Consider the following 144,179-nt stretch of genomic DNA (forward strand, 5'->3'; position numbering starts at 1 on the left):
AAAACCCATTTTAATCCAAACTCATAACTATGAATCCGTCGAACGGCGATTCGGTAGCACCGATCTCTGTGGACACGATAAATTCCCGGATAAATATTTCCAAAACTTTTGTTGCTTGCCGCTTTACCGCTTCAACAAAATGGCGCCGTTGCCGGGGATTGGTGTTTCTAATGAATTCGCATTGCGATTGTTTCTTTGTTTTTGAGTTTTGTAAATATCGTATATTTGTGATTTTTCTTATACTTGTATACTTTTGTATAGTGGATTGTATAGATACATGTTCTAATTTTGTTTGGTGGACTTATTAAACAAGTTGAACTCGGATAGTTCTTTAATTTCAAATCTTCACTTTTCAACTTGTTTAGTTAATTTCACCAAACTTTCGTGAAATTTGTGTTTTTACTTATTGTTACGTGTTGGTAAATACGTGTTGTTTACGTATTGTTGTATATTCTCTTGTTTCGTAATGTTTGTTAGTGTATGCAGGTCACTTTCTTTTGGTTGCGTTTGAGGCGAAAGCATTGGCGTACCGCGGGGAAGTTACTTACCATTTGCAAAACAATAAAGGCGTCGAGCTAACGACGTTAAACGAGTGCTTGTTGGGAGGCACCCCAATGGTTTTGTTTTTCTGTTTTTCTGTAAATGAGTAGTGTATGTGATAAGTGGAGGTCGCATTGGAAATTCTGGTCTTTTTAGACTGGTTCTGTTTTTCTGATGTGGCGCGCGCCGCGCGCATTATGGGCGCGTCGCGCGGCCTGGGAGCTAAAGAGCTTGGCTTGGCAGAACATAGGGCGCGTCGCGCGGTCTTATGGGCGCGTCGCGCGCCTTGTTGCTTTTGTCCAGTGAACTCTTTTTAATGGTTCACTCGACTCGCTTTTTTCCCGCTTACACCAGGACTGTATAGTATTGTATTTTATAGCTATAATTTTAATTCTTTTGTTGTTGTTTAGACTCAAATTTTGGCCCGATTGCTTGGAGTCTCATTTGGTAATTCTCCAATTGTGATAGATTCAACATGCCGGTTGTGCGGTAATGATTGTTCAAATTTGTACGTAGCAAGGTACTCGTTTATCGCTTTCTATAGCATAGCATGTTTAGGAGACTTTTCATTTGTACAATTTTCATATTACTCATTCTTTTTGCATAACTTGCTCATGACTTGAATCACAATTAGTTTTCCTTTTTTACCATAAATGTGAGGTGACTTTCCATTGTGTATATATGCGAGAGACCGACAATTCTTGTTTTAACTGGATATTATTATGTTTAATCTTTCATTTGTATTGTTTTTGTGAATGCACGAAAGTGATCAAGGCACTTGTTTGATTTTGAGCACAACTACCATAGCCAAATGTCAATTTACCTTGTGAGTGTGTGACCATTCGTAACCCCTTTGAGCCTTTTTATCATTGTCCATTTTGTTTTTGAACTTGAGACCTAGTTCACATTTTTGATGGATTTTGATTATCGTTTTTCTTGAACCCTTAACTATGATGTTTAGTTGTAATTTTACCTTGCCTTAGAAAGTAGGGAGTATTCACTTTATGTTGTGGTTGAATTCAAGTTGGGGAGAGGATGTTTATCTACTTATGTTGTGATTGTTATGCGGTTGTGGATAGAAAAGATAAAGAAAAAAATGTGAAAAAGAAAGAAAAGAAAAAGAAAGAAAAAAGAGAAAAAGTTTGAAAAAGAAAATAACAAAAAGAGTATGAATAAGAGTATGCTAATAAGTATTGTGTTTGGTATGAAACATGTGATGAAGAAGAAGTTTGATTGAAATTTCATTGTTTGAAACCTTGTGGATTGATCACTCCCTTAGGTTTAGGCAAGTTTTTTGTTTTGATTAGCTTTAGGACTTATCACTTGTTTGTTAACCGAGCCACATTACAACCTTGAAAGCCCTTGTGATTCGTGCCGTTGCATTTTTGATACTATTTTTGGATGAATGCATAATTTTGTCATTTGTTTGCAAGTTTGTCGGGTGTGTGTCAAAGTCCTCACCTTTCGGTGTTTTTCATCTACCGATGAATTTTTGCTAGGCGTGATTCATGATTGAGCTTGTTTTGTTTTAGAATGTTTTGTATGATTTTTGTACTTAGGATTCGTTTCGTTTTCATGTTGTCGTTGTAGGATTGTGGTAAGTGTTTACTTTGTTCGTACGTTTTTGTTTGAACCGTACAATTGTTTCGTTTTTATAAATCTTGTTGATTCTTGATTCTTTGGATTTTTACTTTTGATTCTTTGAGTGTTTGGCCTTGTTTGAGGACAAACAAATTCAAGTTGGGGAGAGTTGTTAAGTGCCAAAATGTAGTTATTTTGTGATTGTAAATAGTGGCACTTATCGGTACTTTTTGTTAATAACGTTTGAATAATACCCCGTTTTGTGCATAAATACGTATACTTTGTGAATAGATATATTTTCATACACTTTTATACTTTTTGATAGTTTTCTACTCTTTTTGTAGGTATTCTTGCGTATTTGGAGCATGAGCAATAAAGTGTCGAAGACACGGCTTCAAACGCGCGATTTTGAGCGGCGGAATCAATTCATTCGGCAAATAAAGCTCAAAATCAAAGAATAATAAATCACCAATTTGGTTGATATGTTGTCATTGTTAGATAGGAAATTGAATAAGCTTTCCAACGCTTCGAACCGGGCGCAAATCGGAGTTACGGTTCTCAAGTTACGCCATTTTTACTAAAAGCTGATTTTTCAACTTAGCGAGTTGGGCGCGATGCGCGCTGTACCAGATCCAAAATTGTATAAATAGGCGAAAAACAGATTTTTTAGGTTATGTTTTGGGTATTTTTGAACCCCAACTCATCCTAGGTCATTTTTGGGTAGATTTAGCTTGGAAACACCATTGGAGCTTGCAATCGGATGATCCGGAGTCGAAGCTTCTTTGCTCGTGATTGACACCGCGAAAGATTTGGTTTTCTTCTTCTTCTCTTCTCTTTGTATTTCTCTTTTGGTGAGTTTGTATGTAAATACTCTAAACTCATGGATGTTTGTTACTCTTTGTACTAGTTGTATAATATATTTGCTTTACAAATCTTAATGGGTGTTTTCTTGATCTTTTTGCTTGAATGCTATGGATTTGTGTTGTTGTAGAAATAGACATCACAAATCTTGATTAGGGGGATATCTGTTAGCTTTTGATTCTAGACATAGGATTGGGGTTAACATCCACATAATATCCGAGTTTAATGCTTTTGTGTTGTTCGATCGGTGGAGACATCGTCGAAAGAGCAATATAGTTGAAATCTGTCGGTGTTGCAGAAATGGACATTGATGTGAGGGATATGTGGTGATTCTGATGAGTATTGTAGATTGAGTACGGCGGAGTGATAAATCTAAGTTTGTGAGGAGTAGTTTAGATTCAAGCCAGATAAGCTATTCTCTATCAAGAATGAACTTAGTTTATGTTCAAATGTTATATTTTCCTTGTTTATAAAACCCATTTTAATCCAAACTCATAACTAAGAATCCGTCGAACGGCGATTCGGTAGCACCGATCTCTGTGGACACGATAAATTCCCGGATAAATATTTCCAAAACTTTTGTTGCTTGCCGCTTTACCGCTTCAACAGTAGGTTGAAATGCAACGTAGATGCGGGCTTTAATGTTAATCGGGGTACCACTAATAGGGGATAGTGTATAAGAGACCACATGGGACATTTTGTTTATGCTGGAGCGGCTTGGGATTTTGTTTCATTCCCAATTCTAGAAACGGAAGCGTTGGCTCTTAAAGAAGCTATCTAGATTGCTATTGATCTTCATTTAGAGAATGTTACCTTTGAGAGTGATTCTCAGAATACGGTTCAAGCTATTCGCATGGATTTTGTTGGTTCCTCCGATTTTAGTTCTATTATCTCTTCTATTCGTAATTTATTGTTTAATTGTCCTAACTTTGAGGTAAAGTTTGTAAAGCGCCAAGCGAACTAGGTTGCTCACGCCACAACGAAGGCGGTCGATTCTTGAACTAGGCGTAGTTTTTTTCATTTGGCACCTCCTTGTAATGAACCTTTGCTTATTAATGATATGAGTTGATTTTCCTTTCGTAAAAAAAAAACTACAAGCTAACACAATGTTCTCAAAATGAAACATCAAGATTTTATGGATTTTATTGTTATAGATTAATTTATGGACTTGATGTTTCATACAAATAAATGATTTTTGTCAAATAAAATATTGTATATTTAACAATAAATGTTGGATTATTTTACTAATCCAATAAATGTGACTCATTTAATTAAAAATTTGGCTTTAAATAAAAGGCACCTTAATGTGATGATTATTTAGGTTGATAGATAATTAAGTCAATGAAGTTTTTATTTTGAAATCTAAAATAAAATTTAAATATCTCTTCTCTCTCTTCATACCTATTGGGACATGACTCTTGGGAATGAGTTGTGATTGTTGGAATAAAATGCCTATAAAAACGCACCTCTTGGCAAGCAACACTAATAACTTTTTCCATTTCCTTCTCATTTCTCACAAATACACAAAGATCTCTTCATCATCAAAGATACACACGAGGAAGAAGGAAGAAATAAGAGAACAATTTGAATCAAGAATTGAAAATCGGATAGGAATCAACGTCATGGATCCAGGTACGCTTTTATTGTTTTTCATAGAAATTAAAGCGCCGTGAAAATCATGATATTAAGATAGTATAAATTTTTTCCTACATTTGGTAGTAGAGCATTGGTTATCGATATTATGATTTTTCAATAATAATTAATTTATATGAATTAGAGATAAACTAAATCGAATTATGAGACTGGAAAATAGTCTATAATTACTACTTCTACTATGGAGAAAAATTTGTGGCGTGTTTTAAGGTCACTATTCAATCATTGTGGTTGCAGAATTCTACTTTAGGGCTTGGTATTGTCGATAGTATACTTAGGCCACTAAGGATTTATTGTGATAATTTTGCAGATGTCTTCTTCCCTAAGAATAATGAGTATTAAAATGGTAATAAACACATGAAATTGAAGTACTTATTACTGAATGAAGAAGTGCATAAACAAAAGTGTCATTTGAACATATTGGTAAAGATTTTAATGATAGCAGATCCGTTAATTAAAGGTTTACCGCCCAAGGCATTTGTTGGCCATGTTGAAAGAATGAGCATTATGAAAAAGTCCTTGTTAACATTATGGTGTGAATTGGGAATTGGGAATCGTATGGCAATTGGGAATTCAATTTAGTTTATGTTTCTGCTTAGTTTTGTTATCCATATTATATTGTATACATTATTGTTAATATGTGATGACAAAAGAGCTTTTATTAAAAGGACATGAAAGACACATTAATGTATCCCTTAAATTTATTTGAATTGGATTGATTTATGATACATGGAAGGAATCAAGTTGATGAATAACTTGTGACCTCCGTGATCCAGTCATTTTAGTTCATTAAAGATAATGACTTGGTGATTTCAATGAATGATACACAATTATGGTATAAGATTGAAACATCAAGATGCCACATGAGTCAAGTGGAATACTGTTAGATTATTTTATTAATCCAATAAGTATGACTCATGTAATTAAAAGTTTGGCTTTAAATAAAATGGACCTTAATGTGATGAATATTTAATTTGATGGATAATTAAGTCAATGGGGTTTTTATTTTGAAATTCAAAATAAAATTTAAATCCCTCTTCTCTCTCTTCATGACTATAGGGACATGACTCTTGAGAATGAGTTGTGTTTGTTGGAATAAAATGCCTATAAAAATGCACCTTTACGCAAGCAAAACCAACAACTTTTTTCATTTCCTTCTCATTTTTTACAAATACATAAAGGTATCTTCATCATCAAAGATACACATTAGGAAGAAGGAAGAGAGAAGAGAATAATTCGAATCAAGAATCGAAAACTGGATAGAAATAAGCGTCATGAATTCGGATACGTTTTTATTGTTTTTCATAGAAATTAAAGCGCCGTGAAAATCTTGATATCAAGATCCAAAATATGAAAAATTTCCCTACAATAAAAACATTAGAATGTTCATAAAAATATGTCTAGTAGTATCATAATCTTGTTGCAATCTTCTACTCTGTGCAATCTTCTTTAACTGCTTTACTTTTAAATGATTATGCAGTAAAAGATGCAATAGTATTAAAAAAATACACCTAAATATTTTTATTTATTAGTGTAATGTGTTGGTTGGCATGCTTTAGTAAAATGCAATTCTCTCTACATTAATATTGTTGTAAATTATAAAATAATAATTACCATAGTATGTTCCAATGTGACAAAAATGGGAATAGATTTTTGGTTGTTGCATAAAATTTATTTTTTGAATTCAAATTTACAACACTTCATGAAGGGGTGTCTTGTGTAATTATAGATGTACCATTGCAATATATGGTGAAAAGATGTTGTTTCATCAAGAGTTGCAAACTTATGAAAGAACACATGCATGGCCTATAAATACACATTTATGAATCCAAAATGGAACACAAAAATGATAAATCCTCTTCCGGAAACTCTTCCTTGCATTGGAGTTCTTCACCGGTCTCGTGCAGACTCGAGTAAGGCTGGCATTATCCTTGGTATTCTTGCTTTCCAAACTCTGAGACAATTAAGAGAGTGCTTGAAATACTTTTAAGGAAAGTGACTTCATTCACGATTCAGCCTGGATCATTTTGATCTTTCTGATATTTCTAACAATCTTAAAAGTATTTATTCTTCAATGGCTTCCGACGTTGCAGTTTCAAGCATCAAAGTTATGAACCAGGATCTTGTCAAATTGGATCGTTTTGATGGAACTAACTACACCAGATGGCAAGACAAGTTGACATTCCTACTGACTGCCTTGAAGGTTCATTGTGTCTTGGATCCCGACTTAACACCAATTCCTGAACCAACCGAAAATGATTTTGAAGAAGTCATGAAGGAGCGCATGAAACGTAAGGAGGATGAACTGCTATGTCGTGGACATATTTTGAACATGCTATCTGATCGTCTCTATGACCTCTATACGAATAATCCGTCGGCAACAGAAATCTGGAAATCACTCAAATTCAAGTTTGAGGCTTAATAGGAAGGTACGAAGAAGTTCTTAATTTCTAAATATTTTGATTTTAAATTCATAGAATCTAAGCCCATTCTTCCCCAAGTGCATGAATTGCAAGTCCTTGTGAATAAAATAAAAAGCAGTAAAAATAGACATCCCTGAGACCTTTCAAGTTGGTGCAATCATTGCAAAATTACCACCTTCTTGGAAAGGCTACAGAAAGAAATTGTTGCACAGTTCTGAGGACCTCTCTTTGGAGAAAATCCAAAAACATCTTCGAATCGAGGAGGAATCGAAGGAAAGGGAGAAATCAAAATTTGCAGGTCTTTCCAAAGAAAATGCTGTGACCACCAAAGGAAAGAAGAAACATGATGACATGAAGAGTCGTCTTGGACCAAAGAAGAAACATAACAAGTTCAAGAATTTTGGCGGTCCTAAAGGTCCAAAAAATGGATGTTATGTGTGCGGTAAACCTGGACACTATGCTCGAGATTGCAGGCACAAGTCAAAAAGTGAGATCAATGCAGTTCGAGCCAATGATGACATAATTGCTACGGTAAGCAAAATTATGGCAATCAAAGGGAAAGTTCAAGGTTGATGGTATGATACATGTGCTACAGTACATGTCTCCTATGACAAGGCTGCATTCAAAACCTATTCTGAGGCAAATGATGGACAAGAAGTACAAATGGAAAATGAAGTCCGCTCTAAGGTTGCTGGAACCGGATCGGTCGAACTCAACTTCAATTCCGGAAAGAAATTTACTCTTGTCAATGTGCTTCATGTACCATACATGAATAGGAATCTTGTTAGTGGGGATTTATTGGGAAAAATCGAGCATTAAATCTGTTTATGAATTAGGCAAACTTATTTTGACCCGTAACGAAGTGTTTGTTGGAAAAGGATATTCCGCTGAGGGAATGATCACATTATGTACTACCGACAATATTATTAATGAAATTTCTAATTTTTCTTACATGCTTGAATTTGTTTCTTTATGGCACAATAGATTAGCACATTCTGGTATTAGTTCTATGAGAAGGCTGATTAAATCTGGATTGATTTCATGCGATATAAATGATTTCAAAAAATATGAATTATGTGTCAAATAAAAAATGATTAAGAAACCTTTCAAAAGTGTTGAAAGAAATACAAATCTACTTGATCTTGTACATTCAGATTTGTGTGAATTTAATGGCATGTTAACACGCGGAGGAAATAGATACTTTATTACATTCATCGAAGATTCCTCTAGATACACTCACGTATATCTATTAAAGCATAAAGATGATGCTTTTGATGCCTTTAAGATTTATACGGTAGAAGTGGAAAATCAATTAAGTAGAAGTATAAAAGTTCTTAGGAGTGATAGGGGCGGTGAATACTTTTCTACTGAATTTGATGTGTTTTATGAAGAACATGGCATAGTACATAAATGTTCGGCACCTTGCACACCGCAACAAAATGGTATGGTCGAAAGAAAGAATCGAACATATCAAGAGATGATGAATGCCATGTTGATGCATTCCGAACTACCTTTCAATTTATGGGGTGAGGCCCTACTATCCGCTTGCCACATAATCAACAGAATTCCTTTAAAGAAAATTGATATTTCTCCATATGAAGCGTGGAAAGGCAGAGTGCCAAATATCAGTTACTTTAAAGTGTAGGGGTGCGTGGCTTACTACAAAAACATGGATTCTAAAAGAACCAAGTTGGTTCCTCGAGGGATAAGATGTGCCTTTGTTGGATATGCATAAAATAGTAAGGCATATACACTGTTAAATTTAGAGTCTAATGTAATTGTAGAATCTCGAGATGTGGAATTTTTTGAAAATCTTATCACAAAGGATAAAGAATCAGAGTCGGCCGCGAATAAAGAATCTTGTGAAGAAGAATCTTCTCGGATTGTAGAAATACAACCTGAAGGCATTCCTCGAATCATTGAATCACAACCCGAGCCTAAGATAAGCAAGAGATTTCGGAAAACAAGGAATCTAGGACCAGATGAATCGATCCTCAATTTATCTCCTTTCATCTGGCTGAAGGAAATTGTAAGAATTTCGTTCAAAGTATTTCGGTTATTCTCCAAGTAGGGGATGATCCTAAAACATACAAGGAAGAAATAACTTCAAGGGACTCTTCCTTTTGGAAGGACGCTATCCAAGATGAAATGGATTCAATCTTGTCAAGCCACACTTGGGAACTTGTTGACTTACTAAATGGATCAAGGCCCATTAGATGCAAGTGGGTGTTTAAAAGAAAATACCATAGTGATGGTACTTTAAACACTTATAAGGCCAGACTAGTGGCAAAAGGATTTAGACAAAAGGAAGGCATGGATTACTTTGACACCTATGCACAGATAGCATAGACAACCACAATTAGATTGTTGTTTTCCTTAGCCTCTTTGAATGACCTTATAGTTCATCAAATGGATGTCAAAACAGCCTTCCTAAATGGAGATCTCAATGAGGAAATATACATGGAACAACCAGAAGACTATGTGCTTTTTGGAAACGAACAAAAGGTGTGTAAGCTTATCAAATCCTTATATGGCTTAAAACAAGCACCAAAATAATGGCATCAAAAGTTTGATTCTGTGATACTCTCTAATGGATTTATTCTTAATTCTTGTGACAAGTGTTTATACACAAAGGTGTGCAAAAACATTGTAATACTCCTTTGTCTCTATGTCGATGACATGTTAATAACTAGTAATGATCTGAATGGAATTTTAGAAACAAAGAGGTTTCTAACTTCCACTTTCAAGATGAAAGATCTTGGACTTGTTGACACAATTCTAGGGATCAACGTTAAGATAAATAGTGGGGGTTATGAACTTAGTCAAACACATTATATTGAGAAAATGCTTGATAAGTTCAAACACCTACAATTAAGGAAGTAACCACTCCTTTTGATCATGTCGTCAAACTTCAAAAGAACAATGGAAGAGCAATGGCTCAACATGAAGTTTGGAAAATGTAGGAAGAAGATGAAGTTTGGAGTGTGTGGCGAGGGCCACAGAATAAGGGGCGAGCGCCCCTATGATGAGGAATTTTGGGATGGGGGCCATGATCCCTGGGGTGGGGGTCATACTTCCTAGATGGGCGCCCCATGCATGTGTAGTGAGGGCCACACTTTGTATTCTCAGTATTTGTTAATTCTTAGTAATTTTAATTAGGTACCTGAAAATGATTCTGAATATAACCTCCATTAATTTCATTCCAATTCATTTAGTAACTCTAGTGTACTGGTAATTGGTAATTGATGTATATTAACAGGTCTAAATATACGAACTGCAAAAGTAGTAATATCAGTGTAGGTGTTAATTATCAGAACAGAAGAAAAAAATAGCAGAAACATATTTTTGATGACAGTTGTGTTTTGGTAGCAGAAAATAAATAGTAACAGGGAACAAGTAATTAGGAGCAGTGTGAATCAGTAGAAATATGAGTAGATAAAAATAGTATTGAATCCTAAATTAGTAGCTTTAACTGAAAGAATTGTTTAACCGAAAATAGTTGAAACTTTGCGGAAAATGATTCATATATGCTTGTAGTTATTTTGGTTGGTTTGCTATGTTGGAATTGTGTTGAATATGTCGGATTGCTGGTGAAGTTGAATTGTGTTAAATTATCCCGGTTTATGGACATATTAAGTTGCAGGTCATGTGACCAATGTTGTTAAGTTGTTTGGCAATTGATGCATTTTTGTTGTTGTTATTGTATGACATTCACATCAAGTTTCATACATCGCATTATCAAGTTGGAGCTGATGCTCGATAAGTTGGCCTGGATTGACAAATTAAGTTGAAGGCTTATGCCTTGTTGATTGTACAACAAATATTAATTGGAAAATTTTAAGTTGGAAGTTCTGCTTCGATGGTACCACATGCATGTGCATCGTTTGAGTCGCGCTGTTGAGTTGCATATTAAAATTGTTGTGTTGTTAAAATTGTGTTGATTGGAGTTAGTTGATATTTGTTGTGCGATGGCGATGTTTATATAATCTGAACTAATATACTGTTTATCATACACTTGCTTATATAGTTCAATATCTCACCCCTTCTGTTTGAATGTTACCCCTATGTTGGTAACATGCAGATAATCAAGAAGGATAGCGGTTACTTTCGTTAGTGAGTCGTTGTTGTCGCTCTGATACGTAGCACTCGAGGGGACAAACACTTGTTTTCCTTATTGTTAAATTTGTTACCGTTAATGAATTTCTAAGTTGTTTTCCTTTAAGATTTGTTGTTTCTTTGAAGTGGTTTTTATGTTGAAATAAGATGCTATGTTATTCGAAGTTTAAAGTTGTGATTCCGTTGTGTGGTTAATAAAAGTTGATTTAGTTTGAAGAGACTAAACATGTTGAATACGAGTTTAATTATTTAAAAGTGTTACGTATCCGTATTAAAGGCGTGTATGTCGTTGTGATTAAGTCGTAAATGTGATATCCCATGTATTGGTTGGAATTGTTATACTATGATTTTTATTACAATTACCGAGTAGAAATGGGATGTTACATGATCCACGTCCTTTAAGGATGGAAGATTATTAATCCTAAGGAAACCCTAGGTTGAAATGTAACACCCCGAATTTAATTAAATTGGTTAATTAAATTATTGAAGGATTTAAATATTTGATTTAGTCGAATTTGGATTATCGGTGTTATTTAAGGGCGTATTTGGAATTATATAAATTGAAGTCGGATAGTCGGAAAATAATATTAAGAATAATATTATTTATAAGTCGGAATTATTATATTGAAGGAATTATTATTATAAGTGATATAATTAATTATTTGAGTTATATCTCTTATTGGGCCTAAATTGATTTTGGAGTATATCAAATAAAGAGAAAGTTTAAACTCTAAGCCCAATTAGTTTTATATTAGGGTTTTAGAGATGTAGAAAGAGGAGAGTTGTCATTTTGGAGAAAACAAGAATAGAAGAGAAAGAGGCAAGTTTTGGAGAAGAGGAACAAAGCTTGAAGATTTCCATCTATGGTGCCCAATCGAAAGTGTGAATGGGAGACCCATTAAGTTGCTTCAATTGATAAGGTAAGGGTGGGGTTCTCTTCCTATAATAGGGCTTATGAAACTTTGTATGTGGGGATTGGGTGTGTAGATTTATTGCATTTGTTTGTGATAATTATTGCTGGAAATTAGGGATTTAAATTTTGTGGTTATGTGTTAAATTGTTCGGAAAACTTGAAATTCTGCATCTCTGCCGCTATTGTTTGTCACTGGTGGTGTTAATAATTGCATGGGCTAGAACTGTCAAGTCTTTCTTGATGCATATGAGAGAAATCAAAGAGGAATAACATAGGGACTGGTTTGGGTTGGTAATTGAAAAGAAAGATCATTATATACAAGGTTTAGGTTGTGACTGGCGAAGGGTCCGTTGACGGACGGTAAGAAAACCGGCACCCATTGTATTTCATGAATTCTTGTTCTCTTTGTTTCATCGTGCTTTCATTGTGCTGCTAGTGTGCTATGTCATGTTATCTTTTTTTCTATTCCCTTAATGAATTTTTTTTATGGTACTGGCACATGAATTTTCTAGTAGCAGTGACAATATATATTAGCCATAGCAACATATATAGAATTAGTATTAAATTATATGTTTCAAATAGCAGTACATATGAATTAATACAATAGCAGTTATAATAAAATGAAAATAGTCCCGTTTGATCAAAATAGTCGAATTAAGCGATATAATTAGTTGTCCGAAATTTGATGAAAATTCGCGTGGTAGCTAAGTTTAATTAGTAGATTAACGTAGTGGTGTTATTTTGTTGAAATTGTGATATTTTATTAATCGACCGAAATTGTATTTGATTTAAATATTCTTTATAAATAAATTATAATAATTTAATAGAATTGTCAATAGAGTTGTCAATAGAGTTGTTAGAGTTGACAATAAGTTGTCAGAGTTGTTTTGGATTATTAAGAGTCATACTTTTATTTGTTTAGCGTAATTTTGACATGTTTAGAGATGTTAGTGTATGATGTCGGTGTTTGTTTTTTTGTTGAAACTTTAACAATTCATATCTTTTGAACTGTAACTCCGTTTGAGTCTCCGTTCGAGGCGTTAGAAAGCTAGCGCGATATTCTTTTTAATAAAAATGGTCTTGAGCAATAGAATGCTAGAAAATTGGAAATGGAGTAGAAATAGAAGTGAATTAAATTAATATAGTTTGATATTAATTGGTTAAAATAATAGTTAAATTAATTGCAATGAGTTTAATTGATTGGAATATACTTGAAGTTGGATCAATTATTCGGTTTGTCGGTAAATTACGGTATTTTGAGGATTCGTCCATAATTGTGTTTTGGCTTGAATATGTATGTTGAGAAATATATATTATTATGTCAAAGATGTTGTTTTGATATTGATTCTCTGTGGGTAGTTGGATAGCATTAATTTTAATGATTAATTGCTTGATTTTAAATGTGTATGTTCATATATAATTGGCAAAATGAGAATTAACATGAGATAGTATGGTTACTAGTGTTAATTGGATTTTGTGAATCGTAATTGATTAATTGGCCTTTTATATGTGAATGATATGTATGTGTTGTGAATGCTGTGTACAATTGGTGGATAATTCATCGAGTTGAACTATTGTGATATGCTAAATATTAAGATGGTAGAGATGATCTTAATTGCATATGTTTGTCAACATTGTACATGCATTCATGTCATGGTGTGCCTTGAAACAAAGGTGGTTTGCTTTGAAACAAAAGCGGGGCTTGGATTCTAGAGTGAATTCGGAAAGCGGTAAACTATATGTTTATATTTGGTGGCTTTGATCTTGTCCGGATCTGAAGCGTGGCTAGATTCTTTATGAATCGGAAGCGGTGGAACTTTGGGTCCACATTGGGTACCACATGCATAGAGTCACATATCTTGCATTGAGTCACATTGAGGTTAAGTGATGTTTGAATATATGCATTTATGTGATTGTCATGTGTACATGAGATGTGATAATTGAAATTGGTGATGTTTTGATATATAATTGGTTAAACGTGTGAATATGTGATAATGATGGATTGCGTATATATTTGGGATAATAGTATTGAATCTTTTGAGTATTATACTATTGAATTTTGTGCTTACTTGAATATGTGAAATTTATTAAATGATACTATTTACATGATTATGACTTGTTGTGTGATGAAAAGTATGTGAGATTAATGAACTGTAGAAGTATGATGTGTATAGTAGCTATTGATACTTGTGATGTGATGATTTTATATGTCTGAATCCTAGCATGCAATTTATCATATGCCCACTTATATGATTTGATATCTCACCCTTTTCTCTTGTTTCGCTGTTGCCTTTATATTGGTAACGTGCAGGTATTCAAGTATGAAGAATTAGTTGCCGTTACTCGAGTCGGTTGTCGCTCTGATACGTAGCACTCTGGGGGGAACGATTTATGTCATTCACGATGTTGTTGTTTAATTGTGTTATCTTGGTTGAACAAAATGATAAGTTAACTGAAGATATTTTATTGAATACTTGTTTAAGTGATTCTGCTGTGTTTTAATAAAATAAGTTATTTTGTTTCAAAGGTGCTATGTATCCGCCGTATGCGACGAGTTGATTGGTTTTCTTTTAATTATGTGACGCCTCATTTGTTTATTGAGAAATTTTGAAAACTCTGATTTTTTTTATATATAATTTCCGGGTAGAAATGGGGTGTTACATGAAATGCCTCTATAAATTCTTCTCCCCTGACGGGAGAAAGACATATCCTTACTCCTTAAGCATAATGCTTATACATAGAGCCTCTCACCTCACGTGATGTGGCCTTCTCATACTACTATCAACACTGTAAACAACACCAAGTACTGCCTCGCGTCACCACGAGCAAGTCCTAACCACTATCATTTACTAAGATCTTTGGTATCTCGTACTCACATAAGGATACCACACACACCTGTACTTTTTGACAAGTACAAAATGCAACAATTGTTACTGGCTGATATTGATTCTTGCACAACCATTACAAAGAAAATATAATTGTCTCGAACCTAAAACAATCTTTATATATTCTAACAAATCTTGTTCAAATTCAAATTAACAACCACTCAGATTAAGTCGAATAATCTCATTGTGAACCAAATCATCAATTGATTACTTTAATTCATATTAAAGCAACCGTAAATTGAAATTATTAACCAATAATCAAAATCAAATTTCCATGACAAGAGGTTGTGAAGAAAAGAAGAAAAATCATAAAATAAAACTAACACTTAAAAATGAACCTCAATATTCAACTGATCAATATGTAATCAACACATCGATCTAGCACTTTTAGTCTTCCATAATATAGAGAAAATAGGTAAAAACTAAGGTCATTTAGGATGCATACCAACTCCTTAATTATAATTATAAGCTATTACAAAATTAGGGGTTGAGATGCATGGAACACTACAAATAACTCGATCATACCCACTGTCAGATACTCTGCTTCAGAGATTGGCATTTTTGGCCATAAATATGTTTGAATTGAGATTTGGGTCTAACATGAAAGTTGTATTTCTACTTCTTAGATTTTCAATAGATGGTTACACGTTCCAACCAGATAAAGGCAGACTAAGATATGACCAGTAGAGTGAAACAGGGTTAGTATGGAGTTAAATTTAAAAAAATCTAGTAAATTAACTAAAGTCTATACAAGATCTAAAATTTGTAAACAAGCTATGAGGTAAGTATTATGCATGAGAGGTGCTCAAAATGTATAAAAACACACTGATTGAATTCTCCCATATTTAAACTTTTACACTTCGAGTAAAACTCAGTTTTAACAAAATAAATTAAAAACAAAGCCTGATGCAATTGCATAAAATTTTAAGAATGCAAAGTTGCAAACAATTACACTTCCTATGTTTATAAGAGCATGGCATTCAATGTAGTGACCCCTAGCTTCAATTTCGCATATCATTGGAAATGGATTAAGATTGAGAAAGTAATGCATCCATTTCTCCCAGATTCATCTTTTTTTTGGGAAGAGGGTTTCTTTTTCCCAATATAGCTGCTCTCTTGGAAATTGGGCCCACCCTATATATCCATTAAAGTTTAGCCCAAAGAGTAAGACATGTACATTTGTGTGTATTAGGATAATGAGGAGTGCTAACAACACTCTCTCAAACACGTACTTTCTTATTTGTTTAAATATGTGTGAGTCTGTCACCTTGAAAATGAATCCCATATAAAGTGGTAGGACCCACACATGTTTAAAACAATAAGAAAGTTAGCGTTTTAGAGTGTTGAAAATAGTCTTCTTAGCATTTCTCTTAGGATAATACAATTCTGCACATGGTGTGACAACTTGCTTGTCGTTTTTAGTGCAACTTTTATCTTATTCATATTTGATAGCTTAACAAAAAAAACCATTGCTCTAAAATTCTTTTAGTCTCAAGTTGTTACTCCAACTAGTAACAAACCCGTGCGTTCGCACGGATTCTGGTACGGGATGCACATTTGTTTCAGATGTATATTTGTTTAATAGAAAAATGGTACCCGTGAAAAAATAATAATTGAATATATAGAAAAATGTCTGGTACCCGTGAAAAAATAATGATTGAATGTATAAAAAAATGACTGGTACCCATGAAAAAATAATAATTAAATGTTTAGAAAAATGTCTGGTACCCGTGAAAAAATAATAATTGAATGTGTAGAAAAATGTCTAGTATCCGTGAAAAATAATAATTGAAAGTACAGAAAAATAACTGGTACCCGTGAATAAATAATACTACCTCCGTTTCTTTATATAAGAGAAATTTCACTTTTTAGATTCTTGGGATAATCAATGTATCTGGTGTGTATATTGACTATATACATTAATTATTCAATGAATCTAAAAAGTGAATTGTCTCTTATATAGAGGAACGAAGGTAGTAATTGAATGTATAGAAAAAATGTCTGGTAACCCATAAAAACATTTACATCACTAAGATTTTTTAATACAAAATACAATTTTGTTAAAAAATATGTGAATAATAGAAGCTAAAAAATGTAATATTATATTAATTAAAAAATTATTTAAGAAATTGGGTTAAAAGTAATTTAAGTCAGATTTAATATTATTATCAACTTTAAAATAGTACAATATATATTTATTATATTATATCAAATTTTATTTTTATTAAATAGTATTGATGTTAGATATGTAAAAAAATATAGTGCAGAAAAGTTTTGTCTTTTTAAGAAATTTTTTGTAAAAAATTTGGTGGAAATTATAATTTATGAAGCATGTGAAGAAAATAGGAATAGACAATGGAAAAATAGAAAGAAAAAAAATAGCTGCATGGAAAAACTATCCACGTGACTGATTTTAGAAGCAAATGGACAATTTGGTAATTAAAAGACCATATGATTTTCTTATATCGTAGATATCACAACACTCTTCAATTTTTTCTAACAATTAAGTAAGTTGAGATAACATAAACGAAATCTACAAAACATAGTATATCTAATATGCTAGACTAAATTACTTAATAATCTACCTTAATCTAATTAAAATACAACTAATCATCCAATTTACAAATCATAGATTGAGTTATTCAAAATTTAAATAACTCAAATAAATGAAATAAGCAACTTACAACTTTAGAAATGCCTTACTCTATCAAAATCAAACTAATACCTTGCCCTTTACAATAACACTTACAAAGCAAACAAGAGAAATTGAAGCACTAATATTTTAAGGAATTAGAGAATAGATATGAATAATGTAGGTACATCTACAACAATGTTTTTTTTTTAATGTTTTGATGATTTTATGTTTTTATAAAATCTATTTAAATACATTACCACTCCTCAAAACGACGCCGTTTCCAATATATTTCTACTTAATTATCTATTTAACCATCATTATTACACACACTTCAATTTCCCCAAATTAAATCTCAAAATCGCATCGTGTTCAAAAGCACAATCATTCTCCAAAATTCATCTTCTCCCATTCTCTTCTACCTTTCGAATTGTCTCTTTCAATCCAAGGGTTTAACCAAACCCTAACCCTAACCCTAAAATCCCCAATTTTTCTCTCTCGATCTTACTCTCACTTTCTCAATCTCAGTAATTTCAAACCGATTCTATATCACTGCATGCTCTTAGATCTAATCATTGTCTCCCAATCACTGGTAAGTTTTCAATTTCCAATTTTTAGCATTTTTTTCTCTTCAAGTTTTTCGTTTTATTTTCTGTTCGAATTTGGATGAACTAGGTTTTTTTTTGTGGTTTATGATTCTTGCATTGAGCTCGTGTTATGTGTATTCTAAAGTTCGATTTTTTTTCCCTCAGAAGTGATCTTGGTGAAGTTTATTAATTAGGGTGATTTTGGGGATGATGAATGATAGGGATTTGGGAAATTTTGATTGGGTTTTAAAGTGATATGAAGTGCTGAATATGAGCAATGGCAGTGGGAAGACTGGAAAACAGCTTGAACAGCAGCCTAACACCACGACGAGGAGGAGGAAAGTCGGTGGCAGTGATGAATTTGCGCAATCTATTGCGAAGATTGCAGTAGCGCAAGTATGCGAGAGTAAGGGTTTTCAGGGGTTTCAGCAGTCTGCGCTTGAGACGTTATCGGATGTTACTGCTCGGTATATTATGAATATTGGGAAGTCTGCGGGTTGTTATGCGAATCTTGCTGGTAGGAATGAATGTAATATTTTTGATGTTATTCAAGGGTTGGAAGATGTGGGGTTAATGCAGGGTTTTACAGGGGCTTCGGATATTGATCATTGTCTTGAAGATTCGGGTGTTGTTAGGGAGATTGTTCAGTTTGTTAATGAGGTTGAACCGGTTATGTTTGCACACCCGATTCCTCCGTTTCCGTTTGTGAAAGAGCGGGTGTTGCCTCTGAGTTTTTTGCAAAAAGGGGAAGAGCCTCCTGATGAGCATATTCCGGCATGGCTGCCTGCATTTCCTGATCCGGAAACTTATTCGCAGTCAACTATGGTGAATGGAAGAGGGACAGAACCAGGTGTTTCTAAATTTGAGCAGGAAAGAGAGAATGGAAAGGCGGATCGGCCGCTGTTGAATTCGCAGCAGAAGATGGTCTCGAATATGTTTGAAAACAGCACCATGATTGACCCTGCAATTGCTAAAGCAAAGACAGTAGCAGCAGAAAGTAACCCTTTCCTTGCCGCGCCGTTGAAAATTGAGGATAAAGAAGTTGCTTCTGTTGCCCCTCCGGCTAAATTCTTTAATAATATTGTAGCTTCTGATGTTCCTATTGTAGAAAATTTTATTGAAAAAGAACCCATTTCGGTATTGGAGACATTTGCTCCAGCAATTGAAGCGATAAACAGCACATGCGATGATTCCAAGGAAGATCAACCTAAATTTCCTGTGAAAGAGAAGCCTACTGTACGTTTTAAGGTTGGGACTAGAAATAAATTATTTGGAAGGTCAATTGGTTTGATTCCACAAAAAGAGGAGCATAAAAGGACTTTGCCCTGGTTTGCAATGGAAGACGAGAAGGATGATAGGAAAAGAAGGGCCGAGAAAATTTTAAGGGAATCTTTGGAAAACCCAGATCAGCTTGTTCAGTTGTAAAATAGATTGCTTTATTAGAATCTGTATACTAATGAGAATATCGGGATATTGAAATCTGGCTAACTGTCTGGTTACGTGCATTATAGGATGGATGTTACTATTTAGCTCAGACATTTTTCTAGTTTAACAATTTTTCAGGTATGTGCATGTCAATTGTTTGGTAGAACATTTATGATTCTTTTAATTGAGATTTGTTGGCACTCTGTACGAACTTTCCAAATTTAGAATATGAAATATCTTTATTTAGTTATAGCAAAGGGGTGAGTATGATGATATGCTTTGCCGTTAAAATTGCATGCTGCGTCTAAGGATTGCTCGATCTTGTGTGTTATGGCTCATAACTGTAGTGAATACTAGACTGCCACTAGGGTCAGGTTCCATTGGGAACGGTGTGATATTGCCATTTTGACCATAGAAGTGTGAGATTGGATGATCCTCGACGAGCTGGGCTGAACCGCTGAAGCAGGTTTCCGGGTTTGATCCATTGAATACTTTTTCTTTTCCTAGATTGGTTTATTTGCTTTGTCACCACTACCTGCCTGCACTGCTGCAACACCAGACTCTTCACTGCTGCTTCAGCTTATGCTTATATGATTTTAATTGTTATAAATATTGATTGATATTATAGTATCCATAGGCCATTTCAAACATCCATTTGCTGTTTGCAGTTTTCCAGTAGTACTGATAAATCATTTGCATTCATCAAGTTTCAGGAGAAATTCTCATGCTTTAAGGAAGTTGTTGTATAAAAGTGTATCCTCTTTAAATTACTAGTTGACATGAAATGTATACAGAGCACCAATCCTCTGACTCCAGCGTGTATCGGGAAATTAAGTAAGCTTAATGACACATTCTAAATTGGAGCTATTTGTTGTTTATGATTTGTGTATCGGGAAAAATTGAGATTCATGGCTAAGACGTGTGTCAAGCTACCGCTCCAGTTGGTAGCTTCCCCCGAATACATGAGATTGGCCATTTCAACTCAGTTCCAAATATAATTGAAGTGTGTTAGTAAACTCGACGAATTTTGTGATATTTTGTTACACTGATCCTTCTCTGTCTCTCCCATTATCATATTTTGATAAAATACGCCGACATGTCCAATTTCGAGTTATTTTTGTTACACTAACTCTCCTCTATTTCTCCCGGTATCATATGTTGATATTGTTACACTAACCCTCCTCTGTAACTCCTATTATCATATTTTGATCTACATCAACTATTTGTCTATGATCTGTTTTTTTTTTTGTTGATAATCTATCTGTCTAGGATCATGTTTGTTTGCTACATCAATGTAACGGTTGAATAATAATAAATTAACACTAACTCAGTTTGAGTGAGATTACAAAAGATGTGTATCTTAAAGAGATAGTCATGAAGGAGAGACCAAAACACCAAAACCACTGTGCATTTCAAATTACTTTTGTTGAATATAGTATGAGGAAAATTTATCATACATTCTTACACTTATACATTTATCCCTACACTTCTTTTTTATTATCAATGTTTAAAAATTTTCTTTTAATTTTATCCTTATCAACATAAACAAAACACTTCTTTTTTACTATCAATATTTAAAAAATTTCTTTTAATTTTATCCTTATCAACATAAACAAATTAAAAATGGAAATAAAATTAATATATGATGTTTTCATTTTAAATAAAAATAATAGTATTTATAAATAAATACTCCTTCGGTCCTATTTTCACTTTTTAAATACATTGAATAATTAATGCATCTAGATAGTATATAGATCAGATAATCAATAAATCTAATAAGTATATATTTTTCTTATAAATAGAAAAGGAGGGAGTAATATTATATAGATCAGATAGTCAATAAATCTAATAAGTATATATTTTTCTTATAAATAGAAAAAGAGGGAGTAATATTTTGTTTTTTTATATGTAAATTAAAATAAATATCATATAAAGAATACAATAAAATATATTATTAATTTTTTTTTTTTTTTAAATAATTATAATAATGGTTTGTAAGATAACATAATGCAATTTGGTTTGACTTAATAGTTATGTTTGAAGATGATTCAAACACAATCGAATCAAAATGCAATTTTTTACAATTTTAGATTTGATTCAATTCGATTAACGATTTTCTATCGAATCGTCTTTTTGGAACATCCCTAGTCAAAAGTACCATACCTTTTTCTCTATCTCTCACTTTAAATACTTTCATTCATTTTTTTTCTATTTTCTATTTTTCTTTGTTTCATCAAAAATAATTAAAGGCACAAAGATATGGAAGTCGAAAGTCATTGAATCTCATTTCTTTTTAGTGACATGTATCCCATTTTTATAAGTGAACAGTTTGTTTTTAATTAATTGATTAATATTCATTATTAATTAAAAAATTATTTTATATTATTATAGTAATCTATTCAGGTTCTAATAATTTTTAATTTTTAAGCCAACCTTCCAATTTGCAACTTGAATGAAAATAAACTCTTTTAAATGAAACACATGCTGAGTAATACATATATACTCTTTGATGCCCCCACTAAGTTTGAATGATTCTTTATATTACGTAATACATATATACATATGCTGAGTAAATGTACATTAAGTTTTGTTCACTTTTCATAAAGATATTAAGCAGTAAAATAGGCCTTCTGCATTGCATCTCTCAAAGTCTCATTTTACTGTACGCTTTGATTTATATAACAGTATTTTAATATTTAAAAAGAATATAATATGATTGTTTTACTGTAATTTTATTTTATCATATAATATGTGAAATATTAAGGTATGTGTTTCTATTTATTTTTTTAAATTTAAAAATTTTAGTGCCACTCTATCATATATTTAGAGATTTAAATGATTAGTTAGTTTTTTTATTTGTATATTTAGCGGAACGCCCCCACTACTCAAATCTTCTGGGTCCGTCCCTGAACCTAATAATATCAATCTAACAATATCGGTTTCTGGTTGAGATAGGGTTACAAAATTGACTAAATTTTACCATTATACAAATTGAAAATGTGCTATACTCATGTAACATGAAGTAGTTATTACAATATTCTATTTAACCATGTGAAAATCAATACTGATATACATTTATCTGTATTTCTCCATGTATTTTAGAACATAAACTATAAAAAATACATGAAGAAAAACAAAGATGAAACTGTCAATTAAGCAGATTATCACCTAACAAATCAAAATAAATTTAACAGATTATCATCTCTCACAAACTTCAGTTATCAAATCTCTAAAAATCGACCGTTCGATATCCAGCACGATATTCGGTTTCTCGCTGCCACGGTTAGTCCAAACTGTATTCCGATCCTTCAAATCTCTGCACAATAGACTTATCGAATTCTCATCCTCGTGAAAAATGTCGATATTCTTGTTTTTCGGTTGTAGCTCATCTATTTCTATACATAGCTCTTCGAAAAGCTTCTTCCCTTTTACCTTTCTCTCTGCTAAAATGTCGTTGACCACATCGAATATGAGTTTTCTTCGCAGTTTCTCAGGACTATTAGCAATGAAAATGTTCTTCGCACCGTCTTCAATATTGAATCGCGTCGTATTTGATGTATTTGTCTTCATTTGTTCAAGTGCTAAGAATAATTTCGGGTTAATCAAGGTGCCTTGTGAATGAAGTAACTCGTTAGAGTTTCGATGATTGACTAGACCGGAAGCTATTAGTATTTCTGATATATACTTATGATCAGGATTCTCGATGTTGTTGAAATTCACGAGTTTTTCATCGTTCCAATCAATTTCTCGCAGAATTTGATCCACGGAGTTCTTCTCACTATCAAGACCAATGCTTAAAGCTTCATCTATAGCAGAAGATTTAAAGAAAATCAGTATAATATTACTCGAAATCTTTTCGATGATGATTATCGTAAAGCCATAAGATGTACATTGGCTTCATTGGTTCATTTGATTAACGAATTCCGATTATGGTTATCAAATCAATTTCATACAGTGAATCATATAGAAAGACGAGACTCGTGTATGAGTCGAGATTTTGTATACGAGGCGAGACTTAGGATGAGATTCATGTACGAAATTTGATATAAGTTGCTTACCTAATTTTTTTGAAATATTCGATATCTTTTTCACCGGAGACGGTGGATCTTCCTGATAGAATGCAGCATCAAGAACAGATACAGGACTCGGCTGTTCAGGAGTGACAATTTTATCGGCCTTAGAGTGTTCATTCCTCGAGTATTCAAATTCATCCTGACCAACCAAAAAAATAAGGTTTAACGAATTGGTTTTGATCGAAAAATCTAACTAACTATGCACTAAAGAAATACTTACATTTTGGTTGATATTCGCTGATTGATCGATCCGAACAATTTCTAGAGTGTCCAAGCTTCTGTTGCTGTCAAAATCGGAAGAAATGACATTAACATGATGCTTAAATTTTCTCAAAGAACTTGTGTCGCTAAAATGTTCATCTCTATCCTGCAAAACGGAGAAATCGTGTCTATGTGGTGAACACGAAGAACTCGGCAGGTCCACAAGTTGCCTATTATGTTGTCTTCTGTTAATCGTGGAATCGGATGATGGACTAGCCGGTGGAGAACGCGTCTCGAATCCAAACTTCTTCTGCAGTCTTGGACTCCCGGTTACCGTTATGTTACCGAAGCTGATGGTGTTTCTTCCATTTCTGTCTTGAGAAGTCTTTGATGGTTTTTCTGTTGAGACAATACCTTTAGCTTTTTGTTTATCAACCAATCTTTGATGAATTGAAAATTCTGTTGAAGGAGTATTATTGGCTTTTCTAGTCACTTTTGTTGGTTTCATGATGACAATTGGCGATTTCCTATCACGGGTTGAATTCGATGATGACTCAACCGTGACGAATTCCGAGTCCTTTTGTTGTATTCTCGGGCTTTTTGCTTTAGAACTTTCGTCGAGACTAGTGTTATTGTTCTTAGTGTCAGATGATGAATCTGAAAATCTCTGCATTGCTTCAAGAATCTGTTTAAGGGCTCGTAGATCCTTTCCCGACTTTTTGAACTCGAGTTCTGCTAGCCTTTTTTCGATTTGTCCGTATACAGAAAGCGAAGACTTTGATGCTTTTGTATCAGAACTTTGGTTGGCATCAGGTTGCCTTGGCGAAGTTGTCGATTCTAGCGCGAATCGCGAATGTTGTTTCACATTTTTGATTGAAACATCATCCCTTCTATTTCTCGGGGAGGGCGAACTTTGGTGTTTCTTGTATTCATCATTTGTGCTGGCTCTTGCGGTAAGATCTATTTGATCGGTTGAGCAGATAGACGTCCGACAAGTTTGCGTCGAGTCCGGGAGAGCTTCTAGTCCCATCAACTTAGCAACAACACTTGATGATCTTCTTGGTGTTTCTAATTCTTGCAACTGGCTCGTTGAGTTTCTCTCGTACACGTTGCGAGCCTTGTTTCCTTCGTTGATCCGTCTAACGGAACCTTGCTTGCTGTCCAAGGAAAACCTAGGAACTTCCTTATGCACTGTGGCGGATTTCACCGCATCATAAGAGAGTCGCGGCGAGTCCCAGTGTGGTTTTCTCGACCTCGAAAGATTATGTAACGGTTCTTTCGAAACCTTAACTCCTCCATCGGAAGATTTCATCGATAGCATAGGCCTCGGAGAGTCTATGTGTTGATTCTTCAATGCATAAGCTTCAACCTTTTTCTCTTCCTTGATTAATGTTTTCACATATAAACTTTTAGCTTCTCTATGCATTGAATCTTTGACAACATCATAGAAATCAAGTGATTGATGCCTTGAATGTGATTTTTTCGGAATTTGGTTTTGTTTGTTTGATGATGATTCAATCTTGATTATTTTATTGAAATCAATAGAAGACATGCTAGATGAACGTGACGATGAAGACACGGATGTTATCGATGATTCCGTAGAGAAGTGTGGCTTCTCTTTTGCAATTTTTTGATTCTTTGCATCTGAGAAGGAAGAAAATGTTGAATTAGACCTATCTGACAAATATCGATATTATTAGACTGAATACTACGTCATGGAACAAAACCACAAAAAATCAAAGATTTGAATACTTGAATACCTGAAGTAGATGAATTCGGAATGTAACTGCTTGTGCGATGGCCGGTAATGAAACGGTGGCGATCAAAGAGCTGGAAAAATCCAGTGATGCATCCAATCTGCTTCTGCAAATCATTCTTTTCATCTTTCATAGATTTCGAACCGTTTACAGACATGTTTATTTGATTTTTTCCCTTCAACTATGAAGTTTCCACAAAGCTTCTTCTTTTTCTTTTGTTATGCAACAACCATGCCCCTATTCATTGCAAAAGAAAAAAAATCTTAAGTTCAAAATCATAAGTTTACATCTATGAAGTGACACAGACGTAAACACCGGCTAGATAGATACTAACACATGTTAAACATCTGACACACATTTTTTCATAGGTGTCTGATACTGATACATGCTAGACATCTGACACACATTTTCTTAGAGGTGCCTGTGCTACATATGTTTACATTACGGGCGCAATGTAAAACTTTCGGAAATAAATCGAGTAGAATTTGCAATGTACTATAATATAAAGATTGCAGAAACAGAAGAAAAGGAAAAAAATTGAAGTGAAAACAAAGCAATTATAGACATTAGTATTTACCTTAATTTGTTGACTAAGAATTCAGAAAATGAAGAGAGATTCATTTGAGAGAACCAAGAAGAGATGTTTTTGGTTTCTCTGTCTGAGTTTGGACAGAGAGCAGAGGAATAATGCTTTTATTTTTAGTGTTTTTGTTTCTCAAGAATATGCAGAGGCCAGAAGACAGAGAGTGTTTTGTTTTGTGTTTAGGAATGAATTGTGGAGTACTATTAATTTATGAATGTTGAAAAATAGGTTGCTTAGAATTGTGACTTTCTTTTTTGTATTACACTAAGTATGAGAGAGATAAAGATGCTTGGAATTTGAGATTTGAATTTGTGACAATAAGCAATTTAATAGTTGAAATTTCATCCTTTAAAAATAATAAGTGAGATATCGCAGATTCAATAAAACTGATTTAAAGAGACTAGACAACTCGGATTTTAGTTTCGTATTTTATTTTTGTAAAAATGAAATATATGTTGAAATCTATTTAATAGTCATTGACTTACTAATTACATTGATGGTTGACTATGATAAATTTAATTTCAAGAAGATGAGATTGGTGAGGTGATAAAGCCATTGTCCCTTTTTGGATATGAAATATTGAATCAAGATCTAACAATTTACATTACAACTTTGTGTTTTAGTCTTGTTTTGGAAAATCAAAGTAATTTGCATAATTGTCTAAATTTGTGCTTTTCACTTAATTACAAGAAATTTAGATTTGAATTTTTATTGTTACAATTATTCATTTATTTTAATTGTCTTGATTGAGATTAGATAACTCTTAAAGCGAACATATCACATTAATCTATACTCTAAAAATCTAATGTCTCAATTCTTACACGCAACTGTATTTTTTCAATTAGTACGCTAAAAGCATTATGTAAAAACAAACGACTTATATTAAACTCAATAATTAAAATTAACTGATCTCTATTCAACGAATCATACTAATTTTTAACACACTATCTCACATTTATATATAATTGAAAATTTCAAGGGCGAAAGGCGAACTGAGTGGCCGATAAAAATGATCTAATTGTTGATAGTCTAATAAATCTTGAGTAGACATTGTTTATAAACATATGTTCGGATCAAAACTCGTCTAATTTATATATAATTGAAAACCTCAAGGGCAAACTGAACTGCCGATAAAAATGACCTAATCGCTGGTAGCCTAACAAATCTCGAGTAACATAATTTATAAACACGTGTTCAGATCAAATCTCATCTAATCTATATATAAATGAAAATCCCAAAGGCAAACTGAGTGGCCGATAAAAATGACATAATTGTCGATGGTCTAACAAATCTTCACTAGACAACACTTATAAACACGTGTTCACATCAAATTTCGTCTGATATAAAACTCTTAACACGATAGCGGGGACGACGACAGGTAAAGAAAAGGCTAAAAGAAGCCAAATCCAAAATAAAGAAACAAGAGAAGGAAAGAGGAAAGTAAAAGGGAAGAAGCTATGCATGTGTGGGACAGATATGTTACTATAAGGTCATTTCCTTCCTACTACTTCCATGTGAACAAAACAACGTGGGGTGGGTCTGTTGCTTCGAACTCTCTCTCACCTTTACCATGTGGAATTTGTCAGAGATGAAAAAAGAAAAGGAATTTAAACAGGAGAAGAAATGGATCTGTATACCCATTATACAATGGAATAACAAAAAGTGGATAGAGATCTTCAGTTTAAAGCTGCAAAGATCAAAACCACTTGTTCAATTATTTTCTTAGATATTTCATTTTTGACTAAAGGGTCCTTTCATGGGTTCTTAGCTTTTGATCTCTCATATGGGTGCCGACCATAGATCTAAATTATGATATGGAATCAAAATTGCAATTGCAAGAGCAATATATGTTTCTGTACTATCAAGATTTTAAGTGTAATTGAAATTTGGATTAAATCTGTTTTGATTTTTACCTGTCACCCCTCAAATTTTATTCGGAACTCTCTATTTTTCATTATTTTAAAAATGTTGATGAATAAATTTGGGATAGTTAAGAACGAATATTTTTGTAATTTTAGGAAATTTTTGGTAACATATCGAAATCCGATAATTTAATTATAAGTTTTTTGTATAATTTTTTGAATTTTTTTATTTTATCGGAAATTTTAAAATATACTAAAATTTCTTATGATTCACTGGAAATTTTAAATTTCCAATAGTGTAAAAATTTTTTTTTACATTTTCGAAAATGTACTGCTAGATTTTTTGAAAATTTCGATAATTCTTTTTGGAAAAATCCGATATTTTCTTGAATTTTTTGATAAATGCAATTTTTTGTAGGGGTATAAAAATAATAGCACCATCATTGGAGGTTCTAGATATAAGTGTGGGATGACATGTTAATTTTTCGTTTCGAGGTGGTTATAAGCCCAATGACGTGTTGGTTCAGTTACCTATCCAAACATGTATCCATGTCCAAGGCGCATCCACAGATGGATCGAGAGACCGATGGATTTACAACTATTGGATTCATGTTTGACTCACTCCAAAGGTGGTTGCCCACCGTTAAATATGAACTAACGAACCCTGAGTTTCACATCATGAAATGTGATGTGGTTTAATCGTCTTCCATATATAATGTATCTACAATTGTTCTACAGATATATTTTGAAAGATAACCTACTTCCATACTTGAATTTATTGTCTGATTTAGATGTTAGAATTGTTAACATTACAAGTACCCACTGCATTAGAAAGCATTCTCCACCACAAGAGTTAGCTTCAAGATCTCATACCAATTATTTCTGACTTGAACAGAAGAAAAACCTATGATGAGATATCAGAAGTATTATAGAAGACAGTTCATCGGATCTTAAAATTAAATATTTTCTTAATAAATTCTTATCTAATTTAATATATTTACCGCACTTTTAAAAAGAACATAAACATTGTAAATTTAGTGAAACAACGCATCTTCTCCAATTTAAATATGAACTCTCATATTATAATATTTAGATTAGGTCTAATTCTACAATACAAAATTGAATTTTATTGTAACAATGTAATATACTTATAAATACATTTTTATTGTATATTTTATTTAATGTGAGACTCTAAGCAAAAATCATAGAGGTGATTACAAAATGAAGCTTATGATATTATACAACAACGTAGTTCATTTTGCCAACAAAAGAGGCTTATATTGTTTTGATGGTGAAGTATTTATTACATGAATGATACATTTTACCTAAATATTTCTTTTGTGGAATTGCAATTGCAGAACATAGTAACATAAATACACTGAAACAAAAAAAGAACAGCATAAATACATCTATTGAATTCTCTGTAAGGGTCAAAATTTAAACCTTGTGAAAAAGGGAATTGAATAGTACTATAGGATATGGAATATTAATAGCTCTTTTGTATGTTACCAACCTAGAAAGTTGTAGGACTTGTTCACTTCACTATACCAAATCAATATTGTTGGTTATGTGCTTTTTGGTTGATACATTTCACCAGAAAGTGTGGACCTAAATCCAGATATTCCAAATTGTTTTATATATATATATATATATATATATATATATATATATATATATATATATATATATATATATATATATATATATATATATATATATATATATATATATATATATATATATATATAAAAGAAGAGATCAAATTATATTTAGAAAATTACATTCACTTAATAATATTATATCAGATGAATATTTTTTTAAAATGAATCGTTATATTAAAAAAATATTATTATATAAATCATACTTATAAATATGGATATTAATCCATTTCATATGTCATCAAAATATACAAAAATTAAGTTGTTTGATAACAGAAAAAATATTTATAAACTAATCTTAAATTTTATAAATATAATCAATCTATATGGTAATGTAATATTAAAAAATACTATTAATATATTTTCAATTTAACCGTTAATTTTAAAAAATATTTATTTGATATGATATTAACTTATCCAAAGTAATTAATATTAATTTGAGTTTATTTTACAATGAATTTCATTCACATATATACTCATTACATTTCACAAGAATTGTTGCTTTTTTTTTATAACTTCACATCTTATAAGAAAATGTGATTAATTAATGAAAATGAAATTTTACCAAATATGCATAACTTGTTGGTACATTTCAAATGTCATAATTGAAAAATGAAAAATAATAAATTGATAGTGATGATCATAATATAAAGTAGAAGATACAACTGAAAAAAATAATAATAATAAAGTTTCTTTTATGAATGTGATGACTATTATGACAGAGAGAATATTTTCTTTGATAATAAAAGAATATGTTGGTAGTACATCAAATCTAACTTAACAACGGTTGTGTGTAAGTATAAGTGATGTTTATTACTTTTTCTACAAATTTAAAAATTTGGTTAAGGGTGGATTTATTTCAAGGATTAAGATTATAATCTTGAAAAAAATATTTCCGGGAATATTATTACTGGGAATTTTATTAATTTCCATCCATGTGTTTGGTGAGTAATCTAATTTTCTAGGAATATTTATAAAATATATGTAATTTATATTTTAAAATAAAAAATAAATGAATTAAAATAGTTGAAAGTGGAAAGTTATAGGTAGTTAATTATTATTCCCATAGGAATATAAGATTCCGACCTTATAACATGGGAATAGAAAGAGACAAAACTATGTGTAAAATAAGTTCCTAGGAATAAAATATTCCTAGGTATAATTTTTTAAAACTTGAAACAAATATTGGAATCATAAATATTCCAATCTATATTCCTGTGAATAAATTTGTTATCCCTCAAACAAACACCCCCTAAGTATTTAAATTAATGAGTTAAAGAAGAATAAATGAAAAATAAAGTATAGCTAACAATAATTCACTAGGTTTATTAGACCCAAAAGTAGTGAGCTTAATTTCCCCATTTATGTGAACTATTTCGTCCGGTTTAAAATATCTCACACTCTTTAAGAATTGAAGTTAAAATAATTTATGTACAACACATATTTCAATTAAACGAGATGTCTTTAATACAGGGAAAAATAGCGAGGATTCTTATACTCTAAGCGAACAATAGCTCATGGTCACAATGACATATACTTAAAATTGATTGAAATTTTAATATTTTAGCACGTCCGAATTCAAAGTTTGCATTGTACCCTTATGCCCAGACTAAAATCGAGTTAGTTAAAAGGAGTTATAGTTAATTAGTGGCAATAATATGGGGGCTATGATGGGCCACGGCTCACCCCAAATAATTCTTTTTAATACTCTTAAAAAGATATGTCGTCATAAGAATTTTATACTATTAAATAAATTGTTTGCAGACATATCCCCTCTTAAATATTATCGTTTATTTTAGTGGTCCACCCACATTTGTTTTCCTGGTTCTGCCATTGTAGCTAATGATATTTGACTTGGTTTATTAGATCCAAAAGTCAAGAGTTCAATTTACGTTATCGATGCGAAGTATTTCGAGCTAGCCAAAATAGTTTCATACTGCTTGAGAATCAAGATTAATGCTAGTTTATATACCACATTCCTACACCTCAATCAAACAAACGTCTTTTCTAAAAGAAAAAATTGTTTGAATTCTCACATTGAAAGCAGACAATACTTTATAGCCACACTGATATAGATGTAAAGTTGATCAGAATTTCGACCTAATGTGAGAACTCAAAATTTGTGTAGCGTGGCCCTTAACCACAACTAGGGGAAATCGAGTTAATTACTTGAAACAGGTACTTGGAAGAGAGTTCTAAACTCTTTTAAGTTCCATAAATTTTTCCTTTTTCTTACCAAACGAGTATAGATTCTGTTAGGTAAAAGTGTACCATTCATTCATTAGCATTCACATTTGCCTTGTAAAGGCTATATACAGAGTACAACTTAATGGGCCTACAAAACAGCCACAACCCAATAAGCCCAAAACCAACAGATTAATACCCAACAAACCCTCCCTTAGGTTGATCTCTATACAACACTAGATCAACATACAAAAAGAAAAACAAAACTATAAAACAGAAACAACAAAACAGAAACAACAGAAGGCCCCAGACTCCATTACTTTACTTGGGGCACCATGGATCACACATTCCAAGTCCCTCCCTTAATTTGTAAAATGTTTCAACCTTAAGAGCCTTAGTCATGATGTCAGCCAAGTGGTCTTGTGATTTGAAGAATCTTAGCTCAATAACTCATTCCTTGCTGAGATCTTTCAAAAAATGGTACCTGACATCAACATGTTTACATCTCCCATGCATAACAGGATTTTTTGACAGTTTAATTGATGAGCTATTGTCACAGTTTATTACAGTGCAACCTCTTTGGTTTAGATGCAGGTGATTCAACACAGCTCTCATCCAAATGCACTGGTAAGCACTAGAAACAGCTGACACAAACTCAACCTCAGTCAATTCTTCATCATTTCCTGTGTAGAATAGATCATCTACATACAAACTCACAATGAGAATCTTGCCCTTACTTCCATATTTGACAAACAGAGTTGGTTCATGGGAGCACTTGGAGAATTTTTCTGCATAAAAGTAAGATTCAATCTTACTGTACCAGGCTCTAGGTGCCTGCTTGAAACCATATAATGCCTTCTTTAGTTTATAGACTTGATCACTTCCACCCTTGTGATATCCCTAAGGTTTTTCCACATACACATCCTCATTTAGTTCTCCATGTAAAAAGGCACTCTTTATATCTAGCTGAAATACACACCATTGTTTGTGAGCAGCCAAAGCAAGAATAGTTCTTATAGTGTCCCACCTTGCAACTAGAGCAAAGACTTCACTATAATCAATTCCATACCTTTGTGAGTATCCCTTTGCCACCAGTCTGGCTTTATGCTTCTCTAACTCTCCCTTTTCATTGTATTTAGTCTTGAAGATCCACTTGACACCTATTGTTTTTTCCCCTTGTGGAAGGGATGTTAGCTGCCAAGTATCATTATCCTCTATAGACTGCATTTCACTATCCATAGCCTTCTTCCAGGTGACTGACTTGCTAGCTTCTTCATAGGAGCTAGGATCTTCATTGGAGCTGAACATAGCAATAGCTAAATTCTGAAGATTGTCAGTCTGATTCTCTACATTCTCCAAATCAGTCACATAATCTCTAAGATAGCTGTGTGGATTTCTTTTTCTCACAAGAGGACCATCTAAGTCATCATTTGAATTGTCATGTTCTGCTCTAGAGTCTTCATCTGGCTCTTCACTATCATCATTGTTTCCATTATTTCCTTCATCTCCATTATCTCCATCATTCCCATTTTGGTCATCATGTAGGTCAATTTCATTGGTGTCTTCAATATCACTTACATGATCAACTTGTTTGGATGTACCTGTCTTGTTCCAGTTCCACCCCTTTGATTCTTCAAAAGCAACATCTCTACTGACTATAATCTTTCTCTCTATGGGATTATACAATTTATATGCCTTTGACTCTGCACTAATGCCAAGTAGAACACACTTGATGCTTTTGCCATCCAATTTTCTTCTGTGAGCATCTGGATTATGAACATGAGCTAGACAACCAAATTTTTTGAAGTAATGTACAGAAGGCTTTACTCCACTCCAAGCTTCTTCTGGAGTCACATCCTTGACAGCATGTGTAGGACATCTGCTCATTACATGTGTAGCTCAATTTACAGCTTCAGGCCAGAATTTCTTAGGTACTCCTCTAGATGATATCATACTTCTAACCATATTCAGTAGTTTTCTATTTTTCCTCTCAGACACTCCATTTTGTTGAGGGGTATATGCTGCAGTTAGTTGCCTTTTAACACCATGATTGCTACAATACTCTTTGAACTCAGATGATGTAAATTCACCTCCCCTATCATTCCTAAGGCATTGAATTAGACAGCCAGATTCAGTTTCAACTAAGGACTTAAATTTCTTAAAAATATCAAAGGCTCCTGATTTCTCTTGTAAGAGATAAATCCATGTTTTTCTAGTGTAATCATCAGTGAAGGTAATGAAGTACCTGTTAACAGCATTTGATTTTGGTGTTATAGGTCCACAGATGTCAGAATGAACCAGTTCAAGCTTCTTTGTAGCTTTCCAGCTGGTTTGCTTTGGTATGTTGTCTCTGTGTTGTTTTCCAACCAAGTAATCATTGCATTTGTCTTCAAGATCTTGCAGTTCTGGCAGTCCCTTAACCATTTGCTTCTTGTAAAGAGTCTTCAGACCCTTAATGCTGAGAGGAGCATATCTGTTATGCCACATACTTGCTTCTTCTGTGGTGGCTTTGAAGCACTTAGGCGAGATCACGGATGCTTTAACAATATACATGCGATTGTTTATCATTTTAGTTGTTAGGATCAATCCCTTTTCTTCATGGAATAATTGACATGTATCTTCCTTGAATATAATTGCAATATTTTTCTATTGCAACTGTCCCACCCTCAACAAATTATTCCCTAATCCTGGAATGTAGTACACATTTGTGATTACATGTATCCTTCCTTTAACACACAACTTTACATTCCCTTTTCCTATCACTGCCATTTTTGAATCATTTCCAAGTCTCACGGACTCTCTAAACTTGTCATCAAAATCAAAGAACCATTTTTTGGTTCCCACCATGTGATTGCTGCAACCACTATCAATATACCATGTTTCCTCCTTGATCTTTTCATTTTCCTCAGAATATACCATCAAGAGTATCTCTTCTTTATACTCAACATAATTTACATTATCCTCCCACTCAGGACATTAATTGCGATAATGTCATAGCTTATGGCACTTATAGCACTCCACCATTTCCCTATGTGATCTTCCTCTACCACGACCTCTCGAGGTGTTTCTTCCTCTACCTCTGCCAACATTGCTCATCTTCAGTGCCTGTTCTTCACTGTGATCTCGTGGACCTTGCATTCGTTGTTCATGAACCAGAAGGCTGCTCTGAAGCTCATCGATTGATAGAGTTGTTACATCATTGGATTCCTCTATGGAGCACACCACGTAGTTGAACTTTGCCGACATGGATCTTAAAATTTTTTCAACCACCACAATCTACTCCATTCGTTCTCCCTGTGCAGTCATTCGATTTGCAATGGCTAGGGTTCTTGCAAAGTAATCGTTGACAGATTCACCTTCCCCCATTGCAAGAACCTCAAATTCGTGCCGTAAAGATTGCAAATTCGCGCGTTTCACCTTCGATGAACCTTGATATTTTCTACGCATCGCCTCCCAAATGTCCTTCGCTGTGTCTCGAACCAAGATTGTCTCAAGAATCGTTCGATCTATGGAATGGAAGAGATAATTCTTGGCCTTCAAGTCGCGCAACTTGCTCTCATCCTCCGCCTTTCGTTGCTCCGGCGTTGCATCAGCCGGGGTGGTGATTACGCTTGATTCAATGAGACTCCAATACTCCTTAGAACGCAATAGATTCTCCATGAGCATGGACCAATGTTCATAGTAGCCGTCGAATTTAGGGATTGAAGGGTGGGAGAAATGTGAGGTTTCCGCCATGGCTACGACGTAGATGGCATTGAAGGGGAAAGAACGGTGAGAAGAAAAACAATGATGAACGTAACAGAAAAACGGTAGGCCGTTAGGATAAGGGCTCTAGATACCACTTGTTAGGTAAAAGTGTACCATTCATTCATTAGCATTCACACTTGCCTTGTAAAGGCTATATACAGAGTACAACTTAGTGGGCCTACAAAACTGCCACAGCCCAATAAGCCCAAAACCAACAGATTCGAAGTTTTCTTTCTCATGTTGCTGATTCAAAATTTGAATTCAATTATCAAAATTAACTAGCAATACTTAAGTATAAATCTAAAAGAATCTTGGTCCTACTAGCTGTATGGATTATCATCAATCATAGTTATTTTTTCCATATAGGAATGGAGCTCTATGAAGTGGTTGTAGCTAGAGGAAAAAATGAATTCCTCTTTGTATTTGTATACTAATAATATAGATAGACTGAGATGAATATCATATAAAAAATAATTCTATCAAAGATACCATATAATTGAATAAAGAATTAAATGAGATTTATAGTAACAAAAAGATATTCCCTTTCACATGCATCTAATTAAGTAAATAAATGAGATACGTGTGCAATAATTAATATATACCTTATAATGTGTGTCACACACGGATTATGATTCTATCCAATTTTATTCAATAAATAAAAAATTTATTAAAATGTCACCAATTATTAATTACCTAAAAAGATCATATTTCTTGATATCTATCTACTTTTGAATGGAGTTTTCTAATTATATATTTTGAGTTGACCTTTTTATATTTTTTACTTAAATAGTTTTGTTTGTCTACTTAATGAGCAAAAACATATGAGAAATGTTAACACTGAAATGTCTATTTATATCTGGAGAAATAAAACCAAATAGATCGAGAGATGTTTATATGAGATTTAATTTGTCTAATGAGAGAGCTTCATATAATAAAATTAATTTAGAGTACCAATTGAATAAATAGTTCATTATGCTATGATAAAAAAAAAATTCAATCATCCTATTTATAAATGTAATCATTGTCATAAACGTGGTCACTTAGAACCCTTTTTCTTTTCTAAAACGCGTAATTTAAGTTGGTCTAAAAAGGATAGCCCAAGACATCTTAAATAGACTAACCCGAGAGGGTCCAAGAAGATGTAGCTACCAAAAATACAAGTTTGATTTATTTTGCAAATATGAGTTGAAGTTGTGCAAAGCATTAGTCTGTAGGCTCCTCCAAAGAAAGATGGGTTTGATGGAAAGCATTATTTGAAAGAATTCTTAAGAAATACTTCCCTCTAGATGAAATGATGTCTTAGAGAGATGACTCTCCTTCTGTTTTATCTGATCACTTCAATGGGGGAGAATTATGAAATTCTTTAAAGGTTTAAGGTAACATATGGTAGAGAGAAAACACAAAAAAAAAAAAATATCGATTAACACTCTAACAAGTGCCTTTCTATGTGCCTAATCCATTTAATTCAATTTTTTTTTACTAATTATATGTTTTAAGAAATAATGTGTTACGGAAAAGGGTGTAAACTAAAAGTAACGGGGTGCGGCAAGTAATTAAAAACTCAAAGTCATCGAAGGTCCATGTAGTGGACCAAGGAAGTTGAAAAAGGATAATTTAATCGATTACACCCTTGAAGTTAATCGATTAAAGATTAAATCTTCTTTTAAATCCAGCACTTTAAAGATGATTTAAATTGATTAAGAGGTCATATCTTCAGCAAACCTGCATCAAAGATATTTGTTCAGAATCAGAGGAATATACCAATCTCCATGAAGTTTTAATTGATTACATAAGATCTTTAATCGATTATGAAGCATATTTTGGGCACGATTTTCAAATAAAACCTTTTTAGATCAATTGTCTCTAATCAACTAGGATTTCTCTCGTCCAAATCAGATTAAGACACTCTTAAACAAAGCTCTATAAAGGTACGCTTTTCTCTTCTCTTTACTCATTATGTATTTGTCTTTCTTGTGTGAGTTGTAACATCCTGAAATTTTATTCGTATTTCTATTATTTTAATAATTGGATTTTTTGTGTGTTTGAGTGGTTTTCTTAACTTTAGTGTTATTATAATTATTAGTATTTTATTATTATTGTGTTATTATTTAGAAAAATAATATAAATTCTGAGTAAATATAATAATAATTGGAATAAGAAAAAAATAGAATAAATAAGATTAAAGGTCGAATGAATAGAAATCAAGAGTTAGTGGGGACTTATAGAATGAGGAGTTGGATAATTAGGAAGTTACAAGCAATTAAGAATAAAATTAATTAGAAATTAGTCTTATAAAGAAGGAAGAAGGAGAAATGGGAAGAAAGAAGAAGTTACGTATATAATTTTCTAAAAAAAAGAGAAAGGAGGAAGGCAACCCTAGGAGCAAAGAGTGCAAGGAAAAGAATCTCCCATCATCAAAGCTCAAGAGAAATTATGCATAATCGAGGTAAAAGGGGGATTATTTTTTAATTGGTATTTTGGCAACGAGGTAATGGGGTTTCCTTTAACCCCTTGTTAGGATATATGAATTCTAGTGATAATTTTATGAGATGTTGTGATTCTATCTTTCTATTAAGATTGATGCTGCGAATTCATGAAAATTAATGGTATTTTGATGTTATCTTGAGATTTTATGGATGAACTAACATAATATTGAAGTGAGATCGATGAGACAATTTTCTTGCTAATCGATGTATTCATGGTGTTGATGATTGAGGATAATAGTATTTAGAGTAATAGATGTTGAATTGATAATATAAGATGCTTAAATAAGATAATAGGTGTTAAAAACTGAATTAAGATGGGTCTAAGTTGAAGAAATCGAGTCTAGGAGTGAAAATCTTGTGGAGAGAGAACTATTACTTATTATTTTAACCATTAAATTGAGAAGAATCAATGGTACAGATTTGAAGTAACGAGTGTTAATAACTTACTCGTGGAGTAAAAAAATCCCTCCTTATATATATATATATATATATATATATATATATATATATATATATATATATATATATATATATATATATATATATAAACTGTTTTTGCTAATGATGAGAATTTAAAGTGTTTTCCGTAAGTTTTCTATTTCAAAAAGCAAAATAAAAATTTGGTAAAACATTTCATATTAATACTCTTTCCATATTTTAGTTTACAAAAATTGGCAGTGAAAATTTGTTTTGGAATTTGTTTTTCAAAATTTTCACCATTCAAACTAGTATTTAGTCTTCAAATTAATAAAAATTTAAAAAAATGCGAACTTATTCAAATAAGCTCATTGAATTCAACATAGGAAATTTGAAGCAGAAGTTTCTATTGTCGAGTAGCAATGAACAACTTTGAGATTCAGTGTTAAAAATGACATTTTATATTTAGATTACATGGAATGCATGTAAGAAACTATCCATTATGAGTTTTCTCTATAAATAGTCGTTGATGATTTTGTTTAAGAGATTTATTAACATTTTAGATATCACATCTCATATATAATATTCAGTCATTTGCAAAAGGGATGTATCTTATTTGTATTACTTTTTGTCAATTTGATTTATTTTTTCTTTCTGATTTCGTTTGGTTCATCTTTTTCTCAACTCTTATTTAAGTTTTCCTTTTACTTAATTTATGTTAAAATATTTAAGTGGTGTATTAAAGTCCTTTAAACTTTCAATCAGTTTCTGTTATTCTTTGAAACTTTCTTACTTTTGTAAGTTATAAACTACTTTCTTAATTTGTTATCTAGTTTTATCATCAAAGGGGTGGTGGCGCAGTTGGCTAGCGCGTAGGTCTCATAGCTTCTGAGTTATCTTGAGGTCGAGAGTTCGAGCCTCTCTCACCCCAACATTTTTATTTTTCAATTAATAATTAATTAATCCATAAAATTACTATAAATGACATATAATTGGAAAAAATATTTTATCAAAAATAATAAAAATTTTAAAACTTTATTTTTTATGCGTAATAAAAAATAGTTATTTCAATTTGTATCTATTTTTACGTGTTTAAATTCTTATCATTTCATCTATCATATAATTTCTACATTACATTCAATATCATGTGCTTAGATACTTCAACCATAACAAATTTGGTACCTCAAGACAAACTTTCTTCATGTTTTTGCGTTTTGTTGGACGTGCAGGTTTCTTTCATAAATGATGTGAGACTTTTATGTCAAATTGCTTTATCATTAATTTCAAGCATTTATATTGAAGCTTCTTTTATAAATTGTCAAGAGCTTACATAGAATATTCATTTGTCGATGTTTGTAATAGATTCTTAATAAAACTTAAAATCAATGTTAACAAATTTGCATGCCTAATGGAAGTTGTTTGAGAAACTTGTAGATTTCAAACTTATAATATTCAAAGCTACAAAACTCAGATTATATGCAATTAACATATGTTAATTCTATTAAAAATAATGATACATTTACGAAAACACATTAAAATATGTTCCTAGAAGATGCTACTTTTAATTAGAATCATTAAATTGGACTAACTTGTATGAGTTAGCCCGATAAAATAGAGCTTAGGGCTTAAAATAAGAGTATGAGTTTTTTAGGTTTTATTAACTCGAACCTAAAAGCTTGGTACCTATAATGGCTAACATGTATAGCCTTTAGAAGCTCGTTCGACACTTATTTTTATAAATTTTATTTGCCTTTCGCTATCTTGATTTAAGGGATCAATTAGATATGCAACTCAACATAGTAGTGACTGTTGTCCATTTTCTAGTTCTGTTACTCACGATTTGGCATATACCTTTTTGTAACTCCATCAAACATAATGTATATGAAATATTTAATTATAAAAAATCAGACCAATAATTTTAGTTACTAATGTCAACATTATTCGCATTGACTTGGGAAATCTTGAATGGAGTCACATTGAGTTATTTACAAGGAAAAAATAAAGGCATATTTAATTTAAGAATTTTAAATTTAAAGAGGATCCAGTAAAATGGATGTGAGGTATATTTGATGAGGTGACTGCATTTCAAGTCCAAACTGGTTCTGGTAACAATGCTTCAGGCAATTCTTCCAATAAGTTTGGCAACAATACACATAAAGGGAAATCTCAAGGTTATGGTGGAGCTAAAGGTCACAGTCGTGTTTGTACACACTGTGGAAGGACAAACCATACCATTGAGACTTGTTTTCTGAAGCATGGATTCCCTCCAGGATCTAAGGGCAAGAGCAAGACTCCAAGCAATGCATCAGCCAATGCAACCGCGAATTCTTCTCAGCCTACTTCAACTGCATCCTGTTTTGATTTCACTTGAAATGAAGTCACCTCATCACCATTAGAGCTGCTAGAGGCAGTAATACCAATTGAACAATTCAATTCCCTTTCTTGTTGAATGACAAGCGAAAAGGCTTTATCTATATCAGGGAGCGGGTTCATCATCATAATTTGGGATTTAGAGTGGGTGAATTTTTCATTCAAACCCTTGAGGAACCTAAGGACATAATCTTGGTCACGGTATTGCCTAATGGATGCGATAGCACAGCAAGAACAGGGAATGTCACAAGAACAAGCAATGATAGGGCGATAATTTTCAAGCTCATCTCACGTGACTTTGAGCTGAGTAACGTAGTTAGAGACATCGAGTGTACCTTGACGAAACTTGTATAGGTCTTCCTGAATATCAGAGATGCGGAATATATCGCTGTGTGAGAAAAGAATCTGCAGGTTCTTCCAAACTCCAGCTGCACTATCAATCCACAATACCGACTTGGCAAGGGATTCAGAAATGGAACGATGAATCCAGGAAAGTACCATCGTATTACACTGAATCCAAGGAGCGTACAGAGGATCAGTGACTGGTGGCTTGATGAGGGTTCCATCGATGAATTTCTCCTTGTACTTAGAGATAAGATAAATTTGCATCGATCTTGCCCAAGTGTGATAGTTCTTGTCGTTGAGCACTGGTGAAACAAGAATGAGAGCTGGATTTTCATTAGGGTGCAGATAGAAGGGATTCATATAATTGATAGAAAAACCAGCAAAACTCTGGTACGCCATTGATTTGCAGAGAGAAAGAGAGCATGATAGTTCAATCCAAGTATCAAGAAGAAAATGATAGCGACGGTACAGACCCCAATCGAATCAAAATCGTGCAAGAATCAAGAAGAGGAAATGATTTCAATCAAACGAGGAGAAGAACAATGATCGATGATGGAAATCGGAAATCAAATAAGCACACAACAAATTGTGCAAGAAAGAGGAAGAATCAATGGATACCAGAGCATATGAAGCTCTGATACCATGTTGACAATGGCGATATCAGGAAGATAGCAAAGAGCCATGAAAAAGAAGATACAAACTTGTCTTTCTGTTATCAAGTTTTGTATCTTCTTCTTCATGGCTCTTTGCTATCTTCCTAATATCGCCATTGTCAATAATATTACATGTGTAGTGGTTACATGTGTTCAAGAAGAAGCAGACACAGGCGAGGAGGACTCGAGTTTGATCGGAAAGGAGGGAAGTGGGAAGTGTTTCCAAGGAGGAGGTTGGTGATGCAAATTTTCGAAGATGGCAAATATTACTCATTCTTCTTTAAACATATCAAACTTGTTTTGAAATAACCAAACATGTGTACTCCATTTTATATATGACAATTGAGACAGTCCTAAAATTACTTTAACCACTTATCACTCAATACCGATGAGAAGTATTATAAACTCAAAAAAATTTTATATATATATATATATATATATATATATATATATATATAATTATGAGAATTTAAAGTATTTTCTGTAAGTTTTATATTTCAAAAAGTAAAATAAAAATTTGGTAAAATATTTCATAATAACGCTCTTTCCATGTTTTAGTTTACAAAAATTGACAATGAAAATTTGTTTTTCAAAATTTCACCATTCAAACTAGTTTTTAGTCTTCAAATTTATAAAAACTATAAAAATGCGAACTTATTCAAATAAGTTCATTTAATTCAACATAGGAAATTTGAAGCAGAAGTTTCTATTATTGAGTAGTCATGAACAACTTTGAGATTCAGCGTTAAAAATGACATTTTAGATTTAGATTACATTGGAATGCATGCAAGAAACTATCCATTATGAGTTTTCTATATAAATAATCGTTGATTATTTTGTTTAAGAGATTTATTAACATTTTAGATATCACATCTCATATACAATATTCGATCATTTGCAAAAGAGATGTATCTTATTTTTATTATGTTTTTTTCAATTTGATTTTTTTTTCTTTCTGATTTAGTTTGGTTCATCTTTTTCTCAACTCTTATTTAAGTTTTCTTTTTACTCAATTTATGTTAAATATTTAAGTGGTGTATTAAAGTCTTTGAAACTTTCAATCATACTATTCTTTGCAACTTTCTTACTTTTATAAGTTATAAACTATTTTCTTAATTTTTTATCTAAATTTATCATCAAAGGGGTGGTGGCGCAGTTGGCTAGCGCGTAGGTCTCATAGCTTTTGAGTTATCCTGAGGTCGAGAGTTTGAGCCTCTCTCACCCCAACAATTTAATTTTTTAATTAATAATTAATTAATCCATAAAGTTACTATACATGACATATAATTGGAAAAAATATTTTGTCAAAAATAATAAAATTTAAGAACTTTATTTTTTATGTGTAATAAAAAATAGTTATTTCAATTTGTTTCTCTCTTTATGTGTTTAAACTATTATTGTCATTTTATCTATCATGTAATTTCTACATTCAATATCATGTGCTTAGATACTTCAAGTATAACAAATTTGGTACCACGACAAATTTTCTTCATATTTTTTCGTTTTGTTGGACGTGCGGGTTTCTTTCATAAATGATGTGAGACTTTTATGTCAACTTGCTTTATTATTAATTTCAAGCATTTGTATTGAAGCTTCCTTTTTAAATTGTCAAAAGCATACATAGAATATTCATTTGTTGATGTTTGTAATAGATTCTTAATAAAACTTAAAATCAATGTTAACAAATTGACATGCCTAATGGAAGTTGTTTGAGAAACTTGTACATTTCAAACTTATAATATTCAAAGCTACAAAACTCAAATTATATCCAATTAACAAATTTTAATTCAATTAAAAATAATGATACATTTAACTAAAAAAATTACAATATGTTCCTAGAAAATGCTACTTCTAAGTAGAATCATTAACTTGGGCTAGCCTGTATGAGGCAACCTTATGCAACATCTATTGATTTATCCAAGTCAATAGATTATATTTAAAAGTGATTTAACATGGTTCAAACATAAAAATTAACTTTTCCAATGCATGATAAAAAAATATTTTGAGCACTAAGAAATGAATATGATATAGAATTCATAAACATGAGATGAAGAACAAAATATTGTGAATTAAGTCATATCTTCATATATCTTTTTCCCCTTCTTTGATAAGGTAATGTTAAGCTTGTCTTCATCAAAACTTGTTGGAAGATTGTCTTTACCTTTACCTCATCTCCAAGTTGTTGATCATTAACATAATCATGTGGCTCGTCATTCTGATCATCACCACAAATAGTATCTAGATTATGAACATGTAGTCGAACCTGATCAATATTAGAAAATTTATATCTTTCTTAGGTGTAGTCTTCTCCACCTTATCAATGTCTTCAATTATTTGGTCTTCCATGAACACCGGACTGTGGCTTCTGGTAATCTTCTTACCTATAGGATCATATAGCCAATAATCACACCCATTTTGCCCATAGCTAATGAAGATACATTTTTTTGAATTTGGATCCAACTGGATATTTCATCCTTTGGAATATGCACAAAATCCTTACAGCCAAAGACTCTCAAATGATCATATTTGACATTCTTTCTAAACCAAATTTTATCTTAAACTTTACTGTTCAAAGCAGTTGTAGGAGTGAGATTAAGAACAAGCACCTCCATGCAAAGTGCCTCACTCCAATAATGATTGGGAAACTTAGCTTCTGAGAGCTTACACCTTACTCTCTCATTTAGTTTTCAATTCATCCTCTTTGTTAAACCATTAAATTGAGGAGTTTTAGGAGGAGTCTTTTCATGTGTAATATAATGCTACTGGCAATGGGCATAAAATGGTTCTAAATACTCACCACCATTGTCAGAACGAACATATTCCAGCTTCTCGCCTATCTTCCTCTGAACCAAAGCATGGAATTCTTTAAACTTCTCCAACACTTGGTATTTTGTCTTCAAGGCATAAATCCATATTTTCCTAGAACAGTCATAAATAAAGGTAATAATGTAAAGTGCATCACTACAGAAATTTACCTTTAATAGACCACAAACATTAGAATGTACCAATTGAAGCAACTTTGGCTTCCTTGATGGATGATGTCTCTTGAAAGATACTCTATATTTTTTACCATCAATGCAATGAGAACACTTCTCCAAATCTGCATTCTTTAATCCTAGAAGAACATCCTTTTTGGTCAAAATAATCAGTCCATTTTCATTAATATGACTAAGTCTTTGGTGCCACAAAGATGCTTCCATGTTTATAGCATTCACATTTTCCCTAGAAACCAGAGCATTTTTCCAATACGATTTAGAAAGTTTCTCCCCTCTAGCCACAACCAAGTTACCTTTGTTGAGTTTCCACTTTCCAGAACCAAAGTGATTATCATAACCACGATCATCAAGCATGTGCACAAAGATCAAATTAAAGAGGATTTCTAGAGCTTGTTTGACACCTCTAAGCAAGAATTTAAGTCCCATGTATGTTTGCAAGCAAACATCGCAAAAACCTATTACTTTAGATACATTATCATTACCCATCTTCAACACTCAAAAATCACCAGAAGTATAAGATGTGGAAAAATCCTTCCTTGGTGTAACATACAATGTAGCACCATTGTCAACTATCCATGTGCTCTAGTTTGATACAATATTAACAGACTCATGATTATGGAGAATAACAAGATCATTACTAGTAACAGTAGTAACACGATCATAATTGTGATCTTCATGATCTCTTTGTTTAGAATTACCATTATTGTCTTTGTTATCCCTTTTCCACTGATAACAATACTTCTATAATGACCCTCCAAATTCTCGTGTCGTTACTTGGTTTGCTTCTATAGTTCTCTCTACCACCCTTCGGTTCCTCTTTCAGACTTCTTCTCCTATTTTCTGTGACAAGTACCTCATATTGGGATGAATAACTTGTGATGGAAATCCAAAATGTCTCCCAAGACTCTGGTAAAGATAACAATAGAAATAGTTTCAAAAGTTCGTCATCAAATTTGATACCCATTTTTTACATTTGATCAGGGGGGCCCTTGAAATTCACTCAAGTGATCTAAAATAGAAGTCCTCTCCTTATGCTTCAAAGTTGTGAAGCTATTCAACAAGAACAAATTATTATTCCCATATTTAAAGGCATACAAGGACTCTATCTTCTCTCACAAAGTTTTTGCATGTGTCTCATTAATAATATAATTATAAACATTGTCTTCTACATATTATCAAATAAAATCACATACTTATAGATGTTCAAACTAGTAAATGAAATTTCTTCAAAAATAGTAAGTCTTTCATCTTTCTCTTCCACAAATGGTAATTAGAAGCATACAATAACACCATCTTCATATTTGTATTTGTCTCCATTATTCAAACAAGTAAAATAGCCCCTAACCAAGAGCTCTATTCTCACTCTGATGGGAAATTGACACACAATAATAAACCAATACTCAGCAAATATAAAATTCCATAAATTTGTAAGAACCTCTGAGGATCAACTACTATGTGACAGCAAATAGAACAAATATAGGCACTAGAGAACACTGATATTTTAACGTGGAAATCCTCAATGTGAGAGTAAAAAAACCTTGGGTCATCCATACCAAAGAAATAGATCCACTATAATCAAATAAGGGTACAAAATAGTCTCAAAGCGATTCACAAACTAGTGCTAACAATAGTAAAATAATAATGCAAACTAGATTACAAATCAGAAACAAGAAACTGAAAAAATACCCAAATCTAAAGCTTTCGTCAGAAGCCAATATCTCTCAACTCAGACTTTATTTTGAAAATTTGAATAATCAAACGGCAGACACAGGTGTTGCAAACCTTTTCTCCAAAAATTAAATTGATCCAACAATTAACGAATCTAAAGTTACCAATGTACTAAGACTGGTTACAGAAAAATGAGAATATGTTTCTCTCCTCTTTTCTCTCTTTTGAAAGCTGGTTTATGTGCCTTCTTCTCTCTCTCTCTCTCTCTCTCTCTCTCTCTCTCTCTCTCTCTCTCTCTCTCTCTCTCTCTCCACTTAAATAAGTGAGACACAAATGGGCTAACATATTTGGTCTCTAAATATGAAGGGAGTCCAAACCCAATAAATCTCCCTCTTACAACTATGTCGAGGAAATCACCAAATAAGCGATATCACAACCATTATCGTTTGTATGAACTTTAGCTAACTCAAACAACTTAGCATCCAAAACATTGTGTACCCAATGATATCTCACATCAATGTGTTTGGACCTATTGTGAAATATCGGATTCTTACCAAGATAAATAGCTCTTTAATTATCAACAAATAACACATATTTTTCTTGAACAAACCCAAACTCCAGCAAACAATTCTTCAACCATATCATATCTTTGCGTACTTCACTAATAGCAATGAACTCTACCTCTGTAGAAGACAATGCTTCACACTTCAGCTCCCCCTTCAAATTTAATCATATATCCCAAAATGATCATTGTCTCTAACCATATTATAGTCAAAGTACCCCTATATAGTTGTCTTATCTCCTCCAAAGCAAAACCTCACATAAGTAGTACCACGAAGATACCTTAAAATTCATTTTACCGTATTCCAATACTATCTATTTGGATTTGACAAAAATCTATGGTAAATGAACCTCCATAAAACTGGTCTTCAGACTAAACACAACCATATCTAGTTCTCAAAGATATGCAGCCTCCAATAACAGATAGTCTACTGCGACCTCCTTCAAAGATGAAAACAGGAACACACGTTTGCCAAGGAATGTTTCAAAGATTAATATATATATATATATATATATATATATATATATATATATATATATATATATATATATATATATATATATATATATATATATATATATATATATATATATATATATATATATATATATATAGTACTACAGACCTTCATTATAGTACAAGCCTCAAAGATTAACATTGCAAGGAAGACTCGTAAAAAATGCTACCAACCTAAAAGATAAGCACAAGCATTCTATTTATCTCATAATTATAATTTTGGTGATGATGTTTGATAACTGTAAATAGAGATCATTGATTATAACTAATGTTTCTTATTTTTGAAATGCTCAATGGAAATCATATATCGGCTAAGGTAAATGACAACTACTTTGCTTTACTTTTAATACATGATGTTACATTATTAATTTTGTGATTCTTACACAATGCACACATGATCTTGTCGATTATTAGATAATGATTTAAATATTTGTACAACATGACACACCATAACAAAAAATAGTGATTTTGTTAAAATTAGATAATGATTTAAATATTTGTACAACATGACACACCATAACAAAAAATAGTGATTTTGTTAAAATTAGATAGTGATTTTCAAATTATCCGACTTATTGCATATAATTAAGAGTTAAGAATAGCCTCAATAAACAGCATAGTCAACTCTTTCGCTTAACTCTTTAGGTGCGACGAGAAAGGACCAAACAACTTAAGAAATTAAGCTCCATCACCAGACTTTTTGTTTCGATGAGGATTTCCTTAACACTTTTTATTCCAAAGACAAAGGAACCACATGTTCTACCAATATGGATTCATGTCCGGCTAAGTTTGATCAAAATATATTGAAACAATTTAGCTTCCTATCAGCTAATAAACATATATATGTATTGACTAATGATTTTTTATTTGGAACTAGTATATATTTATGTCATGTACGATAGAAATTTGGACTCCCCCTCCAAGCTTTTACGAATGGTTGAGTGAGAGTTGTAACTCTCAAATCCAAAAAGTAGGACACCTTTTTAAGCTCCTACGTTTGTTTGAACGACACTATCAACATCCTCACAGTACCCTTATTTCTCATCTAGTCATCAAAATCAATGCGTATTTATCTCATTCACCTCAAATCAAGGACTAATCCTTAGAACGGAGAAGGGGACATTTACGTCCTGACCAACGACTTATTCTCAAAGATGATAAGATGTTGATAAAACCAAAGACAGCATGATCAAAGCTCAACCTTGATGAGTCATGTGTCATTTGCTACGCCAACATATAAACAAACACATGAAAGCCAAAAATACTATGTTCAAAGTCAACTTCATCATCAAACCAATCATTAATATTGAAAATACTATTTACAATAGCCCACTAAAGAATTTATAATCAGGAAACGTTAGATTCAAATCGTAACTTGACTCCATGTGCAACCCACGACCCCGGTGAGACACCAGACTCAAGCCACTACCTGACTACCTCAGCTAAGGCTTGGGACTATAGTTCCTACATGGAAAAATGGTCTAATAAGACAACCACATTACAAGAACTAACCAACATTCAGGTGATCCAAGCCCAATAACACAACTTCAAAACTATATAAGTTAAGCACTATCAATAATCAAAGTACACCTTTGTTAAATCTAAAAATCCCTCCTACCTCTAGTAACTAAGTCTCAAAGTATTTGTAGGTACCACCCCTACCATATTGGACCATAACATCAAGATACCAATCACACCAAAGTTTGTCATGAAATTCCAATCAACACCATCATCAAGCGATCGTGCAAAAAATTTCATATCTATTGTGAACATGAGTTTCATATCAGAACAAAGTTTCTCATCATCACAATCACTTGAAGATAAAGACTTGTTCCAAATTAATTAATTTTCTTATTATACCTTTAAATAATTATCACTCAGTTTATTTTTGTTATTTTAATTTATATTTTCCATACCATTTTATAATGATAATTTTATAAAATAAGTCATAATTTCTCTTTTTCAAACTAATTTACTTATGTTTAGTAATAAATGTAAAAGTGCCAAAACAATAATTAAAAAAAAGTAAGGGGATAATAAAGACCTATAGAAAATAGGAAAATGAAAACTATTTAATCATCCGCATTTAGAGTGACAAAATTGATGGATCGAATAAATTTAAATTTAAATGAAAGGATTAGTCCAAACAACTAATTATTTCACTAACAATTTATTAATTCATTAATAATCCATCAAAATCTCTTTTCTGTCAACAAAAATGATGGCTCAATATATGTTACACTAATCACAACAAATCCAGCAACTTCATTCATCTTTTGTAAATTTAGTTCAAAAACAAAAAAAATCATACTAAAAGAAGGAAATCTGATATACAACCATATTTTCAATTTTCATGTTGACAAACTGTAAGACTATTGATAACATTGAGGTAGAATTTCCAAGAATCACTTCTTTCATTAATCCGTTCTTGACCAAATGGATGCTGTTCTACATACTTCACCATATTTTCAGCATTTGCCACTCCATCCAGATATCGTCGTAGATTGCCTCCGGCACCTGACAAAAATGAGTACACCCTTCAGACACGTATTGGATAAACAACGTATTTAAGCACTTATAAAATACGTGATGAACACGTAAGACCCATCTTGGAGAATTTATGAAAATAAGCAGAAAACGACTTATGAATATTTCATAATAAGTTGTTTTCATAAGCTCGTTCAAACAGTTTTACAAATATTTCTTCGTCGATATTTAAGTTTTGTTATGCTTTTCTAGCTATTGCTACTAAAACAAACGAAATCAAGCCGAAAAACAATCTATCTATACAAATATATAGGTCATTTTGTATCATACCTAGTGAAATGTCATTGTGATTCTGATAACTGTATGTATGGGGAAAGATTGAATTGTAAGACTACAACAATTTTAATCAAAACATTAAACATAAGTTAGTTGAAGATAACAATGAAAAAGAGAGACAACAAAAAAAACCAAAAGAAAAAAAAGTCGGTTTATTTACCGGATTGAGCAATGCCTTGTAGGGAGAATCATCCAAAAGCAATGTGTTTGACTCATTGTAATATCCTTTATCCCAAGGAAGATTAGGATCATATTTGTCCCAAATTTTCTTTAAATCCTTAAAAACAAGTGGTTTGTGTCTGTTTTCAAGTGTTCTGAAACATGTTTCTGTACAATGTGACAGATCCTGTCAAGAACAACATGTAGAATGAGATGAATGTAAACCAATGTAAAAATTAATGCAGACATATCTCAAAGGTTTTAAATAAGAAGTCACTGTCGCATAAAAGCTTTCACGATTTCGGCCGGTGGTCGTGTTGTGGTTGCGTAAAGATTTTTGTGGTTTATGTCTGTGTAGATGATGTGTTACTGATTGCGATCGTTGCAGTGTGAATTAACCATAATTTTTATATTTTGAAATTTCCGCGTCCGTAATGGTGCTATAATGGTCTTTCGTGGCCGTAACAGCGTTTTAACGGTCGTAACAGCATTTCGTCTACAATTTTTTTTCTCAGTATTAAAACGGTAAATAACACTATCGTCGCCTTATTATATTGTTTTGTCGGGGCCATTTTCGTGGTAATATACAAAATAGATGAAGAAGTGATTAGTACTTACCCAACAGAAAATCAACTTTTGTTTCATGTCTCCCATCAAATGATCAACAACCCTATCAACATATTTTCTGCAAAATCATCAAAACGCATTCGTCAATAAGCGACAACAAATTAATTCAATGACATTTTATAGAACAGAAGGATTAAGTTGAAGAATAATACTTCAATCTTGAAGACCACAGAGCCACATCAAATATCTCAAAGCAGAAGTTCAGAAACTCAAGATAAAAAGGTCTCTTGAATACTGAAAAATCAATCCAATCATTAAAAATAAATTAGTCCATCATAGATTCAGTTCATATACACCGTCATTGTGCCGCGAAAACTATTACACTGTCACTCAATTGTAATGTGTCTGGTCTCAGCACGACACAGACACATGTGATTACATTCAATTATACTCGTCAGTTGTCATCCAAGTCCAACACTTCAAATTAAAAATGTGTCTGATCTAACATGACACTGACTCAGACACATACACGTGTGATTATATTCAATTAATTTGTTTTATCATAATACTAATAATAATGTTATTTCTTACCTGCTTTTCTGGAAATGGTTGCATCTCGTGCAACATTCTTTGGAGGTGGAGAAACAATGTCAGCAAGAAGTCCATTAATATCAAGAACAAGAAGCTTCTTCTTCCTCGAACATCGAATCGAAGAAATGCATAACTTGTTTTCCTCATCTTGTTTTTCATCATCAACTGATAATTTTGTTACAACTTCTTCACTACAAGTATTCATCACCTTTGGTACACCCAAACCCATTTTCTGAATTCTGTAAACAAAAACATCACAATCACACATAAAACAAAAAAACTGATCAAACAGAATTGAAGAAATTAGAGAGTAAGATACCGAAGAAGTGTGTGAATTTAGTGATTCGTGACTTGAGCACAAAGAAAATAAATAGAGAAAAGAAAAGTTAAATTGAATAAAGATATAGCATTGACCTTTGGTTTTTCGGTGTTTTTTTTAGTTGAAAATTGGAACAGTTTTTATGGGTGAAACGAAAAGTATCTTACAATTCAGTTCAAAGGACAAAGTGGGGAAGTGAAAAGTGTTCTAAATGTCTGTCTCTAAGATTTTTGCCAACATGGAACTTGATTAAAAATAGTTAATTCATTTAATATATTATTTTTACTAGAATTAATATAGTAGTATTAATTGAAATAGTTTATAGTTTAAATTTTAATATTTTTTACTTTTTATGTATTTTAGTTATCTTAAAATAAAATAAATAAATAATGATTAAATATATTTTTTATATAATTTTATATTTATAAATTAATTCAAGTGCTAAATCTAGCAAATATTACAAATCCAATTAATTAAATTATCTCTTATAAACTACTACTATCTTTGTTAAGGGTGTAAGCGGGTCAGAAATAACCAATTAAACCAACAATTCAAACCAAACTAAACCAAAATAAAACCAATTGTTTGTGGTTCGGTTCAAAAACCGAACCAAACTAATGAAAACCGGTGTTGTTTGGTTTGGTTCTCGGTTTTAGTTTTTAAGAACCGCCAAACCGATGAACTGAACCAATGGATATGATTACGCTATAAAATTTTTATTCCAGTCATCATTAATCCCAAATTTTGTATCAGTACAATAATTCTTCATCTTTGTTTACACTTCTTTCCGTTAAGCAAAACATGCATCTAGAACCAAACTCCAAAATATAGAAATTCTTCATCATTGTTTACACTTCTTTCCTTTAAGTAAAACACGTATCTAGAATCAAACTCCAAAATATAGAAAGTAGAAACCATAAGTCAAAAAAACTTTATTTCACTGAACTGCAGTTCTACTGCCTGATATATTATAGTCTTCTTCTTCGTGTTCAAGTTCTCTTTATTATTTTTCATATTTTGTTTTTACCTTTTTCGTTTCTTCTTCTTCAAAAAATTCATTCCAGTTTTGTTACAAAATAGTTTTTTATGTGTGTTTGAGGTGTGAAACATGTTAATTGATGTGTGTGTGTGTGTGTGTGTGTGTGTGTGTGTGTGTGTGTGTGTGTTTTGTTGTGTTCTATTTGTTAAGCTTTCAAATTCCTTCCCAAATTTCTGATGTTAAATGTCAACTTTTATATTTGATAGAGAACTTATTTCATGATGCAATAGAAATCATATCCTTGTTTTGTATAAATTAAGATCAACTTGTAATAAATTACATAAAATGTGTTATTTTAAAAAATGATAGTATAAAATACACCAAACAACACAATGATGAATATAATGTTTGAAAAAAATATCATAAACCGATCAACTGAACTAAACCAAACCGAACCAAATCGATTAGTTTGGTTTGGTTCCATTTTTGAAAATGTTAAAAACCGAACCAAACTAAATCGATGGAGATATCATCGGTTCGGACAATTTTTTGACCAAAAACCGGTCCAAACCGATCCGATTACACTCCTAATCTTTGTCCTTAATTATAAGACCCTCTCGAGTTTTTTCTTGTACTCCCTCGACCTTATTTATAAGCAAAGATTCTTTTTTTAGGTTCATTGAGTAATGAATGTATCTGGTCTACTATATAAGGCCGGATACATTCATTACTCAATGAACCTAAAAAAAGAATATTTGCTTATAAATAAGGGCGGAGGGAGTACCTTTTTATAAGAACTTTTTTCAACTTTCAAAGTGCATTAATTATTTTTTCCGAAACACACCCTTAACTATATCACATCTTTTTCTTCAATTAATAGTAAATACTCATGTATAAAAATCATTTATTTCTCTCTCCTAAGGATAAGTTTAGAAAATTGTACAAATAATCAATAATTTTAATACTCTAATCAACGTTATTAATTAGCATAATTTTATCTACTGTATCTTATATTTAGGGACGGGTATAGTATCATATATTTATACTAAGTTTGTCAGTAATAGCCTAACTTGTCATATATTCATTGGTGGAGTTATAGGTGGTGTCATAATCGTGTTAATCACTCGCACCACCACCTCCTAACTAGATTTTTTTATGAGCATGACATCGCACGGGTGGTCTCTAGTTGTCTGTGAAGTTTGTGGCCTCCTTGTTATCAAAGAATCGGTGAAGCCACAATGTCGTTTGGCAATGGTTGTTTGTTTCTTTAAAATTTGTTTGGGTCGTTCTCTAATATTGTCATTAATTTTTTAATTATTTGTTCTTGGTGTTCACGCTCAAGTATATTATAGTTTCTCTAGCCTTGTCTCTCTAGTATCTCAAATCATCTTTCGCCTTTATGTCGCCATTATACTTTTGTCATCGTGTTGCCAAAATGTTGGTTCTGATTGGTGATTTTCTTTTTTATACTTTATTTTTCTCGTTCGATTTCAAATTTGTTGAGTTCTACAGATTTTAAATTTTTTTCAATTTTGTGTCCACCGTGTTTAGGCATTTGGAGTTGTTCTTTAATATGATTCAATCATTCGTGATTGAATTTAGACTTATTAATTATAAATAGTCTTAAGTTTGTTGTTGTTATCACAATAAATTGTTGGTGTGTGGACTTGTTACTTTGTTGGCGGCCATGTTCATATGTTGTTTTCGAAGTTCTGAGTCTGTATTTGGTACCTCACATACTTATTTTTTATTTTCAATTCAACTCCGTACTCACATGTTGGTTCACTGAATTGAGCAATATTTTCAATTCAACTCCGTACTCACATGTTGGTTCACTGAATTGAGCAAGTGACGCAGAATTATTTGTTCTATATTACAATTACTTTGTCTTTTAAGGGTGTTTCGTTCCACTCATTTGAATTTTTTTTTTGTTGAATTAGATTTTATGTCCATTCGGCTTTGTAATTTCTTTTTTTTTAGTGTACTTAGGATGTTGGAGATCCCCCTGTTTAACTATAAATAAATAAATAAATTTTTGTTATCACATCATAATGTTTGGTTGGAAAATATTTTATGTGGAGTTTCAAATACAAACTCGAAAAGATTTGATAGAGTGGTTTGTAACTTTAGTTGGTTAGACATGTGCTATTTTGTGGTGTGCAATACTTTAATCAAGTTGAGATCAAATCATTATCCAATGCTTCTTTCATTTGATTTAGTTGAAGTCAATTTTGTTGGAGGTAACTCCCTCAAGTGTGAGTTTATAAGATGTTCTCCTTCATGTGAAAGCTCTCTCTTCCACATTCACGTGTATCTGTTGACTTTCTTCAACTACAAGTAAGTCGGTCCCTTTCTCGAACCAAAGGCTCATGATACTACTGTTGGAGGCAACTTGGGAAGGGGTCAAAGAGGGAGCATGCTACACTTGGGACACACTTTGTGAGAGACACACCACTTGTCCACCTAAAACCTTAAGGCTATGTTTGGGAGTTTGGAGGAGAAGGGAGGGGAGGGCTTTGAAAAATAGGAAGGATTGGGGGAAAAGAATAGAAAGGTTTTAATTTGGAGGATTTTGGAGGATTTGATTTTCTTCATAACACCAAAAACCCCCCTAATTTGGGGGAACTCAAAATTTATATTAAAAGAAGGCTTTGGAGGGTTTTGGAGGGCTTAGACAAAATGATCAAATATAATTTTTGTTGTTATAGTATTTCAAAAAGTAAATATACATTAATGATAAACATTATTTTATCATTCTAAACAAAATCTTTTTTTCAAAAAATGTTAAAATTTTCTCTATATTTTTAAAAAAAATTAATTTTTGAAATTCTTCCTTTCCCTCCCCTCCAAACTCCCAAACATAGCCTTAGGTAATAAGTGTGTGGGTACTCTCACTTATAAAGTGTCCAATCTTTCCTTTTCTAACGAATGTGAGACTTTTTCCTCACACTTGATTCTCAACAAAATGTACATCTCAATTTAAATGCATGTAAATGAGGGTTCAACATGAAGACTATTTTAACAAGCTTGAAAAACAAAGGTGGTTTGTTGTCCTATGTTCATTTTGGATAAGAATTTGAAGATTCTAAAGACTAAACAAGAGTAGAATAAATCATGCTTTGCCTTCAGGAGAAAGTCTTGTCATTTGAGAATCACCACAATGAAATTCAAATTGACTTCAGGAGCAAGAAAGAAAGGCTCAAATTGACTTGAAACACTACTGGTGATTTCTTGTTAGACAATAACAGCATCAATTTTCGCAAATATGACAAATGACGTAAAACATTGACATTTAATTATCAATTTAGCGACAAAAAAATGTCACTAAAATGTTTTTTTTATTTATTTATTAGTTTTATGCATAAATCTTAATCTTCTTGAAATCATCTTTGAATTTTGTTAGTTAAATTAAAAAATAATAATAGTCGCAAGAAGATCGAAATGGTAATTAAACTTGAAACATGATAAACTAGTTGTATCATACCAACAAAAATCATCTTCTTTATTAGACACATTAAGTGTCCTTACATGTTAGAGAATCAATGATGTTGTATTTACTACATTTCAGGCCAGTGAGTGAGGTAAGCTTGATGCGATTTTCTTCTGTGATTGAAAATCTTTTTCACTAGCTGTAATTATGCACTTTACAATGTCATATGAGGTAAGCTTAATGGTGCAGAGAGAAACAATAAGTGTAGCCTCAGTTCTAGTATATCTAAATGTACAATAACATATCATTATATTATGGCCATAATTATAAATATTGAGTAAGCTTTTAGATTAGAATGGAAATAACACCAATTTTACAGTGGAATGGTCAATTTCATTGCATTTATTAAATAAATAAGCATTGAATTAAGAATTGAAAGATTCTGAATCACTTATTGAACATTTGTTTTAGTTTTACAAAATTCTTTTTTTTTTTTTAAATGTGAGTTTTAAAATTTTAAAAAAAATAAAGTTTGTTTTTAATAAACTAAAAGACTAACTTTAAAAATCTTTGTAATATAAATATATATTATTATTAAAATATAATCAAAATTATAACTTTAAAAAAAAAATGTAGTTTTACAAAAAATAATTTAAATAGTTTCAAACTTAAGTAAGTTTTTGAAATAATACTCTCTTTTCTAAATTATAAGTCAATTTGTCAAAAATAATTATCCCAAATTATAAATATTTTACAATTTCAATATATCATTAATGACTTTTTCTTTAATATACCTTCAACTTTTTATTTCTCTTTTACTTTTTTTTTAATGTAATTATTGAAAGATATTTTTATAAAGTCCTGCATCATTTATCTTATAATTTGGGTCAGAAGTAGTAATACTTAAAAAATATTTATATTCCACTTAAATTCATTTATTTATATTTATATATTAATATAAATAATTATTCATATTTATAAATCAACAACTTTACAAAAAATAATTAAAAGTTGAAAATAATTATTACAGCTTTCCTTTGTTTACAATTTCTCTTTAATTTGTATTTGAAATAACTTAGTATCACATTCATAACCGAATGAAAGTAAATTAGATTGGAGCTCAAAATTGTATTAGACCAACTTCTCAAAAATTCATTTCTATATTTTTAATTATTTGTCAGTTTAAAATACTATCAGTCTTTACATGCGTCATTCTTTAATATAAGATACATAAAAGAAAAATTAGTCCCTACATATAACTAATTTCAAATTTATTTAACACATTTATATACTTATTTTAAACATACTCTAAAAGATAAACAGCACCACAAAAAATCTAGCAAATTCATGTCTGCATTTTTCAACAAAATTCTAACTAACAAGAATTTTTTAAATACTTCAACTCTAGAAATTTATCCAAAAGGGGGTAATCATAAATTAAAATACAACAGTAATAAACTAGAACAGAGTGCCCTTAAATGCAATCATGCAAAAATACACAGTTATGTATTATTGATTAGAGTTAGAGCTAATCAAAGAGCTGTCTCAAATTCTTCAAAATTGATATTCCAGTTGAGAGGGCACGTGATTCTCACTTTTTAGGTTTAAGCGACTGAAGTACATCGCAGTAGAAGCTCCATGATTCGCTTGTCTCGCTGATTTGTTTTTGACCAAATGGATTCTGCTCTACGAACTTCGGCACATTTTCAGCCTCTGCTAATCGCTCCAGATACTTTCGTAGATCACCTCCAACAGCTGACACAAATCATTATAGCATAAGCATAATCAAGTAAAACTTTCTGACCATACAAATAAATAGGTCATTCTGTAACATACCTAGTGACTTGTCGTTAAGTTGTCGACAACTGAATGATGGCGGATATATTGAATTGTATGGCTGCAATAATTTATGAAACATTAAACATGAGTTAGGACATGTCACTATATATGGTAGCTGAAAATCTAAATCGAAAATTGATAAAAGAAAGAGTTGGTTAATTTACAGGATTGAGTAAACCCTTGTAGGGAGAGTCATCTAAAAGCAACGTATTTGATTCATTGTAGTATCCCTTCTCCCAAGGAAGATTAGGATCATACTTATCCCAAACTCTACTCAGATCCTTGAAAACAATTGGCTTGCGCTTGTCGCCAAGAGTTTTGATATTTGTATTAGTACATTGTGAAATGTACTGTCAAGAATAGGCACAGATGAGATGAAAGTACACCAAAGTTTTGAAGTAATTTCAACAAAAGAAAAAAAACAGGTTAGACGAAAAACAGTGAAACCATCAATCGATAAGAAATCCAAAAAAGAGACAATCATATATATAAATTTAGAATCCAAAAAAACGGCGATACACCATGAAATTGAAGTATAGATGTACAATTGAAAAACAGGTTAGTTCCTAATAGGGGTGGCAAACAGGCATGCTTGCCCCATAAAGTCAACAAAAGAATGGGGCAGATATGGTGAGGCTGCAGGCCTAAAACCTTGACCCGCCCCGAGAAAAAATGAGGGCGGGCAGGACGAATCTACGAACACGGCACCTTTAAAGCCTATAAATTACAAAATATTATATTCATGCCCGCGCCCACAAAAAAACAAGGCGGGGCGGATATATTAGAGAGTGCCTCTATACACCAAAATAGCTTCGCTAGATGACAAGTTATGTGAAAACTAAGGAAAACAAGAGTTATTATTTTGAAAATTCAAAGCAAATGGATAAAGTGCTAGTGCTCACCCAACAGAAAATCAACCTCTGCCTCTTGTTTCCCATCAAATGATTAACAATACTGTTGACATTTTTCCTACAAAATCATAAAATCCAGGAGTTAATATAAGCAACGGATAATTAATTGCTCACCGTAGAATAAATCGTTGCAAAAAGGGTAGCTACTGAAACATAAATGCAGACAAAGTGAGAAAAGATAGTTGTTGAGTGATATATTGTTGAATGAATTTATATAAAACAAAGTTGAAGAAGAGTACTCCATTCTTGAAGACCACACAGCCACATCAAATTTCTCGAAGCAAAAGTTCAGAAACGAAGCACAAAAAGGCCTCTTGAATACTGAAATGAAATAAAATCCAATTAACAGAGAAAGTTTATTGGTTTCTTGAAAAAAATACTTCATTCAGTGAAAAATAGAAAAGGAAAACAATAATTACTCACATGCTTTCTTTCCTATCATTGCATCTCTTTTTATTTTCTTTGGGAAAGGGTGTGCAACTACGTCAGCAAGAATCCCATTAAGGTCAAGAATAAGAAGCTTCTTCTTCGAACATCCAACAGATTTTCCAATGGAAGGAATTGGCAAATCCTTTGGCCTGTCTTCTTCATCAGTAATCGATCATTTTTGCATTTCGTTAGTACATGAATTGTAATGCCTCGGTTACATTGGGTTTAAATAGTTCAAAAAAAAGTGGGAAATTATTAAAGTAAGCATTTAGCAGAAGATAAATAATAGTCCGAATCATAAAAAAATAAAAAAACAGACAATAATGATATGCAAGAATAACCAAAACTTGATGGTTTTTAAACAAACCCGAAATAAATAAACTTACCACCCATCAAAAGGCTCCTCAGTATGTTCAAAGTGTCTTTTTCCAATAGTTCAAGACAACATTACTACTGAGGTTTATAATCTCAATAAGTACACCAAAATTTTAAAAATCAGTTTGAAAAAGTGTTGTTTCCAAACAGCGCGGAAACAGAAAAAGTTGACAAAAATATTGGCATTCTTTTAAAAATAATAGTAGTCATAACAACTCAAAATCATTTACATCAAAGTAGAACAGTATAATTAACATACTGACATCTCATAATTAATTCAAATACCATCATCAATTCTCAATTATCGTTCAAATCATTTTATAATAAAAATAATTACTCAATGCCATGGAATCCGATCTGCCTCATCATATTGGAATGGTATAAGTTATCACTTCACAGAAGATGATAGTATGGAAATCTATGGACCACCGGCGCATCTCATGTGGGTAATCAAGCTTGTTTTTGAGGAGCTAGAAGTTTATTTGGTTGAGGCATGAGACTTATCTTTCTGGAGCATATAGTTCGTATCTACGTAAATATTTTGTAGACTACGAGATCCATCCATGTGGAGCACACAGCTCAATTTCTGGGTAAATAACCATGAACTATTGGACATATCCATATGGAGCACATAGCTCATCTTGGGTAAATAACCATGAGATACAAGAACCATCAATATGGAGCACATAGCTCATATACGTAGACTACGAGACCCATCCATATGGAGCACATAGCTCATCTTGGGTAAATAACCTTACGATACAAGAACCATCAATATGGAGCACATAGCTCATATTGGGTAAATAACACAAAGGGACACATGGCTCATCTTTCACATATGGGACATTCCGGGCAAGTGATTGTGAGATATAAGAACCATCAATAGGGAGCACATAGCTCAGCCTGGGTAAATAACTATGGGACACATGGCTCGTCTCAGACATGTTGCTCATCTTGAAAATATAATCGTGAGATATACGACCAACCAATCAATAGGGAGCACATAGCTCATCCTGGGTAAATAACTATGGAACACGTAGCTTGTCTCATACATATGGCTCATCTGGGGTATATAAATGTGATATAGAACCAACCAATCGAAAGGGAGCACATAGCTCATCCTGGGCAATAACTACGCAACACATGGCTCGTCTTGTCTCATACATATTGCTCGTCATGGGTATATAAATATAACCGTGAGATATAGGGCCAAACACTTGATAGCAGCACATAGCTCATCCTGGGTAAATAACAATTGAAAATATGGCTCGTCTCATACATATGGCTTGTCCTGGGTAAATAACCATGAGATAAAGGACCCGTCGATAAGGAGCACATAGCTCTTTTGGGTAAATAACAAAGGAACACATGGCTCACTCATCTCCCACATATAGCTCTCATCTTGGGTAAATAAATGTGGAACACATTGCTCATCTCATACATATGGCTCATACAAAGCAAAAAAACCGTGAGATATACAAAACCCATCAATAGGGAGCACATAGCTCATGTGAAACACATGGCTCATCTCAAACAGCCACCCAACAATCATCGATCAAAAACCATTATAGTTTCATTTGATACAAACATGGCCAAAATGGACTATCCATACCAACTATCCTTTCTAATCCTTTTTCTCATTATCATCATCATAAAAACACATTTGTCAAAGGATTAATCCATACCATTCCATCAAAAGCAACAATCAACCAAGCATACATATTCAACAAATCATAAAAACATCATTCGCAATCATAGAATCAACAGACCAATTGAATATATATAACAACAATCAATTTCATAATCCAGCCCAGCATTTCACAAATCCCACAATTTACAGAGTTAGGTTTTCATCGGAGCATCGATAAAACCCTAATTCGTTTCAAATTCCGAATCCATCAATTCAATGTACCATAAAATAGTTCAAAAAAGTGTGACTACTTACTTGCGGCAGACTTTTCAAGCTCACAAACCACGTTACAGTTCAAAACATTATTCTCTTGAGCGGTTGCTTCCTTCTTCTTCTTCTTGCTCGACTTCCGTTTTCTCTTGAGTGATTTATCACTCTTTGGGGAAGGATTGTTGTTATCCATACCTGTATCTCGTTGTTGAGAAATTTGAAAATCAAATGAATCGGAAACAGATTCAATTTGAGGAAGAACTGAAGAATTAGGGTTGAGAATGGGTTGAATTCTGGCTGTGGGAGGGAATGGACGGTGTGGTCGGACTGCTAGCGGCGGTGGTTTAGAGAGGAGACAACAGTGGCTTGGGTTCATTAGGGTTTCAACTGCTCATCGTGCACTTCTGTTTCTTCTTATTTATATTATCTTGTTTTATTATTATATTGTTTTTTTTTTTTTTACAATTATATAAGAAAAATTAAATATGGTATTTAGTATTCACAGTCTTCTATAATTTTAAAATATGCAATCACTTATGAGTAGATGATTGCATAACATCAAATTAAGGGTCATGTAGTTTGTTTCTCTTTGGAGCATTTAGAAATGATAAAAACTTCAACAGCAAAGAAGTTACATTGGAGCAAGTGTTTGAATAAATCGAAAGGAATTTATGGAATATTGGAATTGGCTAAACGTCAAATCTAATTGATAGTCAAATTGTGTATCTCAATGGTACTTGTCCCCCAAAAGCTTCTTCGAATAAAAGGTTTGTAAGAGTGCTCAAGGAACTGTTTAAGGATCTGATCACAAGTGTATGCAGCGGCAGTGCAATCTTAGACCATGTGCAATGGTAGAGTTATTTAAAGTCAACACCACAAAATCATGTGCAATGGGGTGTGTAATGTAGTGTTGAGTGTGTGTTGGAGGAGAGAGATGTTGAGAAAACTCAACACCATTTAATCTGACCGAGGGCATGACGTGGCAGCGCCTCATTGAGAGAGTGGGTCTTAATCCACGCGGAGAGAGAAAGAGAAAAGGGATAAGTGCAGCCATGTGGCTGTGCTTGATTGGCTGACCAGATTTTTATCCATTTAATACTTTGAACTCAATTATTTCGTTGCAAATTAATTTATTTATTTTTTTTACCAAAATTCATGATTTTTTTTCTCTATAAATAGAGACTTGGTTCATTTGATTTGGACACAGAAAAAAAAATCAAGTTTTTCACTATCTTAATTTTATTATTAGTGTTTATTTTGAAGTTAAGTGTCTTTTTTTAGTGAAATGGATCCCAATAATCATTTTAACACTCAAAATTCTGCTAATTTTCCATTTAACCAAAATCCCAACAATTTTCCAAATCCCAACAATTATCAAAATCCCAACTATTATCAAAATCCAAATCAATTTTCCAACCAACATCCTCAAAACATACCTAATTTTGGTTTTCCACCAAATTTCAACCAGTCATCCTCTGTTCCAAACTTTCAAACATATTATGGATCTATGCCGAGAAATCCATCTCAAACACCCCCCGTTTAATGGTTATGTGACAATGGCGAATGCAAATTTTCCAAGTGGTGGTGTACCTGAATTTCCCGAGTTTTCAACACAACTAACTATTGGTGGCATGATAGTTTCTAATGAAGTCGGTCCGAATTCAGAGGATTCAACTCCTAAGAGCAGGAAAACTCAACAACCAGCATGGAACACTGAACAAAATTTGGTGCTAATTAGTGGGTGGATTAAATTTGGAACAAGCAGTGTTGTCGGGAGAAACCAGAAAGGTGAAACATATTGGGGTAAAATTGCTGAGTATTGTAATGAGCATTGCTCATTCGATCCTCCGCGTGATGGACCTGCATGCCGAAACCGTTTTAATTATATGAACAAAGTGTTGGGTAAATGGATTGGCGCTTATGATGGCGCTAAGCGTATGCAAGGAAGTGGTTGGTTGGAGAATGATGTTTTGGCAAAAGCGCAGGAATTATATGCATGTGGGAAGAATGTTAGATTCACTTTAATGGAAGAATGGCACGCTCTCCGTGATCAACCACGTTATGGTAGTCAAGTAGGAGGAAATATTGGCTCAGGAAGTAGTGGATCTAAGAGATCTCGTGAGAGTGATGCATGTGGCTCAAACACTGCAGAATCCAGTGCTCGTCCTATAGGAAGGGAGGCAGCTAAAAAAAAGGGTAAAAAGAAAAGCAAGGAATATGCCTCGGAGGTGGTGGACAAAGAATGGGCTGAATACAAAGAATTCAAGACGAAAGAGCTTGAACGATTGGACAACATAGCCTTGATGCAACAGCAGGCTAACAATATAGCCTTGGAAAAGACTAAAACCAAGAAAATGAAGATGTATCTAAAGCTAACTTCCGAAGAGCATCTAGATGACCGGAAGAACCGGCTGTTGAAAAAGTTGGAGGCAGAACTGTTTGATAATTAATTTCAATGAAGTATTTGTCAGTGTTGTGTTTGCTTTAATTATTGTTGTTTCAATATGCCAGTGTTGTGTTTGCTTTAATTATTGTTGTTTCAATATGCCAGTGTAGTGTTTGCTTTAATTATTGTTGTTTCAATATGCAAGTGTAGTGTTTGCTTTAATTATTGTTGTTTCAATATGCCAGTGTATTGTTTGCTTTAATTATTCCTTATCTGATAATTAACTCTATACAATGAATTATTTCGAATCCGTCAGTGGTCCACCACCCAATTCGAATATATTCCTTATCTGATAATTAACTCTATACAATAAATTATTTCGAATCCGTCAGTGGTCCACCACCCAATTCGAATCTATTCCTTATCTGATAATTAACTCTATACAATAAATTATTTCGAATCCGTCAGTGGTCCACCACCCAATTCGAATCTATTCCTTATCTAATAATTAACTCTATACAATAAATTATTTCGAATCCGTCAGTGGTCCACCACCCACATCCATTTATATATAGGGACTCATACATCCATTTATGTACCAATATCCCAAATCCCATCCAATCTACCTCCAATATCACAAAAAAATGGATCCATCACAATATCATTTTGATATCGCAGCCTACAATCAAAATCGTGAAATTGAAGAAAATTATATAGTCAATCGATTTAGAGAGCGTAGAAACAAAATATCGGAAGATAATGCACCTCGTAGTAGAAAATATCTCAATAGAGATCATGTAGCGGCAAACCAAAGACTAATTGACGACTACTTTGCCAATGAGCCTACATATGACGATGCAATGTTTCGTCGTCGGTACCGGATGAAAAAAAATGTTTTCCTTCGAATCGTTGGGGACCTTTCAAGTAGTGATAACTACTTCACCCAGCGAGTTGATGCAGCCAATAAAGAAGGTATATCACCCTTAGCAAAATGTACCACAGCAATGCGAATGTTAGCATATGGTGTGGCAGCAGATGCGGTCGATGAGTACATCAAAATAGGAGGTACTACAGCATTGGAGTGCTTACGTAGATTCTGTAAAGGAATCATACGCTTGTACGAGCAAGTGTATCTGAGAGCACCAACCCAAGATGACCTGCAAAGAATACTGCATGTTAGTGAAATGCGGGGGTTCCCAGGGATGATTGGGAGTATTGACTGCATGCACTGGGAGTGGAAAAATTGTCCTAAAGCATGGGAAGGACAATTTACTAGAGGGGATAAGGGAACCACCACAGTTATTCTTGAAGCAGTTGCATCTCATGACCTATGGATCTGGCATGCCTTTTTTGGATGTTCGGGAACGTTGAACGATATAAACGTTCTAGACCGGTCACCAGTGTTTGATGACGTGGAACAGGGAAAGGCTCCAAGTGTGAATTTCTTTGTGAATCAACGTCCATATAATATGGCATACTATCTAGCTGATGGTATCTACCCTTCTTATCCAACTTTCGTCAAATCAATTAGACTTCCTCAAAGTGAACCCGATAAATTATTTGCAAAATTTCAGGAGGGATGTCGGAAGGACATCGAACGTGCATTTGGAGTGCTCCAAGCTCGATTTAAAATCATCCGTGAACCAGCTCGCTTGTGGGACATAGCTGATTTGGGTATCATCATGAGGTCATGCATCATATTACATAATATGATTGTTGAGGATGAACGAGATTCATATTCTCAACGTTGGACCGATTTTGAGCAATCTGGGGAAAGTGGATCTAGTGCACCACAACCATACTCGACCGAGGTGTTACCCGCTTTTGCAAATCATGTGCGTGCTAGATCAGAGTTCCGTGATCCAAATGTTCATCAAGAATTGCAAGCCGATCTAGTGAAGCACATATGGACAAAGTTTGGAATGTTCCGTGATTGAATTATTTGTGTGTTGTATTGCATTTTAAATTATTTGTATCGTACTAATTACGTTACTTGTGTGTTGTATTGCATTTTAAATTATTTGTAACGTACTAATTACGTTAATTGTGTGTTGTATTTTAAATTAATTTAAGATGATTTATATCGTATCCAATTATTTAAATAAATTTTGTTTTTATTACAAAAAATTAAAAAATAAATTATTAAGTATTTATTATTTTAATTTAATTTTAATCGATAATTGTAATTTTATGTAATCATAAAAATAAAAATAAAATTTAAATAAGAATATGAAAATAAAAAGTGGTGGGGTAGGGTGTTGAGTGAAAAACCATTGGAGAGGGTAAAAGTTGAATGGGTGTTGAGTTATTAGGTGGAAGAAAGAGAAAATGATGTGGAGTGTTGGGAGTTGAAAAAGTGGGTGTTGAGTTTTTCAACCATTGTAAATGGTCTTAGTGTTACAGACTAAAGTGTGGGTTGGGTCTTGGTCATAGAGAATGGGTTTGTTAGTAAAATTTGAACTAGTGGAGTGCAGGGCCAGTGCTTGTCAAACTTTGATCCGTTTGTGGTGTCATTGTGGGGGAGTTTTTGGAGTTCTCTTTTTGAACAAATAAATCCTTTGATTTTGTTCTAGTGCGGGTGGAAATTCCAATATATAAATAATGGCATACCACTTATTATACCAAAACTATCCCGTAACCTTCGAGGAGGGTAGTTTCAACCAGAGATCCGGCTTTAAGTTTTGTTCGTATGGGACATGTTCTACTTTAAAGGAGAAGAAACATGAGGATAAATTTCGTATCTGTTGCATATATTTTGCCAGCTTGACTCTTTTGCCTGATATTGTCCCGAGACTTGGTTAGCTACCAGCAGAGAATCACTTTTGGATTTTAATTTGGTAGCTCTTGTTCCAAGGTAAGGACCATACCGACGGTGAAAGCCTTGTACTTTACTTGATTATTGTTGGCGGTGAACTCAAACTTCAACGTCTGCTCGATAACTATATCTCTCAGTCCTTCAAGCACTATTATTGTTCTACTTCTCTTTACATTGGAGGCGGCGTCTATGGATAACGCCCATTCTGAAGGTGGACCTTCCTTGATGGGTGAGTTAAGTTCGGCTACAAAGTCGACTAGGGCTTGAGATTTAATGATCCCCCTCGAAACATTCTAGATGTCATATTCCGAGTTATTCGATCTGTAGCAACCTGCCTAAAAATTATACTTAGAGAGTCGCCACCTATTCTGAAGGGCGAATAGGAAACCCTACACAAATAAGAGATTGAGGGTAAGTTATTATAATCAGGCTGAGGGAAGGTATGAGGCACCCTCAGCCCTTTCCTAAAGGCTAACAATCAAAGATTAGGGTTGCATGGCAGAAAATTAGGGAGAAATGTGGCAAACAGAATTTTAAGACATGATTGAGATTTTGAAGAGGGGGACTCGCCTTGTTGCCAAGTGCCTACGTACCTCCTTAGGGAGGATCAGAGTCTACGTAGTTCGGGAAGGGTTGTACGCCATTTAGAGTTGGAATTTGATTTGATATGGTTTTTTAGAGGCTTTTTGGTCAGCCTATCGCAGTTTGGGTTTGTAATTGTAGTTTTGAATGGAATTTAGAATTATTAGGATTTAGGGCGTACAACCCTGATTTGGCACTATTAACCGCAATGATCAATAGGTTTGATCACCATGGTTAAAAGATTTGAAATTTGCATCACTACCAATTTTAATCGATTGATTCGATTATCACTAATAATGAATTGAGGTATATTTTAATAATTTTTATGGAGTTTTATATGCATTGTTACCCCTCGTAACCGATTGATTCGGTTAAAAAAGAATAACAAATTAAATCGAGGGAAAAACGGTTAATCATCACAACTAATAAAATAGTTGCAACCATTTAACCAAATAATAGAAATCATATTTTATTTAATTAAATAACATTTTAATTAAAAATATTGTTAACCATAGCGATTAATCGATTTAATCGGCACGAATAACAAATTATAATTTTTAATAATAATGTCAAATAATATTTTTTATTTACAAAAATAATTGTTATACATAATTAATTATATAAAAGAATTAATAAAAAAACAATTATATTAATTAAATGGAAAGAGTTAATTAGGCTAAGATTTAATGTGGTTGGTTTGAGGTTTATAGCATGGGAGGCTAAATCTGGGACGTAGGATCAGAGTTAATGGAGATCCCATGGTTTAGATCTGAGGGTGTATGATGCGAGTTATACCTGGAGACGCACCGGATCTATTAGAAATTCACAGAAAAAAACATGTTGGAGCTGGGTGTTGAACCCACGCCCCTTAGGTCAACTATGCCTTACCAACGCAACTACGCACGCATGTTGTTTAAAATACACACGCAATACAACATAAGCAAAGGTGGACTCATATCGGAATAAAACGCGCGCCAAGATTTGAATTAGCCAATGCCCTGGGGACACATCATCATCGTCCCCAAAACCCCTGCATATTTTGCTACGATTTAACGACGAATCTCATTCGTAGCTAACTGACCTGGGAAATAGCGATTAAGACTCCATGACACGTAAACGTTTCGCGACCTGTTCATTCCCTTCTTTTCCATCATGCGAACTCATCTATACCATTATTAGGCCTTGATTTTACTTCTAATTAAAAGCCCTAAATCGAAAACCCTAGAACTCGAAACTGACTCTAATGGCAAAGCACTTTCCAGACACATAAACTCCCAACAATCAATCCAAAAACGTTCACAACATCAAAACAAACCTAAATATGCAATCAATTTCTAACATAGATGCATGAATCATTCAGATCGAACAAGTTTTGGAAGCGACTTACCTGAGTTAAATGGAGAAATTTCTGGGGGTGCTGATGTAGAGTAAGTATCCAGACACGTTCAGAATCCTTCTCTGAATCTTTTGCAACCTTCAATTCTCGTTGAAAGGACCAAATTCCTCGAAACCGATTTTGAGTTCTTGGAGCCTTTTTTTGGTTCTTGCAAGTGCTCTCCTCTGCAGATTTTTCAACCCTTATTCATGTGCACGACCTCCTCTACTTATAGGGAGTGATTTAGGTTTAGAAAAAAGCCCAAACATCTCTTGAATCCAATCTTGCCATGATTGAGAAATTTGATTTGCTTCTTGAATAATAAGTTTCTATTTTGGTCCCAATCTTGTGTCAATCTTTTCCATATCACTTTGGCACGAAAATAGATCATATTTGAGCATTAATACTGATTAAAAAAATAATCAAAACATATTTTCTACCAAATATTTGATTCTCCATTTAATTAAAATCATTAAAAATTAATTTTAAATGAAATAAAATTATGTAAAATCAAATAAAAATGATATAATTCATGGCATATGTTTTGTATAGCTTGTGGACCGAGTATGGGTCATAAAATGTAGGCCCATATGTAAGAATTTCACTTTTGAAACCCTCCTTTTTTACATTTGGTCCCTCAAAATCTCCCAACTTTGATTGATCATATCTCACTCAATATTTAAGCTATGAGGGATTTCTAAGACTTTTTGGAAACCTCAAGAGGTCCTCTACAAGCCACTTTGGAATATATTTTTCATTTGGAACTTTTATCTTGATCATATCCTCTTTGGGAAAAAACTACTTTTGAAGGATGCCTGAAAATGACCTGTAATCTTTTGCTTTGTATCTCTTAAATGAAGCATTTTTAGCCTTGGCTTGTGAGAGACAAAGTTGTAGAGAATCCAATTTCCTTCAAAATAGGCTTTGAGTGGGGAATTTCTGATGTTCCATGTGAAAGTTATGCCCAGTCAAAGTTGGGTTGACTTTCTCCTAAGAAACCCTAATTTGAACCTTTTCATCTTTGTTCATCTCTGAGTTTCTATTAATGGAATCATGATCAATTCTTGATCAAATGATGGTTATGCACCCCATACTTGATATTTGCCCAATGGTTAAAGTTTGGATCATGCCTTGATTATGATTAACCTTTCAATTTGGATCAGTTGACTGTGGATTATCTGGATTATGTGAATGAGCCATGCCTTGAGATTTGAACCTTGTTTTTGTTATGAGAAAAGTGTGGGAGGTAAATTTTGGGGTATGACACGATCAAGATACCATCATTCCCGTTAGGTCAGGCTTCTTCAATACTTGACAAATGAGATAATTAGTTTGTACTAAGGATCCGTCGACTAGACGATCAATGTCTGATAGCGAATATGGGTCCTTGGGGCAGGCAATATTGAGATCATTGAAGTCTACACACATGTGTCATTTGTTATTGGACTTTCGTACCAAGACTACGTTGGCCAGCCAAGTGGGGTATTTCGTCTTAATGGTGAATCTGAGGTTGGATAAGTTTTTCACCTCTTCATCAATGGCGACTGTAACACCACTTTTATACCCCAAAATAAATAAGCATATAATCAGATAATAAGCATGCATATAATTCAAAAGGGCGTCACATCGACGTTTTAAAAAAAAATAAAAGCTTTTAAAAACCGACAGCATTTATCCACAATACACAACACACCTGGTCATTTCAGATAACACCTAACATTTAATCATAATTCATCCAGAATATGCTTTACAACGGAAAATACTAAAATACTCATGTATTCCATTAAATGATTCATGTCCCATACCATGATCATAACTCAATAACACTCTCAATATAAAATAAACCATAATCAGAATATTTGGCTTAAAGCCTCTCAAACAACAAGTAGCTAAATAAACAGGTTCACAAGTTGTAACATAATACATAACCAAATAGAAACATGAGTTCAACACGCCTAGTCTACCCAGTGTTACATGACCATAGCATTGACTCGCTACTTAATCATCAAACAAACTCAGAAGCTCTCCGACTAAATCTTGTACGAAATACTAATCGCCAGAACCTGCATGTCGCCAAACGAGAGCAACATTAAAACAGAAGGGTGAGAATACGAATCATTATGAAGAAAGTATAATAAGATACAATGATTCAATCAACAGTTATAGGAATTCATCACACTTATATAACCATGTAAATAATACTAACCAACATTTATTTCATATGTTACAAGCATACATCAAAACTCAAGGAGTATAATATTAAATTCCAATACTATATTCCCAAATAATACACATAACTATAATTATCACATAAGCATATATTTTACCAAGTCATGTGTTCAAACATCACCAAATTCAATTATCACATCTCATGTACACATAACAATCACATAAATGCATATATTCAAACACCACATAACCTCAATGTGACTCAATGCAAAACATGTGACTCAATGCGTGTGGTACCCAATGTGGACCCAAAGTTCCACCGCTTCCGATTCATATAGAATCTAGCCACGCTTCAAATCCGGACAAGATCGAAGCCACCATATGTAAACATATAGTTTACCGCTTTCCGAATTCACTCTAGAATCCAAGTCGCTTCTGATCCGGACAAGATCAAAGCCACTACGCATGTTTCCAATTAAGGATCAACGTAATCTACGTCTATTTCCATTCAAGGATCACCGTCTAATACCATGTGAACCCACAGTTTCACCGCTTCCACAATAAAGCTGACTATGTCATGAATGAATGTACAATTACCAACCAATTATGCAATTAAGATCATCTCTACCATCTTAACATTCCGCATATCACGATAATTCAACTCGATGAATTATCCATCAATTGTACACAACATTCACAACACATACATATCATTCACATATAAAAAGGCCAATTAATCAATTACGATTCACAAAATCCAATTAACACTAGTATCCATACTATCTCATGTCAATTCACATTTACCACATATATATGAATATACACATTATTAAAACAACATCATCGGCATAGAAATATATTATTCTCAACATAAATATTCAAGCCAAAATACAAATTCGGCCCATTTCACAAAATACCGCAATTTATCAATAAACCGAATAATAGATCCAAGTCCGAACATAATTCAATCAAATCGACTCAATGCAATGAATACAACTATTAATCATCAATTAATATCACCTACTGCCAACAAAACTATTTTTATTGAAAAGAATGTAACACTGGCTTTCTAACGCTTCAAACGGTACTCAAAACAGATTCACGGTTTGAAAGTTATGAATTTGTAAAGTTTTCAACGAGAATACAAACACCGACATCATAAACTCACAACTCTAAACATATAAGAATAACTCTTATGAATTTAATTGCCTAACGGTCTGACTCAAGTAATAATAAAATAACTCTAAAGAGTCAAATACCTTCAATTTTAATTATACAACTCATCGAGTTTAACTTTAAAGCAATTTGAAATCAACTTTAACAACTCTAAACATCTCTAAACATGTCAGAGTTACTCAAACAAATAAAAATTTAACTATTAATAGCAGAAAATAACTCAATTCCAGCCACAAATAATTATTGAATCACATATGAGCATGATAGTTAACATAATACCAATTTAGCAAAGAATAAAATGAAATCAAATAAAAGTATAGTCATGGAAGTCACATGGTGCTACAGGGGCGATTTTTGCATTACACTAGAACATCTCATTGTTCATGGAAGGCTCCTAAGGTGTATACATATTCTAGTGACAATTATAATTTCTCAACTTGCCAATGTTGTAACTTTTATGTCTAACGTTTCAGTTTGGAAATATGATATGGAGACAAATCAATTTTAATTTAACAAAAGGTAGTTTCCAATTTATGACACAATCATGATTAGTATAATATGTAAGCATAATTAAGTGGTGTTGACAACTAGACTGATCCATATTATCTTTGTCTCTTAGACATGAAATAAGGTGCTACCTTGCTTATAGCTAATTCCATGAATTAAATATCCAATGTGTCAAAGTAAACCTCCACGAGATATGATAGTAGTTCGAAAACCATGACGTTTAAAACAGAACGATTGCAAAATACTAAAGATTTGCATAAAATAATAATTAAAATAAATTGACCCTTAAGACAAATTCTGATAGCACTAAATCTCTGTCATGTGAACTTCTATATGCAGAAACTACAGAACATCAAACGAGGAAAGTTAAAATGAAGTATAATAGAATCCCCACAAATTAACAATACATAATAACCAAAATCTAAAAATTGAAGAACAAAATCTTTAAATCATATGACTAACCATTGACTCAATCATACTAACCCATGATAATAAGGATTCTCCCCCTTACCTTGAATCAATCTCCTTCAATCTTCTAGTTTCTCCCCAAATCCTTTTCTCTTCTCTTCTTTCTCCTCTAGTCTCCTTTTTCTTCTTTTTCCCCAAATGAGTTATAACCTCAAAAACCCTATTTTCCTTACTATCTCTATTTTTAATGGGCTCAACCCACAATCAATTTCATATTTTATTTCTACTACTTAAGCCCAATTAGTTATATCTCTCTAATAACTTAATTAACCCATTAAACCCAATAAACATAATTATACACAAAATTAATTAATTAAATTAATTATTATATCACATAACAATTAAATAAATAATTAACACACAAATGAGCCTAATAAAATATACCCCTTATTACTCAATGTCTCATATTTCCGGTCAAATCTTAATTTACTCGGAAAATTCCCAAAACGCTAAACATTAACTCATTAATATTTCTAATACTAAAAATATTAAAGTTTTCGATTAAATATCAATCCGCTATCCCGAACTAATATCGACTAAATCGTCCCAAAACGCAAAAATTTCAATAAACATTACAAATGACTAAATTAAGCAAATAATTATTAAAAACACCAAATAATATAATTACTAACAAAATTAATAAAAATATTAATAAAAATCGGGATGTTACAACTCTCCCCCACTTAGAATATTTTCGTCCGCGAAAATTCAATCGACACAACCATTTCGACACCGAAACCACACTTACTCTCTCCCGATTCATACCAATACAAAACGTTCCACATCTTCAACTATACAAGCTTCCAAGGATTCCACTCCAATACTCGAATGGAATACCATGCAAACACACCGTTCTCTCGATGTCAAACTTATCAAGTCTCTCCATCCGATAATCCATCCTCACTGGAATAAAATAAGCGCATCTCGTCAACCTATCCACAATGACCCAAATCACTTCACAATTACTCGATGTTCTCAGCAACCCGAAACAAAATCCATAGAGATACTATCTCACTTCCACTCGAATAGGAAAACTGTTGCACCAACTAAACGGTTTCTGACAAGTCCAACTCAAATACACAATTCCGCTATATCCCTCTTCATACTTTACCACTAAACATTTTCCTCAAATCTTGATACATTTTAGTAGCATCATGACGTATACTCAAACAATTACGATGCCCTTCATCCAAAATTCTCTTTCTCAAATCTGAAACATCAGGAATACAAACTTGATTATGACTCCTCATGACACTATTCTTATTAATTCGAAAGTTATTACCTTTTTCCTTGTTTCATCAATGTCATCTTGTCAACTAATTCTAAATCCAATTTTGACCCTCTTTAACCTCGTCAAGAATACCACAAGTAAGCTTCCACATACCAAACTTAACACACGAAGACTTCGTCTCACAAACCAAACTCAAGTCTCTAAATTTTCCAACATCTTTAATTCTCGAATCATTGACATAGACATATGAAATGATTTCCTACTCAATGCATCGGTTACAACATTCGCTTTTCCAGGATGGTAATTCAACCCAAAATCATAATCCTTCGAAATTCCACTCGCCTTGTTTTCCTCATATTCAATTCTTGTAGTCACTACACACCTCAAATCTCGATCCAAACAATAATGCCTCTTAAGTTTCAAAACAAACCCAACGGCGGATAACATCCATTCATACATCGAATAATTCCTCTCATGAACTTTAAGTTTCCTTGAAGTATAACTACCACCTGTCGATATCTGCATCAACCCACCTCAGCTCGAAATCACAAACCTAAAGAAACTCTCTTCCTTTAACCAAAGCTCACATCAGAAAACTTCGCATATAACCTCTTCTCTTTCAACATCGATGACACAATCCTTAATGTTCAGCATGTTCATCGTCACTCTTAGAATCAAAACACCCTAAAAAAACATTACCTCATAGAACCTTATTTTCTTCTTACTCGACAAAACAGGTGCAACTCTATGACTATACACTCAGACAATTGAACCTCTTCTCCAACAACTCCTCAAATTGACTCTTCAACTTCTCCTTAGTCGCTTTACATGCTACCAAGTTAGTAAGACAAGTTTATCTCGTCCAATACGATCGCGTCTTCTATCAATAATAGATTAAGGGTGATCAAGTCCTCAATTTGTCAATAGACAGTCGACAATCATAATGAAACATAAACCATCGTTACTAAACCATAATAATGTTCTTTCAGATCTCGCACTCGAAATCACTTAAAACACCAATACCCAAAATCTCTCTTAAAGTTACAATTACTTGCTTCAACTCCAAACAGTTCATACCAAAATTCTCATCAAATTGGTCTAGCAGAAAACAAACTAAATCAATCCCAAAATCTCTACCAAGATGCTCAACGGATAATTCAAACACGCAAAAGAAGTAGAAACAAAACCAAAGCAGTTGTATCAATAACCATACTTCTATGCATAACAGATAAAACAAGATCCAATCTCACAACACAATCCAAAGAAACGAAAGAATACGTTGCACCATCATCAATAATAACATACGTACCTCAGATTAACCTCTCCTTAGCAGTGGTCTCAGCACCAGGCAACGCAAATGCTTTTCCTTTCGCTTACTCTTTCTTTGGCTTATCACATTTGGTACTAATGTGACCTCGCTCACCACAATTGTAACAAATCGCACATGAACCAATTCTACACTTGTGTGCTTTGTGACCAATCTTGTTGCACTTGAAACATGTCACATGAGTCCTATCACAATCAACGGCATGATGACCTTTAATACTACGTCCGAAACCCTTAAGTGGAGTAGAAGTTCCTCCCCCACTTAGCTTCTTGCCAAAATCAGATTGTTCTCTCTTGTCATCATATGGTTTCCCGCTGGATTGTCCTCTTCCTCGCTTCAACTTTAGAAACCTCATTTCTTTCTTTCCATGCACATCTTATGGAAAATAGATTTCCGAAAATGCATCATAGAAAATAGTCCAAGTAACTTCAATACCTTCTCTTTCAAATCTCCGCACAGTATTACTCCACCAATCGTCAGCTCCTTTCGTCAGCATGTGAGTACCAAACCGTACTTTTTGTATATAAGTGCAACTCACGACTTGAAAGATCTTCTCAATTTCTCTCATCCATGCTTGTGCTTTGTCAGGTCCATACTCTCCTTCAAAGATCGGCGGATTGCACCTTCGGAAATCTCCAAAAGCACGGAACTCATCCTTTCCTCCATAACCGGTACTCTCTTATGGCGCTTGTCTAATCGCACCAGTCCACCTCATCATTGCCTCAACATTAATGTTACCATTCCTTCCTGCAGCCATTGTCCTAAGACATCCAACAAACAAACCAGACAAAACGGTATCGATCGTGTCAGATACACAAATCTAATACAACGGGATAAAGGACATTAATGACTATTGACCAACTGGTCGACCATGCTCTGATACCACTAATGTAACACCCCTTTTATACCCCAAAATAAATAAGCATATAATCAGATAATAAGCATGCATATAATTCAAAAGGGCGTCACATCGACGTTTTAAAAAAAAATAAAAGCTTTTAAAAACCGACAACATTTATCCACAATACACAACACACCTGGTCATTTCAGATAACACCTAACATTTAATCATAATTCATCCAGAATATGCTTCACAACGGAAAATACTAAAATACTCATGTATTCCATTAAATGATTCATGTCCCATACCATGATCATAACTCAATAACACTCTCAATATAAAATAAACCATAATCAGAATATTTGGCTTAAAGCCTCTCAAACAACAAGTAGCTAAATAAACAGGTTCACAAGTTATAACATAATACATAACCAAATAGAAACATGAGTTCAACACGCCTAGTCTACCCAGTGTTACATGACCAGAGCATTGACTCGCTACTTAATCATCAAACAAACTCGGAAGCTCTCCGACTAAATCTTGTATGAACTACTAATCGCCAGAACCTGCATGTCGCCAAACGAGGGCAACATTAAAACAGAAGGGTGAGAATACGAATCATTATGAAGAAAGTATAATAAGATACAATGATTCAATCAACAGTTATAGGAATTCATCACACTTATATAACCATGTAAATAATACTAACCAACATTTATTTCATATAAAGTGGCTTCTTTCTCATAGAAAGTGGCTTCGACGGAATTTCCAACAAACATGTCATTTTGTCGAAAAGCTCATAATATCTTAAAGATATTTTCTTCCCTTTGCTGATACCATGGTGTCGAAAACTCTAGCTAACACGGTGTAGGACCAATGGTGCTCACTTGTTTACCTTACTAACAAATGCTAATAAGGATCTTCTATCAATGATTTGTGTATCCTTAAAAAACACGTTCCTATCTTTTTGGCCCAGTCTATCGGGCTTTTGTTTTTCATGGGCCAGGTCAGGTCAAATGGGCTTCGAGCTGACCCATTAAAAAAAGATTTTGGTAAGTTTTGGGGAAAAAAGGTTGAGATAAGATATGCTTGCATAAATGTGTTTTCAAGTGATAAAGAAAAGTAAAAGAGGATGAAGATATATTTTCAAGATGATGTGATCAAGGAAATGATTGTGAGATGAAGAGAAAATTTGATAAATATTAGTTATAATATTAAGTTACTTTGTACTTTTACATGGATGTTTTGGTGATATATATATATATATATATATATATATATATATATATATATATATATATATATATATATATATATATATATATATATATATATATATATATATATATATATATATATATATATATATATATATATATATATATATATATATATATATTATGTAACTTTTATCCATTACATCCCTTTTAATAAAATTAAAATTATATTACTAAAATACGGGCCGGGCTGGCCCATCGGGCTGCAAAACTTTTAAAAAATGGTTCAGACTCATTTTTTATAGCCCATTAAGCAATCGGGACGGAACAAACCAATCCATTAAAACATTTTGATCCACCGAGCCGAAGCAGGCTGGGCCGGATCGGCCCATTTGACAACTCTAATCACAACTACCTAATAATTTCTAATAAAAAGGAGATTAAATCTGTAAATAAATTAAAGATTATTCTAAAATAATGACATGTGCACTGCACATTATTGCATTTCATTTTAAAATTATTTCTTAATAAATAACACTACTATTCTTTTAATGGAAAAGTCACGAACAATATATAAGAAAAAAAAGTTAATATAATCAATCGTCAATTGATTTAGTGGTGATTGTCGTTAGGCTTGATAGAATGATCACATTTCGATTTCCGCAACTGCGATTGGGAAGAGATTTGAATCACTCAACGTAAAAACTGAACCCCCAAATCAAATTAGCCGTTCTTAAACGGTCCTGTAAACCGGATACCATGGTTGAAAAAGAAAGACGTTAATATATGAAAATATGTACAGTAAAAGAGGTTTGTCATGTGATGTGATAATTGAAGACTTTCGATTTATAACCAGAAAAAGTAGACTTTTCAGGGAACTACAATTATTTGGACATCAATGTTCAGGTGTTGGTGGTTGTTGGTTAGTAGTACTACCTCAATTTCCTAAGTACTCCATATGGGGCGAATGGTAGACAGATAGTTGTAATAAGAAGCATGTGAAAGGGAAAACTTACAATGAATATCACAACAACAAAAATTCTTCACTGCAATTGTGGCCAAGAATTCTTGAATTTTATGAAATCTTTTATGCAGGAAGGTCAGTTTATACTAAAAAACAAAACATATTCACTTCTCCTATTAAGTAGCTTAGTAGGGATTATATATAAATAATTAATTTGTTTGACTTCAATGAAAAATTAATACTCTCTCCATTTCACAATATTCTCCATTTCACAATATTCACAATATGTGTCGATTTTGAAATTTACACATTTTTTAAAATAATAATTAATTGTGTTGATTTTAATGATAAAATAAATTTATTTACTAAAATATTTTTATTTATAATAGATAATAGAGTAGTTTTTTTTAACTAAAAAGATATTCATTCATTCAAATTGAAAAATACATCGATAATTACAAACTCAAGATCGCTAAAAATTGAAAAAGGTGAATCTGCAAACAATCTTGCAGCACCTATGTTAAAAGCATACCACGGCAACATGAAAGTGCCTACAAATATGACAAAATAAAAGTCACCAAAATGTTCATACTTCTGGATCTGTAACATTGACGCTCAAGTCTTCCTCAGATCTGCAATGATTTGAAGGAAATGTGTCAATCTGAACCAACAAACACTGTACTAAGACGAAAAATCAACAAACACCGTACTAAAACGGGAAAACCAACAAACACCACACAAGACGATGAAAACTTAAAAACACACAAAAGAAAAGAAGCAAATTTATATGGATAACCACTTATTTAAATAAAAAGAGAAAGAAAAACGGTGTTGAGGGGTGATTTTTAGTCAAAAATGGCCAAAACCTATCCCTACGATTGAAGAATGAAAAGAGAGAAAAGTTGAGAGGAGAAAAGAGGTGATAGTAGAGTAGTTATATGATTTAAAATATAATAAATAAGGCTAAGTTATTGAAAAATAATAATAAATATTACTCACTTCGTCCCAAAATAATTGTCATAGTCAACACTTTCACACAGATTAAGAAAATATGACACATGAAAGAGACAAAATGAAAATTTTACCAGATTATCCCTATTGATTATTGGTGTATTTTAATTATCATTAATGCAATGTGAGAGAAACGTAAATTATGAGTATTAGAGGATACAATTGAAAGAAAAAAGTTAAAATTGCATTGGAAACTAAAAATGACACTTATTTTGGGACAAATAATTTTTACAAATGTGACGTTTATTTTGGGACAGAGGGAATACCTCTGTTTTTTTATTATAAGTCATTTTAGACTTTTCACGCATTAAGAAAAATAATAATTGTGGTATGAAAATGAAAAATTATAAAAGTTTTTACAAAACTATCATTCATTAATGACATGTGGAAGATAAATTTACATAATTAAAATGAAAGAAATTAATAAATATTTAAGAATATAATAAGAAAAATATCATTAATTATTCATTAGAATTGTAAAACGACTTATATTTAAATACAATTTATTTTCTAAAACAACTTATATTAAAAAAGGGAAGGAGTAATACGGTAGTATTCTAAAAGGACAAATAATTTGAGACATAAAAATGAGAAAAAAGAAACTTATTATGAGACAGAGGGAGTATTATTTTTTCAATTTTTTATTAATAATAATTAATAGAATATTTCAATAAATTAAAATTATATTAATTAAAAATATAATAATAAAGGCAAGATTGTTGATTATTTTTCTTCTCTTTTAAACTTTCTTTAATTTGTTTTTTTTTTATATTAGAAAAGAAAGAGATGGCCGAATAAAAGGAAACAGATACTTTAGAGTCTATTTGTTTTAGCTTTAAAAAATAGATTTTTTTTTTGTATTTTTAAATGAATTTTATGGGTGCGTTTGATTTGCAAAATGAGAAGTACTGGACAAAACAATACTAGACAGTACAGAACAGTACAAGACAGTTTTATGTATTGTAATGTGTTTGATGATTAATGCACTGAACAATTTTTTCTCAATTTTTCTTAATATGTTTATGCAAAAAATAATATGATTTTTACTATAATATTATTTATTATATATAAAATATTAATATTTATGAATCAAAATATTAAATAATAAAAAGGAGGAAAAAAGGATAAAGAGATAAATATTTTTACTCTGTTTTAATATATTTATGAAGCAGATAAAATAATTTAATTTTTACTATAATACTTTTTATTGTTATATAAAATATTGATATTTATGAATCAAAATTTTAAATAATGGAAAGAAAAGAAAAATGACAAATAAGAACTTTTTTTCTCTACTTTGTTTGATATGTCGATGAACCGAGTAAAAATAATATAATGTTATTGTAACATTATTGATTTATAAAATATTATTATTATATTTATGAATTAAAATATTAAATAATGAGAAAGAGGGTGAAAAAAAAGATATTTTGATGTTTTTTTATAATTTGTACCTGGGATAAAAAGTTGTCCCATGATTTAGTGGAAGACAAGAATTCATAGTTTTGTCATGTCCCTTGTCATTTATTTTGTCCAATACCATAATTAATTTACGCATCAAACAAGGTACAAAGAAAGTTGTCCTGTCTAGTACCATATTTATTAGCAAATCAAACACACCCTATAAAACAGTTTTTGAAAATATTATAAGATTTTTATATCATTTTTTTATCTAAATTAAAAGGTTAATTTTGACATCTAATAACATAAACAGACATTATTGAAAATTAAAATATAGTCAAAATTGTAATATTATTTTAAAAAAATTGTATTTCAAAAATAATTTTTATAAAAAACTATTTAAAATAGCTTCAAAATTAATTAAATTTTTGAATTTTAATATCTAATTTTTTTTTGAATCAATAGAATTTGATTAATTCAAAAAACACTCTATACACGGCGATCGCTCACGATCCAGCCAAAAGAACAAAACCAGTCAACAAAACAACTAAGCGCCTACACCTATAACATAAGCATAACTAAGTGTTTCCTATATTTCTTAGCATTCCAAAGTCTATACACTAGAATATCTATAATCTCTTTATCAATGTCTCCTATGTGATTTCTCAGACCAAACACAATCTCATTCCTCACTTTCCATAAAGCATAGACAATTTCAGTAATAGCACTCTTCAAGAGTGTCGCTCTCCAACTTCTGCCCTTGCAATTTCTAATAGTCCAAACGAGTTCCCTATCCCAATCTATAGGAGAATGAGTAATATTGATCCAATTCAGGACTCTTTCCCAGATATTTCTAAAACGAATGCAACAGAAGAAAAGGTGACCAATGGTTTCTTGTTGCGAACAGAACACACACCGATCATCCTGGATCAAACCAAACCTCTTCATCCTCTCTTTCGTTGCCAATCTCCCATTACAGGCTAACCAAAATATGAAAACAGATCTAGGTCGAGCAAAATTCCCAAACATCAGATGCTTCCACACAGGCTTCACATCCGTGGCAAGCAACTTTATGTAGAGGCTCTTCAATTGAATCTTATTACCTCTACCAGCATGAGAAGCATCCAGTTCTTGATATAATTGCCTAGCATGGAGCAGTTTCTTAGACAACCATGAGTAGCTCTCTTTTATAGGAACCTGCATAATATCAGCATTCTTCAAATAGTATTCATGAATCCACTTAATCCAGAGAGAATCAGTCTTTCTATTCAAGTTCCAAACCTGCATAATATCAGCATTCTTCAAATCATACTCATGCCTCCATAAGCTTTAGGCTTGCACACCTTCTTCCAGGCCAGGGGAGATTTTCTAGACGCAACCTTATCACCTGTCCATAAAAAACTACGGCAAATTGAGTCAATTCGATGGAGGTCTGCCTTAGGAAGAGGCAAAACTTGCATCCAGAAATTAACCACTGCAAACAGGACACTCTTAATCAACATCACTCTGCCCGCATAGGTAAGAAGCTTAGAACTCCAATGAGTGACTTTCTGGACAATTTTCTCAATCGGCACAAGGTAGTGTTTGACAGCCAATTTTTTACTAGTTAAAGGGAGACCTAGATACCTAAAAGGCAGCACACCTTCCATAAAACCAGAGTGTTCTCTAATAGCATCCCTAATGCTATGCTCCACTCCACCAAAATAAATGAAACACTTATTAGGGTTCAAGTGCAGACCTGTGGAATTAGTGAAAACAGAAACCTTAGCCAAAAGCAGGTCAACAAAATTCAGATCTCCTCTCGCAAATAGCAGCAAATCATCTGCAAAGGTCAGGCTAGTGATCTTCATCCTCTCACACTTAGAATGATACTTGAAGCTGGGCAGATTGTCAAGTTGGAGAAGCAGTCTTGTGAGGTACTCCATCATAATCATAAAAAGGAGGGGTGAAATGGGATTACCTTGTCTGATCCCCCTCTTAGCAGACATACTTTGAGAGTACACACCATTTATGTGAAACCTGTAGGTCACTATAGACACAGTCAACATGATCCACTTAGTAAATCTAGCAGGGAAGCCTAACTCCAACAAGATGCTTTCTAGGGATTTTCAATCAACCATATCGTATGCCTTTTGTAAGTCAATCTGCATCATACATTTGGGGGTGGAATTCTTCCTCTCATACCCTCTGATTAATTCATATGCCAATAAAACATGATCCTGCAAGTGTTGACCTTTTACAAAGGCAGCCTGGTTCTTAGAGATAATAGTTGGCATGACAAACCCTAATCTCCCAGTTAAAACTTTAGAGATTATTTTGTAAATGGTGGTACAACAGGATATTGGCCGATAGTCCTTAGTAGCCTTTGCCAAACTGTGCTTAGGGATGAGAGCAATGACTGCAGTGTTGAAACCATGATGCAATCTCCCATGAGCAAAGAAATCTAGCACAACCCTACACACATCATCACCCACAATTGTAACACCCGTATAATTTTAATATTAATTTAATTGGAATATTGAATTAATAATTAGAATTATAAAGATTTTGTGGAAATAATAGAAAATAATGGTTTATGGCATTTGGGCCATGTGAGGAAATAGTAAAAGAAAGGGGGGTGACTTTGTAATCCTTTTACTAATTTTAATATTATTTTCATAAAACAATTGGAATTGGGGAAGAAAGAAGGAACGTGCAAGAACAGAGGGTTGAGAACACGAAGAACGTGAAGGAGAAGTGTAGAGGGAGAGACCAAGGATCAAGAACTCTTGTCTAAGGTAAGGGGGGACTCTCCATTTAATCTCTATTATCGTGTTATGGATAATGATGTTGATTAGGAGTATTATTTGGATCAATGGATTCTATATTCTGAATTTTTCTGTTTGTGTTCATCAATTGGATTGAAAATTGTGACTGTTAATCCCTAATAACTGAGTAGATTTAGGTTGTGATGAGTAAAATCGATTGTAGAATCATATACTATTGATGTTGAGTGAATTACATGGTGTTTAGAATGTGAAATTTCTGGTTTTGAGACCCAAATCGCAGGCTGTATAGATGAATTCGCGAGGAAGACGAATGGGTAAGTTGCAGATTTTGGGAAGACGCTGTTGATACGCGTATGATACGTGTATGATACGTGTATGATACGTGCCATACGTGTATGATATGAGCCATACGTGTATGATACGTGTATGATACGTGCCATACGTGTATGATACGAGCGATACGTGTATGATACACGTATGATGTTATTTTGTGTGGAAATGTGGTTCTGTCCGTACGCGTATGATACGCGTATGGTGTGTATGTTTTGTCTGAAATTGTGCTTCTGCCGTACGCGTATGATACGCGTATGGTGTGTGTTTTTGAGAAATTCTGGCCCTGTTGGTACGCGTATGGTACGCGTATGGCCAGCGTGACCTGCAGATTCTGCTGTTTTGCGATATTTGAAAGTCTGACGACGTGTGACTTTAAACTGATGATTCTGTATGAAATATTGTTGTTTGATTTATGGAATGATGCAAATATATATGTATTGAACATACTTGTTAAATGATGATGAAATTTGATGAATGAGTATAAGATGATGCTACTCATAGTATGATGATGAAGATAGTATGTTGTGTATATGTTTGCATGCATTCATAATCATTGTTGTGGGTTGTATCCTAAGGATGAGAGGATTCAGTGAAGGGCAAGATTCCCATTGTGTGGAATCTGTGCTGGCAGGGCCGTATCTGGATGATGATAGATCGGTCGGTGGGTTTTCCCATTGATGATGTTGGTACCACATGCATAGTGTCAGTTTCATACATGTGCATGATTTGTTCTATAACATGATTATATATGTTATGTGAGGACTTTTCTGTTTATTTGCGGATGTGTGATGATGACTTGTCTGAATATGAAACAATTGGGTGAATGATATAATTATAATATGTTGTTATTTATGATGCAATAACATTGGTTAACTGTGATGAGACTCACCCTTACTTGTTGCCATTTTCAGATTGAGGATAGCGGCGCGACTTGGTGAGGATTAGCTCATAAGTCGGCTTTTAGTTATTGTGTCGGTGTCATGCTCTGGTAGATGTAACACTGGGAACGCGTTGTTTTGGAGTTTTGGATTATAACTCTATTTTGTTTTGTTATTTGAAGTCTTATACATTAAATGATGAATGTTGACTTAATAATTAAATTCCGCTGTGTAAACATGACTTTGTTTAATGAGTTATAATTCCAGATGTTTTCAGTGAATGCTTGACAGGTGCCAAACGTGTGTATTCTTTATTTATTTTATGAATTGTGACACCTCTTGTATGTTTACTCTGATTAATAATTGTTTAAATGCCGCGGGTTATTAGAGGGTTGTTACAATAGTGGTATCAGAGCATAGTTGGTCGTTGTGACCAGAGTCTTAGTGTCAGTGTCAGTCTTTCTGTGTATGCGACTAATACGAGTTATTTGTCGATACTTTTGTTCTGACTGGATTGTTTGTGTTAAGCAGAACAATGGCTGGAAGAGGAAGAAACGATGATGCTATCACTGAGGCTCTGGGCATGATTGCTGGTGTGCTTGGAGGAGGGACTGTAGGAGCAGGGATTGGTGCTGATAGGCAACTGGGGAATTTTCAGAGGAATAATCCTCCATTGTTCAAAGGCACGCATGACCCTGAAGGTGCTCAGAAATGGCTCAAGGAAATCGAGAGGATTTTCAGAGTCAATGATTGTGCTGAGAATCTTAAGGTGAGATATGGTACGCACATGTTATCTGAGGAAGCCGATGACTGGTGGTTGGCAACCAGAGCTGAGCTGGATGCTGGTGGTATAGCAATTACTTGGGCTATATTTAAAATGGAATTTCTAAGGAGGTATTTTCCTGAAGATGTCAGGGGCAGAAAGGAAGTTGAGTTTCTAGCGCTGGTGCAAGGTAACATGACAGTACCAGAGTATGCTGCCAAGTTTGTGGAACTGGCAAAGTACTATGTGCACTACAACAACGACGAAGCCAGTGAGTTCTCGAAATGTGTCAAATTTGAGAATGGTCTTCGTGATGAGATCAAGCAGGCTATCAGGTACCAGAGAATTCGGAGATTTGTTGACCTGGTAGATTGTAGTAGAATTTTTGAGGAAGATAACATCAAGCTGAGGTCATCTCACTCTCGCGAGTTGGTTGACAGAAAAGGGAAGAAACATATGGATAGAGGTAAGCCATATGGTAGAGGCAAACCTGCTGATTGGAAGAAACCCAGTGGGGGAGATTCCAGTGCTCGTATCAGATGTTACAATTGTGGTGAGATGGGACATCGTAGGAATGAGTGCAAGCTTGATCAGAAGAAGTGTTACAAGTGTGACCAAGTGGGTCATATTGCTGCTGACTGCAAGAAGAGGGTTGTGACTTGTTACAACTGTGGTGAAGAGGGTCACATCAGTCCTAATTGTCCTAAGCCAAAGAAGAACTAATCGGGAGGAAAGGTTTTTGCTTTGACCAATGGTCTACCAAACCTCTTAAGAGTAGGGATTAGTCTTTTTAACTTGTGCTGTAATACGGTGAACTGACTTTTATAATTGAAAATGTCGCGGTTAAGCAAGAGTCGCCACCGACTTTTATTTTATCCAATTTTAGGAAAGGCTAAAAAAACAGGAAAGACCTTTTGAAAAGATTTTGAGTTCGGGGGGTAAGTTATACAAAGGGAAGGTTTAAAAAGCACCCTTTGCATCCATGGTTATCCATGGGCTCTTAATTGCTTAGCTCACTTTGTTTGCAAAAATGTTTGATTTGTTTGAAAAGCGGGGTGTGAATAGAAACTTGTATAAGAACTTTAGCTTGTAATTAAGCGTAGTCTTTTTGAATTTGATTTTGGAAAAGAGTGGAAAAAAGAATTTGAATTTGAATTTGAATTTTGAATTTGAATTGAGCAAGCAATTAAAAGCTACTTACCCTAAGTTTGAAAATTTGTTCTTTTAGTCTTTCGGGCGAAAGGGTCTATCCATACCATAAGAGGGCAGGAAGTCTTTCAATTGGATTTGAAGGGTCATCGAAATTATCGTTCGCCATAAGACTGTCTCATGCCATAAAGAGGGCAGGTAGTCTAAGGGAAGGATATAATAGCCATTTTGTTTTTTTAGGCATCATGCGAGGATACCTTAGCAATAGGGACAATCATTTTTATAAGGCAACGTCGAGGGAGTTTCAATAACTTTGAGGGCAACTTTGCTTTAGGTATCCTCGGAATCGAGGGACTTGACTATTTTAAGGCATTATCAATAAGGCAACAAGGCAACAGTAATAAGGCAACAAGGCAACAAAGGCAACAAGAGGGATTACCCTAAAGGTGTGTGGGTGCAACAATCATGTGTTAGCTTCGATGACATTTATCTCGTAAAAATTAGTGATCTATGTTCGATTCATGGTTGCACTCCCTATTTTACTAACCACGGCAGATAAATAAAGCAGTTTAAATTGTCTACGCTATTACAATAAACACCTGTTAATATAGAAAAATAAAGGCGGAATAAAAAATATCCTAATTAAACTATTAGGACCTGTGAGCAGTTACATTATAGAGGAAGAAAGGAGCGCGAAAATAAGAAGGTAAAAAATAAGGCAAAAACTAAAGCAGAATTTAAATAAAGCAAAATAAAGACATAATTTAAATAATGACAGAAATTAAATAATTAAATAGCATAATTAAATAAATCATACATGCGACATTCAATGGATTTCGAGATGAGAAGAGAATTTGCGCGTAAAATTAGAAAAATAAGGGTTAAAGCCTTATGGCAAAAAGGAGGGTAAAAACCTAAGCCTACAGTTGATAGACAATCCTTACATTACTGATAGTCACATGGTTATGGTTTCGAATTAAAGGCTAAACATAAAAACCTAAAATTAATCCTAAGTTGTTTAACTAAAATTAAAATGAAGTTAATTAGCCTAAAATTATTTAATTAAACTGAAACAAAAATTAATTAAATTATTAACCTAAAATTAATTATTGAGATATCTTACAATTAATCTAATCCTAAAATTAGTTATTAAATCAAGTTAACCTAGAAACCAATTAATTAAATTAATCCTAATATTAATTATTTATTAATTAATCCTAATATTAACTAATTATTAGTTAATCCTAATTATTATTAACACAAATGATCAACTAATCCTAATAATCATGGTGGCTGATTGTCAATACAATACTAGGAAGAAGAACCTGGGCGTTGGGTTCTGTGCAGTTGCATCTTGATGGTCCCTCGTGAATCCGTCTTCTGGTCCGTTGGATCTGCTTAGGCTACGATCTGGTGGTACTGTTTGAAGACATATGGTAGACGTACGTGAGATGCAATGCGCAGGATCCGTGAATATGTAAATACACAAAAATAAACATGAACACCTGGGTTCGAACCCAGGTCTTTGAGACTACGTCCAAGTATCACGCTTCACCAATTGTGCCACTCTCAATTGCTGTCATTAAATCAACAGGAACTAATAAATACTAAATACAATTGCTAATTGAAAGGTCAAAAAGGAATTAAAAACTGGGGTCCACTTATCTGGGAGGAACCAATCGTTTGGAGAGAGAAGCAGTCAGATTCGTTGACTGCCCAATGAGAGTGGAGAGAGAATCAGAGTGCGCTGACTGGCCAATGAAAAAGAGCCACGCGCGATCATCTTCTTCCTTGCTCCAATATCCGAAAACCTGCTACGAAATTGCTTCGGATCTGCCGCGGTTTTGACTGTAAATTGTTGTAGCTATTTTCTGCAAGAATCAAAACTCAAAGAAACGCGTTAAGCAAAACTCAATCTTGCCCAGATCGACCAAATCGAACATCACGAATTCACTGGTGGCCTTGGTTTTCTCTGCAAATGCCTGTAGACATGGTTTCGAGGCCGCATGAGTTTTGAGCCCTAAGCATGGTGTCTCCGCCTTTACGCGCTACACCTCCGATTTAATGGTATAAATCTTGTCTATAGGTCACAAGGAACTCAATAAAATCATTAGATAGCATTAAGACATGATAATATACCAAAAACGAAAACCACATATGTAAAGGTATGAACGACATGAAGTGTGAGTTCTGAGTAGCATGGGCCTCGTTTAATGATTCGTTCTCACCATATATTACCTCAGAAAGATGATCCAATGCTTAGGATTGATTGAGAAAGGCTGCAACTCGAGACACGATAGTGCAGTTTTCTTGGATATTTTGAGTTGCAAACCCTAACCTCTTGGCTCTCATTTTTTCCGTCCCCTAGTTGCTGAAGATGTTGTGTTTATATAGTGGATGCATTTAGGTCATGAATGGGCTTGGACCTTTGCCTTATAAGTTGTCTTGGAATTTTAAGGAAAAATATGAGTTTAATCCTTCTATTTTTGGATATCTTTTTACACCACCATGCTAGCACGAATTTGGATCTTCATGGGGCTTCTCTTGGGCCTTTGGATGATTAAAAATAGAAGCTTTAGGGTTTACTTCATTATTTTATGATTTTACTCAATTTATTTATCATTTAAATGGAATAAAATCCAAATAAATCAAATAAATGTCATAAAACAAAGGGAATAAATTTATGGGCTCTTATTTAGGTCACCAACATGTTTAAGGTCCAAAACCTAGGCCCATTAACTCAAAAGTGCAAAATTATCCAATTGTGGTTTCATGCTTTTCTTAAAAATTGATCAACTTGTACTACGCGTATCTCCCTCATTTTTAATCATATGAAGGTGTTCTCATACTTTTTAGAAATCTTAAAGAGTCCTTTAAACACCCCTTTTGGTTTCATCTCAATTGAGTTTACCATGTCCAAGTTATGAGCTTTGAGAAAAAATGACTTTTTGCGGTCCTTTAGAGGGACCTGTAATGTTTTGGCTCATATCTCTTATGCGGAAGCATTTCTTGACCTTGAGCCCAACATCAAAGTTGTAGAGAATCAAATTTCCTTGAGAATGAGCTTTGGTTGAGGAATTAATGATAAAGTATGAGAGAGATACGATCAGTCAAAGTTGGGTTGACTTTTAGTTCAAAAACCCTAAATTAGTAACTTGGACATTTGATGATTTCGGAGCCTTCCTTGATGAACCATGATCAATTCTTGATCAAATGGTGAATGATACTTCAATATGAGGAACTTTGACAAAAAGTCAGGGGTTTTGACTTTACTTTGACCACAATTGACCTTTTAGGTTAAGATAGTCGACTGTTGACTTTCTGAGCAAATGAATGACTATTCCTTTGAATTGAGCCTTGATACTTGTCGTAGGGATATTGTGAGACATGTTGAGCCATATGAGATGCTTGGAAGCCATTGATTCAGTGATTTTCCTTTGAAAGAATCAAACCCTAGTTCAGAGCCTTTGTATAGGAGAATGTGTCTTATGAGTTTTGTGCATTGATCTGATTTTGAATAGGAGAAAATGTATGGGCAAATTTTGGGGTATGACATGTGCCAAACAACATACATGGGAGTACCCCGTATAGGAAGTTGCCAATTATGAAGAACAGTCTGGTGGAAACCTTCCAGCTCAGTGATGTTATTCCTGAACTTGAAATGCATAGCCTTTTTAATACCTGTACCCTCTTTCCTAAGGCAAAGGAGAGCGTGGTCAGACACATGAGGCTCCATGATAGTGAGTGTGGATTCAATATTACTGGTAAGCCAGTCCAAGTTCCCCAAAACATGATCTATTCTGGAATAGATGATACCATCTACTTGCTTGTTAGACCATGTATAGTACTCTCCACTACTATCCATCTCAGCCAAAGCAACCGTGTCCATCATCTCAGTCAGGTCCAGAAATTCAGAGTCAGTAACAATTCTACCACCAATCCTATCTTGAGCTTTTATCACATTATTGAAGTCTCCAATCAAGCACCATGACCCCTGCTGATTATGGCTAATACTCTCAATATCTTTCCACAGGATTTTCCTCCTCTCGAGTTGATTAAGAGCATATATAGCAGTGATCCAGTGCAAAAAATCACCCATATTAGTATAAACCCCACAGTGTACCAGTTGGTCAGTAGTTTTAATCAACCTGATATCATATTTCCTCTCCTTCCAGCTAAGCCAAATTCGCCCATTATAGTGATTACCATAGTTATCTAAATAAGAATCATGCAGTTTCAGCCTTTTCCTCACAGAGTCAGCTTTATTAATCTTTACTCTAGTTTCCAAAAGCACTAAAATATCCGGGTTAAGATTCATGAGACGGGAGCTAATCTCTAAAATCTTACCAACTTTATTCAACCCCCTGACATTCCATGAAACTAGCATAACCCTTATTGATACACCACACCCTCATTCACAAGGGTTAGTGGATCAAAAGAGTTCCTCTGGGTGATCAAAGATGATTCTCCATCCTGCAACACAGCTTTCCCCTTCCTTTGTCTTTCTATAGTAGTCCAAACCTCCTCAGTATTGGTCACAGGGGTGGGGAGGGATACCTTAGAAATGATTTGTGCATCTTTTGTAGGTACCTGGGTAGTCTTGGGTTTCCATTGTTTCAGAGATTTCTTCTGAATGGTATCAAGGCAATTGTGTCGAATGCGTTGGCATCTTTCACATAATTTAGGCATCCATTCGTACTCCACAGCTTGTTTCCTCTTAATCCCATCAGCATCCTTAATGGTTATCTCCGTAGCTGGGTTTTTTGTGACATCCATCTCTACTAAAATCCTTGCATATGAGACACGTAGTTTATTAGCTGTGCTTTCACCAGTCACAACTGGAGTCCCCAAAGCACTCCCAATCTTACTGAGGCTTTTCTGCCCCCATAGGTAGAGAGGCAACTGAGGGAGCTTGACCCATATTGGAATCGTGCGCAGCATATCCTTCTTCAAGTCGAAATTAGGTTTCCAGTCTGTCAATAACATTGGCATATTGTGTATCGTATACGGACCTTTCATAAGCACCAAATCCTTATCATCCATAGATTGAAACCTCAGAATGAAGTAACCCTCATCATTGAAGAACATATCCGGCAACTTGATAAAGTTCCAATTCCTGATCATAAATTGCTTAACCGTGTTCATACTCAAATCACCTCCAATCACGTACATGATAAGAGCAAACTCCCAATAACGAATCTCTGAAGCAATGTCCTCCTATTCAATATCCACTTCAATTTCTCCATTGATAACCTTCGGAGGTACAAATTCCATTTGCAATCCATTAGAAGGGTTTCTGTTACCACTAATGACATCCACCCAAAGCTTCTTTGGATGATCCAGATTCTCTTCAGAAGTTCCATCTGCGATTTTCGGTTCTACCACCTGCGCAGCTCCCGTTGGTTCCGCCTGATTAACCTTCGTGTTCGAATTGCTTTGCACTCCTTTCCCTGAATTGGTGTTCTCTATCTCAGTAGCTGGTTGAGATGTGGATTTTTCACGACTCGCCGGAGGTAGCGAGGCCTTCTTCGGCCGTCCCCGCCCCTTGCCACTCATGGTGAGGGAAACCCTAGCAGAGCAAATTTTTTGAGTAATGTATCATTATATTTAATATATATCTAATTTTTTTTAATAAAATAATAAAATATTTAAAATCATATTTTAAGAATAATTATTCAAACCAAATATTTGTTTAAAATTTTATAAAAAAAAAATTACACAAAATTATATTATACTATAAAAAATCATTTTAAGAAAAAGCCAAATGCTCTTAATTTCATAAGTGATAAGTTAAAAAATTTAGTTAAAGTGAGAGTTCCAGATCCTTAACTAAAGTTGATTGATCATGCCAACAAAGGTTGGTTCATGTAACCAGGTTAGTTGCTAACTTTGCAGAATTGTACAGGATGATCATGTGTATTTGATGCTCACCATGATGGTTAGAATCACATGCTTTCAACATATATATATTGTTCATCCTAACAATGTAAGATGATGTTATGCTTTTTGTAATGGTCCCCTAACAACATTCTTCAGATGACCTAAAGAAAGTAGCTATGAAGTGGTCCTCACTTATAGAAGTATTACTTAAAGAGTGGTCCTAAGTGAAACCTATCATAAAATGAACTTAGTTTGTATATAGGTTGAAGAATTTGAAGTTGCTCGCAAAGAGATACCAATTTCACTTTTAAAAAAAAATGTCATTTTATTTCAACACTTTTGGTTTCATCATTTGGTTATTACCTTAAAGGCAAAATGCTATTGTGAAGCTTGTGACCTTCATGAGGAAGCTGCCTTCATTGTACATGAGAAATTTAGAAACTACCTTTTTCCACAAAAGGGATTCCAAACACGTTATCCACCAAACTCTCACAAATCTTGTACTTGTAGCATATAATTTGATGTATACTCCATTACTACATCACTACGTACGACTTTAGATATGAAATAATTTTTCTTGATTTCTTAATTTAAAAAGCAAAAGTTTCTTTACCTTTATGTAAATAGTAAATTTATTCTCTATCGTGAAAGTGAATGCTAGATTGGAATAACTAATTAAGAAATAATGTCAATAAGTTTGAGGATTAAATATATTTTTGGTCATTATAAAATTGTCAAATTTTGTTTTTAGTCCGTATAAAAAAATAATAAATTTTAGTTCCTACAAATATATTATACACGTAGTTTTAGTCTCTGCTGTTAAATTAATATGTATTTTTGAATGATTATTTTGCAGACATGTTTAAAATGTTATAAAAAGTTTCTCGAAAAAAAAAACTCAAACTTTGATTTTTAAATCTAAATTTTCATTACTTTTATTATCTTTTGAAATTTTAAAAATTCACATTTAATTCTTCTAATTTTAAAAAATCTAAAATTTGATAAAGAAACTTAGTATAGTATTATTCTAAATGCAAAAAAATTATTAGAAAAATTCAAAAGTTTAAGATAATTAAATAATTTTCAAAATTTTAAAAAAATAGTAGAAACTAAAAACAAAATTTTAGATATTTATACGGACAAAAACATATTTAACCTTAAGTTTAATATTAGCTACCTCTGAAGCTTCTCATACAAAAAATTTTAGAGATTATTTTTGTTTTATTTATAAAAAAATTATCATTTCTTAGAAGTATGTTGAAATTCAAATGTTTTTAATCTTTTCTTAGAAGTATTGTTGGAATTCAAATGTAAATGATTAAATTTCAATTAAAAATGAAGATAATATTGAATATATATAATAAAAATGACTCATATTCTCAATATTGAAGATATGATTTATTTAGAACCAAAAAGGCATCCATATTTTATAATTTATCTTTTCCATCAGTTTTAAGGAAAATCGACATAAAAAGTTTACTGTTGTAAAAACAAAATTATCTCGCCGCAATACATAAAAGGCGTCCATATTGTACTAGTTTCATTTTAGCTTCTTCCTCCTTGTATTATTTTCATTGTATGTGTTAAGGTTCTCGTTCGATAATGTGACTCCTAAGCACGAGATCTCTAAACACATATCATCCCCATACAATGATGATATGTGTTTAGAGCTCTCGTCCTATAATTGCCAAAATAGAAGACCCAAATCATTATTTTCACATCTTTTTTACAGAGCTGATACGTCAAACATCACTTCTCATTTTACGTTATTTTTGTTGTTTTTGTTGTCGTTTTTTGTTCTTGAGTTCGTTGCTGTTTGTTGTTTTTGATGTTTAGACAAGAAACCCTATAAGTTTAAACTGAGATTGATGTTGTTGGTTAAAACAATATTGATTATTTTTGTAAAACTGAATTTGATGTTATAGATTTATTATTTATGTTGTTGTCATTTTGTTGAGAGATATTGATATTATTTGATTGTTTTAATGTCATATTGTTTATGTTGTTCTCATATTGCTTACGTTGTTGTCATTTTATTTATGTTGTCATTTTGTTAAACTGATATTGATTATTGTTGTTAAATTGAGATTGATATTTTTGTGATTATTATGCAGCTCTCATCAAGTTCATGTAACATTTGAGTTTATTATATCTAATGTGGATTACTTGTTTCACTATCTCCTATTTGAACATATAACCTTTTAAAGTGACTTACTAAATGATACTCCCTCCCTCTCACAATAGGTGTCCTCTTTGAGATTTTCACACTTTTTAAGAAAATGATTAATTATGTTGATTTCAATGATAAAATGAGTCTCATTTACTAAAATAACCTTATTAATAATAGGTAGTGGAGTACTTAAATGAATTAAAATACAATAAATAAGGGTAAGTTAGTGGAAAGAAATAATAAATATCACATCGGTATTCTAAATGGACAAATAATTTGAGACAAATAAAAATAGGAAAGAGGACACCTATTGTGAGACGGAGGGAGTAATAAGTAAAACTAAGTTATATTTGAAAAGTGTAAGTTGTTTTTCAAACATAACTTAGTTTTTTGTATTATCATTTTCTAAATCAATTTTAAAGGTTATATTTTCAGATAGGGTTTAGTGGAATAAGTAACACACATTGATATAATAAATTTAATCTTTTTAACCCGTCAATTATATGTCAAAATTGAGGGAAAATTATTTCACCATTTAGAAATTCCAAAAATGATCTCACTGGGGGTCAAACCAATGACCACTTTACACATTACCCGTCAATTTAATAATAATTGAGAGGTTAAGTGACACACTTTTCATGACACCTTTTGTTACCTCGCCTGTGTAATCGAGGTAAAATTCATTTCGCGTTTGAGATAATATATTTTATTTATAGTAGTGTTGGGTCATTCTTAAACTTTAATATATTTCTTTGATTAACTTTCTGAATTATCTCCATATTGACCCTTGTTTATTGTGCAAATCATAACTTTGACTGTGGTAACCTGATTGAGGTGTTCAAATAGGCGTTGCAAAGCTAATTAGCATATCTACAACTTTCATCTTGAACACAAATCCCAGTTCAAAATTCTTCATGGTAAAAAATATGAATATTTGAAGCACTAAAGCTGACTGGAGATTTTTAGACAACTTAATCTTAAGTAATGAGCCGAATTGATAGTTTTTAATTTATTTTTATAGTTTTATCTCTTTTCTTTAAAATAAATAAAAATATGATAATGAAGTTTGTAAATTCTTGTAATTTAGTTAGCTGTCAGATATTTTGAGACAATCATTATATCAAAAGATTATGGGGAGTATTCATTTTTCTTCCTGGAAATGTAACTATATATAACCCTAATTTTTTATTATTCATTTCATTTCAATTCATAACTCTCACCATTATCATCTTCTCCTTTAATGTTTCCAATTTTCGATTCATCTCTTATTTTCCTTCATTAGCATCCATTTAATCATGAGGGTGAAAGGTGGTTCAAAGACATCTATTTGCAACAAAAAAACATTTCAATGAAGCTTCTATTGTGATTGCGATAGATTTTTTTATTAGGCGGACTGCACAAACTCATGCTAATATGGGAAAATCATGAATGTGAGAAAATACTTGAAAATGGGATGTAAATTGTGTTGGGTCTAAAAAACGTTCTTTCTTTGATTGAGGTAAAACAGATGTTTACGGTAAATGCAAATGTACAAAGATAAATAAGAGAAATTTCACATGATATTTATCTTGCTTCACGTTCGTGATCTGGTAGTTACGTTATGTCCTCTCCCACTTTAGATATTTTTCCACTATAATTCAATTGATTACAATCATTAAAGTATTTCCTTGTTCAGCCGACTATATATCATAGATTTCACAACACAAATATCTAACTACAACTTATTTTCTTTGTCTTCTTAAATAATTTATCTATGATTTAGCCCTTTGAAGAAAAATTAAAACTACTTAAATGATAAAATATTTGTTGTTTATAACTTAACTCTCATAGATAACGCAAAAAAAAAAAAAATCTAGCTAAAATATTACTCCCACTGTCCCAAATTATTTGTCGCAATGACTCACTTCACACAGATTAAGAAACAGTAATAAATTAAAGAGAAAGAATGGTGACTTTACCAAATTATCTTGATTAACTATTGGTTTATTCAAAATAACATTAATATTAAGTTAGAAAAAAAATAAATTAAGAGTATTTATTAGAGGGTATAATTGAAAGATTAAATATAAAATTGCATTGGTAATGTAAAATGACAAGTATTTTGGGACAATGTTATTTTCCAAATGTGACATTTATTTTGGGGCAGAGGGAGGGAGTAGTATTTTCCTTTTATAGAAAGTTTATAAAAATTCTAGACATATAACATTGTATATGTCGAAAAGCATGCTAAAAGAGAGATGGGTTATGGGGTGAGGAAGTTTCAATATCTTTGCACATTATAAATAAAAGTTCAACTAAAAGCTAGTGAATAATATATCACACGAGGCTTGGATAGGTCAAAAACCTAGTGTTTGTCGTTTCATGATTTTAAGCTCATTATGTTTTTGACATGTTCCAAACAAAATCGGAAGGAAACTTGATGGAAAAAAGTTTAGTAATGGTTCTCATGGACTGTGATTATAATGGTGCATGCAAATTGCATGCTCTACAAGAAAAAAAAGTCATAATAAAAAAGATGTGATATTTGACGAAAACAAAAGTTAGAGCTAGCTACTAGGCACGTAAGATCGAAGCTCTTTCAATGAAGATATAAGTTAGTATAATACCAAATTTTTATCAAAAGAGGTATAAGTGAACAATTAGATGCTTGAGCAAAATATTAGAAGATCAAGCAGAGATATAACTCAATTAGTCAGGTTATGAAGTTATGATGTGTTTTGTATTAGTATATTTTTAAAGGAACCACTAGGGGCGATTTGGGGGAGACGAATATGATATATTATCCATTCCATATTTTTGGTATCCATTTCCTAGATCAAGTGCCTATTTATTGGATGCGTCGACTTCCTTTAAAATAAGTTGACCGATATCGAAAAGTGGGTGAATGACGCGTCCCTATGACATAATGGTACAAAAGAAGTCATAGGGGAGTTTACCATGCTCTCCAAAATAATAGTGGATTAACAACCCACTCCTACATTCACTCTGTGATGGTTGCTATTTTCAAGGGGCCTAGGATCTAGGCCCAACATAACATAAATATCTCAAATCTAAAGTTGAGAAACAATCTAATAATCACACAAAAACTACATACACATAGCTTCTAACCCTTCATGTATTGTATTTTTAGCAAGTACAATTGCCTCCCAATAAAGCTGACTTGTGCCACATTCATCCTTATTCATCATATCTTTCACCATTTCTCTGAGGATGTTCAAGCAAAACTCCAAGATCACCGTCAACACCATTGTCAGGGGTTTCGTTGGTGGGGATAGTCATGTTCTGCTTGGAAAAAGTCCGCCTGGAAAATTTTTACAGCTAATATCGTACATGCTGATGGTTTCAGAATCCTAGGGAAAGAACGAGAATCCAGAATCAACTTCTCGAAGGAATACATTGTCTGTGTCCTTCCTAACAACGATAGCCTCGTCACAGTCTGTAGCGTCCTATTTGGAAAAGTTCTACGTTAAGGCGCTCATCGCCTAGAAAATAGGTCGCCTGTCCATGCGGTCCACCCAACATGGTAGTTAAATAAGACAAAGTCCTTGTTGACTATGGAAATATAGCCGGTTAAAGATCTCCTTAATGAAAGGTAGCAGTTAAGACCACATTCAGGGGGCATAAACCCTGGGCCTCAGAAAACTCCTATAAATACATTATCCCTCAAGGGGATATGAGGATCTTAAGTAACACATACTTACACATCCAACACTACTCAGAGAGCAGTCCACTCTAAGTAACCTTAACAACGCCAGTCTAATTGCCTGCTTGCAACCTCTACACACCGAACACCAACAATGCCTCTCACCTTATGTGAGATGGTCCCTTAAACAGCCTCAAAAATCACCACTCAGGAATACTCACCACTATGATCTAGACCTTACCCTGAAACATGTAATATGTCTACTAGGGCCTCTGAGTCTCCTTTTCCTTGCAGGAGGGACACATGAATCTATTAAAATTGAAATTATATGTTGATGATTTGTTGATCACTAGAGAAAATAAAGAATAGATGAAAGCATACAATGTAGACATAATGCATGAGTTTGAAATGTCTGATCTTGAAAACTTTTTATATTTCTTGAAAAAGCAATTTATGAAAACAAGTAAATGTATCTTTTTACATAAAAAGAAGTATGTTGAACATGAATTGCAAAAGTTTCATTTGAGCAATTGCAATGGTGCAGTAACTCCTATGGAACCTCTAGCAAATTTGAACAAATATACATATTAATAACATTTTGATGCAACACTATACAAAAAAATCATTGGATCCTTGAGGTACTTGTGCAATACAAATTAAGATTTGTGCCAAAGTATAGGCTTGATGAGAAGATTCATGGAACAACCAATAGTATGTCTTATTACAGCTGTAAATGATACTCATGTATGTTAGAGGCATAATTGATCATGGAGTTTTGATGTCAAACCCGAATAATAGTAAGGGAGATTCAATCGCATACACTCAAAGTCTGACTGAGGAATCAAGACGACAAGAAAACTTGTGCAAGCTATTTGTTCATGATTGGTGAAACATCAATCTTATAGAGTTCCAAGAAGAAACCAATATTTTCCTGTTATAATACGAGGCATAGTATGTTCCAACCTCATTTGTAGCTTGTCAATCATAATGGATTATGATGTTACTTGTAGAATTGAATATTTATGAAGCGCTGTGAGAATGAAGCTGCTAGTTGACAGCAAATAAATCATTGACTGCGCAAAAAAATTAATCAGCTATGGAAAAAGCAAGCACGTTGAAAGAAATTTTATTTTCTAAGAGAACAAATAAATAATGACAAATTGGAACTTGAATATTACATAATTGAGATACAATTAACTAACATGTTAACAAAGTCATTGGAGATGACAATGCTCGATGAGTCAAGAAAGCTCATAATAATGACAATACTTTCAAATACAAAATAAGTGGTGTGACGAGTTGTAATTCAATTTAGAAATGTTAATCTAACAAACGTTAATTATATAATTTGTTTGAAATTGATTTATTGATTAAGTTGGTTAGAGTTAATTACACAACTTGCTCAACAAGTTATGCTATGCTATGTTTGCTTTGAGTTTGTTAATAAGCTCTTTATATATAATAAATTATTCATCAAATGCAATCTATTATTTGACAGAATTTTCATTTTTATAATTAATTTGTTGATGATTATTATTGGAGCCACAAGTAATTCAATAATATCATCTTTTCTATGTCATAAATCTCACTCTATTTCAACAATTTTTTTACTTGTATTCAAAAATAAAAAAAAATATAGTTTTGGATTGTTCGCGCGATCAATGATGGATGGAAGGTCTAACAATAAGCATCATATAGATAGATGTGTCTAATAGATAGGACTTCACCATAGATGATTACATGTGATTTCAACCTCCATTGTATTTTCGCCACATGAGACGTTGTATCTCACGAAAGTTTATTCCATTCAATTTATACAATTCTAAAAAATTAAAATAAAAAGAGCATGCCATTAATATATACCAAATTTTTAATATAAAAAAATATAAACCGACTTGCTTGCTGGATCAACTAATTTTGCCATCTTTATTTATTCCACGGGACATGTATTAAATGTAGTTGTGCCTTTTTTATTATGTTTATGTACAATCAAATTGACTTTTTCTTATGCAATAATTATTGAAATTTGAAAATATAGAATTCATGTGTGATTAAGCATGATGAAATTTTTATAAGAAGAAGGATCATGTTAACATGTGTTCTTAGGGCACATGTTAAGAGTTAAATGTAGAAATTTTTTCTTAAAAATTATATATTATTTTTATAAAAGATTTATAACTAATGTGTTTATTACGTTTTCCAATATAAATTTATTATATTTAAGTTTCTTAACATATGCCCCAAAGACACATGTTAGCTTTATCCTAAGAAGAAAAATATCTCTTTGATATTACCGAATTTATGAAAACAATTTGGCATCGGGTGTTACGTTTAATAATGTAAAAAGATTGAAAGTAGTACACCCTCCGGTCACATTTATAAGCAAAAAAAAAGGTTTTCACGATTATTAAGAAATTCAATTAAGTGTAGTTAACTTTTTAGATTTCGGAGAAAACATTCATTAAATTTACTATAATATCCTCTTTATTAAATTTAATGAAGTATTGGAAAATGAAATATAGGGGTATCTTAGGAATTACAGCATTAAATGATTTAGTAATAATTGATTTTTGCTTATAATAGTGACCAAGAATTAGATCATTTTTTTTGCTTATAATAGTGACCGGAGGGTGTATTCAATAATAATAAATAAAAAAGAGAAATTGAGAGTTGAAAAAGAAAAAAAAAACAGTCACAGTTGAAAAATTGCTGTCTTGCTTCTAGTGGCATTTGACAACATGAATACTCCTTGAATATTGTGTGGTACTCCCAGCTTCCGACGTTCGCAATAAAGTCAAAAATGCAACTCGGTATGTAAGTCAACCAATAAATGAAACCTTACACTAAATTCGATGACATGCATCTAAATATTATGATTATGTCTATAGGGTCGTTTGTGCTGTAAGATAAAAACAAGATACTCCATCCATCTAACAATGAGTTATTGAGCTCACATTTTTACATAAATTAAAAAAAGTTTATAAAAGTAAGAGGAAAAATAATGTTTTTATTATACTACATTTATCAATCATGTATGGGAAATGATAAAAAAATGTATAGGAAATGATAAATTTTGTATTTATTAAAAGTTATAATTAAAAGAAATATATTGAAAATTAAAATAATCATTCATTTTAAAATCTTGCTAACCAGTACCTCTGAACAATGGTTAAGCATTCTAAAAAAGAAAATATTCTATAAAAACTTTAATATTTTAATTTTCAAGACATTAATTACGTAAATTACCGAGATAAATTTACTATTTTAGAATGCTTAATCATTACCCTGAAGATACTGGTTAGCATTTCCCTTCATTTTATTATAAATGAATCCCTCGTTATAAAACGAAAAGAGTATAATAAAATAGGAGTAAGATGAAAACATAAATATTGTATTTATAAATTGCACACAATTTAGAGATTAATCTCTTAAGATAAAAAAGATTACGATAGCTAACAAAACTCTTAATTTAAAGATTAATCTTTTAAACTAGAAAAGATCAATCGTTAATTGATTTATTGTTGATTGACGTTGGATTTAGCAGAGAACTAAAATTTGATCTCCTGCAACTTTAATCTAGGAGAAAGTTGAAATTACTTGATACTAAAACTGACTTCCAAATCAGTTGAGTTGTCACAACTGACCCCCAAAATATATTAAATTGTTCAATAAATCTAATGGTTAAAAAGAAAAAAAAATTACAATAACTAACAAAATTCTTCATTAAAAAATTTAACCCGGTTACATATTCAAAGGTTTGATTTAAATATATGATTTCTAGTTAATCTAAAAGAAGCATTTACCATCTATTCAAATTTTCTTTAATAAAGATGAATAATATATGATAAAATATAAATATAATAAATATTTATCTTATTTAATATGTACAAGATAATATTATGTTATGTTTTTAATATACACTTGGTATATATATATATATATATATATATATATATATATATATATATATATATATATATATATATATATATATATATATATATATATATTATTGAAAATTACTTTTGTGAGTTTTCTTCTAGTCACGTACTGTAAATAGATAGTTCTACATGAATATTAGATTGCAGGGTTAATTCTAACCTGCGACATTTCACGTATTTATTTATTTTTTTCTGTTAAGTGGTCTAGTGATTGAAATTTTATCTTTTAAATATTACTAAGTGGAATATCGCAAACTCAAATCCGCATCTTGACATTCGACGTCTCTACACATCTATTAATTAGTCTACATTAACAATGTGTGAGGTTGAACCTGCAATACTCTGCATAGTTAAAGTGAATTTTTTGGCCGTTATACTATATGAACTTTTTGTATTTCTTTATAAATTGCAATTGTAGAACTAATTTTTTAAGTTAGTAAGAATTATATTAAACGACAAAACTTTTTTTTTAAGAGATTTAATATTGACAAAACTTTTTTAAGAGATTTAATATTGCTACGTGTTTAAGACTGTGTTAAAATTTATAATCTTTAATTAAATTGAAGAGATATTTACCATTTCGTCTTTGATAAACATAAATAATATGATAAATATAAATATAATAAATATTTATCATATTTAATGTGTATACTAATATTATATTATATTATGTTTTTGATATACACTTGGCAGTAGTATAATAAAAATATATATTATATTTTATAGCAAATTCTCATTACATAAAAAAAAAAAAAAAAACCGACTTGTATTCAACTAATTTTGCTAACCTTATTTATTCAGCGGGACATGTATTCAATGTAGTTCCCTTTTCATTATGTTTGTGTACAATAAAATTGACTTTTTCTTATACAATAATTGATGAAATTCGAAAATACAGTATATAGTTCTTGTGCGATTAATCATATTGAATTTTCTAGAAAAACTAGAAGAAAAACATCTATTTGATATTACTGATTTTGTGAAAATCGTTTGGTGTCGATTGTTGTGTGAAGATTGAAAGTAGTAATCAATAATAACTAAAAAGAGAGATTGAAAGTTGAAAAAAAGAACAGGTACAGTTGAAAATTGTTGTCGTGCTTCTAGTGGCATTTGACAACATGAATACTCATTCAATTTTGTGTGGCAACTTCCAACGTTTGCAATAAAGTCAAAAATGCACCTCGGCATGAAAGTCAACCAATAAATGAAGACTTACACTAAATCCAAAGACATGCATCTAACAATTATTATTATGTCTATAGGTCGTTAAGATCGGGTTACAATAGTCACAATCTTTTTTTACGAGAGATTTAAAACTGTTGTGCTTATTTTTTTGGTTCGATAAATGAGTTTAAAGTAGTCTAGCACTTAACATTTTACTATTTAAAGATGAATAAGTTGAATGTCGTCGGTTTGAGTTCTCACCTCTATATTTGATGTATTTGCGCATTTACAAATTGAGCTGACTTAATGCGGTACAATTTCGAAACTACAGCATCCCATGTATTCATTCACCGTTAGAAAGTGAAATTGTAATCATTAGCCTATATTCATTTACCCTTTTGTTGGGTGTAAATCTTTGTGTCAAAACATGTAATTCAACAGAGTTTGTTGTTGTTGAATTCTAGTGTGTCGAAATGTCAAAGGAGTTAGTCTCGATAGAATTAGACTTAGCATTGTTTTGTATGTTTTTGTTAGTTTGTTAGAGATTGCTTGGTGTACAAGCAATCTCAGTTATAAATATGGAGGTACCATATCATTTGTAAAGTGTGAAGAAAAGTTGAGTAGAATTTCAATTTTAAAGGTAGAGAGAAACTCTGTAGAATTTTATTCTTCTTCCCCTTTTCTCTCTAACCTTAATTTCTCTTTTCTTACCCAAAATTCATTTTTCTTTTCTTCTCCCATAATCATTGCGTATCAGAATCATCTTGCAACCAATGTGTGGTTGATTCATTTGAGAGAAGAGTGAATAACAAATGACAAAATCAATCGAAAGAATTGATTCTTGTTCATCAAGATTGATTCAGAATTCTTCAAGTTTTGGGTGTAATTCCAACATCTGGTATCTAGAGCACTAACTATGTGATTTTGGGAAGCATAGCGCGATGAATTATCTGAACATGCATTTTCAAGCAAGTCTTCTAATTTTGAAAGATAAGAACTATGAGAATTGGTGTAAGTAGATGACGATTTTTTTTTGCTATCAAGATCTTTGGAATCTTGGGAAGGAAGGAGTAACGCCACTTGCAGAAAACATGACAGATGAACCAAAAGATGCACACAAAGAACTAAGGAAGAAAAATTATAAAGCTCTCTTTATAATTCATCAATGTGATGATTCAGACAACTTTGAAAAGCAGAGTGATGTTGAATCAGCAAAATTTTGGAGAAATTGTTTGGATGCGCTGAGAAGGTGAAAGAGGTGAGGATACAAACTCACAAAAGAACGTATGAATTTCTTCAGATGGAAGAAAGGGAAAGCATAATTGATTTCTTCACTAGGGTTACAAAACTGATGAATCAAATCAAGGTATGTTTAGAAATATTGACATCAAGATTAGTTATTGCAAAGATTTTGAGGTCGTTGGCTCCAAAACTCGATCATGTGGTAGTATCCATAGAAGCATCGAAATATTTATCAACATTGACAAAGGAAGAACTTCAAGGGACGCTGGAATCTCATGAACAAAGAATGGACGAAAGATCTGCATGCAAGTCGAAGAGTGACGTGGCTCTGTAGGCGTAATCAACAAGAGAAAATAAAGACAAAGGAAAATGGTTTGAGAACAAAGGTATATGAGGCTACAGCGATTCGACTGGTAGAGGAAACCAACAAGAAGGAAATTCGTCGAATCAAAGAAGACCTTTATACCAAAGAAATCACATAAGTAGTGTTGCACGTAGAGGAAGAGGTGGTGGACAAAAACCTGATAAATGTCACATTTAGTGCTTCAATTGTAAAAAATATGATCACTACTCTAGTGATTGTCATGAAAAACAAAAGAATCAAGAAAATGATGCAAAGCTTGCAAAGCATGAAGAATAAGAGATGTTGTTGATGGTCTTAACAATAGATGAATAAAATTGAAGGACCAATGGTGCTTGGACTTAGGATGCTCATCACACATGACTGGTAGGAAATATTAGTTTGTCAACATAAAACCCTCGATGAAGAACTTGGTGAGATTTGCAAATGACAATACCCTATCAGCTGAAGATATTGGTGAAGTTATGATTATGAGGAAAGATGGGAAAAGGTCAGCAATTTCTAATGTATTGTATATACCAGGCATGCAAAGTAATTTTCTCAACATAGGGCAATTGGTCAAAAAGAATTAAAAAGTGTCTATTAAAGATAAGATGATCAGAGTTCTCGATTAAGGTGGAAGGTTAATCTTGAAGGCTCATATGTCTCAGAATAGAACCTTCAAGATTGAATTTAATGTGATGGAGCACAAGTGCCTTGCAACTGTAGCTACCAGGGATGAATAGATATGACACTATAGACTTCACCATCTTAACTTCAAAGACATCAGAGATCTGAACAAAAGAAATATGGTTTCAGGGTTACTAGAAATTGACATGCTAAATGAAACTTGTGTAGGAAAAGCAACACAAGAACAACTTCAGCAAGGATGCAAGAAGCAAGTTGAAGGAAAATCTTGAAATCATATATTTTGAAGTGTGTGGTCAGATCCAAGTGGATTAATTTGGAGGTAATAGATACTTTGTCACATTCATAGATGATTTTAGTAAAAAAATGCGGACTTACTTGATCAAGAAGAAAAGTGAAGTGATCGAGTTATTTTCCAAGTTTAAATCTATGGTTGAAAGAAAAAGTGGTCGAAAGCTAAAGACTATGAGGACTCATGGTGGTGAAGAATATGTGTAGAAAGATTTCGATGCATTGTGTGAAAAAGAATGAATTGTGCATGAGGTGGTGTCACGCTACACTCCAACACAAAATGGAACTACATATATAAAAAATAGAGCCATCATGAACATGGTGAGAAGTATGTTGAAAAGAAATCACTTACCTAAAGAAATTTGGGGAAATCTGCATCGACTGCAACATACATTTTAAACAAATGTTTGACGAAAAAGCTAGAAGGAATCACATCAAAAGAATATTGGTCTGGTGTCAAGCCTAGCTCAAGTAATTTGAAAGTATTTATATCTATAGAGCATTGACAGGTGCCTGGTAAATTGAGAAGAAAACTTGATGACAAATCGAGTCAAATGATCCTAATAGGATATAATTTGACTGGTGGATACAAGTTATTCGTCCTAGTGAGCAAGCAAGTTGTGATCAGTAGGGACGTGATCATAGATGAGCTTAAGGAATGAGATCGGGCAGAAAATGTATAGAAGGATTCAGTGAGAATCTTATGGGAAGAAATAACAAGTGAAGTCAAAAGAGAAGTTCGACAAGAAGAAGTCAGGGGTCAAGCAAGCACAAACATACCTCAAAGAACATGACATGTAGTCGAAGATGAAGGTGAGCTGGTACAATATGATTTCTATGCAGATGTTGAACTGATCAATACAATTGAGGCATTGAAGGATTCAAAGTGGATGAAAACGATGAAAGACGAACTGAAGTCCATCGAAGTCAACAACACTTAGTCACTTGTCGAATTGCTTCAAAACAAGAAGGAAACTAATGTTAAATGAGTATACAAGGCGAAGTTGAATCCCAAAAGAAAAGTAACTCGACACAAGACAAGACTTGTGGCGAAAGGATTTCTTCAGAAAGAAGGAATCGAATTCGACGAAGTTTTTGGACATGTTGTTAGGATCGAAACAATTAGGTTGGTTGTTAGTCTAGCAAACATGAACAATTGGAATATGTGTCAGATGTATGTGAAATATGCATTCCTAAATGGCCCCTAGATGAAGAAGTGTTACACAATCAGTTGGGTTTGTGAAACAAGGCCAAGAAATCAAGGTGTACATGCGTCATGAAGCCCTGCATGGACTCAAACAAGCTCCAAGAGCTTGGAATAATTAAATAGATAGTTTCCTAAAGGAGAAGGAATCTTTGAAGTGAATAAATGAGCATGAAGTATATGTAAGAAGAAGCAAGAGTGAATTACTTATATTGTGTCTCTATGTCAATGACTTGTTAATAACAGGTAGCTGCAAGAAAGAGAATGAAGACTTCAAAGGTGGTCTTAGCAAGAAATTCAAAATGTATGATTTGGGAAACATTCCATACTTCCTCGGTATAAAATTCTACAAGAGTATTATAGGCTTGATGATGCATCAAAGAAGATATGCAAGTGAATTACTAAAAAGATTTGAGATGGAAGACTGCAATGTGACTTCGATATCTATTGAACCAAGACTGTAACTATCGAAAGACTTATATGAAAATGATGTTGACCCAACACAGTACAAAATACTTATTGGGTCATTAAAATACACGTGTCAGACAAGGCCTGATCTAGCATACATTGTAGGTATGGTGAGTAGATTCATGCAGAAGCGAAAGGTATCACATCTAACAACGATGAAGAGGATACTATGGTATCTCAAAGGAACTCTCAACTATGGCATTTTTTCATGTAGTTGATGAAGAAAAATAATTCAAGCTAGTGGATTACTGTCATACCCCAATTTTTGACCCTAAGATCCTATATCATTCATATCCCAATCACTAATCAAGAGCTTCACTTGGAAGTTTTGTTTATGGTGTTGCACTCACCTCATCAATAAGAGGGACTATCAAGCACCAATGATTGTTTCTCTTGTATGCATATTATACTAACCCAAATACTAAAAACATTGCTTTGTTTCTTTGTAGGCTTTTTTTTTGTAGGTACCAAGCCAAGACATGCAATAAACAAGGCATTTTTCAAATTTTTGACTGATGAAATCGATTTCCCTACTGGGTAAATCGATTTCCCTGCAGCAATCTTCAACAAAATCACATTCTGGACAGCATGAAATCGATTTCCCTCCTGGGTAAATCGAATTCCCTAGTGTATTTTGCGCCAAATTCTCTTCTGGAACAGAGTGAAATCGATTTCACTCCTGGGGAAATCGATTTCCTTAAGGCGAAATTCAAAAAAAATAGAGAGGGAAGCTTGATTTGATTTTGGCACCTATTTTCTTTGACCATTTTTGTCATTTTACCAATTTTCCACCTCATCAAAATAATTCTCTTCATTAAACCCACTTAAACCCCATTTTACCACTTTTTACCATTTAATTGCCACTTTAATCACCAATTAAACACAAGCTAATTACCAAATGCAAAAAGACCAAATTACCACTACTCTTGCTCTCATCCTATAAATAGAGCCCACTACTCTCTCATTTCTCAAGCTTGGAGAGCCAAAAAATTGCTTGCAAATTCATTTCTCACCCTTTCCAAAACCCTCACCCAAAGTTCATTTTCATAAGATTAGTGAGATTCACATTGAACCTTGATAATTTTGAACTAAGCCTCCTACATTTCACTTTTTTCTTTGTTTGATCATCTCCAAATTTGAAGGATCTACACACCTTGTGCTTGCTCTTGAAGCTACTCCAAAATCTTTGTTCAAGAAGTGGTAATTTGCTAGATCCATGATGTAGATCTTTATTGCTTGTGTTCAATGCATCTTTGATGCTATATTTATGATATTTGCTGGTTTTGTGATGGAAATTTCGTGCTCAAGTTGATGTGTGATCATAAGGTGTTTGTATATTTGTTCAAATCAAGTTTCATGCCTTTAAATGCTGTTTTTGCTGAAATTTACACTAAGGAAATCGATTTCCTTAAGGCTGAAATCGATTTCCTGCTGAACGTAACTTGTTTTTTTTTGAAAACTGCACTATGGAAATCGATTTCCCCCTGCATGAAATCGATTTCCAGCAGGCAGAATGTGGTTTTTTGCCTTTTTTGTGCTTGTTTTGGCTTCCTTCTTCCTACACTTCATTAATATCATTGGATCTAGGGTGTTGATAGGTTTGAAATGACCTAATCCACCAAAATGGATGAATGATATTAATGATAGTGTGAGTTGATTATCTTTTGTGTTTTCATTCTTATTTTCATCTTATTTTTCTTTTGATCGATGAAAGTCTTAATATTTTGAGAATTCTATGGATTCTTGATGAAGACTAGATCAATTTGTTTTCATTCTTATCTTTTCATCTTACTTTCTTTTGATCGATGAAAGTCTTGACATCTTGAGGATTCTATGGATTCTTGATGAAGACTAGATCAATTTGTTTTCATTCTTATCTTTTCATCTTATTTCCTTTTGATCGATGAAAGTCTTGACATCTTGAGGATTCTATGGATTCTTGATGAAGACTAGATCAATTTGTTTTCATTCTTATCTTTTCCTCTTATTTCCTTTTGATCGATGAAAGTCTTAATATCTTGAGAATTCTATGGATTCTTGATAAAGACTAGATCAATTTGTTTTCATTCTTATTTTTTTCATCTTATTTTCTCTTGATCGATGAAAGTCTTGATATCTTGAGAATTCTATGGATTCTTGATAAAGGCTAGATCATTTCTTCTTCTCCTTCTTATTTCTTTTGATTGATGATCTTGATACATGGAGAGTTCTCCTACATTTGTCCTGACTCGATAAAAGATCAAACATGGAAGAGAATTGTATGCGGTTGATTTATGACTTATGGAAATTTATCGCGTAGTCGCTATGATTTTATCAAGCTTCTGATAAGTTTCCATTGACCTTAAATCCGAGTACATCATTCACTCACCATCGATCTTCATTACTAACTTTGATAACATACTTGACAAGTTTCAAGATGGTTATCTTTAACATTTAACAACTAACTTTAATTTCCGCCATTTATTATACCGCTCTTTATATTTCTCGCTTTATCGCTTTATTTTATCATTTCATCATATTTACATTCCGTCATTTTCTTTTTGTCCATTTGGACGTTTATATTCCGCTATTCTCTCTTTGTCCACTTGGACATATGTTTATGCTTCCGCTATTTTTCTTTTGTCTACTTGGACCATACTTTACTTTTATGCTAAAACACTAATAAACAATAAAAATCTAAAAAACGCATAAGGCTCTCTTTGGACTATTGGTTACTATCCCTAGCATTTTGGAGATTCGGACTTATGGACCTAGTGCCTCTGGACTCTTATTTCGTTATTACTCTGCTGTTATTCTGTTTGTCTGGAATTGGATTGTTGTCTGTTTGTATGTGCAGGTATTTCCTTGAAAGCCCTTGATGGTTAATTCCAAGGCATTGAGATAAGGATTTTACCCGAAAACAGTCGTTACTCTGCCCGATTTTTGTCAGAATTTTAATGTGCTGAATGCAAAGTGGTGCTAAGACAATAAGTTCATCTGGATCCCCAAGTGATAATGTTGGTTTAGTATTGATATTCCAAAGGAAGGGAAATCTACCTTGGCTCACAATGTCAAGTGTTGGCTTCTTATTTCGGTTAGACCGTTCTTTTCCTTAACTTTTATTTTACGCAATAGGATAGCCTCTTCATCTCCTCCCATTCTTAAATTTTCAAAATCTTCTCCCTTTTTCAAAAATATTCTTATGTTTGCAACCTTTTCAAAACTTTTCTCAAAAAATATCTTTCGCCCTTAGTGGCTTTTCTTCAAAAGTTTAGACACCGTTGATTGTCGAAACGAGTGGTTATACCCCACGATTTTGAAATTGATTGATATAATGAGATCTTTTCCGCGTGAGAGAGCTAGTGGCATACTCGTCGATTTTATCCGAGTTGGAGCCCTTCTTTCATTTGCGATGCAAAGAACTCGTTTGTTCTCATGCTCAAGATCAATGGCTGAGTATTTCTCTCTAACGACAATAAAGTGTTTATTCGTTTTAAAAACCGTTTTCCCTTTAAGCGGAACTACATTAGCTCTGACTTCTCCATTACGCCGAGGAGGTATGTAGGCCCAAAGCTAAACGCTTTGCCGAGCTTATTTTAAAAATAAAACAAACCCCTTTTTTAGCACACACACACAGATTTTCAAAAAGGTTCCTGTGGAATACCACAGATATGAGGGGTGCTTAAAACCTTCCCCTCATATAATCAACACCCGTACCTGAGATCTCTTTCTTGTTTTAAAAACAAAACTTTGGGTTTTTCGTTCTTTTCCCTTTTCCTTTGAAAAAATAAAGCGCGGTGGCGATTTCAAACGGAATATTGATTCGAGTCAATCCCATGGCTTCGATATCAGATTTTCCCGGCTACAGAAAAATGGCGACTTCACTGGGGATGCAGTTTTAAGTGTGTTAAGTCTATTTTTGTTTATCTGTGTGTTTTTATCTGTATATATTGTTGTGTGCTTTGTTTGTTTATCTTCTTTTTTTTTCTTTTTGGTGCTCGATGGTTCCTCTGTGATGAGATAAAGTTCTAACCCGAACTTTAGTGAGTAACTTGAGATAAGAGGTGGTAAGACCAATAGTCGCATGTCAGGAGCAATCCTTACCATGAGCGTCATATGGTGGAACCCCAATCAGTGGAGGCCTCATGGAAGGTAGTAGAGGTTGTTACGAACCATCGTGATAACGCTATTACTTTCAATAGTGAGTGTCCGTAGAAGCTGAATGGCCTAGAACCTTTTTAACCAATCTAAGCCTTTTTAGGATGTAGTGCAGAAACAAGATCAAGTACCAATTTGAGCTTGTTGTCATGCGATACTACGCTCAGACGAGGTCTTTTTAGGCATATTATTGGCGCCCATGAGCAATTGTGCGTGCCGGTAATATCCGATAGAAGATTGAAAACTCTGGGAACCTTTGTAGAACCCGATTGGCAGGTACAAAATTCCCTAGAACACACCTTGTGGGATGGGTAGACCCATGGCTCCATGCTCGTGACGTCGAACCTAAGAACCTGGACTGTGTGATTTTGTGTGATCTGATGTGATCTTGTGTGCTCTTGATTGTGATTGATGCATAAACCATGCATTCATGCATTCATAAAAATAACATTCACAAATGGTTTTCAAGGAACTTAGAGACATTTTTTGTAAACATCACAGGTACCATGGATCAAAAGAGAAGCATCAAGAAGTACACTTTCCGGAATTCAAGTGCAAAGGAATTGAAAAAGCTAGCAACTTTGGTTCCTAATCTTGACAACTTCAAAAACCGTTATGGGAAATTGATCTCTATCTTGAAGCCCAAAGTGGAAAAAGGGATTCTTGAGACTCTTGTGCAGTTTTATGACCCGGTTTATCATTGTTTTACCTTTCCCAATTATCAGCTTATGCCCACTTTGGAGGAGTATTCTTATTGGATTGGTTTGCCAGTTACGAATGATATACTGTTTAGTGGTCTGGAGAAAGAGCCTCAGGTTGATGAGATAGCAGAGCTTCTTCATTTGAAAATATCAGATGTGAAAGCAAACATGACTAAAAAAGGAGGAATTTGGGGGTTGACTTCTAAGTTCTTGATTGGAAAGGCTTCTATGTTGGCTAGTAAGGGAAGTATGATTGCTTTTGAGACATTTCTGGCCTTGCTCATCTATGGTTTGATACTCTTTCCCAACATTGACAACTTTGTCGATGTTAATGCTATTCGGATTTTCATGATTGGGAATCCTGTGCCTACTTTGCTTGGGGATACTTATCATTCCATTCACCATAGGAATGATAAGAAAGGTGGACTTATCAACTGTTGCACTCCGTTGCTCTATAAGTGGTTTATTTCGCACTTACCTCAAGCTAAGAGTTTCTTGAACAATCCTGATGGTCTCTCATGGTCTCAGAAGATTATGCCTCTTACTAATGGGAATATCCATTGGTACAATCCTGCTTATGACATTGGTGAGATTATTGATAGTTGTGGAGAATTCCCTAATGTACCTCTTCTTGGTATACAAGGAGGAATTACCTACAACCCCATTCTTGCAAGGCGTCAATTTTGCTACCCCATGAAGGAGAGACCCGCTAATATTCTTGTGTCAGGAATCTTTTATCTTAATCAAGATGGAAATTCGGATATGAGAAATCGGTTTGTGCGTGCTTGGCACCATGTTGATAGGAAGAGACATTTGGGAACGAAACAATGTGTTGCTCTCAAAGACTACACTGATTGGGTTCAAGCTAGAGCTCATACTTTTCAGATGCCTTATTTACTCGAAGAGCCTTCTCTACTCGTTACTCCACCATTGTCTTCCACTACTCCTGTTGAAAGTAGTGAAGAACATCTAGAGCTCGTGGCTAAGTTGAGAGCGGAAAGAGATGCTTTGGAGTTTGAGAACAAAGAGTTGAAGATACACTTGAAAGAAAAGGATGAAATGCTTGATATCCAAGATGGTTGGTTGATGGAAAAGGATGATCAGATTCGTCATCAAGAAGAGTTACTTCAACAGCATGGTGAAAAGCGAAAGAGACAACAAGAAGATTCAGTGGCATGGAAAGAGGTTGCTGATAAGCTGATAGTCGAGAATGCTCATTTGAAGGCTTTTTATGAAGATGAATTGGAGAAGCTCCGTAGGAAGCTGCAGAGAGGAGATGGATCTTCGTCAGAAGTGTTCCCTTCTAGTTTTTAGCTTTTCCTTTGTTTTGTAATTTTGGATCTTTGAATCCTTTTGTATGCTTTTCCATTACTAATGAAAGAATATTGTTATGTTTTATGATGTTTTTTGCTAATGTTTACAATTAATGTCTTAAAAGTTCCTTGAAACCCAAAAATAAAAATCATTTGCATTGCATTTCATGCATCATTCTGCATTTTGGTCTTGCTTCCGAGAGTATTCCCGAGGTCTTATTCAGTGTTCTTCATACAGAAGTGAATCAAACTGTCTCACCGGTATAACACTCGAGCTAACTGCAAGAAGAAGATGGAAGGTCTTGAACAAGAGAATCGTGAGCTACGTGAAGAGGTTGTTACTTTGAGATCTGGTGTGGATCGTCTCACTGCTCTGGTTGAGACATTGATGGCTGCTCAGAGTCAGAATCAAAATCAGAATCAAGTTCCTCCTCCCAATGCCCAAGCTCAGGGTCAGACCACTGTGATTTCTGAAATTGCTGCTACAACTATTCCTGCTGTTCCTGCTGGTGCTACTCAGCAACGTATGCCTAATGGATATCCCTGGGGCATGCCTGAAGGTTATTTGTCTATTCCTGAGATGACTCGTCCGTTGACTCCTGTTATGGTCAACACATCTCCTATTGTTCATACTAGTCCTTTTGTCCCAGAGCTCATTTATGATGCTCCTCCAAGTGAAATTCATGACAGAATGGATGGTTTCTAAGATCAGTTTGAAGAATTGCAGAAGGAGATGAAAGCCTTGCGTGGGAAAGAACTGTTTGGAAAGAATGTGCATGATCTTTGCCTTGTTCCCAATGTGAAAGTACCTGCTAAGTTCAAACTGCCTGAATTTGAGAAGTATAAGGAAAATTCCTGTCCTCAGGCACACCTGGTGATGTATGTGAGAAAGATGTCTACTCACACTGATGATCAACGTCTGTTGATTCACTATTTCCAAGACAGTTTGACTGGAGCTGCTTCTAAGTGGTATATGAGCCTTGATAGCACCCATATTCGCACTTTCAATGACTTAGCTGAAGCGTTTGTGAAGCAATACAAGTATAATGTGGACATGGCTCCCTATAGGGATCAATTGCGAGCTATGATGCAGAAAGAGAAAGAATCCTTCAAAGAGTATGCTCAGAGATGGCGTGAGGTTGCCGCCCAAGTGATTCCTCCGATGGAAGAAAAAGAGATGACTAAGATTTTTCAGAAGACTCTTGGTCCGTTTTACTATGAAAAGATGATTGCAAGTGCTCCTGTAGACTTCACCGAAATGGTGGGTATGGGTGTCAGATTGGAAGAAGCTGTGCGAGAAGGTCGTTTGGTTCGAAATGACAATTCATCTGGTGGTGCGAAGAAGTATGGTTCTTCACTCCAGAAGAAGAAAGAATCAGATGCTAATGCTGTTTCTCATGGGAGGAATAGTCGATTCAGAAATCAATCTCAACAAGTGGCGTCAGTAACTCCTGTCGTGAATTCAGTGCCTGTAGCTCCTGTTAATCAACAACCAGCAAGGCGAAATCCGTATCCCCGGGTTAATATTGATCCTATCCCTATGGCGTACACTGAACTGTATCCTGCTCTAATTCATAAGAAGTTGGTTCAACCAAGGTCACCACCTCCTGTGCTAGAGAAACTCCCTTGGTGGTATAAGGCTGATGCCACTTGTGCTTATCATCAGAATGCTTCTGGGCATGATTTGGAAAACTGTTGGGCCCTGAAGAATGAAGTCCAGAGATTGGTTCGTTCTGGTATGCTTTCTTTCCGTGATATTGGTCCAAATGTGCAGAACAATCCGTTGCCAACTCATGAAGCGTCTGCTGTCAATATGGTTGAACATAGTTTGAGACACTGTCGTGTGCCTAGTATTTGTGCTCTACGTGGATCTTTGAAGGAGATACATGAGAGGTTTGTTAGAAAGGGAGTGATCGAGTTTAGTCATGATGGTTGTCCTTTGTGTGGTGAAGATCCTATGGGATGTGCTGCACTCCAAGATGATGTTCAAACACTAATAGGTTTGGAATTGTTGGATGACGAGATAGATAACAGTTATGTAGATCACAGGTTGCATTTGGATCAGTTTAATGGGGTTGTGAGTAATATCACTGCATGTAACCATTTGAGCTTCAGTGATGAAGATTTGCCTGAGGAAGGGAGAAATCATAATTTGGCTTTGCACATCTCTGTTAGTTGCAAAGAGGACTCAATATCCAATGTGTTGATTGATACTGGTTCATCTCTGAATGTCATGCCAAAATCCACTCTCGCTAAGCTGTCTTATGGTGGCACACCAATGAGATTTAGCAATGTGATCGTCAAGGCTTTTGATGGATCGAAGAAATCAGTGGTTGGAGAGGTTGATTTGCCTATTGGTATTGGACCATTTGTCTTCAAGATTACTTTTCAAGTGATGGATATTTTCCCTGCATACAGTTGCTTATTGGGACGCCCATGGATCCATGAAGCTGGGGCAGTTACGTCAACTCTTCACCAAAAGTTGAAATTTGTGAAAGATGGAAAGATGGTTGTTGTGAATGGAGAACAAGCTTTGCTGATTAGTCATCTCTCTTCGTTCCGTACCATAGAGGCTGATGAAGTAGTCATTGGAACTGCATTCCAAGCCCTGTCTGTTAATGATGAAATCAAAAAGGATGAAGCTTCCATTGCCTTCTTTAAAGACGCTCAGCTGGTGGTTCAGAATGGACATTCAGGAGTCTGGGGACAAGTGGTGAGTCTGCAAGAGAACAAGAATAGAGCTGGTCTGGGATTTTCTGCCTCAGACAAGTCTGTGATGAAGTCTGAATCTGCTTTTCGTCCTTATCAAGAAATGTTTCATAGTGCTGGGTTTCTACATCCGACTCTTCCAAAGGTGGACGCTATTGTTGAAGATGAATCAGAGCCAGAAGTGCCAAACTTTGTGACCCATGGAAAGATGATTAAGAACTGGATCACCATTGACATTCCTGAGTGTACTCATGTCTCAAAGTAATTTGCTTTTATGTTTTTCAAAATCCTTTCATTCTGCCCAAGATGAAAGTGAAGTTGTTGGGGTTGTTTTCTGTTTGTTTTAAACATTAAAATCATCTATAAAAGTCATTTTGTTTCTGCATATACATGCTTTTTATCTTTTTGCTTTTTCTGGAAAGTGGTAACACAAAAAACCTTAAAAAATGTTTTCATTTTTTCCCATAATCTGCACGATTACATGTTTGCATATATCTTTCCTTTTCCTGAAATAATAATCATTTGTGCAGATTAATCAATAAAACCGTTGAAAGTAATGACCCTGCGCCCTCTCCTAACTTCGAGTGTCCTGTGTATGAGGCGGAAGAAGAGAGTGATGAATGTATTCCTGATGAGATTTCCCGACTGCTTGAGCACGAGGAAGACACCATTCAGCCATATAAAGAGCCGTTAGAAGTCATCAACTTGGGTTCTGAAGAAGATAAGAAGGAAGTCAAGATTGGGGCACTGCTTGGTCAAGATGTTAAGAAGAGGATGGTAGAGCTTCTTAAAGAGTATGTTGACATTTTTGCGTGGTCCTACCAAGATATGCCTGGGTTGGACACAGATATTGTGGAGCACCGTTTGCCGTTGAAACCAGAATGTCCTCCTGTCAAGCAAAAGTTAAGAAGGAGTCATCCTGATATGGCAGAAAAGATTAAGAATGAGGTCTTGAAGCAGATTGACGCAGGTTTCCTTGTCTCTTCTGTATATCCTCAATGGATTGCCAATATTGTGCCTGTTCCGAAGAAAGACGGAAAAGTTCGCATGTGTGTGGATTATAGAGATTTGAACAAAGCCAGTCCGAAAGATGATTTTCCTCTACCTCACATTGATATGTTGGTAGATAGCACGGCCAAGTTTGAGGTTTTCTCCTTCATGGATGGTTTTTCAGGATACAATCAGATTAAGATGGCACCTGAAGACATGGAGAAGACAACCTTTATCACACCCTGGGGGACATTCTGTTACAAAGTGATGCCATTTGGGTTAAAGAATGCTGGTGCGACATATCAAAGGGCCATGACTACTCTTTTCCATGATATGATGCACAAAGAAATTGAGGTTTATGTGGATGATATGATTGCCAAGTCCCAGTCAGAGGAAGGGCACATGGAGGATCTTTTAAAGTTGTTTCAGCGTTTGAGAAAGTATCGTCTCCGCTTAAATCCAAACAAATGCATTTTTGGTGTCCGTTCCGGAAAATTATTGGGTTTCGTTGTCAGTCAGAGAGGAATTGAAGTGGATCCTGATAAAGTTAAAGCAATTCAGGAAATGCCAGCACCTAAGACTGAGAAACAAGTGAGAGGTTTCCTCGGACGTTTGAATTATATCTCCAGGTTCATTTCCAATATGACTGCTACCTGTGAGCCAATCTTCAAGTTGTTAAAGAAAAATCAGGGATGTGTGTGGAATGAAGATTGTCAGAAAGCTTTTGACAACATCAAAGAATATTTGCTTGAACCTCCCATTTTGCTCCCTCCGGCTGAGGGAAGGCCTTTGATTATGTACCTCACAGTACTTGAAAATTCAATGGGATGTGTGTTGGGTCAGCATGACGAGTCTGGTCGAAAAGAGTATGCAATATACTACCTTAGCAAAAAGTTTACCGAGTGCGAAACAAGATACTCGCTGCTTGAGAAAACTTGCTGTGCTTTGGTGTGGGCTGCTCGCCGACTGAGACAGTATATGTTGAACCACACCACCCTATTGATTTCCAAAATGGATCCAATTAAGTATGTATTTGAGAAACCTGCATTAACTGGAAGGATTGCTCGCTGGCAAATGTTGTTATCAGAATATGATATTGAATATCGAGCTCAGAAAGCTGTGAAAGGAAGTGTGTTGGCAGAGTACCTCGCTCACCAACCAATTGATGATCATCAATCTATCAGAATGGACTTCCCAGATGAAGATATAATGTATTTGAGATCTCAAGATTGGGATGAACCATTGCCAGAAGAAGGGCCAGATCCTGAATCCAAGTGGGGTTTAATTTTTGATGGAGCTTCTAATGTTCATGGCCATGGAATTGGCGCCATTATCATCACTCCGCATGGATCACATGTACCTTTCACTGCAAGGATATGTTTTGACTGCACAAACAATATTGCTGAGTATGAAGCTTGCATCATGGGACTTGAAGAGGCCATTAATCTGAGAATTAAGATTCTTGATGTTTATGGAGATTCTGCGCTTGTGATTAATCAGATTAAAGGAGAATGGGAAACTCGTCATCCTGGTTTAATTCCTTATAAAGATTACGCCAGAAGACTATTGACATTCTTCAACAAAGTTGAATTCCACCACATCCCTCGAGATGAGAATCATATGGCTGATGCTTTAGCCACATTGTCTTCCATGTACAAAGTGAATTTCCATAATGAGGAACCTCAGATAACAATCAGGCGTCTTGATAGACCTGCTCATGTATTTGCAGTTGAGGAAGCAACAGATGAAAAGCCTTGGTATTTCGATATTAAGCACTTCCTTCAGACCCAAGAGTACCCACTTGGGGCATCAAATAAAGATTGGCTGGCAGTTTCTTCATCAATGCTGATGTTTTGTATAAAAGGAATTATGACATGGTTTTGCTCAGATGCGTGGATAGACACGAAGCAGACATGTTGATGCATGAAATCCATGAAGGCTCTTTTGGTACTCATTCCAATAGACATTCGATGGCTAAAAAGATGCTTAGAGCAGGTTACTATTGGCTGACAATGGAATCTGATTGCTACAAATTTGTAAAGAAGTGTCACAAGTGTCAGGTGTATGCTGACAAGATTCATGTGCCTCCGACACTTCTCAATGTTATTTCTTCCCCATGGCCTTTCTCTATGTGGGGTATTGATATGATTGGCATGATTGAACCCAAGGCTTCGAACGGACATCGATTCATCCTGGTAGCAATCGATTACTTTACCAAGTGGGTAGAAGCTGCTTCATATGCTAATGTGACAAAGCAAGTTGTGGTCAGATTTATCAAGAACAACATCATCTGCAGATATGGTGTACCGAGCAAGATCATTACTGATAATGGCTCGAACCTGAATAACAGCATGATGAGAGAACTGTGTGAAAGCTTCAAGATTGAACATCACAACTCTTCGCCTTATAGGCCAAAGATGAATGGAGCTGTTGAAGCAGCAAATAAGAATATTAAGAAGATTGTGCAAAAGATGGTTGTTACGTACAAGGACTGGCATGAGATACTCCCATTTGCTTTGCATAGGTACCGTACATCTGTTCGTACTTCAACAGGGGCAACTCCCTTTTCTTTGGTTTATGGTATGGAAGCAGTGCTCCCTATTGAGGTTGAGATTCCATCATTGAGAGTTTTAATGGAAACCAAGTTATCTGAGGCTGAGTGGTGTCAAAGCAGGTTGGATCAATTGAATTTGATAGAAGAAAAGAGGATGACGGCTTTATGCCATGGTCAGTTGTACCAGAAAAGAATGAAGAAAGCGTTCGATAAGAAGGTTCGACCTCGTGTATTCAGAGAAGGCGACCTCGTGCTCAAAAGAATCTTGTCTTTTACCTCCAATTCAAGGGGCAAATGGACTCCTAATTTTGAAGGACCATATGTTGTTAAGAAAGCCTTCTCTGGCGGTGCATTAATTCTTACAACTATGGATGGATAGGAGCTCCCCCGTCCCGTGAATGCTGATGTAGTCAAGAAATACTTCGCCTAAAAATAATAAAAGAACAGCTCGCTAAGTTGAAAACCCGAAAGGGCGGCTTAGGCAAAAAAGAGCGTCTCGGTGGATTGAAAACCCGAAAGGGCGGTCCAGGCAAAAATTAGAGACATAAACAGAATAAAATACCCGGTGGACTGAAAACCCGAAAGGGCGGTCCAGGCAAAAGTTAGGGATTCATGGCAAGTAACTACATCAGACAAGACTTGATCATCAGCAGTCATCTGTTTATCATGAAGAAGTTCAACACATTTCAACGGAAGCCTTTGCTCAGGAATTCCGAATTGAGAGAGAGGATGGGGTCATTACATTTCAATGTACCTTTTTCCACAAAATTATCACTTTCCAAATTTTGTAATAATCCATGGGGTCTTGCCTTTTGCAGGCTACCATTCTATTAAAAAAGTTTGAGCCTTTACCCTTTATTGGCAATCTCATTTCTTCCATATCTCTCAAAATGTCATTTATTGTTGATAGTAATTTTTGAAACAAAAAGAAAATTGATTTCAACAAAATCCTTTTGAAAATTATAAAAGAAGTTTTACTTTGATTCATGAATGCATTACAAGGAATGGATATGTTGATGTATTCATAATGCAAAAGAAGAAAAATGTGTTCCACTCAATGCACCTTTGGCTTGGTTCAAATATGGTGTAGAACTCAACTACTGTGTTCTCTTAGCTCTGATATTCCCTAATGTTGGGCAGCATTTATTCTAAAGCCATCAAAAGATTGTTATAACAGTTTTTGCTCTGATGTTCAGCTTGAGACATGCTTGATTATGTTATCTTCGCACTCCATCGCTTGAGTTAATTCTTGTGCTAAGTTTTGGCAGCATATGCATCATTAACATACATCAAAAACAGTCATACATTTCACATTTGCTATCATGAAGTTTACTGTCAAACAGATCGCTCTTTCATTTAGAGTGTCTTAAGCAGAAAAAGCTCACTTTCCTTGAAAATCCCCACTGAATTTGTTTCTCTGTGGATAATATGTTTCAGTTGTTCTGTTCAGATGTCTACGAACAGAAGACCAGTGAGTTTCTCTCTCACATGGTCCAGTCTTTTTGGCAACTTCTTTCCATTTTGGTCATGGATTGAATTTTTGTCACTGGATGATGAATATTGAGACTAGGCATTTATGTATGCATCCTCAAATCATTGAAAAAGTATTATTGATTGCTCTTCACCATCATTGGTACAAAGGGGCAGCTCTTCATGCCTTCAGTGGAACATTGGTATGTGGTATCGTCAGTGGTACGGCGGTACATCTCTTTCATCGTCAGTGGTACGTCGATGAATCATCTCTTTTTATATCATCAGTGGTACGGTGGTATATCTCTTTCATGCCTTCAGTGGAACGTTGGTATGTGTTATCGTCAGTGGTACGGCGGTACATCTCTTTCATCGTCAGTGGTACGTCGATGATTTATCTCCTTTTATATCATCAGTGGTACGGTGGTATATCTCCTTCATGCCTTCAGTGGAACGTTGGCATGTCTTTTCGTCAGTGGTACGACGGTACATCTCTTTCATCGTCAGTGGTACGTCGATGATTTATCTCCTTTTATATCATCAGTGGTACGGTGGTATACTTCTTCATGCCTTCAGTGGAACGTTGGTATGTGTTATCGTCAGTGGTACGGCGGTACATCTCTTCATATCATCAGTGGTACGGTGGTATACTTCTTCATGCCTTCAGTGGAACGTTGGTATGTGTTATCGTCAGTGGTACGGCGGTACATCTCTTTCATCGTCAGTGGTACGTCGATGATTTATCCCTTTTATATCATCAGTGGTACGGTGGTATACCTGTTCATGCCTTCAGTGGAACGTTGGTATGTGTTATCGTCAGTGGTACGGCGGTACATCTCTTTCATCGTCAGTGGTACGTCGATGATTTATCCCTTTTATATCATCAGTGGTACGGTGGTATATCTCTTTCATGCCTTCAGTGGAACATTGGTATGTGTTATCGTCAATGGTACGGCGGTACATCTCTTTCATCGTCAGTGGTACGTCGATGATTTATTCCTTTTATATCATCAGTGGTACGGTGGTATACCTCTTCATGCCTTCAGTGGAACGTTGGTATATGTTATCGTCAGTGGTACGGCGGTACATCTCTTTCATCGTCAGTGGTACGTCGATGATTTATCCCTTTTATATCATCAGTGGTACGGTGGTATACCTCTTCATGCCTTCAGTGGAACGTTGGTATGTGTTATCGTCAGTGGTACGGCGGTACATCTCTTTCATCGTCAGTGGTACGTCGATGAATCATCTCTTTTATATCATCAGTGGTACGGTGGTATACCTCTTCATGCCTTCAGTGGAACGTTGGTATGTGTTATCGTCAATGGTACGGCGGTACATCTCTTTCATCGTCAGTGGTACGTCGATGATTTATCCCTTTTATATCATCAGTGGTATGGTGGTATATCTCTTTCATGCCTTCAGTGGAACGTTGGTATGTGCTATCGTCAGTGATACGGCGGTACATCTCTTTCATCGTCAGTGGTACGTCGATGATTTATCCCTTTTTATATCATCAGTGGTTCGGTGGTATATCTCTTCATGCCTTCAGTGGAACGTTGGTATGTGTTATCGTCAGTGGTACGGTGGTACATTTATTTCATCGTCAATGGTACGTCGATGAATTATCCCTTTTATATCATCAGTGGTACGGTGGTATATCTCTTTCAGGCCTTCAGTAGAACGTTGGTATGTGTTATCGTCAGTGGTACGGCGGTACATCTCTTTCATCGTCAGTGGTACGTCGATGATTTATCCCTTTTATATCATCAGTGGTACGGTGGTATATCTCTTTCATGCCTTCAGTAGAACGTTGGTATGTGTTATCGTCAGTGGTACGGCGGTACATCTCTTTCATCGTCAGTGGTACATCGATGAATTATCTCTTTTCATATCATCAGTGGTACGATGGTGTGATTTCTGATAACGGAAGATTGACATTCTGATTCAGGATGCATACTTTCTCATCCCCAGTGAAAGAGGATGTTCCCCTTTTCTCATCCCCAGTGAAAGAGGATTCTATAACCTCTCTGACGCGAAGTGTTTTCCCCAGAGAAATTTCTTTCCCTACCAAAGTTTCATCTCTCCAACAGAGTCTTGCCTTCCCCAGCGGAGATTTGCCAGCAAGACATTTATTTTCCCCAGTGGAGTACCTTTTACTCCCCAGTGTTGTCATGCTTTATTATCATCATATGCATTCATTAAACATTGCATTGCATCTTAGGATCAAAAATTGTGTTTTATATATTTAAGTCTCTTCGATTTTGTCAAAACGAAGATTTCCAATCATCGTATCTCCAAATCGAAGAAACTTAAATAGGGGCATCTGTCATACCCCAATTTTTGACCCTAAGATCCTATGTCATTCATATCCCAATCACTAATCAAGAGCTTCACTTGGAAGTTTTGTTTATGGTGTTGCACTCACCTCATCAATAAGAGGGACTATCAAGCACCAATGATTGTTTCTCTTGTATGCATATTATACTAACCCAAATACCAAAAACATTGCTTTGTTTCTTTGTAGGCTTTTGTTTTGTAGGTACCAAGCCAAGACATGCAATAAACAAGGCATTTTTCAAATTTTTGACTGATGAAATCGATTTCCCTACTGGGTAAATCGATTTCCCTGCAGCAATCTTTAACAAAATCACATTCTGGACAGCATGAAATCGATTTCCCTCCTGGGTAAATCGATTTCCCTAGTGTATTTTGCGCCAAATTCTCTTCTGGAACAGAGTGAAATCGATTTCACTCCTGGGGAAATCGATTTCCTTAAGGCGAAATTCAAAAAAAATAGAGAGGGAAGCTTGATTTGATTTTGGCACCTATTTTCTTTGACCATTTTTGTCATTTTACCAATTTTCCACCTCATCAAAATAATTCTCTTCATTAAACCCACTTAAACCCCATTTTACCACTTTTTACCATTTAATTGCCACTTTAATCACCAATTAAACACAAGCTAATTACCAAATGCAAAAAGACCAAATTACCACCACTCTTGCTCTCATCCTATAAATAGAGCCCACTACTCTCTCATTTCTCAAGCTTGGAGAGCCAAAAAATTGCTTGCAAATTCATTTCTCACCCTTTCCAAAACCCTCACCCAAAGTTCATTTTCATAAGATTAGTGAGATTCACATTGAACCTTGCTAATTTTGAACTAAGCCTCCTACATTTCACTCTTTTCTTTGTTTGATCATCTCCAAATTTGAAGGATCTACACACCTTGTGCTTGCTCTTGAAGCTACTCCAAAATCTTTGTTCAAGAAGTGGTAATTTGCTAGATCCATGATGTAGATCTTTATTGCTTGTGTTCAATGCATCTTTGATGCTATATTGATGATATTTGCTGGTTTTGTGATGGAAATTTCGTGCTCAAGTTGATGTGTGATCATAAGGTGTTTGTATATTTGTTCAAATCAAGTTTCATGCCTTTAAATGCTGTTTTTGCTGAAATTTACACTAAGGAAATCGATTTCCTTAAGGCTGAAATCGATTTCCTGCTGAACGTAACTTGTTTTTTTTTGAAAACTGCACTATGGAAATCGATTTCCCCTGCATGAAATCGATTTCCAGCAGGCAGAATGTGGTTTTTTGCCTTTTTTGTGCTTGTTTTGGCTTCCTTCTTCCTACACTTCATTAATATCATTGGATCTAGGGTGTTGATAGGTTTGAAATGACCTAATCCACCAAAATGGATGAATGATATTAATGATAGTGTGAGTTGATTATCTTTTGTGTTTTCATTCTTATTTTCATCTTATTTTTCTTTTGATCGATGAAAGTCTTAATATTTTGAGAATTCTATGGATTCTTGATGAAGACTAGATCAATTTGTTTTCATTCTTATCTTTTCATCTTACTTTCTTTTGATCGATGAAAGTCTTGACATCTTGAGGATTCTATGGATTCTTGATGAAGACTAGATCAATTTGTTTTCATTCTTATCTTTTCATCTTATTTCCTTTTGATCGATGAAAGTCTTGACATCTTGAGGATTCTATGGATTCTTGATGAAGACTAGATCAATTTGTTTTCATTCTTATCTTTTCCTCTTATTTCCTTTTGATTGATGAAAGTCTTAATATCTTGAGAATTCTATGGATTCTTGATAAAGACTAGATCAATTTGTTTTCATTCTTATTTTTTTCATCTTATTTTCTCTTGATCGATGAAAGTCTTGATATCTTGAGAATTCTATGGATTCTTGATAAAGGCTAGATCATTTCTTCTTATCCTTCTTATTTCTTTTGATTGATGATCTTGACACATGGAGAGTTCTCCTACATTTGTCCCGACTCGATAAAAGATCAAACATGGAAGAGAATTGTATGCGGTTGATTTATGACTTATGGAAATTTATCGCGTAGTCGCTATGATTTTATCAAGCTTCTGATAAGTTTCCATTGACCTTAAATCCGAGTACATCATTCACTCACCATCGATCTTCATTACTAACTTTGATAACATACTTGACAAGTTTCAAGATGGTTATCTTTAACATTTAACAACTAACTTTAATTTCCGCCATTTATTATACCGCTCTTTATATTTCTCGCTTTATCGCTTTATTTTATCATTTCATCATATTTACATTCCGTCATTTTCTTTTTGTCCATTTGGACGTTTATATTCCGCTATTCTCTCTTTGTCCACTTGGACATATGTTTATGCTTCCGCTATTTTTCTTTTGTCCACTTGAACCATACTTTACTTTTATGCTAAAACACTAATAAACAATAAAAATCTAAAAAACACATAAGACTCTCTTTGGACTATTGGTTACTATCCCTAGCATTTTGGAGATTCGGACTTATGGACCTAGTGCCTCTGGACTCTTATTCCGTTATTACTCTGCTGTTATTCTGTTTGTCTGGAATTGGATTGTTGTCTGTTTGTATGTGCAGGTATTTCCTTGAAAGCCCTTGATGGTTAATTCCAAGGCATTGAGATAAGGATTTTACCCGAAAACAGTCGTTACTCTGCCCGATTTTTGTCAGAATTTTAATGTGCTTAATGCAAAGTGGTGCTAAGACAATAAGTTCATCTGGATCCCCAAGTGATAATGTTGGTTTAGTATTGATATTCCAAAGGAAGGGAAATCTACCTTGGCTCACAATGTCAAGTGTTGGCTTCTTATTTCGGTTAGACCGTTCTTTTCCTTAACTTTTATTTTACGCAATAGGATAGCCTCTTCATCTCCTCCCATTCTTAAATTTTCAAAATCTTCTCCCTTTTTCAAAAATATTCTTATGTTTGCAACCTTTTCAAAACCTTTTCTCAAAAAATATCTTTCGCCCTTAGTGGCTTTTCTTCAAAAGTTTAGACACCGTTAATTGTCGAAACGAGTGGTTATACCCCACGATTTTGAAATTGATTGATATAATGAGATCTTTTCCGCGTGAGAGAGCTAGTGGCATACTCGTCGATTTTATCCGAGTTGGAGCCCTTCTTTCATTTGCGATACAAAGAACTCGTTTGTTCTCATGCTCAAGATCAATGGCTGAGTATTTCTCTCTAACAACAATAAAGTGTTTATTCGTTTTAAAAACCGTTTTCCCTTTAAGCGGAACTACATTAGCTCTGACTTCTCCATTGCACCGAGGAGGTATGTAGGCCCAAAGCTAAACGCTTTGCCGAGCTTATTTTAAAAATAAAACAAACCCCTTTTTTAGCACACACACACAGATTTTCAAAATGGTTCCTGTGGAATACCACAGATATGAGGGGTGCTTATAACCTTCCCCTCATATAATCAACACCCGTACCTGAGATCTCTTTCTTGTTTTCAAAACAAAACTTTGGGTTTTTCGTTCTTTTCCCTTTTCCTTTGAAAAAATAAAGCGCGGTGGCGATTTCAAACGGAATATTGATTCGAGTCAATCCCATGGCTTCGATATCAGATTTTCCCCGCTAAAATTACACTGAATAAAGTTGGTGTAGTGATGCTGAGGATAGAAAATCCACACTTGGATATGTGTTTATGTATGCTGGTGCACAAGTTCCTTGGAGATCAAGAAAAGAACCTGTAGTGGCACTATCATCGTGTGAAGTAGAGTACATAGTTGCTTCTTTCTATGCATGTTAGTCAACGTGGATGATAAATTTGGTCGAAGAAATTATAGCGAAGATTCATGGAGTAACTACCATGAAAATCGAAAACATGTCAGCTATCAATACGACGAAGAATCCGATAGCACATGGAAGAAACAAACACATTGAGATTATGTTTCATTATATTCGAAAGCAATTAAAAAAGGGAAGATGAACTTGGAACACTGGAAAACTGAGAATCAGATTGCAGACATTTTGACAAAGGGTGTGCATGTCGAAGTTTCAAAAGACTAAGAATAATGATAAATGTGGATAGCTTAGACACAATGAATTAGGTGGCGTGTTGAGAATATAATTCTTCGTGTCAACGTATTTCATTCGACAAAGTCTGTTGTTGTCAAATTCTAGTGTGTCGAAGTAAGTTGTCGAAATATCGAAGGAGCTAGCCTCGACAAAATTAGACTGCATTGTTTTGTATGTTTTAGTTAATTTGTTAGAGATTTCTTGGTGTACAAGCAATTTCAGTTATAAATAAGGATGCCCCCTATCATTTGTAAAGTGTGAAGAAAAGTTGAATAAAATTTCAATTTTGAAGGCAGAGAGAAACTCTGGAGAATTTTCTTCTTCTTCCCATTTTCTCTTAAACCCAAATTTCTCTTTTCTTCCCTAGAAATCATCTTTTCTTCTCTTCTCTCATAATCATCGTGCAACAGAATCATCTTGCAACCAAGGTGTGGTGATTCACTCGAGTGAAGAGTGAAGAACAAGATACAAAATTAATCGAAAGAATTAATTCTTGTTAATCACGAATGATTAGGAATTCTCCAAGTTTTGGGTGTAATTCCAACACCTTTAAAGATGGAAACATGAATAATACTTTATTTCTTTATAAACTCCATGCAATTGTAAAGACCAATCTCTTAAATCAGAAAAGATTATTATATGTGGCAAAACTATTCTTTAAGAAATTTAACATTGCTATGTATTCAGGACTGAGTTCAAACTTATGATCTATGCTTAAACTTGAAGAAACATTAACCATCTCATTCAAATACTCTTTGATAAACATGAATAATATGATAAAATATAAATATAATAAATATTTATCTTATTTAATCTATACGAGATGATATTTTATTATATTTTAAATATACAATTGGTAGTAGTAGAATAAAAATATATATATTTTTTATTTTATTGATAAAATTACTTTTGTGAGGTCTCGTTAATTCAACTCAATTGATATTTGTTCATGAATATTATAGTGGCTAAAATTCCATCCTTAAAGATGAATAAGCTGGATGTTGAAGGTTCAAACCCACGCATCTTCATCTGATGTTCCTGAGCAACTAACAACTAAACTGGGTTAATGAGGCGCAAATTCGAACCCGCGACATCCTATGTATTCTTTCACCTTTAAAAATGGATTTTTTTGTCATTAGAGTATATTCCTCCACCATTTAAAGATTTAAAGATGAATAATGTTGTATTTCTTTGTAAATTGCACATAACTGTTGAGACTTATCTCCCAAGATAGAAAGGACTATAATAGACAATAAAACTCTTTTTTAATAGATTTAACACTACTATATGTCTAAGACTGAGTTTAAATTTATGATCTTTGGCTAAACTGAAAGAAATTTACCATCCAATTCATATACTCTTTGATAAACATGAACAACATGATAAAATATAAATATAGTAAATATTTTTCATATTTAATTTGTACAAGATAATATTTTTCTATAATATGTTTTTAATATACACTTGGTAGTAGTATAACAATAATATGTTTTTAATATACACTTGGTAGTAGTATAACAAAAATATATTATATTTTATTGATAAAATTACTTTTGTGAGGTCTCATTAAGTCAACTCAATTGATAGTTGTGTATGAACATTAGATTGTAAGGGGTGCAAGTTCATGGATGAAATTTCACATTTTAATGAAGAATAAGTGGGAAGTCGTAGATTCGAACCCACGCCCCTACATTTAATGTCTCAACACAACTATCAATTGAGCTGACTTAACGAGGTGTGAGTTCGAACCTATTCATTCACCCTTAAAAAGTGAGCATTTTGGACATTAGATTATTAAGCCAAACAATTATTATTCTTATGAGATAATTACATTTTATTTAAAAATTATTTTGTAATATTTTAAAATCTTATAAAATAACAATAATTTCATGTAGTTTTTCTTTAAAAAAATTGACACTAAAAAATAAACATTCATTAAAAAAAATCATGACCAAGTAAATTTTGTTGAAGTCAATAATTATTAAAACTTTTAAATTAGAATTTATATATTATAATTTTTAATAATAATTTATTGATACTTTTTTAAGATAAAAAAATAGCAAGAACAACAACAACCAAATCTTGTCCCACTAAGTGGGATTGACAACATGAATTTACTTCTGCCATAATGTTCTATGCATGACCATTTTTCTATCCAAATCATTAATCTCAATACCTTTTTTTGATAAATTCTCTTATAATTTATTAAGTTATTCCTTAACCTTTAACTATTGAATTTCTTTCCATCTAATCTAATTTTCTTACAAAATAATTTACATGTCTTCTCTACATGTCAAAAACATCTAAGTTTACATTCCACTTTATTTTCTATTCTAGACAAACATGGATCTACGTTTAGTGGAATGGGGGCAAGTGACCCCACTCATTTTTCTTTTTAAAACAAATAATGACTAATTTTGGTATATTGATCCCACATAAAATATATCCTTGTCCCCATACCGCTAATTTGTTTTAAGCTCTACGGGACATAAATCTGACTATTAATTTTATTTTATTATTTTTTTAAAAAAGTAAATGGAAATAATAAAGACATGAGGAAGTTGTATATGTTCTTCTTGTTGGGTTTGATCGAAAATATATATGTTGAAAAAGTCCCACATCGCTTACTTTTGTGAAGGAAGAGGGAGTCCAAGGCTATATATAGGATTCAAGTTTTTCTTTACAAGATGCATCCGAGCTTTTCGTTGGTTCTCATGACTCTCTCAGAGCTGGATCCGATGTAGGATCCTGTTATAGGATGTGGAGGACTCACACTTGTGGGGGAGAATGTTAGGTGCAAGTGTGAGTGGTTAAAGTCCCACATTGCCTATGAACGAGTGAAATGTTGGATTTATAAGAGATATGATCCATTTACCTATCACCTTAAGGTTTTGGGTTGATATGTGGCGTCTCCATCTCTTGTGGTCCTGGAGATTTGGTCTCGTCGGTGCTCCCGACTCTTCCGGACTCCCCAATAGTGGTATCAGAGCCGTGGTTTGGCTTGGTGGGGGAGTGAGAGCTAGATCTAATGTAGGATCCTGTTATAGGATGTGGGAAACTCACACTTGTGGGGGAGAATGTTTGGTACAAATGTGAGTGGTTAAAGTCCCACATATCTTATGAATGGGTGAAATGTTGGATTTATTAGAGAGATGACCTATTTACCTATCACCTTAACTCTATTCATAATTAGTCATAAATCTTTTTTTATCATAATCATCTATAATTTTTTGTATTACATATATCTCTAATATGAAGTAAGAGATACACTGAATCATATATGTTTTCACATCACAGCAAATAATACTTACATAGTGAATACTTGTCACATACGACATAAATCCAATATTTTTAAAATCACATCGAAGATTGAACAAAATAGACTTTTGAGTGGTGATTCAACTTATTTAAGCATGGTTTAAATATGATGTGTGATAAAAAAGAAGAAAGCCAAAAACACCATTTTGATCCCTTATCTTGAGTTCAAGGTTCATATTGGTCTTCTAATAAAAAGATTCATATGGATCCTTTAACTTCATTAAATTGCTACACGTTTGTACTTTTCATCAATTCTAGCCAAACGAAATTAGGACATACTCACTTAGCTATTGTGTTTGCAGACTCCTTCCAGTTTGTGCAAGCTTTATATACTGGTAAACCAACACTAGAAAATGCTTTCACCTTTCCATTTCATTCATAACGGTTCTTGTTAAGTGTGACTAGTGATTTGCATGGTTGTCAGAAAATGACAATAAGGTTTCTAATACATGAATTGAAGAAAAATTATGCTACACATAAATATCGTATATCGAAAAAAAAATGTAGTGGTCTCTATTAATTCTCTAACCATAACCCTTAATAAATAAGATAAATGTAGAAAAAAAGAAAGAAAGATTGAAACAACAAATATCGAAACTCTAAACAATGAAATTAAAAGGGATAAGAAGACTTACGCAATGTCAATCTTAGTATGTGTGAAAAAAAAACAGACCATATTTTAACTTTTTATCATCATCATGCATGTTCTTCTTTTTCTAATTACATAGTAATGATTACATTAAACACTCACAAAATTATATAAAAATTATTTTGCTGACATAACAACCTTGTAAGGAAGTTTTAAAATTATTTGACTCAAATATAAAAATATTTAATATGAAACAATTTAATAAAATTAAATGAAAAATATGATTTTTTTATTAGAAGACTAATGTAGACCTCAAATTCAAAATAAGGATTCAAAATAAACAACTTCTAATAACTCTATCATCTTTTCTCTTCATAAACAAATATTAGTAAAACATTCCCTTTTAAAATAGCTATAAACCAAAAGGGTTAAATAAGTTTTTGGTCCCTATAAATATTGCAGTTTCATTTTTAGTCCCTCCCTACCTTTAGGCAACGGTTTTAGCTGGTTTTGGCAACGGTTTTCTTGTAAAAACCGTTGCCTAAAGGCAGGGAGGGACTAAAAATAAAAACTGGAATATTTATAGGACCAAAAACTTATTTAACCCAAACCAAAATAATTCAAGTCCCAAAATGTATACTAGAGACTTTTGTCCAAAATCAAAGAATCTTAACATCTCATTAGATTAATCAATCACATACACACACGTTTTCCAAATCATAAATTTCAATTCAATATTTCAAACTATCAATTCTCATCACTTTTAATATTATTTCATTTTTCTATCCTACTTGAAATTTCAACTTGACTTAACACGGAGAATAAATAAAATATCGTGAATTTGATTACGCGCTTTTACATCTAGTATTTTAATACATCTATCAACTAAACTAATTTATAAAAATATATTTATCTCATATCTTTTTACATAACTATCAACTGAAACGATTCAAATTTTTTATCTGAATCGATTTATGAAATGAATCGATTCAGAACTTTTGAATCGATTTAAAACCATAATTCTTATTTTATTTAAGAATAGATTAATTTTGTATCATACGTCAAAGTGCACTTTCCTATAAACAAACACATTCACAATCACATCTCACAAATCTCTCTCTCTCTCTTCTCTCTCTCTTCACCAACTTCCCTCAACTTTCCTCACCCCCAACCCCTTTGCATGCACCTTCTTCATCAATGGGAAACCTCTGCGCTCTCCTCAAACCAACACACCACCAGCAATCACCATCTTCATCCAAGAAACTTCGCTCAACCAGCCGCAGAGAGAAGAAAAAGCTCGACGAAGCATCGATTCGTGAACAAGCTATAGCTGCTGCTCTGCTCTACAAACAGCATCAGCAGAATCTGCAATTTGATCGGTCGAGTTCGTTACGGTACCCTAATGGAGCTTCGAGGAAGAATCATGGGAGTAGTAGTTTGCCGAGGAGTTCGAGTTCTAGAGCTAGATCACTCACTGATCCTCTTCTTCAACCTCATCAGCTTCTAAATCAGGTATTATAAAAGTAAAATCAATAAAAATTTGTTTTTTTTATCATTGTGTATTTTAAGTAAAAATTGAATTTTTTATGGTGATTTTGTTGATTTAGTCAATTTTGGAGTTGTGTGATTTTATTTTCTATATTCATCAATTTTATTTAAGTTCATTTATTTATTCTTTTCAAATTTTGGAAATTGTTGGTGTCAACCTGTCTAGTATCCTGTCTGGTATCTGTGTCGGTGTTTCATAGAATTAAAATACTTGTTATTATATTTAATTTTTCAAGTAATTACTTGTATTGACGTGTTGATGTCGTGTCAGATGTCTGTGTTGATGTTGTGCTTGGTGTTTGTGTATGTGTCCGAGTTTGATAGTTTTATATGTACGATATGTTATTTCTTAGAGTTAAAGTAGCTTATGGAATTGTATATAAGGTATTTTTGTATGTTATGAATTATGAGTCATGAATTATGAGTCATGATTAGGTTTATTTGACTTGTGAAATCAGAAAAGTGTTTTGCAATTAAAATAATTTGTTTGATTTATGTCAATTATTTTTGTTATTGATTCAATGAATCAGAAGATTGCTGTGAAGTAAAGTGATTTGGTAGATTTATTATATCTATCAATAGTAGAGATTAACTTTGATCATTGTTTTCTTTGAGAATAATGTGTTCTAGTCTAGGTTTTAAATAACGGTCGCATTGCGGTTGCGTAAGGATCTTCACGATTTCGATCGGTACAGGTGTTGTGAGATTGATTGCTTTCGACGTGGTGGTATTAACCACAATTTCTTTTTCTTCATAAAAACGTTTAATAATGAAATTGGTATCGACACCTTCTGATACTGTTTTGCCGCAGCTGTTTTCGCGGTAGCGGGAAAATCTTGGTTCTAGTCTTGAGTAGTTTGAAGGCATTTGAATGAATTTGTCGAATCGTGTGCTGTTTATTTAGTGTTGTTTTCTTGAATGAACATATAATTTAAAATTTGCAGCTTCTTTGATTTTGGTATGATGTTATATAAATAAAGAATCTGTTTGTGTTATTTAGTAGTTTCTAATTATAGAAAAAAATATATGGTTAATACTTTCATTTTATCTTCACAATTTCTGGTGAAATTGTGTGCGCATTATTCTGTATTTTCTTTAGACCAATCATTTTGGTATTTTCTTTACACATGAATGTTTTGAATTTGACAGGGTGTAAAGGTTGATGATCTTGAAACCAATCATTTTGTCCTTGTTCATGGAGGTGGTTTTGGGGCCTGGTGTTGGTACAAAACTATCGCACTTCTTGAAGAAAGTGGTTATAAAGTATCTGCCATAGATTTAGCTGGTTCTGGAGTTCATTCATTTGATACTAACAACATTACAAGTCTGTCGCAATATGTTAAGCCTCTTACCGATTTCCTTGAAAAACTTCCCCAAAGCCAAAAGGTACTTGTTGTTCTACTTTCCAATTTTGTACTTGTTGTTTTACATTCCAATTTTGTGTGTCGAGGATCGTTTAATTCTATCTTTGATGTATATATCTCAATTATGTACGCTAAAAAAAGCACAAAGTCATGCAATCGTTAGATCAGCTGTGTTGGTTGAAAATCAGACGGTTCGTGTTTTGACTTTAGGGAATCGGATTCAAAAAACGAACTTAGAACACGAGCCTTCTGATCTTTATCTAACGGTGTCGATTTCTTGACTGCGGTAACTCTGCCATTCGGATATTATTTCCATGTAGTTCTTATTTTCTATATGCTTATTATGAAGGTAATATTGGTTGGACACGATTTTGGTGGCGCATGTATATCGTATGCAATGGAGTCGTTCCCGCTTAAGATTTCCAAGGCTGTCTTTATTGCTGCAGCAATGCCGACTAACGGACAAAGTACTCTCGATATCATTTCAAAACAGGTTTTCCATCTCCCTCTAGTATTAAGATTGATATAGCTTAATTTTCACTTCTTCTGTGATCTAAACACAAATAAGCTCTACCAAATTAACGCAGAGTTTGATCTCTAATGGTTTATAATTTCTATGGTCATGTGAAATGCTTTTACGTTATACATATATCCACGATCTTTGTGACACTTAAATCGGTGGCCGGTTGCCGGCACGCAAAATCCTAGGGAGTTAGAGCACGATCCCGACAACCATGGTTGTAACCATTCAATGATGATTTGATTTCGACTATATGTTGCAGGCAGGAGCAAACGATCTCATGCCACAAGCTCAAATTTTTTTGTATGCAAACGGGAATGATCGTCCTCCAACCGCCTTTGATCTGGACAAATCGTTATTAAGAGATTTGTTATTCAATCAAAGTCCTGCCAAAGTAAGTAGCAGCATACATTAAAATGACTTTTCTTTTTCTTTCCGCATACATTTTCCTCTGTCTATGTTAGCTTTGCTATACATAGCCGGTGTCAAGCCTGGATAAAAGAAGAGGATTGTGTTAGGCAGTCGAAGTTGACAGGCAATGTAAAACTTTGTCGAATCTCTATGACATCTCTGACCCTTGTTGTTTGTTCATTGTTCTCAAAATACAGGACGTTGCATTAGCATCTGTTTCAATGAGGTCGGTACCATTCGCACCGGTTTTAGAGAAACTTTCCCTCTCCGACACGAAATACGGAACCGTAAGACGGTTTTATATAAAAACTCTTGAAGACAATGCCATACCTATTTCACTTCAAGAAAACATGATAAATGCAGGCCCACCAGAAAAGGTTTTCCATCTGAAGGGTGCTGATCATTCTCCTTTCTTCTCAAAGCCTCAAGCTCTACATAAGTTATTGGTAGAAATCTCAACAATCCTTTGAGACCATTCATTATCTAAATAAATTGTTTTGAAATTCTAATGTACAGTTTCCTTATCACAAAAGGGTATTGTATTGCAAGTTAGACAGTTCCTTCTTCTCTTATTTTTTGGAGTTCAAATTAGGAAAACTAGCTTTTACAGTCATCGATATATATAACATTGACCCTTCAGATTGAAGGAATAATCGGTGTCCGATACATGTGGTTACCACATTTTATTATTTCAAAGTTTGATATATTAAGGTTTTCACACATTTTTTCCCTATAGCTCAATTATAAAGCTTGATGAGTGTACTGTATAGTAATTAATCTCTAGTATAAATATCAAACACTTACATTTAAGAGAGAAAATCAAAGAGGAATGTTCAATATGATATAGGATGCTCTCTACTCTCATAGGAATCTATTTGCACTCCCACTTAGATCTTACACCCCATATTTTTATAATGTCAAAAATACTTCATTTTTTTTTCATTAACCATTCATTGCAAAATTTGCTCTTATATGAAAAATAAAAGATTTGTTTTTACTGGATTATTTGAAAATTCAGTGCATAGCAAAAGATTTATTGAATCTTTCGAAAAATATGAAAAATCGAATATTTTTTTCATGTCTTAAAACTTTGGTAGTGTTATTTTTGTATGGTTGTGACTTTGCTGACACTTTTTATAGGGTGATGATTGCACCGACACTTTTGTGTGTACCATAATAATTTAAATTTTTTATAAATGTGTCTCATATATTGCTAACAAAAAACACATTGCTATGTTTTAATTTTGGTTTCACGCATTTGTGTACTTCAATGGTGTGAGTTGTCCTATTAATTTAAGACTCACAGAGGACACACCTCTTGTTGTTTTGAAATTCAAACTAAATAATCTCTTATGCTACCCAGACAACAAAATGGTGGTTAGGATCGAGTACCATTCACCATTGATTGACGACAATGAAAAGGTGAAGTTTAGCATCTTTGAGTTGAAGACTAATGAAGATTTAAGAGTTATGTGGAGCACATTTCACCGATACAAAATAAAAGGTCCAATAGAAGTGGATGCAACAGTTTCGAGATCTATTGGTGATATTATCAAGATCTTGAAACGTCATGAATCATCTAGTAATGTTTAACTTGTCTTCGTGTTATTTTCGTGTTAAGTTATGTTAGACAATGTTTGTGTTAAGTTATGATCAACCTGCATTTATGTAATGCTAATTTTCATCTAATTCAATGTTAAGATAAAGTGTTAATAATATATAAATAACTCAATACAAATCCAAAATAATCTCATCGATAATAAATAAACAACAAACAAGATCTACACTGGTCCACCACCGACAATGTGTGTTATCTGCGTTAACCCGTCATAGACCTCACCATATGGTTTTACCAAACCCATGTGGTATACAGGAGCGTGTGTTCAAATCTGCGAGATCCAACTTGTTTACCTTTAAGGGGTGAATTCCAACCACTAGATTATTTTACCAAACCCATGAGGTTATCAAAGAGAAGGATAATCATCTGCACCGGCTGCTGGTCAGTCATACTTGGTGGAGGCAGTGACACGTCATCTAAATGTCTACCATCATATGAGGGTCTAACATCATCTACAGTCTGGACAGGTTGGATGATGTGAGGGTGTGATACTCTATAGTACCACTCTACATAAACATCCAGATACTGCCCAGGAAAAGAAACCCTCACTGTATTTTTTCTAATAACAATTGCAGTGCTGACAATGTTATACCTAAATCATCTAACAATGCCCACAAATGGCACAACACGAACTGGTATAGGAATGCCATTAATATACTCAAATTGGCGCATACACCTCTTAAATAAATATCTACCAACCAAACTCTCCCATCGCGGATAACCCCAAAAAAGGTCTTTGTCGTTGAACTTTTGATGCATTCTATGATCAACATAGGATGTGTCCATTCCACTTGAAATTCTGGTGTTTAGATCTCATATGTCCTAAAGGACATCGAGACAATAATCTCTAAACAACACATAATAACAAGGTATAAAATAAAGCAGTGCATAAACTTTAAAGAACCTAAGTAATTGTTCACCCAGTTCGATATAAACAATATCTACTTAGGGGCTACCAAGCTAGGGATAAGTCCATTATGATAATACCAATTGGAAGTACTATGCAAACAACCTCCAATTCACACGAAAACAACCTCCGGTTTACTGCTTTCTAACTTAATCACGACCGTGCTATACTTCTACCTAAGACTCACTAAGGTATGAGGCTCTCCACAACCCCCCTCAATCACAACTGTGATAATCAATTACAAAATTTTAGAAGACACACTTCCAAGACACAGTCACTCAATGTTTAAAAGCTTATAAATAAACACAAAACTTACAAATCAATGAAAATGCACAACTCTTCTATCAATATGATATTAGAGAGGCTCACAAAATACAAGACTGCACAAACCCTAACACAAACTACAATGTAAGTTCCACGAAAATACTATATTTGCTGCTTGCTATTTAAAACAATCTTCTGGACTGGACTTGGGCTTCAAATCGTAGCAGGACACTACTGAAAATATTCCACAATCTTATCCATGACGATATGGCTTCAATAATTAGTTTCCTAAATATTCTCCATATTTAGAAACCAATCAAATATCTTGAAAACAGAGACAATCTCTTATCCCTAAATCAAGCACCACATATGATTGCATAATATTTCAAAATATAGTGCACCTGTAAATCAAACAGACTTCAACAAATCCAGCTGGTACTTAACAGACACGATGTCAAATGGATCCTATATTGACATGTTCCCTCATAGGACATATTTCTTGACATGTCTTCTTTAGTTGAAGTGAATAGAACATCTTGTTCAACATGTTCCCATAAGTTAGTTTTACCATACATAATGCCAACCATAACATAGAGAATAAACAATCTTCACCTTTGCCTTATTTTGGCTAAAACAACTTAACAACCTAATGTTTGAAAAAATCAAGCACAAAAACAATTCTCAACCCTGTAGAGAATACACAGCAGAAATTCCACAATCAGAGATGCAGTAGAAAAACGAGTACGTAAAACATGTTAGTAGTCAGTGGAATCTGCACACAGAAGTTGAGATAAGAAATTCTCAACCACTCATCATGATGTCAAGACATTGTGTCCTAACATCCTGCACACATGCCAATCCAGATTTTCTTCAATCTTGCTAAGGAAAAACCAGGAACACTCTCCCTCAACAGTAGCTCATCAGCAACACAAGAGAAAAAAAAAATCAATTCTCCCCTTCCGTCAGTGGTTAGTGTACAATCACACACAATATTACTCCCCCTTTTTAGCCATAATAGGACAAAGAAAGGTAAGTAAGTAACCAACAAACAAAACCACGGTGTACATTATCAAAAAAATTGCTAAACACACCCTGGGCATTTAACCCTTACAGACCAAAAAATAGAAAGTACATAGGTCAAAACAAAAACTAACATGAGCAGATCACATATGGATTAGTACCATCACCCATTCCAATAGGAGCATCAAACTCAGTATCAGCCTCAGTTGCATCTGGGGTTTCCACTTCATCTTTTTCACCATTATCAGATGAGCTAGAACTTTGGTCATCACTAGTAACATCAGTACTCTCATGTACAACCTGTTCTTCCTTAGGAGCTTGCTGATCAGATGTCTCCTCATTGCCAATGTCACCATCATCAATTTTACCCCCTCTTCAGACTTAACCATGTTTCTTCCAGCATCACCAACATGTCCAGACTAATTTTCTTCTTCCCCCAAGGCCTTGATCAAACTTTCCAGTAGGATTTTTCTAGCAGTGCTAGTTCTAATAGACTCCTCTAACTCCCTACACGTCTCCTTGAGGGTGGCAATGATCCCTTTCTTGGAACTCACCGCACCAGGTACCTGAGAAGATGTCAAGACAATATCTTGGACATTTGTTCCACCAAACAGTTTGTAATGTAGAGTCAAGGGGGCTTTCCTTTTCTTCTCATTATCAATATCTAGTAGAATATCCAGATGTTAGTTCAGGATAATCCCACAGATGAGTAAGGGAAAGAAAATAGTTAGCTTGACAGTAGTTGAGAAGGCTTGCTTCAGAATTTGATCAAAGATGTGAGTTCCAAAATCAATTTTCTGTCTTTTACTCACTGCTTAAATGAAATGTCCAAGACCAGTAGTAATGGTGGAAGTATGATTGGTAGGTACCAAATTGACAACGGCGACCCTGTGGAGGATAGCATATTTCACAGCCACCTTCAAAACAGATAGTTTTCCTTCATTTGGCTAGTGCTTAACCTGACCTCCAATTATTTCTCTACACACTTGATCATCTGTGACCTCCAACTTAGCTTGAGGATCCACGGGCCTGCCTAGGAAGTTATTGATTACAGTTAGAGAGAAGTTCACCATATTCCCTCTCACTTTAACCTTCCTGTAATCCTTGGTGGTTGCATTATCACATTCCACTGGCACACTCACAACAAATTCCTTAACCAATTCTTCATTAAAAGCTCCAAATCCAGTTACAGTCCTCCTTAATCTGGCAGCTTCTATAAGTTTCAAAAATTCCTTACACTTGGTGAAGTCTTTTCCCAACTCTCTTTCCAGAGCAATCCTTCTTTGATTGACATACATCCATCTTTCATCATGTTTCTCAAGAACAACAATGCAGGTCTTCTTGTCAGCATGCCTTCTATGAGGCATGATGTCCTAGATATCTTCATCAGTCTCAATCTCATAATCATTTGAGGAAGTAACCTTCATTTTTCTTGAAGGAACAACCACCTTGATCCAAGTCTTAGCAGGTCCAATAATAGCCTTTCCTTTGACATGCTTAGCCTTGTTTGCAGGAGTCTTTGCTGGAGATTCTTCAATAACAACCCCTTTCCCCTTCCTTCTTCTAAGTCTTTTTGCTACGCTAGTGTTTAGATGATTGGCAAGAAGATCATCCTCAGTGGAAAGATCATCCACATTAATTACAACATTAGGCACACATACATCAACCTTTTTCTTGATCCTTCTTTCAAGAACAACTTCTACTTAACCACAACCATCCGGGTTGTGAACAAAATAACCCTTGGAATTAGAACCATGCGTAAAAGATTTTTGAACATCTTCCCCAACATCTGACCTAACTTCAGTCAAAATAAAGGCAACCATCCTCCTGAGTTGCTTATCCGTCTCTACCATCTCAGCATGAGTAGGATTTCTAGAACCGTCACTAACCCTAGAGATGTTTGTCTGCTTAGAATAATCTACCCTAGATGCCCTTCTAGGAACCATTTTACTGAGAGAGGTTGAAGACTTACCGGAAGGTTTACCCTTATTCGGAGTACCAAAACTTTCTTTCTCTCGAATGGGTTCCATCTTCGTTAGAGGGACAACATTCAACACAAGATCAGACAAATTAACCATCTGAAGAGGATCGTCAGCCCTAGAAGATGCACCCAGGTTATCATATTGAGCATGCATGGATTCAGAAAAGGAATTTTGAGACATTTTTGATTGGACACAAGAATGAAACTTTGTGAGGGTTAGCACTTGAGAGAGATAGCAAGTGTTTCTGAGTAGATGATTAACAATCTTGTCCTTTTTGAAATAGCAACAAGACTTAATCCAACGAATTTCCCTTAATGGACTTGGGCTAACGAAATCCGGTTTGAAATTTTGTCTGACCCACACAAATAGCATTAATTGCTATAATTCCGCAACCACATAGGTATCAAGGTTTCTCCCCACTTTCTCAAGTTGTACATCATCTAAGCATTTAATGAAGTGAGTGCTCACATGCCTACGAGCTTTCCTCTTGTATTTAGTGGTTTTTTTAGTACCTTCCATATGTTTAGACTTACCCTGATGGGTACTATTTCTGAAGACTGTATTTCATTTGTCATCACAAGATGTCAGGACATCTGGTGGGACATTATCTCTAGTTAGCCTTTTTTTCCTTCAATCTATTTCAAAGTAACTGATCTCTGATACAGTGTTCTCATCTCTAACTTTAGTTTCTTCATTTGTCACAAGATCACACAACCGAATGGAACTTATTAGGTCAACTGCTAGTCCCTTCACTGCCAATTCCTCATCAATATGCGATTTTCCAATACAATTCATCTTTCCAATACCTTTTACTTTAACTTTTGATCCATCTGCACAAGTGACATTACTAGTGGAGTGAAGCTTAACACAAGGTTTCTAGACACAAGTCATGTGTCTAGAACATTCACTATCAAGGTGCCACTCCTTTCTAGTAGGATTTCTGATAGAGGTGTGAGCCATGAGGGTACTCACATTCCTTTTGGGAGTCTATTTCTTTTTGACTTTCCTAGTCCTCTGTCCTCTTCTAGATTGTGAATCATGCCTGGGATAACCATATAGTCTATAGCAGAAGGGTATTATATGACCAAGCCTCCCATAATAATGACATCTCCATATTTGATTTTTACTCCTTGTGATGGTCTTCTAATGGACTTTAGGATGTTGGAACACTTGTTCTGACATCTTATGTTTCCCTTTAGCTTGGGCCCATGTCATATCATCCACGGTGATATTGCCATTTCCATGATTGTCATAGCCAACATCTTTCATATTTCCCGCATTCTTCCCGGTTTGGAGAATCTCATCCAACTCTCCAGAACCATTGTCGAGCATTCTGACTGATGTGGTCATATTGTTTAGTTGGGAGTTTAACAATATAACTTCACCTTTTAAATCATAAATAATAGACAGATGTTTGACTTTTTCATCCTGAAGATGTGCAACAATTTTCTTTTGCTCTTCTACTTGTTAACATATTTCCTCACTCCCGAGGCATAACTCTTTGTAAGAAATAGCGAGTTTCTCAAAGGTAGGTTCTTCACAGTCATATTCTTCCTCATAAACTCCAGTAAGAGTAGTAACCTGTCTAGTAGTTTCAGAGTCATCTTCAGCAAGACTTTTATTCCGCCTCTTGGTGTAGATAGGACACTTAGTTTTTATGTGCCCATACCCTTCACACTCATGGAATTTAACTCCCTTCCCTTGGTAGGACAATTCTTCAGTCCTGGTCTTCCTTCCATCATCCTGATCATTCTTGATGTCAAGTAAGTTGTTCTTAACATTGAGTTTTAACTTCCAGTCCATCCTCTTAAAGACCTTATTGAATAGTCTTCCAAGGAGTACAAGATCATCAAATAGATCTTCACCTCCATCTACTGAACTTTTAGCATTGGACACAAATGCTTCACTCTTTTTATTTTTAGACTTTTCACCCAACGCTAATTCAAAGGTCTGAAGAGATCCCATAAGTTCATCAACTTTCATGTTGTTGATATATTGAGCTTCCTCAATAGAAGTGACCTTCATATCAAACC

General features: G+C 33.8%; 7 protein-coding genes, 2 non-coding genes and 1 pseudogene across 13 annotated transcripts; 5 read left to right on the forward strand and 5 right to left on the reverse strand.

The window, feature by feature from the left end:
- The first annotated feature begins 17,928 nt into the window (after positions 1 to 17,928).
- LOC131608902 (transcription initiation factor TFIID subunit 8-like) lies at positions 17,929 to 20,651 on the forward strand. Of its 3 annotated transcripts, none has more exons than XR_009285873.1 (3): positions 17,929 to 18,196; positions 18,357 to 19,754; positions 20,285 to 20,651. XR_009285873.1 is itself a non-coding variant. In XM_058880485.1 (2 exons), the coding sequence occupies exon 2, from the start codon at positions 18,462 to 18,464 to the stop codon at positions 19,614 to 19,616; it is 1,155 nt and encodes a 384-aa protein (XP_058736468.1). In that variant the 5' UTR covers positions 17,929 to 18,196; positions 18,357 to 18,461; the 3' UTR covers positions 19,617 to 19,862. The 3 variants fall into 3 exon arrangements, 1 of the variants encoding a protein (XP_058736468.1); XR_009285872.1 differs by having other exon boundaries at positions 20,324 to 20,651; XM_058880485.1 differs by lacking the exon at positions 20,285 to 20,651 and having other exon boundaries at positions 18,357 to 19,862.
- A 1,970-nt stretch (positions 20,652 to 22,621) lies between these two features.
- LOC131608904 (protein LONGIFOLIA 1-like) lies at positions 22,622 to 26,509 on the reverse strand. Its single transcript, XM_058880486.1, has 5 exons — positions 26,225 to 26,509; positions 25,651 to 25,884; positions 23,910 to 25,534; positions 23,675 to 23,828; positions 22,622 to 23,422 (listed from the first exon to the last, which is right to left on the reverse strand). Exons 2-5 carry the CDS (start codon positions 25,802 to 25,804, stop codon positions 22,815 to 22,817), a joined length of 2,541 nt encoding a protein of 846 aa, XP_058736469.1. The 5' UTR covers positions 25,805 to 25,884; positions 26,225 to 26,509; the 3' UTR covers positions 22,622 to 22,814.
- Positions 26,510 to 34,580: 8,071 nt separating this feature from the next.
- Positions 34,581 to 35,180, reverse strand: LOC131613200 (uncharacterized). Its single transcript, XM_058884889.1, has 2 exons — positions 35,022 to 35,180; positions 34,581 to 34,901 (listed from the first exon to the last, which is right to left on the reverse strand). The coding sequence occupies exons 1-2, from the start codon at positions 35,178 to 35,180 to the stop codon at positions 34,581 to 34,583; spliced, it is 480 nt and encodes a 159-aa protein (XP_058740872.1).
- Positions 35,181 to 39,430: 4,250 nt separating this feature from the next.
- On the forward strand, positions 39,431 to 39,515 carry TRNAM-CAU (transfer RNA methionine (anticodon CAU)). The gene is given in 2 exon segments: positions 39,431 to 39,468; positions 39,480 to 39,515. It is a non-coding gene; the product is annotated as a tRNA-Met (tRNA).
- Positions 39,516 to 43,093: 3,578 nt separating this feature from the next.
- On the forward strand, positions 43,094 to 43,178 carry TRNAM-CAU (transfer RNA methionine (anticodon CAU)). Its single transcript is given in 2 exon segments — positions 43,094 to 43,131; positions 43,143 to 43,178. It is a non-coding gene; the product is annotated as a tRNA-Met (tRNA).
- A 6,713-nt stretch (positions 43,179 to 49,891) lies between these two features.
- On the reverse strand, positions 49,892 to 52,327 carry LOC131611231 (uncharacterized). Of its 2 annotated transcripts, XM_058883320.1 has the most exons (7): positions 52,249 to 52,327; positions 51,835 to 52,073; positions 51,456 to 51,537; positions 51,295 to 51,361; positions 50,678 to 50,863; positions 50,512 to 50,572; positions 49,892 to 50,211 (listed from the first exon to the last, which is right to left on the reverse strand). In XM_058883320.1, the coding sequence occupies exons 2-7, from the start codon at positions 52,061 to 52,063 to the stop codon at positions 50,039 to 50,041; spliced, it is 798 nt and encodes a 265-aa protein (XP_058739303.1). In that variant the 5' UTR covers positions 52,064 to 52,073; positions 52,249 to 52,327; the 3' UTR covers positions 49,892 to 50,038. The 2 variants fall into 2 exon arrangements, with proteins under 2 accessions (XP_058739303.1, XP_058739302.1); XM_058883319.1 differs by lacking the exon at positions 52,249 to 52,327 and having other exon boundaries at positions 51,835 to 52,168.
- Positions 52,328 to 57,897: 5,570 nt separating this feature from the next.
- Positions 57,898 to 62,421, reverse strand: LOC131608905 (uncharacterized). Of its 2 annotated transcripts, none has more exons than XM_058880488.1 (7): positions 62,062 to 62,421; positions 59,736 to 59,894; positions 59,552 to 59,633; positions 59,304 to 59,370; positions 58,566 to 58,751; positions 58,399 to 58,459; positions 57,898 to 58,317 (listed from the first exon to the last, which is right to left on the reverse strand). In XM_058880488.1, exons 1-7 carry the CDS (start codon positions 62,390 to 62,392, stop codon positions 58,154 to 58,156), a joined length of 1,050 nt encoding a protein of 349 aa, XP_058736471.1. In that variant the 5' UTR covers positions 62,393 to 62,421; the 3' UTR covers positions 57,898 to 58,153. The 2 variants fall into 2 exon arrangements, with proteins under 2 accessions (XP_058736471.1, XP_058736470.1); XM_058880487.1 differs by having other exon boundaries at positions 59,736 to 59,897.
- Positions 62,422 to 63,301: 880 nt separating this feature from the next.
- LOC131611232 (uncharacterized) lies at positions 63,302 to 66,402 on the forward strand (annotated as a pseudogene).
- A 15,645-nt stretch (positions 66,403 to 82,047) lies between these two features.
- LOC131613201 (uncharacterized) lies at positions 82,048 to 83,411 on the reverse strand. The gene is made up of 2 exons (XM_058884890.1): positions 82,830 to 83,411; positions 82,048 to 82,767 (listed from the first exon to the last, which is right to left on the reverse strand). The coding sequence occupies exons 1-2, from the start codon at positions 83,409 to 83,411 to the stop codon at positions 82,048 to 82,050; spliced, it is 1,302 nt and encodes a 433-aa protein (XP_058740873.1).
- Positions 83,412 to 133,583: 50,172 nt separating this feature from the next.
- On the forward strand, positions 133,584 to 137,044 carry LOC131608906 (putative methylesterase 11, chloroplastic). The gene is made up of 5 exons (XM_058880490.1): positions 133,584 to 134,024; positions 135,210 to 135,446; positions 135,774 to 135,917; positions 136,207 to 136,338; positions 136,553 to 137,044. Exons 1-5 carry the CDS (start codon positions 133,710 to 133,712, stop codon positions 136,823 to 136,825), a joined length of 1,101 nt encoding a protein of 366 aa, XP_058736473.1. The 5' UTR covers positions 133,584 to 133,709; the 3' UTR covers positions 136,826 to 137,044.
- The last annotated feature ends 7,135 nt before the right edge of the window (positions 137,045 to 144,179 follow it).

The sequence above is a fragment of the Vicia villosa genome, linkage group LG6, assembly GCF_029867415.1.
Source record: "Vicia villosa cultivar HV-30 ecotype Madison, WI linkage group LG6, Vvil1.0, whole genome shotgun sequence".
Classification (NCBI taxonomy): Eukaryota; Viridiplantae; Streptophyta; class Magnoliopsida; order Fabales; family Fabaceae; genus Vicia; species Vicia villosa.

Excerpts from the sequence above, each read along its gene's own strand:
- LOC131608906 (XM_058880490.1), top strand. The coding sequence starts at position 133,710 with ATGGGAAACCTCTGCGCTCTCCTCAAACCAACACACCACCAGCAATCA. Across the intron at positions 134,025-135,209 it reads CTCATCAGCTTCTAAATCAG|GGTGTAAAGGTTGATGATCT; the intron begins GTATTATAAAAG and ends TGAATTTGACAG. Across the intron at positions 135,918-136,206 it reads TCGATATCATTTCAAAACAG|GCAGGAGCAAACGATCTCAT; the intron begins GTTTTCCATCTC and ends TATATGTTGCAG.
- LOC131608905 (XM_058880487.1), bottom strand. The coding sequence starts at position 62,392 with ATGAACCCAAGCCACTGTTGTCTCCTCTCTAAACCACCGCCGCTAGCA. Across the intron at positions 59,898-62,061 it reads GCTTGAAAAGTCTGCCGCAA|AAGACAGGCCAAAGGATTTG; the intron begins GTAAGTAGTCAC and ends TTACTGATGAAG. Across the intron at positions 58,318-58,398 it reads ACTTAACGACAAGTCACTAG|CTGTTGGAGGTGATCTACGA; the intron begins GTATGTTACAGA and ends GATTTGTGTCAG.
- LOC131613200 (XM_058884889.1), bottom strand. The coding sequence starts at position 35,180 with ATGTCGGCAAAGTTCAACTACGTGGTGTGCTCCATAGAGGAATCCAAT. Across the intron at positions 34,902-35,021 it reads AGGCACTGAAGATGAGCAAT|TGGGAGGATAATGTAAATTA; the intron begins GTTGGCAGAGGT and ends TAATGTCCTGAG.
- LOC131608904 (XM_058880486.1), bottom strand. The coding sequence starts at position 25,804 with ATGTCTGTAAACGGTTCGAAATCTATGAAAGATGAAAAGAATGATTTG. Across the intron at positions 25,535-25,650 it reads TCCGAATTCATCTACTTCAG|ATGCAAAGAATCAAAAAATT; the intron begins GTATTCAAGTAT and ends CTTCCTTCTCAG. Across the intron at positions 23,829-23,909 it reads CAGCGAATATCAACCAAAAT|GATGAATTTGAATACTCGAG; the intron begins GTAAGTATTTCT and ends TTGGTTGGTCAG.
- LOC131608902 (XM_058880485.1), top strand. The coding sequence starts at position 18,462 with ATGAGCAATGGCAGTGGGAAGACTGGAAAACAGCTTGAACAGCAGCCT.
- LOC131613201 (XM_058884890.1), bottom strand. The coding sequence starts at position 83,411 with ATGGAGTACCTCACAAGACTGCTTCTCCAACTTGACAATCTGCCCAGC. Across the intron at positions 82,768-82,829 it reads CTCCCCTGGCCTGGAAGAAG|GTTTGGAACTTGAATAGAAA; the intron begins GTGTGCAAGCCT and ends GATATTATGCAG.
- LOC131611231 (XM_058883319.1), bottom strand. The coding sequence starts at position 52,102 with ATGTGTGATTGTGATGTTTTTGTTTACAGAATTCAGAAAATGGGTTTG. Across the intron at positions 51,538-51,834 it reads AACCATTTCCAGAAAAGCAG|TATTCAAGAGACCTTTTTAT; the intron begins GTAAGAAATAAC and ends TTGATTTTTCAG. Across the intron at positions 50,573-50,677 it reads ACAAGGCATTGCTCAATCCG|TCTTACAATTCAATCTTTCC; the intron begins GTAAATAAACCG and ends AAATTGTTGTAG.